General features: G+C 44.3%; 1 protein-coding gene across 1 annotated transcript; it reads right to left on the bottom strand.

Moving 5' to 3' along the window:
- Positions 1-27210: 27210 nt before the first annotated feature.
- Positions 27211-116643, bottom strand: ARSB (arylsulfatase B). Its single transcript, XM_069963031.1, has 8 exons — positions 116350-116643; positions 112778-112964; positions 108273-108463; positions 106072-106279; positions 73457-73700; positions 64124-64194; positions 31978-32100; positions 27211-28774 (listed from the first exon to the last, which is right to left on the bottom strand). Exons 1-8 carry the CDS (start codon positions 116599-116601, stop codon positions 28509-28511), a joined length of 1542 nt encoding a protein of 513 aa, XP_069819132.1. The 5' UTR covers positions 116602-116643; the 3' UTR covers positions 27211-28508.
- Between the last annotated feature and the right edge of the window lie 6269 nt (positions 116644-122912).

Consider the following 122912-nt stretch of genomic DNA (forward strand, 5'->3'; position numbering starts at 1 on the left):
AAACTGCATTAGCGCAAAAACCCACCAAAGTGCAAAAATTGCGCATTTTTGTTTACATTAAATCCAGAAAAAAATGTTATAAAAAGTGATCAAAAAGTTGCATATACGCAATCAAGGTACCGATAGAAAGAACAGATCGTGGCACAAAAAATGACACCTCACACAGCCCCATAGACCAAACAATAAAAGCGCTATAAGGATGCTAAGAGAGCGATTTTAAACACATTGTTTTTTTTTAAAGGTTTAAATTTTTTTAAAAGCTGTCAAATAATATAAAAGTTATATAAATTACATATCGCTGTAAGCGTACTGACTTGAGGAACATGGATAACATGTCAGTTTTACCATAGGGCGAATGGCGTAAATACGAAACCCCTCGAAATAAAAGGAATTGCCCCTTTTTTTTCCAAATTTCACTGCACATATAATTTTTTTCTGGTTTTGCAGCATATTTTATAGAAAAATTAAGTCTGTATTTGCAAAGTATAATTGGTGTCGCAAAAAATTAGGGCTCATGTGGGTCTGTAGGGGGAAATATGTAAGAGAAGTGGCCTTTTAAACATGAGGAAAAAACGAAAGCGCAAAAATGAAAACTGGCTTATAGGGGTATTCCACTTAAACATAACTTCTCATATGTTGCTGTCCCTGTTGAGACTAACAATTTATTCCATACTTGTGATTATCTATTCAGTCTCCTCCTCCCAGTTCTGAGCTGCTGCTTTCTGCTGAAGACACAAAAATCTGTATGTGAGCTTTTCACTGTCTCCCCCTCTTCCCCCTCCCTTATGAGATGGCTGATGTAAACAAGTCCCTGGCAGGCTTTATCTGCAACTTTGTAGCTTCTTTGTAGTGCTGGGAGGATTAATATGAGGTCAAGTTCCTGATGAAATCACTGTGATTAATCCTCTCAGCATTACAAAGTTGCAGACGGACTTGTTTACATCAACCTTCTTGGAAGGGAGGAGGAGGAGGGGAAGACAGAGAGAAAAACTCACACACAGTTTGTTTCTCCAGCAGAAAGCGGCAGCTCAGAACTGGGAGAAGGAGACTAAATAGAAAATAACAAGTATAAAAGTAATCGTCTCACCATAGGCAGCAACATATGAAAAGTTATGTTTGAGCAGAATACCCCTTTAAAGGGGTCAGCTGTATATAATGCTTCGAGCTGCAAATTAGTTTATGACTGATTGCAAACATATAAAATCATATCACATTTCAAATGTGATAGACGCTGTGTTGAGCTGTAGCATGCACAGCACATCCATGCCCCACCCCTCTCTATTTGGCTCCACTACTGAACTTGATACATCAACCTTACAGGGCAAAAATGGGTGGAGGAGGGAGGAGGTGTGCATGCTGCAGCTCAGACTACCCTCTTTAGCACTTAAGCTTGGATGTAAAACAGTATTTTATAACTTTGTAAACAGCTATCAGCTAAGAGACAGATATTATTTGTTTTATCAGTCTATGTCTGCAGCCCTGAGCATGATATATAGCTGCCAGATTCTCTTTAACTCACTAAAAGCTTCTTTGGCTGTTGTGTCCTATGCACAGCCTCAAGTTTGTGCTAACCTAAGAATTATGACATATTATGACACATTAAAGCGACTCTGTACCCACAATCTGGGTACAATCCCCCAAACCGCTTGTACCTTCTGATAGCTGCTTTTAATCCAAGATCTGTCCTGCGGTCCATTTGGCAGGTGATGCAGTTATTGTCATAAAAAATTTCTTTTATAATTGCAGCTCCGTGCTCTACGGGCGTATCTGTGCCCTAACTTTGCACACCCTCTCTGTCCCTCCTCCCCACCCTCTCCATCATTAGGAATGCTCCAGGCAGATTGTCTCCTATTCCTCACCTGTGTCAGCCCGGCACATGGGCTGGATCGTTAAGGAGCTGTGCAATGTTCAGCATGGAGAGAATGTTCCAGTGGCATTCCTAATGATGAAGAGGGTGGGGGTGAGGGACGGAGGGGTGGTGCAAAGTTAGGGCACAGATACACCCGTAGGGCACGGGGCTGCAATTTTAAAATAATTTTTTTTTATGACAATAACTACATCACCTGCTGAATGGACCTAAGCAACTATCAGAAGGTACAAGTGGTTTTGGGGGGTCAGATTGTGGGTACAGAGTCACTTTAATCTTTACTAGAGATGAGCGAACCTGGAGCATGCTCGAGTCCATCCGAACCCGAACTTTCGGCATTTGATTAGCGGTGGCTGCTGAACTTGGATAAAGCCCTAAGGCTATGTGGAAATTATGGATATAGTCATTGGCTGTATCCATGTTTTCCAGACAACCTTAGAGCTTTATCCAAGTTCAGCAGCCCCAGCTAATCAAATGCCGATCGTTCGGGTTCGGATGGACTCGAACCCAAACCCGATTCGCTCATTTCTAATCTTTACCTATGAGGTCACTTGCCTGTGTTGTTTTTATCCAATCTACTGTGTATTCGCTTCAAGGGGTTATCCTGGATTAGAAAATGCATAGTTACCTTACTGCAAAAAGAGCGCCAATTAGAGCAATAATTCAGTTGCATTCAAGTGGTGCCGTTTCTGATAGAAAGTGTCCATGTTTTTCTACACCAGGATAACCCCTTTAAGCAATCCATTTCAAAGTTATTGCTGATTGCTTTATATAGTATATTTTTTTTTAAAAGTAGTAAAAATGCTGATCTTAAGGGGAACTTCTGAATTTCCAGTCACATGGATATATACATGATTGTAGGGTTTATTTGATTCACATGAAAGGAAGTTGGATGTCATTTCGTCTTTCACAACAGAAGAATCACTGTAGTATTTCACAATGTAACCGTACTCTCATGATCCACAAGGTGAAACCAGGAGATGTCTGCACAGTGTCAGGAATCACCAGAGGACAGCCTGAAAAGAGCAAAGGGATCATGTATCTACCGGAACAATCAATGAGAAATGATGGGATTAAGGGCACAATATTTCTTGTCAAACTATGGAAATGAATCCCTTTGATGTGGCCTAGACCCTGTACTTATAAATGGAGGAAACTGGGCGCCAACCTTTAACTGGGTGAAATGAAGATGTAGAAGGACCTGGCTGGTGAGAACTATTTCACTGACCCTGGATCACAAAGGTGAAATTCTCACATCAAGATGTGTTTGAATGAGCAATACAGATTAGCACTGTGGGCAATAAGATGACTATTAATGGTTGAAAGAGAAGACATTGACAAGATGTCTTCTTAAAGGGGTACTTCAGGGGTAAATTAACTGGCGTCAAAAAAGTATAAAACGTAAATTATTTTTTTAAACACAAGTCTGAGCTGCTGTAGGTCCTGCAGGAAGTGGTGTGTTTTTTCCATTTTGCAATTTGACACAGTGCTCTCTACTGCCCCCCTCCTTCTAGAGTGGCAGCAACTTCCCATAGAAAACCTCTGCTGTTTTGGACAGTTCCTCTTAGGGACAGAGGTCACAGCAGAGAGCACTGTGTCAGGGTATGTGCACAGTACGGAGTCCTGATGGAACACTTACTCACAGACTCTGGCAGCCGTGCGCATCTCCGCTGCTACCATAGGCTTCATTCTATAGTTTGCCAGATTCCGCTGTCCGCCCGAAGAATGAACCCGCACATACCCTCAGACTGAAAAGAATACACCACTTCCTGCAGGACACTTAGTAGCTCATAAGTAGTGGAAGACTTGAGATTTTTACCAAGGATTACAGTACCATTAAAGTAAATTAGATTTTTCCTATCTCATCCATACACTGTGGAAATTGCCCACAATGAAGTTGATCTGCGCTATGGATTAATGCCAGTGATTTGTCCCATATTTTTCTCATTGAAATTGATAGGAAAAGTAAAATCCTCCCCTAAAGTCTGCACAACTTTATACAAATGACATTGCAATCTTGTAGATTGGTGCTTATTTACATGGCTTGAGCATCAGGTGGGGAGGACCACAAGAACCATCTGCAGTCAGTCATCGGCCACAAATCCATTGTTATATGGAGAGATGTGGATGATGGATCAATATGACCATAAACAAGCATGTGCTCATTCCTTGGATGATCGTTGGCCAATTTACACAGGGCAATATTGTCTGTCTTGGTTGATTAACATCCCTGTGTAATACTCTAAGGCCTCATTCACATGATCCGTGCCACGATCTGCGCTGTGATGTCCGGATGAGGAGCAAGGGGGTTCACCAGCAAGGGGGGAGTAGGCCAGTAGTTGTCTTCTGTGCTCCTGTCATCTCTGCTTCCGGGGCATGGGGAGGACACCGTGATCCCGCACTAGGACATGTCCTATTTTTTGCGGTGGGGGTCGCAGCACGGATCGTGTGAATGGCTGCATTCAATTGAATGGTTCTTAAAATTTTCGTCGGCCGCGGATTCGCGACCACGGACAATTTTACTGGACGTGTGAATGTAGCATAAGGGCTTATTCCGACGTCCTGTATTCCATGGGCGCTACGGACGGAGAAGCCCTGTGTGGAGTCTTTCCCTGCCCAGCGTAAGGTATTAATATCATGCCAGGAATGGGGAAAGTGTTTGAATTTTTGCAGCACTGTAATGAAGGAGCCGCATAAGCTGCCCACCCTGCCACTGTAACACACACAATGTAAGGAATCTACTAGGACTAGGCTAAAACACTTACAGGGAATCTCGAAAATTATTATTGAGTTAACTCCAGGAAAAACTTTACGAAAGAAGTGACTTGACCACATGATAGTCATGCTGAGTTTTCTCAGAACTATCCACGTGTATGAGAACAGGTCATACTCTCGTACTTTGTGATAAAGGAGAGGAGCATATGTTACTGTGTGTAGCATCCTGTGACTTTAGCATCTCAGACAAAAAGTATAAAAAATAATATTTCTGTGCTTCTTGTTACCATGTGGTTTCCTGAGCTAGGCTTCCTGAGGTCGTCCTGCAAGGCAGACAATGATTAAAAGGCAATGACACTTTAAAAGCAAAGTGCAAATTCATTTCCTTTCCCATCATGCAACTAGGTCGCGACTAAGCTGCCGTAGTGACCTGTGCATATTATCAAAGTTACAAAGTTACAATCTACTTGTCTGTGTATTGATGGACACCATGAATTAGTGATCTCACTTGCACTGTGATGCTTCAGAACTACAAAAGTTTATTGATTGAAGAAATTTTCGGATTGCTCCTTTTTAGGGGGAGATTTATCAAACATTGTGTAAAGTAGAATTGGCTCAGTTGCCCCTAGCAACCAATCAGATTCCACCTTTCATTTTCCAAAGAGCCTGTGAGGAATGAAAGGTGGAATTTGATTGGTTGCTAGGGGCAACTGAGCAAATTCTACTTTACACCAGTTTGATAAATCTCCCCCATAGTCTTTGATATTTGGGTATCATCAGTAACCAATTGATTTAGACATATGAAAACACATACGATGGTTGTTCTGGTTAGGGATGGTCTGAACCCTCCGAGGTTCGGGTTCGTATGAACCCGAACGCTCGGCATCAGATTCCCGCTGTCTGCCCGCTCCGTGGAGCGGGTGGATACAGCGGGAGGACCGCCTGGAAAACTGGGATACAGCCTATAGCTATGGCTGTATCCCAGTTTTCCAGGCGGTCCTCCCGCGGGCAGACAGCGGGAATCATTACTGAGAGTTCTGGTTTGTACGAACCCGAACCGAACTCGGTTCGCACCATCCCTAGTTCTGGTTATAAAAATTTAAAGGGGTTGACCACTTTATAGTAAAATTGTTCAGTGTATAGTATTAGTAAGTGTACTCACTGTATATACTGACAGCAGCTCCCTGTGTACCTCATACAGCTAAAATCAGACTCCCCTCTTCCTGGCTGTGCTGTCCTGCTCTGTGGTGAGTCGGTCCATAAGATGGCCAACATGGAGGAGCATGTGACCATGCCCCATCCCCCAGTGTCCACCACTGAGCCTGTATATGCCTATGGAGGACACTGGGGGGGCGTGGCATGCTCACATACTCATCCATATATAAAAAAAAAAGAAAGAAAAAAAACGCACTTTGGGAGCGGTAACGTTCCTATGCTGGGACTCTAGGAAATAAATCACTCACAATTGGTGAGTGGTGAAGCTTCACCACTCACTGTAGACCAACGCCCAAGAACAACACAATTCTATCAGGATCGCAACACCCTCTGGAGGATCCAAATCACTGGTCCAACATGGAAAGGCATAAAAAATGAAAAATTGGGGAGCGATCTATTCTCTAGCAACCAACATTTATCCTTGATATAATTGGTCAAACTTACTTCAATCTCCCCTCTGAGACGTGAGTAACCCACTAACTTCAATGATATCAAGGATAAATGTTGGTTGCTAGAGAATAGATCGCTTCCCAGTTTTTCATTTTTTATGCCTTTCCACATACTCATCCATGTCAGCCATCTTATGGACAGACTCACCACAGAGCAGGACAGTAAAGCCTGGAGGAGGAGTCTGAGTTTAGCTCTATGAGGTACACAGGGAGTTGCTGTCAGTAAGTGCAGTAAGTTCAGTTACTAATATTATACACTGAACTATTTTACTATAAAGTGACCAACCCCTTTAAGTAGTTTTCCAGGATAAGCCATCAACAATATAAACATATAAAGCCTTGAGAACGTTGCTGAACCCAAACAGTTTGGCAAGTCCGCTCAACTCTAGTTCACAGGTGAGGGTGCCCAGTGTCAGACATCCACAATCAGATATTGATCGCTTACCCTGGGTATATGTCATCAGTAAAAAATAAAAAATATCTCCTTGACCATCCAAAATGTACAATATCTTATGAATTCAAAGATCCTCCAGATGCGACCCACAAAAAGCTGTGAATGGTACTCTGAAGGTCTGTAAACACCATGATGGTGAAGGGTTGGAAATGGAGGCATATAATACCTTATCTATGAGATATGCTCATGCTCCATAAAGATTAGTGACGATAAATCTTAAAAAGTTAAGTGTTTGGATTACAGCTCTGGTGGACTCTCTGAGGACTTCACACAATCCAACAGCTGCTAATTCAGAACATGTTTTAGGTTGGTCATGAGCAGCTGTACTAACAAAACATGAGCTCAGCAGTGCATATGTGTTACGATAGAATAGTGATAAAATAGTATAGAGATAAGCCATGATCTCATTGAGAGAGGTGTCTGAGGGGTCAACTGCAAAACTTGTATTCATTATTACAAATGACACATAGAATTTCCATATTAGCACATGGTATGGAAAAGATGAACTGTGCCGCTATGTACCACAAAATGGAGCAGGACATCCAAAGTAGTAGACACAGTCAGCAAAACAGTAATGCAGGTATGCAATATATATCTAGAGAGAACCTCTTAGCACTGTACAGTGGGGAAAAGAAATACTTCATATGCTGATTTTGCAAGTTTTACCGCCAACAAAGGATGGAGAGGTCTGTAATTTTTATTGTAGGTGAGCTGTGAGAGACCATGGTGAACTTCAAACGCGCCTGGACATGTGCTGGCATGAGCAGGGGGACCTTGTGTGCCCTGCAGGATTTTAATCCATGATGGCGTAGTAGGGTGCTACTAACTGTGGTCTGTGGTCGCAATACGATCGCAAAACGATTTTTCTGTACAATTTATCGTTCCGTCTAAACGCTGATCGTTATTAAAAAAAAAAGTTACTTCGAAATCGTTAATCGTAGGATCGGGCGAAATTATCGTTCCGTGTAAACGCAGCATTATTTCCTGCAATTAAATGCAAATTAATTATTTTAAAATCATACGATGGCCATCTGCACTGTCACTAAAGATTTCTTTTAGGCCCACAAAGGATAAGGTATTACAAATGTTACAAGGTATGGGGTCCACAAAAAAAAGTTTATCATTTATTTATAGGTATATTATTCTAAACAAATCTCAGGGTAACAGGTCTACTAGTCAGTCCCGATGGGAGAATGAGCTGGGCCCTTTAAGTGATGATGTTTGGCTATATATTATTAGTGGGTTTTTGTTGGTATTATGCTGGTTTAATTTCTATGGCGGACGCACCACAGATTATATTGATGTTGAAGGTACAAAACTTTACATGTGCAATGTACATCAGCCAAAATGCTCAGCTCTATACACTGTATTTTGGTGGTGCAAGGTTTCTGCAGCCCAATTCCCATTCACTTTAGTAATCAGGAGCCTGGCCCATGGACTGAAGCAATTTCCTCTTCTGTTGAGTATCCATGTATATAGGTACATTTACATTGAAAAACATGATCTCAACCATTGGGTTGGGTACTATGAAGACTACCGCACTATAAGAAGCAAATACTTGTAGGTCTGTTTACATAAGATTTCCATATACTATATAAGCGTCATTTGTCCCACAAGAAATCTCCTGGGTGTAGCTTCTTGGCTTCTGTTCTACAAATCTATGGTAATAAAACACAAGCCTTGGGGGTTTCAGCAGCTCTGACTGTCCACCATTCATAGTGTCTGCAGCTGCAATGGTATAATTGCTGAGCCGCCCGTGGGGGTGTTCTAGGTTGTCAGGAATATAATAAAGACAGTCATTTGGGGCTTTCCTCCACAAAGTGCCCTGGTAATTCCCTTGTTTGCTGATCTTCAGATTGTCATCCTTGTGCTCACTGCTACATTGTAGTATTACTGGCAATGATATGGCGGGATACACTTTTGTTAATTGTTGCCAATAGCAATCAATTAGCTGAACACATTTTAGTGTAATTGAATGAAGATTAATAGATGTAAGCAGAGGTGTAGCTAGGCTCTTTTGCACCCGGGGCGAAGATTCAATTTGGCGCAGTTTTATGCACAGTAAGCATAGGAGGGCCCATGTGTATGTATGTATAATATATATATTTTTTTTAAGAAGTTTAGGTGAGCGATAGTTTAGATGAGCGATTCGGTCATCTCTACTGGCAGCACTAGTGTTGTGTTCACAATATGGGATACATAATGTCATATTTACTGTGTACCTGGAATGTTCTCATTTCAAATTTACGGAGGCGCTGTTGTCTCCGCTCCCTGCTGTCTGTACCTGAGGAGGCGCCGTTGCCTCCGTTCCCTACTGTCTGTACCTGAGGAGGCGCCATTGTCTCCGCTCCCTGCTGTCTTTACCTGAGGAGGCGCCATTGTCTCCACTCCCTGCTGTCTGTACCTGTGATTTAGGAGGCACCGTTGCCTCCGCTCCCTGCTGTCTGTACCTGAGGAGGCGCCGTTGCCTCCGCTTCCTGCTGTCTGTACCTGAGGAGGCACCGTTGTCTCCGCTCCCTGCTGTCTGTATCTGTGGAGGCGCAGTTGTCTCCGCTCCCTGCTGTCTGTATCTGTGGAGGCGCAGTTGTCTCTGCTCCCTGCTGTCTGTACCTGAGGAAGCGCCGTTGTTTCTGCTCCCTGCTGTCTGTACCTGTGAATTAGGAGGCAAAGCTTCCTGATCTATCTCCAGTGTGACACCCAGTGTAATGTGATTCTATGGTGCCGTCTCCTAATGCACAGATACGCTCAGCAGTAGAGTCGATCAAACCTCGGGAAATCCTAGGTTCGATTGAACTCGAACATTCACAAACCTGCCGCATTAGATTGCTGATGCCTTCCCGGTCCGTGATGAAGGAGGACAGTGCCCGGCTATTACCTAGGCTGAATCCCGGAATTCCAGATGGTACCCGGGCTGTCTCCTCCTTCCCCACAGACCAGGCAGGCATCAGCAATCTAATGCAGCAGGTTCATGAATGTTCGAGTTCTATAGAACCTAGGATTTCCCGAGGTTCCATCAACTCCAGTCAGCAGCGGAGACAACAGCAGTAATACCTCCAGTAAGGTATGCCATCACCAAATTCAAAATAGAAATAATTTAGAAAAATGACAGGTACAGGTGCTTTATAGATTGGTGTAGGGAACCTCACCAAGCTGTTGCAAAACTACAATTTCCATCATACATGGACAAAGCTAAAACTCTGGCTGTCCAGACATGATGGGAGTTGTAGTTCTGCAACAGCTGGAGAGCCAGGGTTCCCTACCCCTGCAGATAGTAAGTAAGGTTTATATAAATGTGAGATACATTTGGATAGGGCAGTTATTAAGGGGTTAAGTATAGAATAATGTACAGCCAGACCCCTAAATAGACATTGGACCCCAACTCTGTTGTGTGCCCCCCCCATCCCAGACAAGTGTCACCCTGTCCCCCTCCCCTCCCCAGACTGTACACCCCTGATTGTCCTCCCCTTCCCATACACCTGTATCATTTTTCTTCCTCCTCAATAGTGCAGTGTACATACAGGACCTGCGGTGACATCACAGTCACATGTCAAGGTCCTTCACCATCTCTTTGCTGTACTGTTTTCTGGCTGCTGTTTAGCCCTAATTTGCGCAAAATTGCGGGAAAAAAGGCAGCGATTTTGCGCAAATTATAGCTTGAACAGCAGCCAGGAGACAGTACAATATGGGAAATACCTCTTTTGATGAAGTAAAAATCACCCCCTGCCTCCCCACAATGACAGAGGGCAGGAGGCCTCCCACTGTCATCCTCTCTCTGCTCCCTGTGATGGCGCCCCCCCTGGTCCCCCCTTGCCCCCCCCCTAGCTACGGCCCTGGATGTAAGTAAATCTCCTGTCACACTGTATGTATTCACAGAGGAGGACCGGTAAAACAGGTCATCTACAACCAAGCCAGTACTCATCTGATAGTGGCTTCTGAGGGAATTCCATCAGATAAACACGGAGCCGCACGCCCCATTGTGTGCACTCACAGGTTCTCTGCAGCCGCTATTCAATGAAAAGCAGCCGCAGAAAACTGACATGTCAGTTTTATGCGGTGCCGCCAGCAATCCTGGCCGAAGTGTATACTATGGGGGACATTTATTAAGTCCGGCGTTTTTTACACCGGACTTATAAATGTCCCCGCATCTCCGGCACTACAGAGATTTATGTAGAGGGGGACTGCCTCTACATAAATCCAGTGTGCGTCGGTGCGCACAGCCAAAAACCTACGCCACCTGAAAGGTGGAGTAGGTTTTCGGCGTATCTTTGCGCTGAAAAAATGACGCCCCCTCCACACACCCCCGGCGTACTCGGCGTGAAGTGCCGATATGCGAATATTTTATTCGCAAATCGGCCATTTGCAAATAAAATGATTCGCATATCGGCACTTTACGCCGAAAATCAGCAGTACGACGGATGATGCATGTCCCCCTATGTGTATACACTCTGGCCGGGATTCCCTTAGCCTGCAGCACAATGTAGGTTCGGTAGTAATTACCGCTGTTGTTAAAATCAACAACAACGGCCGTGATTACTACTGAACTTACATTGTGTGAGCATAGCCTTTATGTGTATGGCATCTCTAATTTTCATTTTTTGCCACAAGATACTACAATCTAGAGCCCTAGGAATGAAGCCACATTTTGGATGCAAAAGGATCTTCCATTGCCTTGTTCTATTTGACAGAAAAAAAACAGGGGAACAATGTCACATCTATTATTTTTTTTTCTCTATGTATTCATTTTGCTTATGTGCATTGTCTTGAAATAGCTAAGTTATAACTTAGAGTACAGCAAAACTAACTAAAATGTTTTGCATTTTTAGGCAAAAATCAAGCAGATTTTTACCATTGTTTGTTTGAAGTTAATAGAGGGTAGTTACACGGAAATCACAGCAAGCAAATCTTGTTATGATCTCTCTTTGTGTCTCTGTGACCTCAACATTTCATCCAACCCAAATGATAACCAAGTTATCATCCTTGAAGGAAATGTTTTCTTTGGCTTTCTAGATTTTTTTCTTTTTAAATTCTTTTGGACCATTTATTATTAATATCATGAAACATGGGTATTTATACAGACAGTTACTAGACAGGCTTCATATCTAGAGATGAGCGAACCGGGTTCGGGTTCGAGTCTATCCGAACTCGAACGTTCGGTATTTGATTAGCAGTGGCTGCAGAAGTTGGATAAAGCTCTAAGGTTGTCTGGAAAACATGGATACAGCCAATGACTATATCCATAATTTCCACATAGCCTTAGGGCTTTATCCAAGTTCAGCAGCCACCACTAATCAAATGCCGAAAGTTCGGGTTTGGATCGACTCGAGCATGCTCGAGGTTCGCTTATCTCTATGGGTTATCAGTCAATATCATGTGCAACCATAGAATAAGCAGAATATAGAGCATGGAGAGAAAACTATCCCATAGAAGTCAATAGGATCCCTTACAGTCTATTTTTTCCTATGTCCATGGGGTACTGTAAAGTGAACCAGGCAGACAGTGTGGACTCGCTGTGCTACCCACCCTTTATGGCTTTAGGCCACACCAGGGAGCAGAGTCTATGTGCCCTCTCGGTCTTCATTATGTATCGTGCTCCAGGTTGTGAAAGCTGGAGTTCTGCGGCTAGAGGACACCAGGTCAATCCACAAGTGTGGTCCTGGTAAGAGCAGCAGAATCGGTGCTAGGCACTGGGGAACAGGCTGAGGAATCGTAGTCAGCAGGTCAGGTTGTCAGCAGTGGAGTCAGTGAAGTACCAGAGATGAGACGGGTATTGTAGTCAGATGGGCGGAGGGTCAGGGCAGGCGACCTTAGATGCAGGTCAGATAATCCAAGTCGGCAGCAGGAGAGGCACAAGGTATAGACAGGGGTCCAGCAGAAAGCGTAATCTGAAGAATTGGCACAGGTCAAGATACACAGGAATTCCGAAGAAACAGCAGACACCTTTGCTATGTATGCTAGAATGCAACAACGCTCAGGGAAGTAGGGGCAGGTGGAGCTAGTTTAAATAGGTGCAGGAGGCTCTGGCTTCGCAGATGGCAGTAGCAGGTAGAGAAGCTGCCTCTATAAATTAAGAGCAGTTGGCCACATGCACACCCTAGTGGCCAGAGGCACCATTGCAGCAAGGACCAGAAGGAGAAAGAAGAGGCTGGAAGACAGAGGGACCAGGCCTATTTTTGCTTTAGTTATTGCTCAGTGGTTTTGGTTTTAGCCACATCATAACTATAGGAAAGAAAGGCTATTGCCATAAAAATCTGAGTGTCCGTCAAAGCTCAGTCAGACAAATTGTTTACAAATAAGTCATGACTGTTGCCACTTTCCCTGTAAGTGGGCTTCCTCTTTCCTATAGGAAATCCTGAAAAAAGGTGAGAAAAACCTGGGGTAACAGGAAGATACCTACAGCAGACTCTGCAAATGGCAACAGCCTCTGTTCACGTGTACACAACTAGAGCAACACTGAAGAATGCATTCATAGGCGGAAACCACAAAGGAAGCTGCTGTCCAAAAAGAAACCATTGTGGCCTGTCAAATTTGCCCGAGACCACCTGGGTGTTCCACAATGCTTCTGAAAAAATATTCTATAGACAAATAAAACAAAGTAGAACTTTTTAGCCAAAATGCACAATGCTATGTTTAGAGGAAAAGTATATTACACCTACACCAAAACCTCATCCCAACTGTGAAGCATAATGGAAGAAGCATCAAGGATTGGGGCTGCTTTGCTGTCTCAGGGCCTGGACACCTTGCAGTCATTGATGGAGTCAAAAGGAAAGTAAAACCTTTCAGGGTACAAACCCACTTGACATATTTGCTGCGTGAATCAGTCTTAAAAATAAGCAGGCAAAACGCAGGTTGGCTTTATACAATTGTTCTGTGTTAAAATACGCAATTGCGTATTTTTGAAGAGTGAAGCTACATGCGTTTTTCGCACAGGTTGTTAACAACTGATGCTTTGCTAACAACAAGCTTCATGCTTCAAAAATACGCAATTGCGTATTTTAACGCAGAACAATTGTATAAAGCCAACCTGCGTTTTGCTTGCTTATTTTTAAGACTGATTCACGCAGCAAATACGTCAAGTGGGTTTGTACCCTCACAGACGGATATAAAGGTGTCTATGCACCAAGTCAGCCAAACGCCTTAAATACAAGTCTATAAAAGGTATATTAAAGGGGTTGTGCAGGATAAACATATAATTGGTTATGCTTCTTGGGCTCCGGTATACTTACTTGTCCCACTCCTTCACTGCTGACAGTCCCAGGTCTCCTTCTCTCTGCGTTTCCACAACATCTGCTGATTTACCACTCCCGCCAGAAATTATAGCTCAGAGTAGACTCTAAACTGTCTATGCTGTACAGACATTTCCGGCGGAAATGGCACATTAGCGGATGTTGTGGAAACGCAGAGAGGAGGAGTCCTGGAACCAGCAGCAGCGAAGTAGTGGGACAGGTAAGTATGCAGGACACTTTTGTCCCCTGTAGTCCCGGCAGCAGCCTAGATTCAAAGTTTATACCGGGCATCCCCTTTAAATTTTTTGATAGTCCTTTACAGAAGTGACACTGTAAGGCTATGTTCACACAACGTATTTTCTGCTCCATTTAAAATTACGTCCGTCATTTTGAGTCTAAAATAACGGACGTAATTTAGCTGTCTAGCCTACCCTTGTGCAATGACTGGTGTTTGCACCTTATTCTAGTTTGAGATTACTAATTGGCCTTTGGATGGGTCTTAATTAAAAAGTCCATTGAATTTAATAGTAAAAACGGAGAAAGAACCATGAGAAAAGAAACACTGCGTGTGAACAACTAATAAAAAACGTCCGCTGTTTGCAAAAGACGTCCGAAAATAATGATCTTGATCATCATTTTGACGTCCACGGTACAAACGTCCGTTATTTAATACATTTTGTGCATTGGACGTCCGTCTTTCCATTGACTTCAATGCATTGCCATTGCAGTCAGTTAAATTGCGGCAAAAATGGACGTTATTTTAAATAGAAAAATCGGACTCCTTTTCTCTATTTTTGACATTGTGTGAACATAGCCTTAAGGTTCCATACACTTTACACTTTTGTCGGCTGTATCTGCTGCTTAGAGCAGGTTTGGCCATTCGTATAAGGCTCTCCTGACCATCCACCGATACAAGATGCCGGTAGACATAGGGGACGGTCGTAATGGAAAATCACTGCCAAACCCTTTGTTCTGGGAGAGATAAGCTGCAGTTAGAGGTCTCTGGCTGCGGCTTACTCCTTCCCTCCTCATAGAAAACAAAGGAATACTTGGCCATATTGAACCTTAATGTTTATGGGGAGGATGGGGGCCAGACGGGGGAGATAACTGATGGCCGAACAGTTATTGAAGGTGTATGGCCACCTGTATATAAAAAGGAGCTTTTTTCACGAAGATAATAAAGCGCCTCCATTCTTGTGTTTGTACAGATGATGTGAATAAGAGATTGTAACTTCAGATACTCCAGATGGAATTCATTCAGACGGCAGAGAAAACAGAAATCACCCTAATCTCAGGAAAGGATATGAAAGCGCTCTTCTATCATTAGAATACCTGGGATGATTAGTAGCAAATGGATATAAGAGAACATACAAGAATGACAAGTCTGGGAGCAAGACAATGAAAGAAGAAACATATGCCGGGTCTATGGAAGAAATATACGGCACAGAGAATACATCACTGTGGTGCTGCTTAGCAGGGCAATCTCCGACACACAGCTGCATTAACAAGAGGTAAACAGGAAGGTGGAGTATACGGAAAGATAAAATAAAAATTGTAGGAAATTCCGATATTTCCCTATATGGCTTTTCTAAGGCTCCACTAACAGAGCAATATCCGTTTCCACTAGATTAAACTTCTAAGAAAACAAAAGGTACTATAGATGGTAATCACATTATTAAATTTCCATGGCAATATGTTTTATTGTCAGTATATTTTGGCTGCGTTATCACCGTGCAGCGCCGGCTGTGCTTCAGAGCTGACATCTGCAGATATCTCATTCGATTTCAATATTGATTGAACAGCTCATTCACGTAGGTACTTAAAGCTTTTGCAGCTGAGCTATATATATATATATATATATATATATATATATATATATATATACACCAGATTTCTTTCAATGTTTGCAACTTAAAATCAGTTCTATTGATCACAATGAAGTTCTGCAAACAGCAAACATGTAAGGAGTAGATATACCCAAAGGTTAAAGGGGCACCCCGGCAAAAAATCTTTCAAATTAATATAGGTATATAGATTTGTAATTTACTTCTACTTAAAAATTCCAAGCTTTCTGTACTTATCAGCTGCTGTATGCCTTGCAGGAAGTGGTGTAATCTTTCCAGTCTGACACAGTGCTCTCTGGTGCCACCTCTGTCCATGTCAGGAACTGTCCATAGCAGGAGAGGTTTTCTGTGTGGATTTGCTACTGCTCTGGACAGTTCCTCGCGGATTCTGTGCGTGCTCCCGCTTGACTCTCCCCGGTCTCATAGACTCCATTCTATGCTTGGGCAGATTCCGCCATCCACGCAAAGAATTTTTCAATTGAATACCTATTGCATCCTCCATTGTGATGGCTGAGAGATCATTCCATTGCACTGCACATAAGCTACTTGGCATGCAAGCTGGCCCCGCATGGGTGTGGCTATGGGTGGGAGTGGTGTTAGCCCTCCCACTAGGGCTCCTCAGGGGTGTGGCTATGGACAGGAGTGGTGTTAGCCCTCCCACCAGGGCTCCATAGGGGGTTGGCTATGGAAATGGTTGGTGTTAACACTCCCACTAGGGCTCCGGTGCCTGATGGGGCCCAAAAACCACAGTGGGATTTGGGATTTTGCAAGAGCTTCATGCTATGCCTTTGCATCTCTACCACAGAAAACAGAGCAGCAGTGGTGACCAGTACTGGACCTGTATGGAGCGTGGCAAAATGAGATTTCTATGGGCGATTTATATGTGGAACCCATGACTGTTACTACCTCATTGTTGTATTTTTCTTCAATTTTCACCTCTGTTAGTCTCTTTAACACGTTTCAATAAAAATTGAGTTACGAAAAACGACGTCATCCAATTTCCTGTGTGCACGCCCTTGTGTAATGTGTTGGATATGCCTATGTATATATATATATATATATATATATATATATATATATATATATATATTATACTGATCTGATCAGCCAATATTATAAAGGGAATTCACTTGGGTGAAGTATAACTAGTTTAAGGCCTTCATCTGTTATCACTGACTGGTGACTGACCGTAACCAAGTCCCTCTATAACAGATCTTCTAGACTAAACTCAGCATTTCATTTCATACTAAATCCGTATAATGAATCGCAAATCCCACTGACCCTTCCTTGTCTTACTTACTGTACATGGAAGGAACTCTTCTAATGGAGAACATGTGTGGAGAGCGGCTTCATAGGGCTCCGGCTTATTGTACAAGTTACAGCAGCTGCAGTATTCCAGTATGAGCTAACCATGATGTCACACCATCGTGAATGTGGAAATAAGAAGACTTGTCAGGACAGAATCAACATGGCACTTTCTCATATAACATATGGGAAGTGAGTTTTAATCTCTGGGGCTTCATATTTCATCTTATATTCATTCTGGAATATTACAAACATATGAAAAGAGGAAAGAAAGATTTTATTCTCAATATCACTGACCTGTATGTAAACCTAGACCCACACCCCTGCATTATGTGGCTAGGCAAGGCTTGAGCTCAGGCGCCGGATTTCCAAGAAAAGGGCTATAGAAATATTGGAATAAATTATTTTTTTTTGTTTTTAACTTTATGCTCTGGAAATTAATATTGAATTGATTATTGGAGGGTATAAGTGTAACATAAAATCTTCTTGTTAATGCCTGCAAGGCCTTCCACAGTTGAAAAGCATAATTGTTTCTATATGATGTTTGGCTTCCTATAAAACCGGACCTGAAAATTAGACTTTGAGCCCCACTGGTGACATTGCGTGGTACAGCTCTGCAGACTATGCTAGTGCTATATAAACCATGGGCAATAATAGCGGAGTACGTTGGTGTCACATGGTTCTCTTAGACATTGATACTGATGGCCAATCGTAAGGACGACCTATAGTCGACACTTGCAGATGCTTCTCCCGACTTGTTGTAATGTTCTCAGCTTTGAGAAACCAACTGATCAAAACTTTTCACACGTCTCTGAGACAAGTCAAAGGTTTTTTTGAAATGTCAGGGACACTTCATGCAACGGTGTGAAGTAAACACTGTTTATAAGGACGTTGCGTGTAATAAAGACAATAAAGTTGTCTTTCAACATTTTTTAAAATCATCGTCTGCCGGCCGTGCATTGGTATTTGTAATAGTGATGTGAGTCCGACGGCTGATGACACTGTTAAGAAAATAATAAAGATTATACTTACCTGTCCAGGCTCCCCTCGGTGCCCTGCTGCTTTTCCTCTGTTCACCGCAGCCGCCGCTGAAGCTTCTGAAGATGCTTCTGAACTGACAGCATGGTCAGGCAATCACCATTTTAGAGATGGCTTCAACAGTGGTTGTGGTGAAAGGGGAAAAGGCAGTAAGACACTGGGGCAGTCCGGACAGGTAAGTACAATCTTTATTAGTTTTTATTTAAAGCAAGGGCTGCATGGACAATGCTAACAATGGGGGGGGGGGGGGGGGGGGGGGGGCGGGGGTTCAGCATGAACCAATAAGGAAGTGAGAATCACAGAGCTGTGCAGGAGGACAGTGGCAGAAACTTTCCTACACAGCAGTGTGACTGGCTGTGTGTGAGTGCAGGCACATTATAGCAGCAGTGTGTATAGCTATATGCAGGCATTTTATAGCAGGAATGGAGAGGATAAGAAAAACGAGGGCTGACAGAGACTGCAGGGAGGATTGAGCAGGACATATGTGGGCACGGTATAGCAGAACTCTCTGTCCGGGGAGAGAGGGGTTACAGCTATGGAGAAATTAACTCCACAGTCCTGTCCCCTGATGTAAGCCCCAGCCTGAAGTGGATCTGCTATGATTTGGAAGGTGAGGGAGAGTTCCTGGGTCAAAGTACAGTGCTGTAGACCCCGCTATGCAGACCATGCCCCTCCTCCACTCCCCCTCCCACCCAGTACAGGGAGCTCTTACACCAAAGCAATGCTCTTAAACCAATTCTGGAAAACTGTGAGCTCTTCTTGCAAAATGCTCTTATTCCAAGTTACTCTTAAACCAACCACTGTGTGGTTATATATATATATATATATATATATATATATATATATATATATACACCCATACTGTCTGTGAACTTGAAGATGGGGGAGGTGCTGACATTCTGCAGATGTTGCTTTTTCTCCTCTAGTTCTCTTTGAACTTTTGAAGAACACAAATGTAGAACAAGTGCAGAACAATAGTGAAATGTTCCACAGACTTGAGTGATCTTCTTGCACTGCTGTTTTTGGATAGGTACACGCTCAGGGCAGACATTACAATAATATTTCCATTCAGTTTTAGTCGTCTGATTTTTCTGTTTAAATGTAAACCTTTAAACTATTTCAATGATTTATTTAAAGACTGGAAATGGCGGCTCTGAGAAAATAAGAAATCCTCTATTTCCTAGTAATTATGTAATCCATATAAATGTATAAGAATAACATTCTGACACCGTGAAGTAGACAGACATCTACTGTTCTCACCACTGAGAGCTCTTCCTCAAGATTTTCACCTGGAAAATGTTTTTGTTACTGGAGACTGAAGTTCAATCAGAATAATCAATATATAACCCAATATTTGTTTTAGGCGGTTAAAAAAACAATTAAAAGCAAATAAATTAGGTACTAATATATGTAAAGAGGCTACATGTTCATACAGTCATATAGAAAGTAAGGACCCCCAGGTGTGGACATATCAATATCTAATCCATAATCAATAAGTAATAAAGATAGATGAGATGGAAATGAATATAAACAATAAGAAATTCACTACAATAATAATAATAATAATAATAATAATATTTCTATTTACTAATTATATTTTTTGTTTCTTATAATGGGGATGCCATCTTGGCTGATTTGTTTTTTAACAGGTTTTAGTTACATGCTTTATGGCAAGCCACATGAACATAGACACAGTGAACATCTCCAGACCCTATTCTTTGTATGGGACATGTTTGTAGGCATGATCTGTGACCTGTGCAGGTCATTATGAAGGGAAAAAGAGTCCAGTTACTGTAGATTTATTCCTGGTGTTGTGCAGCTGCAATGTAGGTACCAAACTGCTGACATATACAGCTGTTATATACAGTAGGTATTAGGACAGGGAGACAAATGTACCTCTCATACAGTGCTTGCCCTTCCATAACATAGAAAAATGCCAGTGCAAAGTGTCAAAGAGAAGTTACCAAGTCTCTGACCTGCTGCAGGCTGTAGCACCTCTTTGCTTCCCCACTCATACCTATCCTTGCATGACTGGCAGTCAATGAAGCTGGATGCTTAGTCGTGGTTATACCACTTTACTCAGACCCACACCACATATCAAGACTTACAGTCCTCGGATTTCTCAGTAGTTTCCGCACCTTTACATCTGCTGCTGAAGGACAAGCTTGCATCCTTACATGCGAGCCTCAGGTCTACTCTTCCAGTACACAGGCCAACAGCACCTTTCCCTTGCTGTCACTATACTCCTCTATTGGTGGCTGACATCTCAGAAGACTCCCATTCTTATTATCAGTAACAGCAATCCAACATGGCAGCACCACTGGGTATTGTGGTAAGAGTAAGTGTCTGTCTACTTATATGCCATTTCCTTCTGTCATCTGTAAGAAAAATCCGCTGTATGATAGGTTTCAATGTTATCCACCTCTCTCAGGTGCCCATGTCCATCCACCTCCCTCAGGTGCCCATGTCTTTTAACTGTCTATAGCATATTGGGGAAAAGAAGGGTTGGATATGGAGAATGTTGGATATAAAGGGGACCTGTCACCCCGGCTGTCGGGATGAAGTCCGTCCGACCCCCCAGTGGAGCCCCTTACACTTATCCCCCTCTTGAAGTCGTAGTCATCCTCCCGCCCCCGAAAAATTACCGTCAGAAGCCATGAGCGCGATCACCAGAGATGAGTCCGACGTCCATAGAGAATGACTGGAGCAGTCATTCTCTATGGGTGTCAAACTTATCTCTGGTGAGCGCGCGCATGGCTTCCGACAGGGATTTCTCAGCAGCGGGGCGGGGTCCGGGGCTTCAAGGAATGGGTAAGTATAAGGGGCTCCACCGGGGCGTTGGGCGGACTTCACCCCGGCAGCCGGGGTGACAGGACCCCTTTAAATTGTACCCAAACTGTTATTCAACCTCAAGTTGTGATCAATGGGGGTCTGGCTACTGAGACCCCCACCACCACTAGAGATGAGCGCAACTCCAGCATCCTGTCCGATCTCTTACCATTTGAATACTTGTGGCTGAAGAAGTTGGATGCAGCCGTAGGACTGTCAGGAAAACATGCATACAGCCTATGGCCATAGGCTGTATCCATACTTTCCCAGACTCTCTAGGGCTGCATCCAACTTCTTCAGCCACCGGTATTCAAATGGTGAAAGATCTGACAGGAGCATGCTGGAGTTGCGCTCATCTCTACCCACCACCGATCAGTAAATGATAAAGAGACAGAAGCACTTGGCTGAAAGGATTGTACCTTTGTTTCTGCACAGGAATGGAGTACAGACACATGACAGTCTCTATATAATGCTCTGTGACTGTCATGGTGTCTGTATACTGTGCAATTGGCGCTTTCCATAGAAAGCTAAACAGAAACAAAGGGACAAAGCACTTAGCCAACCTCTTCTGTCCCTTTGTTCTGGTCCATTCTCTAAAAAGCCATAGCCATCTTTAGGCCTGGAGGAATGGTAGAAGCAAGGAGGCCTAAGGCATGTTGCTATGGTGACTGGCGCTGGTTCTAACACAGTAACAGTACATATGCATTATATGACATTTCTCTCTAGTCATAGGCAATTTCTTATATCTCAAACATAAGAGTTAAAAGTAGCCGTTCCATAGAATGGGGATAAGTGTATTGAGTTTCCTAGTAATATAGTTCATATGATGGCATGGTGTTTTCATTGCGCCATACCGGTGATACAATACACTTTCTTAAAGGAGACGCCTAGATGCTATCTGCACTATTGCTTTACAGGTCATCTATAGGCACAAAGATAACATAAATCTGAGACGCCATTACAGAGGAGCCCTGGGTAACACTATCCTTGAACAACTCGGCAGAAATGAGTGCCAATGTCAATGGTCGTTTCATTTCCTCAATGACTCGAGAATAAGGACGTAATGATGTGAAATTATGTTAAACTCTCTGAAAGCTGAAACTATAACTGCATGAAGCCATTCACACACTGGGTTTCTATTGCTGATTTCCTTTCCATTCTGCTTTTTATGTGGGAGACATGAAATGGAGATCACTAATTTCTATGGAAAGTATATGGAAGATGGTCAAATTTCCAGGAAAACAGAACATGTGTTATATAACTTTACCGCTTCAATATATATCCATATTACAGTGATCTTGCTCAATCAGTTGTACCTTTACTGCCATCCTTTATGAGACCAGATCAATCCATTGGATGGAATCCTGTCCCAAGTACTAACAGTTATCAAGTAGAGATGAGCGGACCTTGAGCACACTCAGTACAGAATTTTATAACCAGTGGCTGAAGAAGTTGGATGCAGCCCTAAGTATTACACGGCCCAGTCATAACTGTAAACAAGTGGCTTGACCATTGTGTACCAAGGGATAAATATACAGTGGTACCTTGGTTTAAGAGCATTTTGGTCTTAGAGCTCACAGTTTTCCAAAATTGTGACTTGGTTTAAGAGCTCCCTGTACTGGGTGGGAGCCCAAGTGGAGGAGGGGCATGATCTGCATAGCGGGGTCTACAGCACTGTACTCTGACCCAGGAAGTCTCCCTCACCTTCCACATCATAGCAGATCCACTTCAGGCTGGGGCTTGCATCAGGGGACAGGACTGCGGAGGTAATCTCTCCATAGTTGTAACCCCTCTCTCCCTGGACAGAGAGTGCTGCTATACTGTCCCCACATCTGTCCTGCTTATTCCTTCATGCTCCCTGCATTCTCTGTCCGCCCTTGTGTTTCTCATCCTCTCCATTATTGTACAGTAACTTATATTCTCACATATTCTGCTGTTTCTGAATGTTTGTTTCATCTGTTTTACGTTATTCAGAATAATTAATCATTATTTTTGGGGTGAGGAACCAATTGTCTCCATTTCTATGGTTTCTTATGAGAAAATTTGCTTTGGTTTAAGAGTGGATTTGGATTACAAGCATGGTGCCGGAACAAATTATGCTCATAATCCAGGGCACCACTGTATCTAATATATATCGCTGTACATCGATGTATATCGCTATATGTCTGTACAGTTGCACTGGCAGCTGCGGGGAGTGAGGAGAAGCAAGGAAGACACCAGGGAGCATGGACAGGTACGTATATATGCTTTATTATTTTCTTTACACAGTCATCAGCTGTCGGCCTGATAGTGTCTTTTAGTCCTGACCTAAAGTCATCATTCGCCATGTGTATTAGTGATGCGCAGTTGGTGACCCATGATTTTAGGTTAGGACCAAAAGACATGATCAGCCGATTATCGCAGTCATCAGCTGATCGTTGTCCCTATCACGCAGAGCATGCTCAAGGTTCGCTCATCTCTAGACAAGAATCTCACATTGCCTCTGTGTATCTGGGTCCCTTAAAATAACAAATTTTTCAACCTGCCATGCTTGCAGTCTTCTCCAGAAGCAACCGATTGTCTGGTGCTTCATATGTACCTCCTCTTGGAGGGGGAACGTCAACAAACTGATACCACATACAACAAGGATACTTAACCATAGTTCTATTACTATTGTGAATGATGGACATCTTGGGGGACATTTATCAATTGACTTGGTTGCCCCTAGCAAGCAGGTGATGTCTGCTCCGGGCCAGGGCTGCGGGCGGCAGGGGGTTAAAGGGGCCGGGTTACATATCCGCAGTGTAATTAAAATCCATCCATATAACCTTCACACTACATTGATCCACAGCAGATTTAGCTGCAAACCTGCAGCGTGAAATCTGCTGCGGATCCGGTATGTGTGAAGGCATCCTAAGACAAGAAGAATAACCCCTAAAATGGACCACTGGACTTACTTTCCGGGTCATCTTCTTGGGAGGTTTTGTCTGGAAAATATCTGGCAAACATGCTCAATGCAAAACAAGATGAAGATTGATGCTCTTATAGACATCACTTACTTCCTGTGGACTAATAATGTGTCTATGGACCGATGTAGTAACTGGGAGCAATGACAGACCAGCAATAGAGAGACACTAAAAAAGTTCAATGCAATGCTATGGATCCTGCACTGGATTTGGCCCATGTGTGAGTAGGTGACCTGTCATCTAGTGATCTGAAGTGACTAGTCTCCTGTTCACTCATTATTACAATACACATACCAAAAATATAACTACCAATAGCAATGAAGTGTCAGCAAACATGAAACTGAGAAGTCAATCTATGTAAGGTTGTCTGGGAATAACAAGGATTTACATAGACTGGATTGAACAGCATATTCCTGTGGTTTTTAAATGCATCATAGTTGCATCTCAGCCTCTTACCCCAAAGAGTTACTTGATAGATTGTTTTTCTTAATGCAGATTATAGATCTTAAATGGAAACTACCAGAAGGTTTAAAGCATCTAACCTGCTGTTATGCCCCCATAGTGTATGGGTCGATGAGGATGCAGGTAATTTTCTTACCTTCATCCTCAGCGCCATCTTTGGAAAATTTGTAGTTAATTAGATATGTAAATGAGGCTGTTTGGTGCACTGAGGGCGGGACTACCACCCCCAGCGCACCAATCTACCCTGGCCAGCCCCTGCTAATTAATGTTTATCCGTCACTCTGCAGTGCCAAAGTGATGTCCGCAATTAGGAGGGGCGGTGTGGGGTGAAGTGTGGTAGACCCGCCCCCACTGCACCAACCCCCCCCCTCCACCATTTACATATCTAAGTAAGTGCAAAAGATATCCAATATCCCTCAAATGCTAAAAAGTCTCACTTTGTAGAACGTTTTCCACATTGGCCTAGGACTTTTGCCTGGTAGTGTAGATTTCACACTTGCAGTATTGAGAGTGTTAATATGTCAGAATACAGCAAAGAAATCTTATATACAGTTTGGCACACAGCATCTCTTCTTGGCCCAAGTATTCCACTATGAAAACAAGGCAAACAATAGCCCCCATTATTAATAAATATAACATACCTATTGTCTCCTGATCATGTTACAGGGGCCGACAAACCGGTAATGTCAATTTGCAGTGCTTGCAATATGTTTGCTGGCTAATCCAAAGAAATTAAAACTCAATTAAAAATTCTGTGACATCAGGTACAGGTTATATCACATCGTTTTACTGCAGAACTTGTGGATGAACCATGACAGTAGCTATAAACTGGTGACATACTGGGAGGGATGCAGCGCCATTATAAATGTTATACTTTTGTCGCGAGTACCGATATAAGGTGCCATGGGGCTCTTCCAGCTGATCAACAACAGATTATGTTGATGGAGGGTTTGGGTGTGATGGAAAATCAAAGGTCAATTTCTTTGTTCTGGGAGAGATAAGCCGCAGCTGCAGCTGACTGACTGTGGTTTCACCCTCCCCTCCTCACAAAGACCACAGGAACGCTCGGCCATGCTGAACATTCCTGCGTATGGGGAGGATGAGACGGCTGAACGATCGTTTGGCCATCAGTTATTTACCTTTAGACCACTGGAGCGTTGGAGGGGGATGACTGACAGGTGTGAAGGTAGAGTCTTCTCCCTGCTCCTTCTCCTCAATGGTGGGAGTCTCAGCAACGAGACCAAAACTTTTAAATATGTCTGTGACATGTCAAAGGTTTAAAGTAATGAGAGATACACTTTAATTGTTTCTGATCATAATTTCAGCTGCATTTATGTTAAAGGGGTTATCCTGGATTAGAAAAAGCATAGCTACTTTCTTGCAAAAACAGCACCACCCCTGTCCTCTGGATGTGTGTGGTATCCCAATTCAGCTCTATTCACTTCAATGGAACCAAGCTGCAAAACCCCACACCCAAACTGAGAACAAGAGTAGAAGAAAGCAGCCATATTTTTCTAAGTCTGGACAACCCCTTTAAAGGCCTGGCTATGACTGAGATTATTCAGTGTTATGCAGTGTTATGCTAGTTCGGTGTCTTATTTTGTGACTGTGCATTAGGATCTATTAAGTTACAGTGCTTATATTATTACGGGAAGGTTTTCAGATCTACCCATTCTATAAAGTGTTTGCTACTGACAAGGATATCATTGACATGTACCTTGAAATGTATAGGCCTAAAACATTGGATCACTGACTAGTATTTTTAAAGGTAACAGAAAACTGATTGAATCCTAAGAGCCGGCAAAGCTGTTCTGTATTACCAGAGATGACTGGATGTCATAACAAAGACTTTGCAGAGAAATACTTGGCCGGCGTACAATCCACATCATGTGCACCTCATGATACCGGGCCTGTTTGGTACCTTCATCTGCCATATGATATAGAGCCCCACATCTACTTTCTCTCTATACTGGTGCTTGCAGCCTCAATGTCTAAGCCCAGGAATAGTATTGGAGGAGAAGAACGACCCTGTGTGTTAATGTCTATGTGTATTTCCAATGTAAATAGGGAGGTTCATGGATGAAAACTATTCTATTTTGTGCTTAACGTACACTTTGCCATTAAGACTTGGCAGGAAGTAGTTATGGCTTTATGGGAGCCAGACAGACTGCTAGGAGTTTCTGCACATGAAAAAAGGAAGTAGCACTCAGTCTCTTCAAAGGACGAGGAAGTTCTGTTCACCTATCAGTGTACAGCCACATTTTCTTCTGCTGATGAGCAAAGAAAACGTCCACATTTTCCTTAAAGAGATGGAGGGCTGCTTCCTGCTTTCATTTATTGGATCGTCCAATGCAATTGGGGCCCTATTACATGGAGCGATAATTGTCCAAATCAGGCCGATTCGGCTGATTATCGCTCTATGTAATAGGGTAATTTTTTTTTCTAGAGTACCCATTTAATTTTTTGGGCTAATGATTGCATATAGAGCTTTCCAGACAAATAGTTTTTGTATCTAGGAGCTTTACCTTGCTGTCTTTTTTTTGTCTGAGACATCTTCATCCTCATTTTCACATATTGTTGCGTTTTATTTATAGGTGTCCTTATTTTGCACTTTGGTTGTTGGTTATCTCCTTAATAATAATTTTTATTTATATAACGCCAACAGATTCGGCAGCACTTTACAAATCCGGGGGTACATAAATGGACAAATATCAGACATATATGTGTGCTATATCCTGCAACCTGCAGCAGCTCCCTGTTCTTGGGATCTTGGGAAAGTTTCTTATCCAGAGCATGCTCATTCTTTTGAGGAAACAGTGAAATTTACTCTCAGGGTTAAGGATAAATCCACACATAAGACATACTGATTTGCTGCAAATTTATTGCATTAAATGAAATGATATAATTTTCAGTGATTAAAAATTTTACAAAATAAAGCTTGTGAGGTTGGCAATAAAGCCGCAGAGCAAAGACTGCAGCCTAAGGCTGGGTTCACACATCGTATGACACCGGCCGTTCGGTGACCCCGCCTGGTCACAGAACATCCAGTGTTAGTGAAGATCATGCATCCTGCAGTACCAGCCTGTTGATCTTCATTTCTGTTGAATTGAGCCGCATCTGCAATTCACCACTGCACACAATGGAGAGTGCAGCTGGAGCCGCACTCTCCATTGTGTGAACTGACATGTCTGTGTGGCCGTTATTCAATGAATAGTGGCTGCACAAAACTGACATGTCAATTTTTCAGAGCATATACTATGTGTATATGCTCCGGACGGGATTCCCTTCATTCACATACAATTTATCTTCTGCATAAATCACGTCTGTTGTTGCAAATTGCAACAATGGCCATGATTTATAAAAAAGATACGATGTGTGAACATGGCATTAAAGTGAATGTACCATTAGGTACATCCCTTTAAGTTTTTTACATAAATAGACCATCGCCAGTGCCGCAAGGCTTTGCACTACTGTACTGACACTGTGTGATGCAAGGAGCTCTGTACTATCACAGCGTGTCAGTACAGTAGCATGAAGATTTAAACTGTTCCGGAGCTATCGGGATCATTATGAATGATGATGCCGGGAGCTCCGAACTCCATTCCGTAGCACGTCATCAGTATTTACAGACTATGCACGGATTGTGTGAATGCCCCCCTCAGAGTACAGTACGCTACAACAATGATCAGGTAGAAAACCTATATAAATAATGATTGTCAATAGGACATCCCATACCAAGGCCAAAATAATTGCCACCCAATCGTAGGTCCCTGATCGAACACCCACAATATTATTTGCAATCACTTCCTTCAAGTTTGACTGAGACCATCTACAGAAAGTCAATAATACCACCTGCTGCTCCCACCTATCCCTATAGGCTGTGACCATAATGTTCAGGGTTGGGCCATCCCAGATTTCTTGTTATATAAGATTTTAGCTAATAAGGAGAGGTAGATAACCTGCCATTACAAAGTATGGCTGATTCGGTTTTGGGGACACTCACTTATTTTTTGGATGTTGGGCATGAGGGACATTATAACAATAGACTTTATTCAGTTGGCAATGGCCTCTGTGTCGCATCTTATAAAAGAGAATGTACTTGTAAAGGGTATTAAAGTCCTGGTGATTGTATCATAGGTGAATCTCCTCTTTATACAAAACATTATTCCCAAGGGCCCCAGATACCGGAAGCCTCAGGGTCACATCTGGGATCATCATCTGGGTAATAGACGGGAACAGAATGATTGCTGTAGTATTCCAGACGTGAAAGAAGCTTCTTCACCACTCCAGGATATTTGTCTGACAAATCCCGCTTCTCTTCAGGATCATGGACAATATCAAATAACCACAGATTCTTTGTCGAAGACTCAAACGATGGGAAATTGTGAACGTCTGAAGAATTTGGTGGAGGAAACCAGCGATCGCAACCTGCACAAAAAGTACAAGAAGAAGACTTAAAGGTATTATACTTTAATTTCATGGGTGTTATTACATCAGGGCAGGCAGATATGCCATCTATTCAGTAGTAGTGGGGGCAATGGCAAATTATGATGAGTGAGTTACTGTGTAGAGTCATTATTTAGGATACTTATTATATATAGACTGAAATTATACAGTGTCTCAACAGTACAGAGGGTGCGGACAGTGTGACTCCATACAAGACCACTAAACGGCATCTTATAAGTCATTCAATGCTCCAGGGGAAAAACAGGGTGTAATGTAGCTCTCCTCAAGGAGGAAAAAAACCAAAAAGAAGCTTTCTCCTCACTGCTGCCTATTGGAGGTGGCATCTCCTCTAATCAATGTTCAATCCTTAAGGGGTAATCTTTTTCTTTAAAATCAACTGGTGTCAGAACGTTATATAGATTTGCTATTTACTTTTATTTAAAAATCTCAAGTCTTCTGGTACTTATCAGCTGCTGTATGTCCTGCAGGAAGTGATGTATTCTTTCTAGCTGACACAGTGCTCTCTGCTGCCACCTCTGTCCAAGACAGGAACTGTCCCAGCAGTAGCAAATCCCCTGAGAAAACCTGTACTGCTGTGGACAGTTCCTGTCTCGAACAGAGATGTCAGCAGAGAGCAACGTGTCAGATTGAATACACCACTTCCTGCAGGACATACAGCAGCTAAGTATGGGAAGACTTTAGATTTTTAAATAGAAGTAGTTTACAAATCTATATAACTTTCTGAAAATGGTTAATATAAAAAACAAAACAAAAAAAAAAACAACGATTTTTGCCGGAATACCCCTTAAAAGTGCCTTGAATCTTGACTGGGGATTATAGGCTGTACTGATAGGGCAAGAACCCTAAAACAACTGTCTACAGATGGGTAACTTTTCCTTCTGGGAGAGTTTGTGGCTTGGTATATAACCAAAAAAGCAGCTGCAGGGGATGGGGGCCATTTAAAGCATCTGCATTATAAGTTCTTTCATTTGCCCTGAAAACAGCTTCAAAGTTGCTAGAAAATAAAAAATCACCAGCAGGCAGGGGAAGGGGGGGGGGGGGGGGGGGGGGGGGTGAAAACGTAGTAAAGTATACTGGGATCTTATGGTAATGTACTGTATGACACTGTACACACTATAAGACACTCAATACCTACACAGTATGGTAGGTTGAAGCCTTCCATTCGAGAATCCTTCCACTGGCAATAAACAGTATGACTAGAGCGTAAGGGTGGTATTACACAGGACGATGATCATTCGGATTTGAACGATAATCGTGTAGTGTAATTGGGTGAACGATTTCAGGTCATTCACCATAGCGGTCATTTGAGATTGTTAATCTTCGAAAAATCGCTTTGTGGAATAGTACCCTAACCTGCTCTCCTGGCTGTTTTGAGGGCACTTCTGCGTGGTCTTTGGGGTTGGGGGTTTTAATGTCCCAATTGGAACTTTTTAAATATTGGCAACTATATAACTGAAGGTAGGAGCTTGTTCTTCAATTAAATAAATCAGAATTTTGAGGCTTTGAGTTGGTTGGGGCTTTGACCCATGTATTTAGATATAGGAAGCTATAAAGATGACTGTAGAGGAGACAAAGCCTGGGTGTCCGTAAAACACAGAGAAAGAAATAATGGATTTACGTAACCGAAAATCTCTCTCCGTAATCTAAATATTTAGAATTTAGACAAAGAGTCTTCAGGGCAAATTCATTTTGCTGAGCAAATGTTGGTGTTTGATGCGCACACACTGACGTTACTGTGGAATACATTGCTTCAGCATTATGGAATGTAAATCTACATAAATAATGACCAGCGATCTGGGAGACGACAATGCAGAACAACATGCCTTGTGCTGTATGGCTTTTATTCCAGATTTTCACGGCACATTTCATAGTGTTTACATCATGGCACAAAAAAAGGGAAGTAAAATAAATACTATTGACTTCCTAAACCGTGGCCTCTATAAGTCACAGAAATCTGGATGCTGAGGCTGAGCAGTCTCACATACAGTAGTTGGAATACCAGGTGTCAGGTTTACATTTACATCTGTAGTGTAAGAACTACTCAACTAGTTAACATTCTTCTACCACTTAAAAGCTTCTTAACCATGTGAAAGCCTCTCTCTGTGTCTCTCTCTCTCTTTATATATAAATAAATATGAAAACAGAATATTGGCCGCAGAAAAAGACTACCTGGCCCATCCAGCCCACCAAGTATCCAACCGTTTTGTTTCTACAGTTGTTATGCAGACTTGTGTTTCCATGGTAACAGACTACAAAAAGACCCTTGGGTAGTCTGATCCAGAGATCATAAATGTTTCCTATTGGTGGTGGACTTCTTGCCACCATACATTTGATAAGAAAGCAAGACAAACTGGAGAAACATAAGGGAGTATTACTGTGGGATCAAACTACACAGTATTTGTTTTAAAGTGAATGTACCACTTAAGCACTGGGGGCAGGCCTGTCGCCCCCCCAGTGTGACGCCCCCCACCTTTTCCCCCCACTATGTGATTCCATTAGAATCAAAGGAGCCGCGTTGTAGAGGGGAGGGGTAATCGTCACATTGTGGGCCAGCGTGCCTGCTCCCACTGCTTTATGCAAGGCCAGGCGCCATGAGTGGGAACCGGGGAGCGGTTCAAAAAAATGGCCACAGCACCGGCATCCCTGCGCCGGCACTGGTCTATTCATGTAAAAAAAAAAACTATGTACTTGTGGTACATTCGCTTTAACCAAGGAGATGTGTAGCTCTACATAGGAGCCGCAGATGCAAAAAAAATATTTTATATCTATATTGGGAATATTGCTCAGGTAATATTGGTTTATTAAAACTAACTGTTTTCTCAGGCACGTTCTACCTCAGGCCTTGATAATGTGGAAAAATTCTCTTTTATTAAGGGCCACATTTCCGTGGTCAGAGCTGTACTAATGCTACTGCATTGGTTGGGTTGACCACCAGTTGACCATGGGCTGGATTGGCCATTGCTTACTTATCCTGAATGTATGGATCACACCACAAGTTTTGTCAAATAAGTTCTCGCCCCTATCCCTAAAGTAAGAGGGCCGATGGTTTAAAATTATTATTCTGTATTCTGAGTGATTTGGGTACGTCAGTTTCTTGGTGTAAGGGTTAATAGCATTTATAGTGTCTGCTGTGCTTATTCCTTGATAATATAGAGGAGTGGTACCTGGATTTCCAGTCAGTAGTTTCCATTTCCCGTGTCGAATTGCACCATGAACTGATACATTAAACAATGAATTTTCAGCACGAATGCCTTTGGACAAGGTTCTTCTCATCTCAACTGTGGAGCCTGCAGAGAAAAAAAAAGTGGTATATATATTCAATTACATCCTGTAACCTTAACACTTTACAGCTACATCAATCACCAGCCTGTGACACATATGTACTATACAGCATAGAGAAGACGTCTCCAACCTGTGCAACACCACCACTCACTGCATGTTCTGACAGCCTAGAGCTGGTTTTGTACCAGTAGTAACGGAAGAAACTGGTTTGCACAATGTACACATCATATGCCTTTTGGAACGTTTTTGACTATATTTTTTTCAGAGATATTCTAAGGTTTTATGTAAAATTATAACCTGTTGTCTCAGGGCTATTGAAGATAAATCCATTTTGAAATAAACTGTTAGAGAATTCTAAGGGTGGGCTGCCATGTAGGACCCTCATCTGTTAGCCAAAGCAAAGTGTGGCTACAAAGAGTATCTCTCGCATCAGTGCAAAAGAGAATAAAAAAAAAAATATATATATATATCTTTTTTTTAAATGAGGTTCTTAGCAAAGCATTTAATCAAATAGAATGTACCATTTAACCACATTAAGGTGAACCCCAGAGAGATGGTCCCTATACTAGCAATGGCCTCTCTCAGACTACAGTATATTTCTACATAAGTGGACATAGGATCTAAATAGCACTAGCACTTTCTCACACTGTGCAGTGTTGCCATGGCTAACGTACAATTTCAATTGAACAGACTGCAAAACCTACACCCAAACTGAGGATAGGAGTGATGCTGTATGACAGTGGACATGTTTTTGTAAGCCTAAATAGATAGCAAACCTCATCGTACTACACTGCAAATCCTAGTAATATCAATGAGAGTGACCCAAAAATTGTGTTTTTAGCTTTCCGGCTAGCTCAAACAGGTTGAAATGGGCTGGGGGAAGGGGGGGGGGGGGGGGGGGGGGGGGTCTGGATCTAAATCTGCCTTAACTTTTGATATGTTGCTTCCAATGGTGAGACTAATAATTCCTTCCATACTTGTTATTAACTATTTAGTCTCTTTCCCCCAGTCCTGAGCTGCTGCTTTCTGCTGAAAACACAAACATCTGTGATCGAGCTTTTCTCTCTGTCTCCCCCCTTGTCTCCGCTCCCTTCAGAGACAGTAGATTTAAGTCCCTGACTTGCTTTATCTGCTTATTTTGTAGCTTCTTTGTAATGCAGGGAGGGCTAATCACAGTGAGTTCATCAGCACTTGACCTCAGATTAATCCTCCAAGCATTACAAAGAAGCTACAAAATTGCAGATAAAGCCAGTCAGGGACTTGTTTACATCATCTCAGAAGGGAGGGGGGAGGCAGAGAGAATAGCTTGCACACAGATTTTTGTATCTTCAGCAGAAAGCAGCAGCTCAGAACTGGGGGAAGGAGACTGAATAGATAATAACAAGTATGGAATGAATTGTTAGTCTGACCATGGGCAGCAACATATGAAAAGTTATGTTTGAGTGGAATACCCCACTAAATGTCCCTGATGTGAATACTTCTTTAGGGCTACCATAATGAGGATGTGGTTAGTATTTCAAGGGGGAGATCAAGTGCAAAACATTATCCTATATTTAGAATCGCCCTCAAACTTTTCTCCAAAGTTAATCAAAGTAATTTATTTTGCGGTTGCCCATTCACGCAACTGCTTATATTCATTGGCACCAACCAAATTCTAACTGAGCATTAAATACACCAAACAAAAACACAAAAATAGAGAACAAAGAATAAAAACTACAAACATTTCAAAGCCCAGAGCAACTAATGACTGCTACAGAGACAAGACCTCTGCTTCAGCAGATATCAGAAGATATCACTTTGCTGTGTCAGTAATACTTGTATATAGTAATGTCATTTGTAAGGTTCCTTGTGTCAGGTGACATTTATCAGGCTGAATAATGGTACCAAATGACAAAGCAAAGTTAATTGTAAACAAATTTAGTTCTTACTATTCTGCTTCAGAGAAGAAAGGATATGAAAAATAGCTCTCACACCTCTTATGCAAAGAGATGTCCCTTGAAGTCAAGTCTCACTCTATCAGAGAGTCTTAGAACATTGACTGAACGTTGATATTATGATATTCATATTATGTCAAGCCAAACAATCTCTCCAAAAGCAAAGACGATCTTTGGTCAGCTGTTTCGGAGTTGTTGCCCCTCTTCAGTGCAGAGCAGGGTGTTGGCTGGCTAGTAAGAGGCCCGAGAGCTATTTACATATACTTTCTTTCCAGAATTCCCAGTGGAGAAGCAATGGCCCATAAGTCTCCACTCGTCTGGATAACCCCTTTAAGAAGAACTCTCATTAACCAGCCAACACCCTGCTCTGCACTGAAGAGGAGCAACAGCCCTGAAACAGCTGTCTGCAGATGTGATGTCTTTCCTTTTGGAGAGATTGTTTGGTTTGACATAATATCCCCAGTCAATGTTCTAAGGGTCCTATCACATGGACCAATGAAGGCTTGATCAATATTGTAAACGAGCGCCAATCTACTAGATTTACTGAGCCTATTAGACATCCTGATAATCACTTTGCAAGGGCTGCACGGACATAGTTAGCGATGTCCGTGCAGCCCTTGCCCAAATAGTTAATACATTACCTGTCCACGCTCCTGGCCTTCTGCTGACCTCTGCGTGCTTCTCTGTCCCGCGGCTACCACTTCAGAACAGCCTGTCTGAGCTGACAGACCGCTCAGCCAATCACTGGTCGAGACCACCGTGGCCAGTGATTGGCTGAGCAGCCTTCCAGTTCAGACAGGCCGCTCGGAAGCTGCAGCCGCGGCGCTGGGACAGGTATTGTCTTAACTGTTTGTTCAATCGTCAGCCATTGGCCGTGCATCACTATCACACATAGCAATGCGCAGTCGGCAGCTGATGATTTTAGGTCTGGACCTAAAGAAACAATTAGCCGATTATCGTTTTATTGGCTGATCGTTGTCTCTATTACACGGAGAGATAATTGTCTGAATCATGTCGATTCGGCTGCTTATCGCTCAATGTAATAGGGTCCTAAGACTCCACACATCTTTATGACGGATTCTAGTACCTATTCTGCTTCAAGGAGGCATACTACTATTACTAGTTACAGGTATTGTATTACCAAAGGTCACTTACATAACATACAAACCGATGAAGAAACAACAACTGAACCTCAAATTTATCTAAATGTAACAAAATCTTTATTTAGTTAAAAAACACATATGACAGAACAGGGACAGGAAAGAAGCAATGGATCGCAACTGGAGAAATATTAAAAACAAAACGACAACGAACATACAAGCAGTATGTTCGTTTTCGTTTTGTCCGTTGTCGTTTTGTTTTTAATATTTCTCCAGTTGCGATCCATTGCTTCTTTCCTGTCCCTGTTCTGTCATATGTGTTTTTTAACTAACTAAAGATTTTGTTACATTTAGATAAATTTGAGGTTCAGTTGTTGTTTCTTCATCGGTTTGTTAGTTCTTGACTAGAACCCAATACACATGCTTTAATTCTTACTCAGCCTCTCATCTTCTATATGGGACTATTAAGGTGATAGATTGAGGGCACTCTGTGTAACTTAAATTCTGTGTACACTCACATAACATGTATGCAACTCTAGAAGACTAAAGAGTACACCCTGCCTAAAAGGTGTCAAGTAGGAAGGTTTCTTATTGCTTTAGCGTTTCACTCTTTTTTTCTCTTGGATCACCACTTTAAGGGAAGATTTAGGAGATGGGACACCCTGGAAGCCAGTAATTGGCTGAATTGGTGGGTCCTGCTCCAACTTCTTGTCTCAGAAGCAGGTAGAATAGGGACCAGAAGGTACTGCAGGACTGGAGGGAACCAAGCATAACTTTTTCTACAGCCAATCATTTTACGAAGTTTTGGGGATACAGAAATACCCCTTTAAGAGGTGCACCCTTCAAAAGTTTGGCATAAGGTCCAATGCTTTCTAGCTATGTCAATGGAAACAGGTGGATGTAATCCATTGAAGTCTATCAAGAGTTTATCAAATACCAAGCCATAGACCGGACAGAAAAAGCTTCTAGTATTCTTATAACAGGACAAAGAACACACAACAGATCAATAATAAGCAATAAGGAAGCATACTACGGATAAGGAGCAGAGATAAACCCCAAAGGTCATGGTCTACAATGACAATTCCCAAAGCCCTGGAGAGGAGGAAGGAAGCCGTTATTGACAGAAGGGATGATGCAGTACAGGAGAATTTCTATGGAAAATAAGAGAAAAGGTAGATAACTGTAATAGGCCAGATATCTATAGTAGGTGCTACATCGTCTTCTAATCCAATCTGGAATATGCTGTACTGGTGGACAAATTTGTTCCACCCGCATTATACAATATCCTGACAATGGGTCTCATCTAAATGTATGGCATATGATGCATGCTCTGCCATTGTTCAGAGGGGCATGTGGCTATTGGGTATGTTATCAGTACGGCTGACAGCACTGTTAGGAGAGGGAACGCACTTTAGATGCCCCTGTACACTTTTATAAGAGAATTGGCTTTGCAACCACATACTGTATCTGTTTGCGTCTAAATGCAGAGATGAAAACTAAGAAATTGATCAATTATATTTGGGAACTATGGAAATTTTTATGTATAGGTGCCAGCTGCCTCAGAGTATGATAAACTACAAGCCTTGGGTACTAGGGCCAGGTATGACCGCTTGACCAGCTATAGTTACATCAATGAATAGATTATAAATAGGTCACTGTATTCAGTATATGGGATGATTGTGCAACTCTCTCTTGTAGAAATTCAACCTTTCAGAAAGAGAGTTCCTTTTAAAGGAGAAGTCTGGCCTCCGTTTTTTTTTTTTTTAAAAAGGCCGGGACATGGGGGAAGTAACAAAGGGTATTAACTCACCTCTCCCCGTGCCTCTTCAGACCTGTATCACCGCTCCGGGACCCCTGCCGGGCTCCAGGATTTCCAGCACTGCACACAACACAACATGGCTGATGGATTGGCTGCTCAGCCAGTCACCATTCCAGTCACTGATTGGCTGAGCAGACTGTCCATCAGATGGGACGGGCATCCCCCCCTGTGTCGTGACATGGTCACAACTTGGAGAAAAAAAATGCCCAAAAGTGGTAGATGCATGCATGTTTACTTCTCGAAAATGTGGCTGTGTTTGAGTCAGGTGGGCTTTGTGGCAAAGATGTGGTATGGTACCCCCCACAAAATCTTTTGCCCAAGGGCTCAACCTACTTTGATCATCCCTGGTTACACCCCTGCCTTCTGATAAGCCTTATAAACCCACAGTCTCTATAGCAGTCAGTTCTTTTTCAGGATATAAACAGAATGTCCGAGTTCCTCATCCATTTTTATGGTGCAAGTTGAAAGACTCTGGTTTCCTTCAATGAACATGTTATTTGAAGACCACAAGAATCAGATATCTCAATGAGAAGTGTTTTGGGTGCATTGCATGCCTCTGCTCTGTGGTCAGAAGGCTGGGAGCAGATTGCTGGCTTTTATAAATCCCTGGGATGTGGGTATATATGTATACAAATCAAGGCCTGAAGTAATCTCTAAATAGTTAACATACGAGAGCTGCAGAACCACCTTTTCTAATATTAGTAACAATTCTGCAATGTGAAACGGGATCTGCATCTAGGAGAGTATGACCGTCGTAGGATACACAATAATATGACGATGATCTGAACAATTGATAAAGGTCATTTGCTGGGGATCAATCATTTTCACTTCCACCCTTTGAGATCTCATGCCTATCGCTGACGCTGCATATATACTGTATATGAGAATGCACATGTCCATTTAAGTATGTGTAGTAGTTCTACAGACGCCAGTGTGGACAATTATAAAGTAATTTCTGCAATATCACTACAACCATGGAACCAAGGAATACATTAATGTGAACAGCATAAAACTAAACAAAACCCAATAACCAAAGCAAAAACAGTGAGGAAGAGTGGGAGCTTAATACCATTGAGAATAGGTAAAGAAGGGGCTTCCTATCTCCTTACATTTTTAACCCCTCTAAATCAGTCTTCACCTCTAATCATTTATGGATCCTCTTCCCATCGAACCTAAGCTCCTCCTCCAGCTCCCTCCCCTGCAGTCCCTGACACTATCCATAGGCTGGTCAGTGCCTTCTATCATCATCACCATTAGCTTCTGAGCAGTGACATAACTGGAATCAATGAGAAAATCAAGCTTTGGTCTTAGTTGATACCACACCTAAAGTGCAGCCTTTATGGCCTGGGGTTCTGTCTTGGATCAAAAAGGTCTGGGGCTAAGAAGTTCCAGCAACCCCTTTAAGCTGTTAGTTCCATTATATTCTAAACTAACCTTGTGACCCCACAAAGGGACAAATGTTATCTCAAGGTACTCATCTCTGGTTACTAGCTACTAAAAAATTATTGCCAAGACCCTAGTTGATCCAATACATTCCAACTGAATTATATGTTGAACCCGGATAGATATTCACTAAAGATGAATGAATTTACAGTAATAATAAAGCGATGCGCTTCGTTAACTCAATGGTCGGCTTGTCAACTGGCAGCCTTTGAACTCTGTCCCAGTTTCCCAGGACTGGACCAAGCTTTTCCAGGCATCCGGAAAAAAGCGGCACGGAGTTTAAAGGCAGTCGGCTGACAAGCCAACCGTTTGTTAAAGAGGACCTGTCACCCCCTGTGTCGGGGTGACAGGCTCCCGACCCCTGTTAGATCCCCCTATACTTACGTGATCCCGCCGGGTCCCGCTTCCTGATGCAGTCGGGTTACGGAGATTTCAGCGCCCGAAGCCCGGCGCGCGCTGAGAGATGAGTCCGATGCCCAAAGAGAATGACGCAGCATTGGACTCCCCATTCATTCTCTATGGGCGTCTGACTCTGCTATCAGCGCGCGCGCCGGGCTTCGGGCGCTGAAATCTCTGTGTCCCGACCGCATCAGGAAGCGGGACCCGGCGGGATCACGTAAGTATAGGGGGATCTAACAGGGGGTCGGGAGCCTGTCACCCCGGCACGGGGGCTGACAGGTGTCCTTTAATGTTAACCGTTAACGAAGCACATAGCTTTATTATTACTGTAAATTCACTCATCTCTAATATTCGTCTTCAGGATTTAAAAGGTTCCTAATATAATTTGAAAATATGTTAGGTAAATTTTGGCCCTGGTTGTCCCACTGGGAGGGCCCCACTTTGCATGGGAAAAAAAGGAAAAACCGGCAGCACCTCTATGCCTCTGTTCACACTGTAGGTTGCATGCTGCATGTGGCTTAAGTACAGACAAAAAAAACAGAAACCTACAGGTGCAAGTGCCTACCGTATATACTTTCCTTGGTGTACACATGATAAAAACCTGCTCTATGGATATTGAAAAAAATGAGGGTCTTAGCAAACTATGTGATCAGAGTGTACCATGTCAAGATGTCCTCAAAGACATGGTCCTACTCTAGCATCCTCACAGTAGTAATGGCCTCTCCTGGGCTAAATAATCTCTATTTATAGCACCCTTGGGTTGGCTTTCTGTTGTATGTGTGTGTGTGTGTGTGTGTGTGTGTATCGGGGGGGGGGGGGGGGGGGGCGCTACCTCCTGTTGGCTTGCACTCCACCCATGTCTTGAGGGTGCTATAAAAAGAGATTATTTGGCTCCTATCTGCCCAGTTGTAGGCTTGTTCAGCCCAGGAGAGCCCATTGCTAGGGTAAGAATGCTAGAGTAGGGACCATGTCTCGAGGACACCTTAACGTGGTGACATGGTTCACTCTGATCAAATAGTTTGCCAATATCCTCATTTTTACAATATCCATAGAGCAGCTTTTTATCGGGTGTACGCTGGGGGGAGTATATACGGTAAGCACCTGCATATGAATGCTTTGTTTTGGTGACAGATAGGGCATTATTATTGTTGCTGCAGGTGCGTCATATGTCTGTTAGTCTTAGACAACCAGGCACTAACTGTGGATGCATTATGACTGTTTACACTGTAACAAAGTGATTCTTTGGAAAAACATCCCATAATGACCATCGTAAAATGGTAACTGTGGTCTTAAAGCATGTAAGTATCCCTGGGGGCATCCATCGTGCCTGCCTGCTTTTCAAATATTTAGCCAAAATTCAGCAGAAATCTTGCAGTAGCGATAGACCAGGTAAGTAATACCCTACACCCAGGCTGTATTTACAGCTTGTGCTGCCCTAGGTACTGGGACTGAATCCCCCCCCCCCATTTAAATGATTCCTAGTGTCAGAATTCTTTAATGCACCCCCAGTGTGACCAGACAATTTACACTGGGGTTTGTGGGTGCACCAGAGGTCCATGGGTGGAACTACTGCTTTAACAGCTGCTATGGGACACGTCGCATCAGGTGGCCTGGTCCTATAATGTCCCCAGTCAAAGCAGACTGGTGGACCCGGATGGCTGTGCTGCTCTCTCTCTTCAGGCTTAGCTAAGAGGTTAAAAATAACTCTTTGTTGGCACGTTGATTTAAGTGCTGCCCCCTCATTACTGCTGCCCTAGGCACAGGCCATCGGATAAATATAAGCAAAAGGACGCTGGTTGACCTCAGGGAGATCAACCAAAACACCGCAGAGACACCATCACGTGTCTCAACGTCAGTGTATTCTAGAACATTGCCCCCTGACGTCGAGACACGTGATGGTGTCTCTACGGTGTTTTGGTTGATCTCCCTGAGGTCAACCAGCGTCCTTTTGCATGCACTTACTTACTCCCACTAGCCAGAAACCTACTCCACACTGATGAGGGGCAAATACCCCTAAACAGCTTTCTGTGGATGGATACCTTGCTTGGGTGGTTTCCTTGATTGGAGACATTTCTTGGCTTGGTTGTTCCTTCCCGGAGGAAGGTCTGGCTAGTTCACTGACGTCGAGACACGTGATGGTGACTCTGCAGTGTTCTTTTGCATACCGGGTAAATATAGTCCTACCTACACCTTCAGCTGGTTCCCAGCACAGAAAAGGAAGGTGTTAAGGAGATGGCCCCCATGTTCTCCAACTACTTGTTCCAGCACATTTAGGGAAGCAGTTGCATGCTGTACTGCATGTCTCAACGACTTCCAGGAATATAGCAGAACCTTTTTTTCTGTTTTTATTTTTTTTTTGGGCATGACTTTCTGTGTACACATAAAAGCCATCTTACTGGGCGGCTTTTTACAGTATTTACAACAGCCACATGGGCTATGGGAACCTGTTGTGCATCACTGCCTTCTACGGGAGAGTGTTTTAGGCATGCTCTGTGATCTGCGCATAGGTCACCTATTGTGAATGAGGTCTCCCGTATTAACCACACATAAGGTGGCACTTAAAGGGGTTGTCCGGCGATAAAAAATTATTCACAGAATAACACACATTACAAAGTTATACAACTCTGTAATGTATGTTATATCTGCGAATGGCCCCCTTCCCCGTGTCCCACCACCCCCACCCGTGTACCCGGAAGTGTGGTGCGCTATACATTACCTGTCACGTGCCGACCACGGTCTCCGATCCTCAGCAGTGACGTCTTCTTCGGGAGGCCAGCGGATCTTCCCGAGTGCCGGCCGCCCTCTGCAGCGTCATCCGAAGCTCAGCCGCGATTGGCTGAGCATAACTGTGCTCAGCCAATCGCGGCTGAGCAGCTGATGACGTGGCCACGTCATCAGCCGCTCAGCCGCGATTGGCTGAGCACAGTTATGCTCAGCCAATCGCGGCTGAGCTTCGGATGACGCTGCAGAGGGCGGCCGGCACTCGGGAAGATCCGCTGGCCTCCCGAAGAAGACGTCACTGCTGACGATCGGAGACCGTGGACGACACAAGATGCGGTGAGTATAATGCACCACACTTCCGGGTCTAGCGTGGGTGGGGGGAAACACGGGGAAGGGGGCCATTCACAGACATAACATACATTACAAAGTTGTATAACTTTGTAATGTGTGTTATTCTGTGAATAATTTTTTATCGCCGGACAACCCCTTTAAGGTGGCACTTAGCATTATTATTTTTCCTGGAATAAGAAGTTTTCTGAAAAGCAATATCTACAGAACAAGAAGTTCCAACTTAATACGGAGTTAAGTGGCCAGCGTGAAAACTGCAAAATTTCTTATTTTTTCAAATATAGAAAGTGACATGGAAAAATTAAAAAGAAAAAAAAAAAAATCACCAAAAATTTGTAAAAATATGTTTAACATAAAAACTTGATTAAAAACAATAGGTCACATTCGGCTGACACATTTCCTTTAAGGTTACCTTTTTGTTTTTCACTGCGTTGCCATTTCGGGATAATTTGGGAGCCTCTCTACAGTCGCACAGTTATCTCCTGCTAACTATCTACATCTCCGCACTTGGTTATGAATTATTGAACAAACGGGAGATATTTTTTTTCTTTTCCGCCATCTAACTAAAGAGACATTTTGTGACCTTTTGAAACTTTATAGTTATAATGAATTTTATGCCGAGCCCTGCGACTGTCTGTAACTTTATTGAAATAAATAAAAAGTGAAGAATAGGACTGACCTTCATCTTTTAAGAGGTAATTGGATCCTGCGTTTGAGCGATTGATGAGGCTTCGGCCATTACTCTGGGCTCGGTGAAATGATTCGCATTATAAATATATATGAAAACAGACTATTTTACCCTAAGTAATTACGCCATAAAGCTTTTGTGCCTCTGCGGATTTACGTTCTAGAAGAAATGATCTGAAAATTTTAATGAAAGTACAAACATAGTATGTAATTTCCCTTATGGATGCTGTCAGCTGCTTTATAACAACATGCGTCTCTGTCATCGAGACAGGGCGGGTCCAGAATGCGGTCAATTATGGCTAAAGGTCTCATTTGGTGGTCAAGCTAAAGTAGCAGTATGCAGCTGTAATTGTTCTCTTTGAAGTTGAAAACTTTAAAGAAAGTTACGCAGACTGCTGTTAGCCTGACACATGCTGTATGGACCAGTAGTTATGTGTATAGAAGCTGCTGCTTTCTGACATTGCTGAGGTATTGGAGGGTTTTTTATGCTCTACTTTGTTTTTTATAGGAACAATCATGAGTCGATCATGAAAAATCTAAATTTTTTTGTATTTTTGGAAGACTGTTAATCCGTAGCCAGAAGAACAGATGTTCTTCTTGTAGTTTACTGAAGCCATAGCGTAGGTTTTTTTGGAAACAAATAGAAAAGTTCATTGAAGGAAAAGTAGTATGTGATAGATTAGAGAAGAGTAAACTTACAGTAAAGCTCAGACGAACCTGATTGCTTGGCCATGGATAAACACTGCCTGAAAAAGGTGGATACAGTCCTAGGAGACCTATGACTTTCATCCTGGACTTTTCCAGGCTGCAGACTTAGGGGCCTATTCCACGGAGCGATAATCGGCCCGATTCGGCCGATTATCGCTCCGTGGAATAAAGAGAACGATCAGCAGATGATCGTGTCATCGGCTGATCGTTCATTTAGGTTCAAAGCTAAAATCATCGGTCGCCACCCGCACATCGCGTGGAATAGCAGGCGCGGCGGACGATTTCACAAACATCACACTTAACCTGTCCAGGCTGCAGGTCTTGTCCTTCTCCCACTCCCGCGCCGCAGCAGCTTCAGAGCAGCCTGTTTGAACTGACAGATCGCTCAGCCAATCAGTCTGGACAGGTTAAGTATGAAACAAGGGTTGCAAGGACATCGGTAACGATGTCCCTGCAGCCGTCGCTAAACGATTGTCGGGATGTGGAATAGGCCCTGTAAATAAGCGCTGATCTAGCAGATCGGCGCTCGTTTACATCCTTAATAGGGCCCTGGTCAGCCCGTGGAATAGGACCCTAATGGCAGAGAGATCAGGTTTGGGTTTGGACAAACTTACTGTAAGTTTGCTGAACCTTTTACAAGATAACTTATCTTCATCTTATACAGGATTTCTCTGAAAATAAGACAGGGTCTCAGAGCTAGGGATTATTTTCTGGGTAGGTCTTATTTTTGCCCCTACACTGTCTCCCCACTCTATACGGTAGTTAGCAGCCATACTGTATGTCACACTGTTGTTAGGCTTCTATACTGTAAGTTCCTCTGCAGTTGGGCCTCCATACTCTATACCTCCCTTCTTTCTCTGTAGTTTTCCTCCCACACTATATACATCCCCCCTCTGCAGTAAGGCCCCCCGATACTGAATACCTCCCTCCTCCTGTGCAGGTACTGTAGTCCCCATACTTTAGTTGGCCCACGTACCCTCCACCCCCCCCCCCCCCCATATTCAGTGTCCCCTACTGTACATCTTCTTACCCCTCCTGCAGCTTGTGTTGAGCAGGTGAGGGCGGAGCATAACAAGTTTGGCACTGATTGGCTGATGTTCAGCCACCCAGTGTCAGGGATTTGGTCAGCTGACTGTCACTAGGGCTTATTTTTGGAGTAGGGCTTATATTTGAAGCCCATTCCAAAAAGCTTGAAAAATTAAGATGGATCTCATTTTGGGGTAGATCTTATTTCGAGAGAAACACAGTATATGGAAAACACCTCTTTACAAAACTAATCCCTGGATGTCTTTGGCTATCCAGGCATTATGGGAAATGTAGTTTTGCGAGAGCTGGGGGGGGCAAAGGTTGCCCATCCCTGTTTTAGAGGTTGTTAAAATGGTGGGCTGCAAAAAAAAACCCTGCCTTCTCTACCAGGAGAGCATGCCCCATCCCATCCACAAATATTAGCATTGTAACATAAATCTGTCAATGTCCGTACTAATTTGTACAAGTAAATTTGTATGGCAAGTACAGACCACCGCACAGTGAATGACCTTCGAAAGGTTGGAAGCAGAGGGTGACATCTTACTATTTAAACACATGTATATTAATACATAACATTTTCGATAATCTTTCACCGACCAGAATAAAGGGCCCATTGTTAGAAATCAGCAATTTCCCATGAACAATTTCTCATCATGTCAGCTGTATTCTGCTGTGAAGAGGGAATGTTAAGTATCCTGCACAAACACGCCTCGCAGCGGGATCAGGTGAGAGCTGCCCGGCTCCCCTGTTCTTCAATTATTTGTCTAACCTAATAAAGTTGTCAGATTTAAACAAGAAACTATTATTTTAATATATGGAGTGACAACATAGAGCAGAGATGTAGTTGGGGGGCAGCGCGGGGGAGACAATACCTGACTGATATAGATCATTTATACACAGTATATAGAAAAGTGGTTCCTTATAAATGGGTCTTCACTATAGACAGTGCCGGAATATAAAATTGTTGGCTTACTCACAATAAGGCTTTACAAAAAGTTTCCTAAAGTCGCCAGACAGGTTTCAATCCAGTCCTTGGCTCCAAATATACAGCTCGTACGTGAAGGTATAATAAACTATTATGAAACTAGCATATGAATGTCACTGCTTTATTATAATTGCTAATGATACATCAACTGTTTATACACAGTCCTCTACATAAGGGGTTAAATCAATTTGTCCTGACTACACCTACTCCAAGGATTTAGACCACCTGAGCCATTAATAGCGTGAAATCTCAACAAGCTCCCTCATTAGAGAAGAAGGAACGTTGAGTACCTTCTGGTTCGTCTGAACTTTAGGCATTTGATTACTGGTGGCTGAAGAAGTTGGATGCAGCCCTGGGGTGTCCTGGAAAATATGAATACAGCCTGTTGTTATATCAATCATCTTTAGAGCTGCATCCAACATTTTCAGCCACTGGTAATCAAATGCAGAAAGTTTGGATGAACCAGAACTTGAGGTTTGCTCATCTCTACTCCTTATCAAGCACATCAAGCAACCTTCAGGGTTGTATTATGTATCCCTACTACTGCCTGATATGTTTGTCGATTCCCTAAGTGGTTGCTTGTTCCCTAAGCCACCATTACACACTGCTCAGTATTTAGCAGGCAGGGCCGTATAAGCAATCACTGTTTTCGTCTGTGATTTGCTGACTGTTCTGTGTGATGGGGCATGTGTGATGTGCGAACCACAACTGACAATTTTTAACCCCTTAAGGACAGAGCCAATTTTCGTTTTTGCGTTTTCGTTTTTTCCTCCTTGTGTTTAAAAGCATTGCATTTTTCCACCTAGAGACCCACATGAGCCCTTTTTTTTTGGGTCAATAATTGTACTTTGCAATGACAGGCTGAATTTTTGCATAAAGTACACTGCGAAACCAGCAAAAAATTCAAAGTGTGGTGAAATTGAACAAAAAAACCTGCATTTTTTTTATTTAGGGGTTTTTTGTTTTTACGCCATTCGCCCTGGGGTAAAACTGACTTGTTATGCATGTTCCTCAAGTCATTACGATTACTGTAAAAAATTCAAACCATTGTTAACAAATATATGCTCTTTAAAATCGATCCATTCCCAGGCTTATAGCGCTTTTATCTATGGGGCTGTGTGAGGTGTAATTTTTTGCGCCATGATGTGTTCTTTCTATCGGTACCTTGATTGCGCATATGCGACTTTTGAACGCTTTTTATTAAATTTTTTCTGAATTTGATGCGACCAAAAATGTGCAATTTTGCACTTTGGGATTTTTTTGCGCTTAGGCCGTTTACCGTGCAAGATTAAGAAAGTGATTAATTAATAGTTCGGGCAATTACGCACGCGGCAATAGCAAACATGTCAACATTGTGTGAACAGAGCCTTTCTGTGTTTTTAATCCACTCCTGGTTTTGGTTGCAATAGGAGGACCACAATACTGACTGAAATATACGTAGTGTGAACCTAGCCTAAGGCCGTATTACACGTAGCGATTATCGTTCAAATATTCACTATACTGATCAATCGCTAGCAATAACTAGCAATTTTGTAACAAACGATTCTGAGGTTATTACATTCACTGATTACTGTTATGAACGACCGTTTTTAAGACGATATATGGTCGTTAATCGCTCCTCAGGACAACCCACAAATCATGTTTTATCGACGAACGACTTATTACATGAACAAATATGCAAACGATCTGCGAACTACCAACGATAATTTTTCAACATGTTGAAAGACAAAAATGAACTATTTTTCGTTCGTCATTTGATCGTTGGGTGTTATTACACGGCCAGATAATCGCTAATTTTCGATCGTTTTAGCACATTTTCAAGCGATAAACATTCCGTGTAATAAGGGCTTTAGGTCGTAGTGATGGAAACAGAAGAAACGCCCCACCCAGTGCCATAGCCTGTTTCTTTCTCAGAAACGCCATAGCGCTGTTTGTAATGGGAGGGGCTGCCAAATTACAAGCCAATACAATGCTATGTTTCCGTTATAAGGAAAACTCCTGCCTAAATGCAGTTTTCCCTGAGGATAAGGGCTGATAAATTGGGGAATAAGGAAGCAGCCCATGTGAGACAAAAAGGGTTATGGGTAGTATTACATGGGCCGATGGGGGCCCGATATTAACTGTAAACGAGCGCCGATCTGCTAGATCGGGGCTCGTTTACTGGGTCTATTAACGGCCCGATAATCATTTAACAAGGGGGTATATTACCTATCATGGTCCGGGGCTCCTCTTGTGGTCCGCTTCTCCCCGGGTCTCGTGCACTGCAGCTTCAGAGCGTCCTGTCTTAACTGACAGGCCGCTCAGTCAATCACTGGCCGCGGCGGTCCTGGTCTGTGATTGGCTGAGCGGCCTGTCAGCTAAGACAAGATGCTCTGAAGCTGCAGCGCGTGACCTGGGGAGAAGCACAGCGCAGGAGGAGCCCTGGAACATGGATAGGTAATGTATTTACTTTGCTAATCGGCAGCCGCCGGCCAGCACGCTATTACACGTAGCGGTGCGCGGTCAGTGGCCGACAATTATAGATCCAAACCTATATCAACGATCAGCCGATGACAACGATCATCGGCTGATCAATGTGTTTATTACACGGAACGATAATCGGCCGGATAAGGCCGATTGGGCCGATTATCGTTCCATGTAATAGTACCCAATTGCTATAGCAATGCAGTGTCTGAATCTTTTTTTTTTCTGGCGGGCCCAAGACACCTAGGGGGAGATTTATCAAACTGGTGTAAAGTAGAATTGTCTTAGTTGCCCCTAGCAACCAATCAGATTCCACCTTTCATTTTTCAAAGAATCTGTGAGGAAAGAAAAGTGGAATCTGATTGGTTGCTAGGGGCAACTGAGCCAGTTCTACTTTACACCAGTTTGATAAATCTCCCCCCTAAAGTCTGAAATTCACCCTTCCTCTACGGTATAAAGAACATGTGTATGTCCACTGGAGCATCCTCCAGTACCCAGGTGGGACAGTTCCTCACAGATCAAACAGATCCCAGTAAATAGCTTCACGTATCTCCGCTTCCTGGACCCCTGTGAACACGACTTGACTATTGCCGTTAGATGTTGCACATACCTGCTCTCAATCCTCAACGGCATTATACCCCGAAATATTTTTTCTTTTCATGGTAAAGAGAGACAACTTATGAAAACAGCATCTTCAAAGTGTCTTCTAAATTAAATATGTATAGAAAATTGTGGACTACAATTACCTAGAGGCTTTGATGGTTCCCTGTGGATAAAATACTATTTTTCATTTCAAAGGGTCCGGCCCGTTGGCAGCTGCAGGTCATTAAATCCTTCTTACCAGTCTTGTAATAGGGCTGATTCTTTACTTCTACAAAGAGAACTCATCTGGCCGAAGTAAATATAGACTCTATCGTATTCTTGTAGATTACAGGCTGGAGGTTTGAGAACTAAGTTTTAAATTAGTTGGTTAAAAAATTAAACTATAGTGTGAACACTGAGTGACGAACGCTCAGACGATTTTATTATATGACTGACTATTGCACTGGCCTTGGTGGTCTTGTGTCCTTGTGTTTAGTCCTAGAGGGGCTGTCTCATCGCAGAGAACCTTTTAAAAACGAAGCGCCGGCTCATGACAGTGAGATTTTGTGAGGGGGGGGGGGGGGGGGGGAGACACAGCCAGCTAGTCTTCTTCACTGCAGTCTCTATCAAGAGGAAAATAACTTGCTTAACCCCTTCGGGACCAGGCTAATTTTCGTTTTTGCGTTTTCGCAAAAAAGGCCATAGCACTTGCATTTTTACACCTACAGACCCACATGAGCCCTTATTTTTTGCGTCACTAATTGTACTTTGCAATGACAGGCTGAATTTTTGCATAAAGTATACTACGAAACCAGAAAAAAAATTCAAAGTGTGGTGAAATTGAAAAAAAAAAAAGCATTTCCTTTATTTGGGGGAATGTGTTTTTACGCCATTCGCCCTGGGGTAAAACTGACTTGTTATGCATGTTCCTCAAGTCATTAGGATTAAAACGATATAAAACATGTATAACTTTTCTTTTATCTGATGGCCTGTAAAAAATTCAAACCATTGTTAACAAATATACGTTCCTTAAAACCGCTCCATTCCCATACTTATAGCGCTTTTATCCTTTGGTCTATGGGGCTGTGTGAGGTTTCATTTTTTGCGCCATGATGTTTACTTTCTATCGATACCTTGATTGCGCATATACGACTTTTTGATCGCTTTTTATTAAATTTTTTCTGGATTTGATGCAACCAAAAATGCGCAATTTTGCACTTTGGGATTTTTTTGCGCTGACGCCGTTTACCATACGAGATCAGGAATGGGATTAATTAATAGTTCGGGCGATTACGCACGCGGCGATAGCAAACAATGTTTATTTATTTATTTGTTTACTTTTATTTATAACCTGGGAAAAGGGGGGTGATTCAGACTTTTATTAGGGGAGGAGGATTTTTACTTATAAAAATACTTTTTTTTTTTTAACACATATACTAGAAGCCCCCCTCGGGGACTTCTAGTATATACACTTTGATCTCTCATTGAGATTTTTGCTGTATAGATATACAGCAAAGATCAATGAGATCGGCACTCGTTTGCTTTTGGCTGCTGCAGCCGAATACAAACGAGTGCCGAGTCGGGGACGGCGCCATCTTGGACGAGTCCCCAGCCGGCATCAGACAGGGAGATCGCTCCTCTGGGAGGAGCGATCTCTGCCACTAGACACCAGGGAGCGGCTGTATCCTGTAATCGGATGCAGCTGTCATGTTTGACAGCTGCATCTGATTACTGTATTAGCGGGCACGGCGGTCGGACCATGCCCGCTAATACCGGCGGTCCCGGGCTACAAGCGGCACCCGGGACAGCCGCGGTTCAGAGCGGGGTCGCCGCGCGGGCCCGCTGTGAACGCCCGCACGAGAACGTACAGTTACGTCCTCGTGCGGGAAAGGGTTAAAGGGGTTATCCAGTGCTACAAAAACATGACCACTTTTTCCCCATTGTTGTCTCCAGTTCAGGTGTGGTTTGCAATTAAGCTCCATTTACTTCAATGGAACTGAGTTTGAAACCTCACCCAATCTGGAGACAAGAGAGGCAGGAAAGTGGCCATGTTTCTGTAGCACTGGATAACCCTTTTAAAGGAGAAGTCCCACCAACTATGAAATCTGCAGGCAGGCTGGGGTGGGTGTGAAAATTACAAGTAAGTTACCACTCCTGTCACCCAGTGTCTCGTAGCGCCGCCACCGGGTCCTGTTTGCCGCAGCTGGGGTCCTGCAGCTCTGCTAGCTGCAATGCCATAACTCCAGCTGAGTCATTGCCCACTCAACCAATCAGTGACTGGGGATGGATACCATTTTTGTGAGTTTTTGTTCTTTTCGCTAATTTTAAAAAAGATGAAAGATAGGTGAGGCTTAGCGGGAAGGGATTTGATTAGAGATGAGCAAACATGCAGTAACCCTGAATGCTCAATTCTGAACACTTAGCATTTGACTACCAATGGCTGGAGAAGATGGATTCAGCCCTAGGAAGTCCTGGAAAAAATGCATATGGGCTATGGCTGCATCTATATTTTTCAGGACTCCCTAGGGCTATATACATGTTCTCCAGCCACTGAGTTTGGATACACCAAAGCTTACTGTAAGTTTGCTCATTTCTAGGCGTGACCAATGTTGGTCTAAGAAATTTATCAACATTTAAAAAAACAAAAAATATTCATTTTTATAATAAATTTGGCACATCTTACACTAACACATCCACTGACTTGTGTATAGGACTTGTATAGGATTTCAGTAAATCTCCCACATTGTCTATAGTATTTTGAAAGCCATATCGCATCCACTTTAAAGGGTCACTGTCATTATAACTTTCAAAATCTAAACCAAAAGTAGATGTGATATAAAACAAGCTTGCAATTTACATTTATTATTATTATTTTTTAGTTATCATGGAAAACACAGCACTTCCTGTTTTCTGACTTTTTTTTCCCCAGAAAACAGGAAGTCCTGTGTATCCCAGGCCATCTGAGCGCTCACAAAGAGAAGGCAGTCATGTGATTGATGGACTTATTGAGCCGTGACTCTCTGTACTGGCCGGAATTTTTGTGTTTAGTCTGGTTTTTTACAACCAGCTTGTCAGGAAATCTGCCTTCAGGAGACTGGACCTGGATTTCTGGTAAGTTCAGCTTTGTTTTAAAGCATGATAACAAAAAAATAATGAATGTATATTGCAAACTTGCTTTATATCACATCTACTATTGATTTAGATTTTGAAAGTTATGACGACAGGTACACTTTAAGGACTGTAACCGAACCAAAGACAAAAAAAACTGAATGCCAGTAATAAATAGTAGCTGCCCTAGGAGAAAATGACTATTGATATGATGGTTATTAATATGATGATGACAATAGTTCTTTAATGAGAGGAAATAATTTCTCGGTCTCGCATAAAATGTGACTTTCAGAATAACCAAGTTCAAACACACACCTGAGATCACAGTAATGAATTGCCCTCGGATAGCAGATTAATGTAGCAGAGTACTTGCCCTTTCTAACTTTGATGTAAATGTTAAGTTTTTTCGGCCTAACCACATTAAAGGTCTTCTATGCATCCCTTGTGGTATTTGCACAATCGTACATCTCTGCCACATTACATCTCTGCATATTTCTCTACCAGATGCCTCTTCTCATAACCTATATAATGTACATACAAAGCAAATATTGTCTACATATAGGAAGCATCCAAGTATTGTATGGGCAAGAACAACGCAGATAATTTCATGTGATACTTACCAGGTCAGATTTAGACAGCTGACCTCATTGCAAATATATGTGGTCCGGATTAAAGGCCACAAATTAAATTCTAAAAGGATTTTTTCCCCTTTGTAATACACACTTTAATTTAAAATTTAAAAGGCCATTTTTTTTCAGAATCAACAAATTATTGCCACCAAAAATTGTAATTTATACACAGTATGGTATGAGCAATGGATAGGGGAAGCTTTATTAGGCTATGCAGTTTCCCTCCACTAGTCAGCCATCAATGGTCAACCATACAATAAATGAACAGGACAGTTTCTCCACTGTGGGTGTGAAGAAGCTGGGCACATATGCGCAATAACTGTCGGCTAAACCAGCTCTTCTCAAACTTTTTCTACTGGAGCCTCACCCAATAGACAAAATGATGTCTGGCCCTCACCAGACTGACCAAGAGGATGCTGGGGCCTCACCATCTGTGGTGGAAGTCAATGCAAATATAACTACTACTGCTCAGTCTACCCTTCATTAGTCTCCATAACACTGTATAACATTAAATAAATACAAAATGAATCCATAAGGTTCCTAAACCAGAGATTGTTGCAGCCAATAAAAGGATTGTGCAGCTTATAGTCTCTTTGGTGAGTACTACCTCTCTCCAGCTGAGCCTAACCAACAACTAGGGGGCGTCTCTTGGCGAGGCCCGTCTCACAGTTTGAGAAAGACTGGGCCAAAACACCATGTACGATCAACAGTTCTCTTCTTAAACATGACTGTTCAGTTTAGAGTTGGAAGGCTCCCATACAAATTAGTTACCCACCCCCATCAAAAGAACTGGGTACAGGTGACTCTTTCCTAATATGTGCAGAGGCTTTAAAGGGGAACTCCAGTTAAGAAAGATTGAAATCTGTTCAATCCTCACCAATAATCTAAGCTTGTTTCTAATAGGTTTCTATTAGATCAATTGGGCAGTTTGTCTGCAGCACATACAGACTAACATCCTGAAGCTGCTAAAAATCCTGACTTACTGGTCCACTCTGTCTCGGCTCCTCTGTCCTCCCTCTCCCTTCTGAGACAGAGATCACATGATCTCTGTCGTTTTCAAGCAAGCTGTAACATCTCATCTGAAACCCTAAGAACAGCTCTTCTGAGAAGTATAGAGGAAAGGAAACATTGTTGTTTTAGCTCTCTCTTTTTCTAATCTATCTACTGTATGTAGATGAATAGATAGATAGATACTGTGTTTACTGTGCAAAGCAGAAGCTAATCAAGCCTGTAGTGGGAAGATAATACAAGACAGGGGCGGGTACGTGGCAGCTGGTTCTCAGATGCAATGCATGCTGGAAGATGTAATTTCCCGATGTAATGTCAACGATTGTTTGACACTAGAGATGGCGAAACAGAATTCGTTTAGCTTAGTGTTTTAATCCTGCAGTCTGCCCGCTCAAATGCCAATCATTTAGCTTTGTACAAAGCGAAACGAATCCCGCTTTCCCATATCTAGTGTCAAACAATCGGTGGGGGATCGGGTGCACCTATAGGCTTTTTGTGCATTTTATTTTTTTTATGGGATTGCTGGAGTTCCCCTTTAAAAGGCTCATCTCATAGGAGTTATAAGTGGGTCTTTGTAACAAACCCTTTGACAAACTTCTGTGAGATGACTGCAGGAGGCTCCACTGCCAAGGCCATGTTATTATTTTACATAGCATTACAATGTGTCTTATCATTATTAACAATTCACATAAAACTAATGGAGAACTGTAGAATTTCAGAGGAAAAAAAGAAAGAAAAAAAAAAGAAAGAAAGTAAAGTAACAGTAGTCGCAACGGAACGGAAAAAGGTATTCCTCATTGATCTCTACCACATTGCAGGGTTTGGCACATACGGGGGATGACGTCAACATTTCCTTACTGCAAGATCTGCTTTTAATAAAAGAATTCGGCTGAATTTATCCCTACTGGGCTTCTCCCTCCATTACGCTGGCTGCCTGATCTAAACACTCGTCTGACCACACAGCCATAAATATTGACCACTCCTTGTTTTCACCAAGTATAATGGAGTTTGAAATGGGGAGGGTGTGTTCTACTGGACATGTAATAGCGATACCATTTGCTAATGTTGCCATCCCTTTAACCCCTTGATGACCTTGGTTAACGTCTAAGCATCAGGTTACATACTAATTTCCTTGTTTTTGCTGAAAAGTATTAAATGACTATAAAGGAACAAGTGACGAATGTCCCATGTGAACCCGCACTTCCAGTGCTCAGTTACAGGACCCTCTTTTCCGTTTTTGCCGATTCCAATCCCCGAGCCGGTTAAACACAATTATTCACAATTCTTTGCCAAAATAAACAAGTTGCTCCCTGAATCCCTTTGAAGTCATAAGGTTTACACCTCCACATAAGAAGTTGTTGTATCATAAAACAAGCCCAACGACCTCTAAGGAAAATACATCGAAGATTCATCATTGTGGGGGTTTGGTTCCTGGAGGTTCCAGTCTTGTGGCAGTGTTCCAAGTTCCAGAAATGCAGAGGAGTGGAGGGAGAGAGAGAGAGAAAAAAAGGCCATTTCCTTCCTAATGCTTCCCATATGGGTTGCATTGAATTTAACAGTGGGTTTTCTAAGTCAAAAATCCCATTGTCTGCCAATAGAGTGTTCTCATACAGTCAGGAGAGGATAAGAGGGAAAGAGGTTTTTTTTTTGTGAGGTTTTTTTTTCAAGCAGGTGAACTGTAGACTTGATTAGTTTCTCCGAAGCCAAATGACTTTCTGGGCATATGTTCATAACATTATCGAGATTAAAAACCGGGAAAACATTAAAGTGTATTTTGCTGCCAGCGCTAATCGCACTGTTAAGAACTGTGTTGTTGTAATTTAAGTTTTAGTCTTATTATAATAATGGGTATGGACCACACAGCTCATCCATTGCATCAGGGGTAGAGTGAGCATTGAGGAGGTAGCGTCCGGCAAATATAACCCAAAAAACTTAAGCTGAGCTGTGAATTTTTTGTTATTGGCAAAACGAATCTTATACTATACTATTATGCTGCGTTTACACGGAGCGATAATTCGCCCGATCGTACGATTAACGATTTCGAAGTAACGTTTTTTTTTTATAACGATCAGCGTTTAGACGGAACGATATATCGTAGAGAAAAATCGTTTTGCGATCGCTTAAGCCTATCTCGCACATAGGTGAACGACTGTTTACACGGAACGATCTGCGAATTTTTTGCGAACGACGATTTAAGAACATGTTGTAAGATCAAAATGAACGATTTCTCGCTCGTCGTTTGATCGTTCGCTGCATTTACACGTACGATTATTGTTCGAATTCGAGTGATTATTGTTCAAAATCGAACGATAATCGTTCCGTGTAAATGCAGCATAAGGCTATGTTCACACAACGTAAAACTACGGCCGTAGTTCTCGCCGCAGAACTACGGCCGTAGTTTTGCGGTGTGGAACAATGCCTTATTTGCAATGGGATCCCGGCCGGAGCGTACACACATCGTATGCGATCCGGCCGGGATCCCATACACCGCTGGAAAAAACTGACATGTCAAGTTTTCTGTGGCCGGAATTCAGTGGGCTATGGGAAGCTCTGATGCGGGCGCACGCTAATGCGCCCGCATCAGAGCTCCGCGGCCGGAAAGATCACCCAGCTGGTACTTAAGTACCGGCCGAGATAATCCGGCCAGAGACTGGCCGTTCTCATACGTAGCCTACGTAGTCCATACGTAGTCATACGTAGTCCACCAAAAATTAATACAAGAAACCTGATGATATATTATAATAGAATTTATATTTTAGTCACCTATCGGACTCTTTTCCATTTCCTTCCTCCTTCTAAATTCCTCATTCACTATGAAAAACTTCTAAAATCCCATCTTGAGTGTAGCAAGCAGAAGATGTAGTGCCTAATTTGCTTCCAATTTGGTTAGCTTTGGGCCACAACAGGGAGCAGAGCCCAAGTGTCCTCTAGGTCTTCGCCCTTGATCTTGCTCCAGGATGCGGACTATGGACTTCTAGGGGCGGCTAGAGGACCTCAGGTTGCTCCACAAGGGTGGTCCTGCTGTGGATGGCAGCTGGTCCTAAGAACCAGTCAGGCACCAGAGAAGAGGAAAGATGAGTGTGGTCAGCATGCTGGGCCATCAATGAGAAAATCAGCATGGTACCAAAGGGGAGTCAGCAACATAGTCAATCAGGGGCAGGGCAGAGGGATTAAAATGTAGACAGTCCAGATTCGAGAGGCGTATGGTACAGAATGGGTCACACAGGAAAGCATGATCTGAAAAACAGGCCTGATAAAATAAACGGCACAGAAACACATCTTCACTCAAGAACCAACAACACTTGGGCAAGGAGGAACAGGCGGATGAACTTTTTACAGGTGCGTTAAATTGGAAGGAGGCACACTGGCACTTTGAATTGTAGACAAGCAGCGGTGGCCAGAAGCAACCAGGAACAAAGATGTCGGCAAACCTGGAATGAGCAGGGAGTGCGGTGAAGGTGTGAACACGACCGAGCTCAAGTTGAAGAGCAGTGGAATCAGGATGCTGTTGATGGTGTATGGCAGGATGCCAGCTGGCTCCGTTACATTGAGACACGTCGGCTCACTGTGGGATCAGGTTTAAGTTGCCCTAGAGGTCTAAGAAGGGGGGGAAGGGGAGTAGCTGGAGAGAGACCGAGGCAGACAGATATATAAAGACACAGCTTTAGTTTTTAGTGCCTGTTCTACCTCTTACACGATAAGATCCAATCAGCCGACAAATGAGCATTCACTGGCTGATCACTGGCCCTTTTACAATTTTCGGGAACGAGCATTCCTAGGCATGCTCCTTCACCCTACAATATACTGTATTTTCCGGCGTATAGGATGACTTTTTAACTTCTTAGAAGTCTAGGGTTGTCTTAAACGCCGGGTATGGTCGCCCCATACGGTGGGGGAATTCAAAAATGGCTCCATCCCCGGAAATACCTGAAGCCTCTGTCATTCTTCTGAAGCTGTCCCAGCGGCCGGGCATCTCTGAGCCTCTCCGATGAGACGCTCGGCTGCTCGGGAGAGCTTCGGGGATCCCCAGCACAGTCAGTGTACGTGACACTGCCTGCGCCGGGAACGGGACAGGAGGCGCGCAGAGGCCAGGAACGGGACAGGAGGCGCGCAAAGGCCGGGAACGGGACAGGAGGCGCGCAGAGGCCGGGAACAGGCCCCAGGTGAGTTTTTTTATTTAGCTGCAGTTAACCCCTGCCTGACCGCAGCAGGGCTGCGGTCAGGCAAGCGTTAACATTTTCCAGCATGTAAGGCGAACCCCCTGAATCTTTTTGAAAGTCAGGGGTCCTCGCCTTGCCCAGTCGTCTTGTACGCCGGATAATATGGTATTTACACTGCAAACCCCTGATCTTGGGACGTCAGCCTTACTTCTACATGCATTTGTCATCTTGAAGGTAAAGGTAACATACAAGTTTCATTTGTGCTTTATTTTTCACTGAAAATTAAGTATTGTACTTCTAGAATTGACTTGCTGTAAGTTTCCATGGCACTGCTGGGCATAGAGTAACCTTCTAGCTGCAGACTCCTCATTCTTTCTGTGACTAACAAGTGTGTATTCCTTCACGTTCCAGCACCAATAAAATGAATCCTCTCCTATTTAGTCCAGGTTGCTGGTGGTGGTTGTTCAGCACGCTCCTCCTGTGGGATGTTATGACACTTCTTGCCATTTCAGTACAAGTTTTTCACTAACATACTTCACGGTTGGGATAAGGCTAAGTGATTGAAATGCAAGTCTATTGTCCAAATGTTTTCTTGTTTTATTATAGTTACAGTGGGTTTTAAGTTACAGTCCTCCCCCCATACACCTACAAGAAATTAATGGGGTACTCTGGAGGGAAAAAACTGTGGTGTCAAAAGTTATACAAATTAGTAAATTACTTCATTTTTAAAATCTCCAGTCTTCCAGTATTTATTGGCTGCTGTATGTCCTGCAGGAAGTGGTGTCTTCTTTCAAGTCTGGCATAGTGCTCTCTGCTGCCACCTCTGTCCATGACAGGAACTATCCAAACCAGGAGAGGCTTTCTATGGGGATTTGCTGCTGCTCTGGACAGTTCCTGTTATGGACAGAGGTGGCAGCAGAGAGCACTGTGTCAGACTGGAAAGAATACACCACTTCCTGCAGGACATATAGCAGCTGATAAGTACTAAAAGGCTAGAGTGCTTTTTTTCTCTTCAAATAGAAGTAATTTACAAATCTATATACCTTTTTGACACTTGGACAGTAACTGACATGGACAGAGGTGGCAGCAGAAAGAATGAAAAGAATACACCACTTCCTTCAGGACATACAGCAGCTGAAAAGTACTGGACAACTTGGAAACCTTTAATAGAAATAATTTACAAATCTGTACAACTTTCGTGCGCTATAAAAAAAAAAAATATCTGAGTTCCCTTCAAGAAGTTTACAAAACTGCTGTAATTGATGTTATTGAGGAGATATGGAGACACTTTTTTTTTATCAACTGGTGCCAGAAATTATTTAAAACTGAAGCCTTCCAGTACTTATCAGCTGCTGAATGTTTTGCAGGAAGTGGTGTATTCTTTCCATTCTGAAACAGTGCTGCCACCTATGTCCAGGGCAAGAAGCGTTCAAAGTAAGAGTTGTTTTTCTATGGGATTATTCTCCTGCCATGGACAGTCTTAGTCGACATTTTTCATTGGTCCTTATTGGGGCCCACTTTATGTGATTAAAATAAAATAAAAACTCACTAGTGCTACCTTGGACGTTTTACAAATTTTTGTGAATGGACGAAAGATCATGTTGTCCAGCCGGAACACATTATGTCAAGAAATGTTTTAATCCCTTTTCTTCCTTAACAGTTAGCGGAGATGTAAGATAATAGCAGTCCTGTCTGTGTGTGGGCCTCTTTGTTACTGCGCTTAGCAAAGTCAGCTGTAAATCTGCAGATATCACTTTTGAAGTTCTACTTCAGTTTTTTTAAGTTAAATAGGAAGTGGCACATAAAAATAATCAAAGACCAAAGAAATATTTCAAGGTGAAAAAAAAAGCGCAGACAATGGATTATAGGGGCACAGCTATAAGACACCACATAGTCAACATGTGGTGGCGCTGCAGGGATCTTGTACGCTTTTGCTCTGGTCTGTTAGCAGCATTTAGAGAGATGCTTTACAGCAGTCACGTAGCCCATAGAAAACAATAGTCTGGAGTGGACTCATTGGGAAATGAAAAGTGGAATCTGATTGGTTGCTAGGGGCAACCGAGCCAGTTTCACTTTACACCATGTTTGATAAATCACCCCCATTGACTTCTAGAGGAGATCATTCTGAGGCTGCTCTGTGATCATTGTGTGGGGAGGAGAAAGGAAGCTGTGACCATTGCTCATTGTGAATGGTGGATCTTGTGTTATCTGTATATGGCTGTCACTTTTCATATTAATACTGCCTGTAATGAGGAGGAGACGGCTGCGAACTATCTTTAACAGAGGTTTCAGCTAATTATTAGGCCTAGTGGCCAAAATTAAAATTGCAAGGTTTCGGATTTATTTATTATTGATAATAAAATCTGAAATTAAAATAAATAAAAATCACCAAAAAAGTTATGTTTAACCTGCCAATTAATTATTTTCATCTCAGAACAATGTTAATGTGTATGGGCACCTTTACTCTTAGCTACGTTGTTTGAGATGAGAATACCCCATACAGAATACAAATGATCACTGGAGGTCCCCACAGTGTTACATTAAAGGGGTATTCCGCTGAAACATAAATTTTCATATGTCGCTGCTCATGGTGAAACTAACAATTCCTTCCATACTTATCTATTCAGTCTCCTTCCTCCAGTTCTGAGCTGCTGCTTTTAGCAGAAGAGACAAAATTCTGTGTGTTAGCTCTTCTCTCCATCTCCCTCTCCCTTCCAAGACGGCTGATGTACACAAGTCCCTGACCGGCTGTATCTGCAACCTTGTAGCGTCTTTGTTTTTCTGGGAGGGATAATCTAAAGTCAAGTTGCTGATTAACTCACTGTAATTAATTCAAAGTTGCAGATAGGGATTTGTTTACATCAGCCGTCTCAGAAGGGAGGAAAACCTAAAAAAAAAAATTGAAAACCTAACCAAAAAGGGAGGAAAAAACCTCCCAAGTATCGGATGGAGCTTTTAATGGGGAAAATGCCAGATGTTTCCTGGCTGCTTGTTTTCTAATTAAAATGAGTAAATTATGTATAGAAATACAACTAGAAAGAGATTCCTCTTAATGTCAGGCATCTTTTAAGGCAGTTGCTATTGAGTGCAGCATTTTATATAAAAGGGGTCATCCACAATGAACAAAATAAAAAAAAATATATTTTTATATATATAGTTTTAATTCCGCTCACGGTGAGACTAACAATTCCTTCCAAACTTGTTATTATTTATTCAGTCTCCTTCCCCCAGTTCTGAACTGTTGCTTTCTGCTGAAGACACAAAAACTGTGTGTTAGCTTCCCCCCCCCCGTCTCCCCCTTCCCTTCTGAGATGGCTAATGTAAACAAATCCCTATTTGCGATTTTGGTTTAATCACAGTGAGTTAAGCAGCAACCTGACCTCAGATTAACCATGTCAGAAATACAAAGAAGCTACAAAAATGCAGATACAGCTGTCCAGGGGCTTATTTACATCATCTTGGAAGGAGGAGGGCAGGTGGTGGAGACGAAGAGAAAAGCTCACACACTGTTTTTTGTGTCTTCAGCAGAAAGCAGCAGCTCAGAACTGGGGGAAGGAGACTGAATAAATAATAAGTATGGAAGGAATTGTTAGTCTCACCATGAGCGGAATAGCTCTTTAAAATGTAATGTAATATAATAATAATAATAATAATAATAATAATAATAATAATAATAATAATTATATATATATGTATATATATTTATTTAATTTTTTTACCATTGTGGACAACCCCTTTATATAAAACGCTGCACTCAATAGCAACTGCCTTACTTTAAATATGCCTGACATTGAGAGGAATCGCTTGCTATAAAGTTGTATTTCTCTGCATAAATTACTTAGTTTAGATAGAAGACAAGCAGCCAGAAAAAATCTACAGTTTTTGTGACACTGACATTTTCCCCATTAACAGCTCCATCCGAGACCTGGGAGGTTTTTTCCCCTCTCTTTTTGGTTTAGGTTTTCAATAACATTCATTTTTCCTAAAAAGTAACCCCTTGGGGATGACCCCGACATAGAGCTTTGATTGTATGTATGGCTCCATGTCAACATCTTTTAACATACAAGACTCAGCGGGAGGCAGGTTAATTGTAAACACTGGGAGCAAGGAAATCCCTGGACGGGGAATTGCGGCCATGACAACATTGGCGGCTATAATCCAAACCAAGGAATTAACTCCGGTATGGACAAATCCAGCCGGCAATTAGGAGATCAAGATATTAACATATAGGAAACACACTGGAGCGAATCCACATATGGTGCCAGCATATACCACCAGGCCGTACCCATCACCATGGAGACGTATAGCCCACAACCTTCTCACAGATCGGGATGAGAGTGTTTATCCCTCTTAATTAGGAACAATGAGAGATGACGTTATGCTTACAGGACTATCCCACAGGAAGCCGAGGATTCTCATATCCAGATCACAAGTTTATTTAACAGTTGGTAAAAATAGGGATTTCATGACAGCATTTTCCATCATGCGCTGGATATTTTAGACGTGTGTAATGATACACAGTGACACAGATGTAAATGACACTGTGGGTGACCTCCAGAAATGTAGTATACAAGAAGAATCCATCAACGTATTAGGAATGGAGGGTAGTCAAACCTCAAGATGGACCACGTCTAGTTCTTGGATTTTTTTCTATAATAAAGGCGATTTCATACAGCACAGGTTCCTGTTCACATATGCTCCAAAATATGTCATGGTATGGGTGTACAGCTCCATATGTAGCCAAAAAGACTCCCATAGTAAACACTAAAAACATTAAAGTGATACTGTCACCCCCTCTTAGGGCCCTATTCCACAGTAACGATAATCGGCCGGATCGGCCCCATTTGGCCCAATTCAGCCGATTATCGCTCGGTGAAATAGAGAGAACGATCAGCCGATGATTGTGTCATCGGCTGATCGTCCATTTAGGGCCAGACCTAAAATCATCGTTCCCCCACCGCGCATCGCTACGGTTGAATAGCGGTGTGCGGCGGGCGACCGACGATTTGACAAGCAGCAGCATACATTACATGTCCAGGCTTCTTCTCCGCGCTGTCTTCATCCCCGAGTCCCGCGCGCTCCATCTTCAGAATGGCCAGTCAGCTGACGGAGCGCTCAGCCAATCACAGGCCGGGACCGCCGCGGCCTGTGATTGGCTGAGTCTGGGAATATAGAGCGCGCGGGACCCAGGGATGAAGACAGCGCGGAGAAGAAGCCTGGACAGGTAATGTATGATGCTGCAAGGACGATCATCGGGCCGTGGAATAGGCCCAGTAAACGAGCAGCGATCTAGCAGATCGCCGCTCATTTACATCGTTGATCGGGCCCTCCTCAGCCCGTGGAATAGGACCCTTACTCTCGCTTTATTTCATCAGTGGACACTGTAAGCTGGGCGGGGCTTCAGTGTAGTTGGACCCAATCTACTGGCTGGGGAGAGGGCCAAACTGTCATGTAGCCCTGCCCAGGTGACACTGTTCACTGATGAAATTAAGTTATTTTAGAGCAGAAAGAAGACACAGACAAGTTTTATAAAAGAATATATCCAGTGTGCAGCATCTAAGCTTGTGTGTGGTGGCGAGAATCGGTCAACTACAGTTCACATTCCTGACACTGAGTCATTTGGTACCTTTCATATATCTGTCTGTGCTTCCAGAACACAGAAAAATGCTTTCGTTCTATAGGGCAAAGACTCAAATAAGCTTTTCTGAAATGCAGAAAGCTGTAACACCCTCTCACACAAAGGTGTGAACAAACCTGTGTAATAGGGTCCTAATAGCTATGAAACAAGGTCATTGGCTTGTTCCAACATGTCAAAGTCATCAGCCATTAATTCACTTACCAATGTAATAGAGGATATGGAATTAAATGGTTATTTGTGTGGCCCTTCTAATCTGGTGCATGGGCCATGTAAAACTCTGTAAATGGGAGCTGAGCTACGTGATACTATAGAGAATGTAATAAGGCCCTCATTCATACTTCAGAATTTAAAGCAAAACTGTCATTTACTTGTCATTTTTCAGAAATCAATAAATATATATATAGTACAAGTGATTTTAAGAAGCTCTGTAATAGGCTTTATTAAGCCAATGAGTTTCCGTCTATTAACAGCAAAAAGCTGTTTTCCTCCCTCCGCCCTAACTTCAGAAGAAACAGAATTTTTGTGTCCATTATGCTCTATGGAGAGGGGAGGGGGCGAGGGAGGGCGCTGGAGAGGAGAAAAGCAGGGCTGTACAAAACAACATCCTGCAATCTTATCTCACCAAGCTCCCACACTAGCAGTGACCTTTCTGACCTGAAAATCCAGCGTTTTATGTGCCCAGATAGTCTCCTAACTGTACAGCTGCTTGTCTGCCCTTCCTGCTTACTCATCCCCCTTGGCCTCTCCTCCCTCCATTGGTTACTATGGACTCAGCAAACTCGTCTTTACTTTGCTCCTCTGTAATGAAGATGACTTTGCTAGATAATGCACAGATTAAACAATATGCACCACTGTTAAACAATATGTCCACTTATTTATGTAAACCCAATGTAGGCATCCTCTTTATATCTTTTATACTAAAGGTATGACCATGTATTTAATAAAACAACATATTTAAATGAAGTTAACAGCACCAGAATGTTAAAAAGAGGCCATATACCTTTACCAGCTATCAGATGGATGAGCCTCTATGACCACCAGTCATTCCTCCTGATAACCTCCATACATATGCACACTTGATGTGTCTGAGTGTGCATGTGTTTTCAATGAAAAGAGGAGAGCAATTCTAGAATACTAAGTGAGCTGCTAAGAGTGAACCCCGGCTAGGTCATCCATTCCTCGTACTATACATGCTTTAATAAGGTCAAAACTTTTCTACTCCTTTAATGAAGTTCAGAAAGATCTGAAAGAAATGAAAGAAGTTACTTACAGGGGAAGTTATCCTCAAAGAGGGGGTCTATGTTATGTAGCAGCTCCAATCTGGGGGAAGGGCTTCCTTCACTAAAACAGAATAAAGAGAAGCCAAACATTATTCTCCTTCTCACATCTGCTAATTGCGTCTTCTATTTTCATACTTCCTTTGTTAGAACTTTAGGAAATCACTGGCCTGACAGTAAACCATTAGCCACTTTTTTTTTCTAACACAGCTGAAGAAAATGACACGTAGCTGCCCACAGAAGACATACACAGATAGAACAGAATACAGATAGAATTATATACAGATAGTAGATAGGATTTCTGAAGATTCAATTTTGTCTACTCAAACAGTAAAACAATTCATATCCAACCCCTGTGTAACCTGCTGATCAGCTGTTCAGCACCCGCACTATGGTGACAATAGAGACAGAAGCCGTTCACTCTGTTCCCTATGTAGCGGCAGCACCCGTTTACTGCAGCCTCAGCTTCTATTCACTTCAATAGAACCTGAGGCTGCAGTACAGCAGTGGCGCCACCACTACCCAGGGAATAAAGCCTCCTTGCCTGTCTATAACCCTGCAGAGTGCGCACTGAAAGAACAGAGAGCCGTGACTAGTCACAGCCTAGATGACTAGTTCAAAGCTCTTCCCCTGCCATGTGTGTGGTATAAAATGCATTTTACCGCACATGAAGCAACTGAAGCCCGGATCTCTGAGCCGGCTGCCAGGTGCGTGCAGCTGTTCTGGGAGCCTAATCAGCACAAATGTGCTAATTGGTTCCCTTTAATGTAGTTACTTTATTTTTTTTATCATCACCGCTCACTGTGCAGGCAGCAGAGCCTCTGCAGAGGCTGGTGGTTACAGCAATCATGCCGGGCAGCTTCCCCCGGTGTACTGTATATAAGAATATTGTAATACTGTATGTAAGAATACACAGTACATGAACAGCACTATGGCTCTGCAGTGCTAGAACAGAGCAGGGAAATCGGGCACTGCAGGGCTCAGACAGCTGGTTGGTGCGGTTCAAAAAAAGGACAGCGGCACCAGCCTCCACGCAGCGGCGCCATTCTATCCATGTAAAAATCTTAAAGCGAATGTACTGATGGTACATTCGCTTTAAAGCAATGTATTGAAAATGATTTTTTGTCTCTTGAATATACCTTTAAGTGGTTAAATGGATACTGTCATTTCAAAACCATATCTCCCCAAGTGATACAAATATGTTGGGAATCACTTTGTGAATCAGTTGTTTTATTTACCCTAAGAAAAAAGCTCTAATTTCTTGGCAGCCAAGTGTCTCACTTCTCTGCATCTGCTATCCCCAGGCTGTAAGGGGAACTCCATCTCTAGTATCAAAACAGGATGGAACACAGAAAGTGGGAATGGGGCTTTGCTTATTGTTATGTGCAGAACCTGAGGAGAGTGAACCAGAACCAGGACAGTATCTGCAATATGTGAGCCCATCTGCCTCCTCCAGATGATCCACACTGCCCCAAAAGGTAAATCAAAGCTTCCCTCTCATCACAGAAACAGCAGTTTAGTGCTTATAGTTCTCTTAATAACTTCAAATTCTCAAATCTCCCCAACAGGTCATGATTTGTTGATGCAACAGGTTCTTTGAGTGGTGCGATACAGTGACCTAGGAACAAGCTGCCTAGTATTTTATTATACAGCAGAGGTTGTATAAGAGAAAGGAAAGCCATACTGAATTAAAGTGTAACAGTCATATAAAATATTTTGCAGAAATCAATAGTTCAAGCGATTTTAAGAAACTCTGTAATAGGTTTTATTAGGCACAAAAAATCCTCTTTTTGTACTCAAAAAGCTGTTTTGCAGCACCCCAAGCTAACTTAATCACAGAGAAGCAAAGTGTAAGGGTCCTATTCCACGGGCCGATGGGGGCCCGATTAACAATGTAAATGTTTACTGGGCCTATTCAACGGCCTGATAATTGTTTAGCGAGGGCTGCAGTGACATAGTTACCGATGTCCTTGCAGCCCTTGTTTAAACATCATACTTTACCTATCCAGGCTGCAGGTCTTCTCCTGTGCTCCTTCTCTCCCAGTCCCACGCGCAGCAGCAGCTTCGGAGCGGCCTGTTTGAGCTGACAGACCGCTCAGCCAATCACTGGCTGCGGCGGTCCTGGCCAGTGATTGGCTGAGCGGTCTGTCAGGTCAGACAGGCCACTCCGAAGCTGCTGCTGCGCGCGGGACCGGGAGAAGGAGCACAGGAGAAGACCTGCAGCCTGGATAGGTAAAGTATGATGTTTTTAAATCGTCGGTCTCTCGCCGCACACCGCTATTCCCTGTAGCGATGCGCGGTAGGCCCCTAACCTACAGAGGTGGAGGGGCTGATTGGGATGAGTGAGCAGGAAGAGGAGACAAACAGCCCTGCAGTTTGGAGAATGTCTGGGCACATAAAAAGTTGGATTCACAGGTCAGACTGCTCAGTGTTGGTCTGGGAACTTGGTGAGATAAAATTGCAGGATGTTGTGTTGTGCAGGGCTGCCTTTTCTCCTTTCCGTACTCACTCATCCCCATGGCCCCTCCATGGACCATAATGGACACAGAAAAGCTGCTTCTTCTGAAATGAGATAGAAAACAGCTTTTTGAGTACAGAAGGAAACTCTTTTACTTAATAAAACCTATTACAGAGTTTCTTAAAATAGCTTGTACTATTGATTTCTGCAAAGTGACATTTAAATGACAGTTACACTTAACTCTCTATACATACCTGAATTTACAAGATCTGGTTCCGCCTTATAACCCACTGAACCCAAGGTAACATAGCAAATGCAAAAATACCTCCCACCCAGCATTGACTTTTATTAGCCCTTTTATATATAAACTAACTGAATGTGTTGTGTTCAGTGATCTCTAAAACTCATTTGTCCATTTCCTGAAAGATACTCTATGTATACATCACCGTGAATGTTTCCATTGACTATCCATGTAACAAAACTTTTACTCTGCTGTTAGATTTACCGTTAATGTCTACAAAAATAAACATATTGAGCGCTAATGCGTCTCATGGAAATATCCGATTTCTCCCCGCAGTCTTGCCCCCCCCCCCCAAAAAAAAATAAAAGAAAAAAACACATATGATTTAAATATTCGGGATGACATATTATAAGTATTGTCATCTGAAGAGCTGAGAAATTAGCGCGACAATTCCTTATTGGGAAGCAGTCACATGTAATGCTGCGAGATCAAAACGGCTGAGGAAATGAAACATTCCAGTCCTAATGAAAAACAATCATTTTTTTTACTCACTGGAAACTTTCTCCGCACAAATGTAAACCTGGGTGTATAACCGAACTCTGATCATCACCCAAATGTTGGATCGGGAGGGACAGTCTGTATTCTTTATATGCACTCACATATTTGATCCCAGTAGCAGTACCCCTCTGCTATCTGGAACGATACTAGGGTTAATTTGTGTATGTACGTATGTGAGGATGTTCACCTTTAGCCGCATCTCCCGCAGAACGGATGGTACAGCATCTGGTCTCCATTATACACATCCAGGCCTATATATGGAATATAGCCGTGCAGAAGAAAATATATTTCCTATACACGTACAGAGATACATGCATTAGGGCATATATAATGGAAAGCAGACATGATTCCCCATGGGTTTTGGACAATGACTGAACTGGACGACATCAGAGGGACCAGCCTACTGTCTAATGCACATAGGGGCATCCCAAATCAAATCTGCCCCGCGACGGATGATGCCACCTAACAAAAAACAAAGAAAGAACTTTACACATGTCCTAGAGACATGTCAAAATTTTTTTGTATGTTCACTTCTCCCAGCTCTAACTACAAATTAAATAAATAAATAAATTATATATATTCACACAGACAGTATGCAGCGGATTTCACGCTGCGAATTTCGCAGCAAAACACAGTCCTGTTATGGCCTATGGCTCTACATTCTCTGAGCTGATTTTCATTCCACTGTGAAATGTAGTCACTGCCCATTTAACTAATTAGCTGCTGGCCCTTAAACAGTTAAAGGACAACTCCGGCCAAAAGTATTTTTTAATATGTTATTACTTGTGGAAAGTTATACAAATTCCTAATGTACATTAATTTGGGAAATGCACATATAATGCTATTTCCCTTAATTTAGTAGATCAGGGATCTTCAAATTCTCTCAAAAACTGTGACGTCACAAATCAGTTGTAATTCCTATGGAGTGTCCAGCAGGAGGCGCACTATATATATATATAGAATTTAATTAGTACCATTGATTCTATATATATAGTGCACCCCCTGCTGGACACTCTTTGGATTCTATGGATGTCTATGTAAAAAGTAAGGTAATGTAATGTACAGTATGTTTTATTGATTGAATACATTTATGGAATATTTTTGGGAGCTTGTGTCCTTGCTCCCCAAAGTATTCCATAAATGTATTCAATCAATAGATTTTGAGGGCACCGAGCAGGGAGGGAGAGAGATGCCTGTGCATCTAACTACCTCCCTCCTCCCACCATGCTCGGTGGTGGACACATATACACTGTACTACTCCTCCCATCATCTACTCATAGTATGAGCAGATGATGGGGGAGTAGTACCAGAGTCATCCCAATCACCAAACAGGTCAACCCCCTCCCCTTCCTTATGTCACCCGAGCTGCCGGGGGTGACATCAGGGAACAAGTCGGCAGGAGGCTGGGGCGGCGGTTAGCTCTGCAGTCAGTCCCCGGGAGGGCATGTGAGCTGAAGTGCATCATCAGTGGCGGCAATGTCAGCGGTGGCATCGGCGGCGGGAGGGATGTGCAGGTGATGGGGATAGCCCTGGTACTACTCCCCCATCATCTACTCATACTATGAGCAGATGATGGGAGGAGTACAGTGTTTATGTGGTGGCGGGGGGGCTGTTTGGTGATTGGGGTGGCCTTGGTACTACTCCCCCATCATCTGCTCATACTATGAGCAGATAATGGGAGGAGTAGTACAGTGTATATGTGTCCATCACCGAGAAAGGAGGGAGGGGGAGGTAGTTAGATGCACAGGCAACTCTCTCCCTCCCTGCTTGGTGCCCTCCAAATGTATTGATTGAACACATATATTCAATCAATAATACATACTGTACATAGACATAGACATCCATAGAATCTATAGAGTTTCCAGCAGGGGGCACACTATATATAGAAGTCAATGGTACTCCTTGACTTCTTTATATAGTGCGCCTCCTGCTGGACACTCCATAGGAATTACAACCGATTCGTGACGTCACGGTTTTTGAGAGAATTTGAAGACTCCTTGATCTACTAAATTAAGGGAAATAGCAGTATATGTGCATTTCTCATAACTAATGTACATTAGGAATTCGTCTAACTTTGCATAAAGTAATTACATATTAAAAAAATACTTTTGGCCGAACTTCTCCTTTAATGCTTACCTGCCTGCACTCCTGCCTTCTTCTCTGGCTCCTGGGTCACTGATGGCCCTCTTAGCCAGAGCAGTGCAACTCAGTCACTACAGTACCACAGAGTTGCAAACAGTTTCCTCCCTCCCAGCATGATACTGATACATCATGCTGGGCAGGGAAACAGTCCAGTACAGGGATTCACCGTTTGCAGCGGCGCTGATCCAGTAAGGTAAAACAAAGGCAGATGGTACATTAGCTCTAAAGGGAATTGGTCATGAATTGTGTGTACTAACATGGTTGCATCCGGGTGACATGGGCTACAACATGGTGAATCAGGCCAGTATGCACTAACTCGGATAGGTTCCCTTCAATTGTTATTATTTTATACTGTACTTTTGAAACTGAAGCTAAACCAATGAATTACTCTGGCCAGCTCAGTCATCTAACAGACTCTGGTCATGGACGAGTTACAAATCACGAAAAAGTTTCCGAATATCGCCCTGAAGCTCCATGTTCAGACAGTTCGCGTTGTCCTTTTAGAAACTCAGGAATTTATATCCTTGACATTTGAGTTGTGAGATAAGATTCTCTTTTACTTTCTAACTTGTGCGTTTATGCTGCTATTAGTTTAACAGTAAACGCTCAACATGTAGAATGAGGGTCAGGGGAGGGGGTGGATACGTCTGCACCCTTCGAGGCATTATGGCTGGCAACAAACTGTCACTGTGACTGACAAGGCTGACTGACACTTGTATGGAGGCACTGTTGCTGGCACTGTGAGGGGTCCGACCTCAATACGCCCTGGCGATCTCCATATCAGCCTGCAACTACTTTGTGTTGAATAGAGCCTCAGGTACGGCACGTGACCCGCAGCTCTAATGATTCCTATGGAGCGGAAAAAAGAGTCAAATACACAACTCGCCTCTTTCTGGTGGATCCATAGAGAATGAACAGAGCCGCGGGTTACGTGCTGTACATGCGGCTCTATTAAAAACAAAGGAGCCAGGGCTGATCTGGAGATCACCAGGGGGTATGGAGGTCGGACCCCCCACAATCTCTTACTTGTCCCTTATCCTGTGTTATTTTTATCTTGGAATACCCCTTTAAAGTGACACTGTCACCCCCTTTTTATTTCTCTAATCAGGTGTAATGGGTAAATTTAGCAGTTTTCATTCCTTATTTTATATCATACCTCATGGTGCTTGGTCAAGTAAAAAGTGATCTTTTATCAACTGCAGATTGTGCTAAGTGGGATGGGGCTTCAAGGCAAATGTGCCACTTAGCCCCGCCCACAGCGTCACCATTGTACCCGCCCCTCCATGACGTCATATGCACATAGGCCCCCCCCACCTTGCCGACCATTGGAACAGGCTGGCCTAAAGGTCTAGGCCAACGGTGGCACTGTGGTCAGGGCTTAGGGACACTGTTGCTGTGAAGCCCCGCCCACTTAGCACAATCTGCAGTTGATAAAAGATCACTTTTTACTTGAACAAGCACCATGACGTTTGATATAAAATAGGGTATGAAAACTGCTAAATGTACCCATTACACCTGTGTAGAGAAGTCAGAATGCAAAAAGGGGGCGACAGTGTCACTTTAAGGTTGGTTTCCTTTGGATCAATACAGTCGGAGCTGGAGCTAGGTGTATTTTCAGTCTCGTTCAAACTTCCCACTCTACACAGACCATATTGTTAAAATCAGCGCCAATGCTGAAGTGATCACAGGACTGTAATTTCCTCCACAGACACATATAGATTGCTAGTATTTATCTGATGTTGTAAAATATTTTAAAAAAATTCACATTAGACCATGATTTAGTACACCTGTGCAGAAAGCATTGGCCCTTCACGATACTATTTTAACTTACATATACAGTGGTACCTCGGTTCTGGAACTTAATTGGTTCCGGAAGGCAGTCTGAGAACCGTGCAGTGTCTTCCCATAAGAAATTATGTAATTGTGTTTAAAGGGAACCTGTCACCCCCCGTGCCGGGGTGACAGGCTCCCGACCCCCCGTTAGAGCCCCCTATACTCACCTAATCCCGCCGGGTCCCGCTTCTGGATCCGGTCGGGTGATGAAGATCTCAGCCGCTGCAGCCCGGCGCGCACGCTGAGAGATGAGTCCAACGCTCATAGAGAATGACGGAGCGCTGGACTCTCCTGTGACAGGTTCCCTTTAATTGGTTCTGACTGTACTACTACTGTACTGTATATGCACTCCAGCAGTCTTATACAGTACAGGATGGGAGATGGTGGTGCACTGTACTACTACTGTACTGTATATGCACTCCAGCAGTCTTATACAGTACAGGGTGGGAGATGGTGGTGCACTGCCTGAACTACTACTGTACTGTATATGCACTCCAGCAGTCTTATACAGTACTGTACAGGATGGGAGATGGTGGTGCACTGACTGTACTACTACTGTACTGTATATGCACTCCAGCAGTCTTATGCAGTACAGGATGGGAGATGGTGGTGCACTGTACTACTACTGTACTGTATATGCACTCCAGCAGTCTTATACAGTACAGGATGGGAGATGGTGGTGCACTGACTGTACTACTACTGTACTGTATATGCACTCCAGCAGTCTTATACTGTACAGGATGGGAGATGGTGGTGCACTGTACTACTACTGTACTGTATATGCACTCCAGCAGTCTTATACAGTACAGGGTGGGAGATGGTGGTGCACTGCCTGAACTACTACTGTACTGTATATGCACTCCAGCAGTCTTATACAGTACTGTACAGGATGGGAGATGGTGGTGCACTGCCTGTACTACTATTGTACTGTATATGCACTCCAGCAGTCTTATACAGTACTGTACAGGATGGGAGATGGTGGTGCACTGACTGTACTACTACTGTACTGTATATGCACTCCAGCAGTATTATACAGTATAGGATGGGAGATGGTGGTGCACTGACTGTACTACTACTGTACTGTATATGCACTCCAGCAGTCTTATACAGTACAGGATGGGAGATGGTGGTGCACTGACTGTACTACTACTGTACTGTATATGCACTCCAGCAGTATTATACAGTACAGGATGGGAGATGGTGGTGCCCTGCCTGTACTACTACTGTACTGTATATGCACTCCAGCAGTATTATACAGTACAGGATGAAGATAGTGGTGCACTGACTGTACTACTACTGTACTGTATATGCACTCCAGCAGTCTTATACAGTACAGGATGGGAGATGGTGGTGCACTGACTGTACTACTACTGTACTGTATATACACTCCAGCAGTATTATACAGTACAGGATGGAAGATGGTGGTGCCCTGCCTGTACTACTACTGTACTGTATATGCACTCCAGCAGTATTATACAGTACAGGATGGGAGATGGTGGTGCCCTGCCTGTACTACTACTGTACTGTATATGCACTCCAGCAGTATTATACAGTACAGGATGAAGATAGTGGTGCACTGACTGTACTACTACTGTACTGTATATGCACTCCAGCAGTCTTATACAGTACAGGATGGAAGATGGTGGTGCCCTGCCTGTACTACTACTGTACTGTATATGCACTCCAGCAGTCTTATACAGTACAGGATGGGAGATGGTGGTGCACTGACTGTACTACTACTGTACTGTATATACACTCCAGCAGTATTATACAGTACAGGATGGAAGATGGTGGTGCCCTGCCTGTACTACTACTGTACTGTATATGCACTCCAGCAGTCTTATACAGTACTGTACTGTATGTGAAGCCTCCCCAGTGCTAAACTCACCAGTAACAAGCCACTATCTACGCTCACAAAAACGTTCAGCTACCGAGTACTTCAAGACTGGGGGCCCGAAAAATGTTTGAGAACTGAGCAAGAGTTTGAGAACCAAAGTAAACTTTCCTTGAAAATACAGTTTAAGTTGCAAGCAGTTTGAGAACCGAGGTACCACTGTATATATAATTTTTGCTATGTCTATACATAATAATTACCTGATAGTTTCCCACACATTGAATCCATCCAAGGGCTTAGTACCATTAAGGGTTCCTCCGGAGAGATGTACCAGTGTCGGCAGCCAGTCTGAAATATGAATCAGTTCTCTACTAGTGACCCCCTTCTGTTTCAATAAGGGGCTTGTGACAAAGCCAACTCCCCGTACTCCCCCTTCCCAAAGGGTCCATTTTCTTCCACGTAAAGGCCAGTTGTTACCACCAGCCAATGTCTGCCCGCCATTATCTGTAACAGAAAATAAATAGTAAAACATGAGAGGAAAGGGGGGGGAGGGGGTACACAGCAATGATAAAATGTAGCCCCCCTTACAGATTCTATACACTCAATACCCTCTTACCTCCTGTAATAGAGAATGTAAGGCATGGAAAGTGATAGAAGGTCCTGGCGCCCCTACACCCTTATTTGTTAGCACTGCCGCACCCATGCACAGAGTCTCACCATCCATTAAAACTGGAATGAAACCAACTTGGAAAAGAGCGCCCCCCTCTCTCTAGGGACCCCATAACAAATCCCATATACACAATCATATCAGATATATTATAAAGGGTCAAAAATATATAAATTACCTTTAATCTAAATCTATGCTCATTCTGGGCTGAGTAGTCAAGTGGGCTGTCCTACAAAGTGACTGACAGCCAGTGGCGTAGCTACAGGGGTCGCAGCGGTCACGACCCGACCCGACCCGCCAGCTAGGGGGGCCCGGCCAAGCCCCCCCTGCCACCTCAATGTGCCCCCACGTTAACAAGCTGCTTGCATTCATGGGCCACACAGACCCATGGATGCACGCAGTTGCTTAACAGCAAGCCGAGTGGGGGTTCCGCCCACGCCCCACCCGTTTCCTGGCCACAGCTGAAGCCTAGTGGGGGCCCGCCCATGTTCCGCCCGTGTCCCGCCCACATCCCGCCCATGTTCCGCCCGTTCTGGCCAGTCACCGCAGCGATGGAGGTGAGTGGGGGCCCACCTACATCCTGCCCGTTCTCCACCTGAACCCCACCTATTCTTCAGCTGCCAGTCATCCTGGGTGCCAGAGGCAAGTGGAGGTATTGCCTGTGTCCCAACCGTTCTGCTCCATCACACTGCTCTGTCTGTGTGTGTGGTGGGCCTCAGCCTGTGTATGTTTCCTGGGTCTGTGTGTGCTGTAACCTGTGTGTGTGTGCTGTGTCCTGTGTGTGTGGTGGGCCTGTGTTTGTGTCCTGGGTGTGTGTGTGCTGTGACCTGTGTTTGTGTGCTGTGTCCTGGGTGTGTGTAGTTAGCCTGTATTTGTGTGGTGGGCCGGTGCTTGTGTGCTGTGTCCTGGGTGTGTGTAGTGGGCCGGTTATTGTGTGGTGGGCCGGTGCTTGTGTGCTGTGTCCTGGGTGTGTGTGGTGGGCCTGTGTTTGTGTCCTGGGTGTGTGTGGTGGACCTGTGTTTGTGTCCTGGGTGTGTGTGGTGAGCCTGTGTTTGTGTGGTGGGCCGGTGCTTGTGTGCTGAGTCCTGGGTGTGTGTGGTGGGCCGTTTGTGTACTAGTGCCATCCTCTGTCGGGCCCACCTCCTGGAGTGGTATGGTGTTACTGGTCAAGAGGGGGCCCCAAGTTGACCTTTCGCACCAGGGCCCATGACATTTTAGTTACGCCCCTGCTGACAGCTCATTACATACACATTCATACAAAGATGTCAATTACTGAGCAGGGACACCCACTTGACTACTTAACCCTGGACATTTAGGGGGACATTTATGAACGATCCACCAGAGGCATACGCCATGGAGAAGGTGCAGACTGGCCCCTTACCCCTGGCGTACGCCTGCCGTATGCCCCGCTCACCCGATGGGCAGGCTGGGGGAGCTTGGGGGGCGTCACAAGGCGGGGAGGAGGCGTGGCCTCCTCCCGCACCTCATTTATCATGATTTACGCCAGCTCGCAGGCGTAAATCAGGATGCAAATCTACACCTGCTGGAAGCAGGTGTAGATTTCATACGCCGGGCGCAGGTTCGGGCGCCAGGCCTGCCGGATTCACTAAGAGGCGTGCGCCTCTTAGTGAATCCTGCCGGGGAAAAGGGTGCGGGGCCTAATATAAGACCGGCATACTTGTATGCCAGTCTTCATAAATCCCCCCCTTAGAGAATACATGAATAAATGACAACTTATCCTAGAACTTTTCCCACAAAACTATATATGAATCTATGCAACAGGTTCCCTGAGATTCTACCCTTGCTTTTAATAGCAGCAGTAGCAAATCCCCATAGAAAACCTCTCCTGTTCTGGACAGTTTCTGACACAAACAGATGTGTCGGCAGAGAGCACTGTGTCAGACTGGAAAGAATACACCACTTCATGCAGGGCATACAGCAGCTGATAAGTATTGGATTTTCTTTATTTATTTTGTTTTACATGGAAATAATATACAAATCTATATAACTGCAGCACCAGTTTATTTGAAAATATTTTTTTTCCTTTGGAGACTTCCTTTTAAGTGTTTTATATTTACTAAAAGATGAAACTTTGGATTCAAATACATTTGTAAAAACCTTCATAGGACAGTAAAATATACATGTAAATACAGATAATATCGCTATCAAAGGAAACTATATTTAAAAAAAAAAAGCGCACACTTATGTTTTCTGTAGAGAACAATGTCTTTCAATGAGCCGTGACATTCATGTGGATCAGTGACATTCTAGTTTTCCATGGAGGATAATTATAGGATTGCACATCCATACGTAAAAGTACAGAGAATGGGTTGTTACTATTCTCTCTAATCATTGCTGGAATACCACGTTATTAGGGCTTTCATGTGACGGGTGAATTCCTCAAAACTAAAGAGACGATAGGAAAAAAAAAAATCTACTGCCTAGAAAGATAGAGGAGAACGACCAGTCACTTCGTAGCTTTATATGAATGATCTTACTATAGGCCGCAGATACATTACAAACCACAATTTCTCATCCCCGCACTAATGTGGACATAAGCGTATGGGCATTCTCCATAACCGTAATATTATTCTATCTAACTGACTGAATTGTGGTATTCTGCTGAAACATAACTTTTGATATGTTGCTATCCATGGTGAGACTAACAATTCTTTCCATACTTGCTATTATCTATTCAGTCTCCTTCCCCCAGTTCTCAGCTGCTGCTTGCTGCTGAAGACACAAAAATCTGTGTGTGAGCGAGCTTTTCTCTCTGTCTTCCCCTCCCTTCTGAGAAAGGTGATGTAATCAAGTCCCTGGCAGGCTTTATCTGCAACATTGTAACTTCTTTGTAATGCAGGGAGGGTCAAGTTGCTAATTAACTCACTGTGATTAACCCTCCCAGCATTACAAAGAAGATACAATGTTGCAGATAAAACCTGCCAGGGACTTGTTTACATCAACTGTCACAGAAGGGAAGGGGAGGTGAAGAGACGGAGAGAAAAGCTCACACACAGATTTTTATGTTTTCATCAGAAAGCAGCAGCTCAGAACTGGGAGAAGGAGACTGAATAGGTAATAACAAGTATGGAATGAAGTCTCACCATGGGCAGTAACATATCAAAAGTTATGTTTGAGTGGAATACCCCTATAATGCATCAGAAAGTGAATACTGAAAGGGAACCTGCCAGGGTGAAGGCCGCCCGACCCCCTGCTAGAGCCACGGATACTTACCCCCATCTCGCCAAGTCCCATTCCTCGAGCCGGTCCCGGGACGGAGATATCCCCGTCTGAAGCCCGGCGTGTGCGCTGCTGAGATAAGTCCGACGCCCATAGTGAATGAATGGATGAATGCCAGATTTTTCACTCTAGGCCCTACAATCCATAATTGTTTAAACTGCGACCCCCGCAAATAAACACAACACAAAAAGCACAAATTAAAGGAGTACTCTGGACAAAAAAAAATTATTTAAACTCAACTGGTGTCAGAAAGTTATACAGATTTGTAAATTACTTCTATTAAAAATCTCAAGCCTTCCAGTACTTATCAGCTGCTGTATGTCCTGTAGGAAGTGGTGCATTTTTTCCAGTGTGACGCATTGTGCACTGTCAAGAGAAGGCGTGGTTTTCTATGTAGATTTTCAACTACTCTGGGCAGTTCCTGACATGGACAGAGGTGGCAGCAGAGAGCACTGTGTCAGACTGAAAAGAATACATCACTTCCTGCAGGACATACAGCAGCTGATAAACACTGGACTTGAGTTTTTTTTAAATAAATAATTTAAAAACCTGCATATATTTTCTGACAGTTGATTTAAAACCTTTTTTTTCTCTGGATTATCCACATCATCCACATGTGACAAAGCTCAGCTGTGCTCCGCTGCAATTTATTGCCAAATATTTCCCATCTCTAATATTTACAATAAACCCGGTTCTCTCCATTTTGTCTGTTTGTAATGGCTTCTCCAGTGATGTCACTCGGGAGATATTCACTTCTATTTCAGTCTTGGACGCAGTAAGACATCATGTGCGTCCTCAGTGTTGAAAAGGACTCAAACTATTTCATACTATAAATATAAAAGTTTGGTGCCAACTTACTCTCTATTACAGCTTTATCTGATCCTGACGCTATTGTATAGGGATCTCTACTAACAGCTAGAAAATAAAGGGGCTTTTCAGGAAACCAACTATCAAATAATTCTCTCTTCAATATCCTCACCTCTTGCTAGGCCAGAGTGGAAAGCAGTTACAAAGAGCGTCTCTCAGTCTGGAGGACCTTACTTGTTCTCTATGGTGGGCTGCAGGGAAATTTAAAGTGGTTATTCAGCACTACATAAACATGGACGTTTTCTTCTTTGGGTGCAGGTTTTCTAGTTCCACTGAAGTGAATGGAGCTTAACTACAAACCACACCTGAACTGGAGACTTACTGAGACTGCCGATGCCACAGTCCTGATGCCAGGTTCCAGCGCACATCGCCAGTCTATTCGTGAGCCTCAGCTTGGCATGAAGCACGGAGGGCAGACCCAGCGTGACAATATCTCCTCCCCTCTGTGATGCGGCTCCATTAGAATCAATGGAGCCACGTCATAGACGGGAAGAAGTTTCATCACACTGGAAGCCAGTGGGCCCGCCCCCAGTGCTTCATGCCAAGCTGAGGTTCAGGAATAGACTGGTGCCGTGCACTGGAGCCGGCACCAACATCCCCATGAACCAAAATTTTGGCACTGGTCCCAGTGTGGGTAGCTGTGTAGCTGGCCCAAAGGATCAGGAGATACTGGTACATGGCACCAAAGGGTGACATAAAGCAGGTCAAGGTCTGGGCACAGGTGATGGGCGGCTGGGAAGGTAGTGTTGACAGGTGGACGAGACAGGTTCAGGGTCAGAAATCTGGGACAAACATTCAAAGGACGAGAGAGCACACCGGAGTCAGACAGAATCAGGTGATCAAACACATGAGTTGTCAAACAGCTTCTCAACACTTTTGGTACGGTAAACCACACTGTTGTTCAGGAACATATGGGAGAGAGAAGCAGTCTTAAAGGGGTATTCCACTTAGATAAAATACATGATGAATCATCCCCTCTTCTGGAGCCTAACAATCCTCCAGTTCTGAGCTGCTGCTTTCTGCTGAAGACATAGAAAACTGTGTATGAGCTGTTATCTCTGTCTCCGCTCGGAACCCCCTCTTCCCCCTCCCTTCCGAGACGGCTCATGTAAACAGTGTCCCTGGCCGGCTGTCTCTGCACAGTAAGGTCACCAGAAACTTGACCTCAGATTAACCCTTCTGGCCTCACAGATTGTAGAGACAGCTTGCCAGGAACACTGTTTACATGAGCCATCTTAGAAGGATGGGGGAGGGGGTTAGAGTGGAGATGGAGTGAAAAGCTCAAACACAGTTTTCTGTGTCTTCAGCTAAAAGTAGCAGATCAAAACCGGGGGAGGAAAACTTAGAAGATAATTAGTATGGAACAAATTGTTAGTCTCCTGGAGGGGGCTGATTCAACATGTATTTTACCCGAGTGGAATACCCCTTTAAATAAGTAGTGCAGGATGAGAATAGCTATTAGACATATGTGGAGTTCACATGCTGAAAGAGAGTGCACACACCCTATGGGCCAAATAAGAGACCAAAGCAGGAATAGAGGCAGCATGGCAGTAGGAGCAAAAGTACAATGAACTTTTTTTGCCCCCTAATTCTATACATATATGACCTTTAAGAACTGCATGAACCATGGCACAGGAAGGATTGGGCCCTTCTTTAAAAGCATGCACCTAAAAAAGCCTGGTGATTTCCATGTCTATTCCAGTAACCTGGTAAATTCATGTAAAGTCACTGCTAGGCCTTGTCCTTTGATATGTTGCCAGTCACTGAATGTTTTGGCTACAGAAGGACTGTATCTGCGTGTTACATACACAAGAGCGTCAGACGTTCAAGTACCAAAATTAGTATCTTGGAGAAGTATCTGTTCCAAGATTGTAATCAATGTAACAGAGGAATATTAGAGACTGTTTTATGACTCTGTTATTACTGCGCTGCAAATAGCCTATTTTATTGCTGGGATATTTAATTAGATGCCTCGTGTTACCAGCATATCTGGAAAAGCCAAATGCTATTATCTTCCTCCAGACCAAAACTGTAGAAATAGACAGTTTATAGCTATTTTATATATGGAAACTTTATAGTATATCTGCGGCCTTATAGTCTCTGATGTTGTCCATTGGGGTGTCGGGGCTGTAGTGTAGCGGAGGCAAATCTGGTGGCAGGGGTGGTGTTAGTGCCCGCTTTGTAGGCATGGTCGAGGAAATAAATGGCAAGGTTATACAAACAGTAAAGTACTCAATAACAATTGGATTAAGCAGGCAGTTACAGGGTGTCATGGTGGCAGGATAGTCATTTTAAAGGGGTAGTGTGGCGTTTTATAATTATTTACTAATTAACACACATTACAAAGTTATACAACTTTGTAATGGGTGTTATGTAAGTGAATGGCCCCTTTCCCTGTGTCCCACCACCCCCAGAAGTGTGGTGCAGACTCACCAGATTACTGTTGACCCTGGCCGCCATCTTGGTTCGAACGTCGTCATCTTCGGGAGGCCGGCAGGACCGCTCATGACGGCCCCCTCTGCCGCATCATCAGCTGTTCAGCCGCGATTGGCAGTTATGCCCAGCCAATGGCGGCTGAGCAGCTGGTGATGCAGCAGAGGGGGGCCAGCATGAGGGACGGCTGGAGTGGTCCAGCCGGCCTCCCGAAGATGACGTCGTTCGACCCATGATGGCGGCCAGGGTCGACAGTAATCTGGTAAGTATTCTGCACGACACTTCCGGGGGTGAGGAACACGGGGAAAGGGGACATTCACTTACATAACACACATTACAAAGTTGTATAACTTTGTAATGTGTGTCATTTAGTGAATAATTTTTAAACGCCGCACTACCCCTTTAAAGTCTGAGTGAAAAGGACTCCACAGACAAAAAAGTTGTAAAAAAATAAATAAACAAAGCAGGATAAGAGTTTGGGGGAGAAGGGAAATTTATAGATAAAAAAAATATATAATAAATAATAATAATAATAATAATAATAATAATAATAATAATAATAAAATAAATATATATATACACTCACCGGCCACTTTATTAGGTACACCTGTCCAACTGCACGTTACCACTTAATTTCTAATCAGCCAATCACATGGCGGCAACTCATTTAGGCATGTAGACATGGTCAAGACAATCTCCTGCAGTTCAAACCGAGCATCAGTATGGGGAAGAAAGATGATTTGAGTGCCTTTGAACGTGGCATGGTTGTTGGTGCCAGAAGGGCTGGTCTGAGTATTTCAGAAACTGCTGATCTACTGGGATTTTCACGCACAACCATCTCTAGGGTTTACAGAGAATGGTCCGAAAAAGAAAAAACATCCAGTGAGCGGCAGTTCTGTGGGCGGAAATGCCTTGTTGATGCCAGAGGTCAGAGGAGAATGGGCAGACTGGTTCGAGCTGATAGAAAGGCAACAGTGACTCAAATAGCCAACCGTTACAACCAAGGTAGGCAACAGAGCATCTCTGAACGCACAGTACGTCCAACTTTGAGGCAGATGGGCGACAGCAGCAGAAGACCACACCCGGTGCCACTCCTTTCAGCTAAGAACAGGAAACTGAGGCTACAATTTGCACAAGCTCATCGAAATTGGACAGTAGAAGATTGGAAAAACGTTTCCTGGTCTGATGAGTCTCGATTTCTGCTGCGACATTCGGATGGTAGGGTCAGAATTTGGCGTAAAAACATGGAAGCATGGATCCTTCCTGCCTTGTATCAACGGTTCAGGCTGGTGGTGGTGGTGTCATGGTGTGGGGAATATTTTCTTGGCACTCTTTGGGCCCCTTGGTACCAATTGAGCATCGTTGCAACGCCACAGCCTACCTGAGTATTGTTGCTGACCATGTCCATCCCTTTATGACCACAATGTACCCAACATCTGATGGCTACTTTCAGCAGGATAATGCGCCATGTCATAAAGCTACAATCATCTCAGACTGGTTTCTTGAACATGACAATGAGTTCACTGTACTCAAATGGTCTCCACAGTCACCAGATCTCAATCCAATAGAGCATCTTTGGGATGTGGTGGAACGGGAGATTCGCATCATGGATGTGCAGCCGACAAATCTGCGGCAACTGTGTGATGCCATCATGTCAATATGGACCAAAATCTCTGAGGAATGCTTCCAGCACCTTGTTGTATCTATGCCACCAAGAATTGAGGCAGTTCTGAAGGCAAAAGGGGGTCCAACCCGCTACTAGCATGGTGTACCTAATAAAGTGGCCGGTGAGTGTATATATATATATATATATATATATATATATATATATATATATATATATATATATATACACACACACACACAGTGGTGCCTTGGCTTACGAGCATAATTCGTACCAAAGCAAATTTCCCCATAAGAAATCATTGAAATGCAGACAATTGGTTCCACACCCCCAAAGATAATGATTTTTTTTTTATTCTGAGCAACTAGTAAAACAGATCAAACAAACAAGGATAAACAGCCTCATATTATAAGTTACTGTACAGTATAGCAATCAGCATGTGGTGTATTATGTATAGTAAGTGCATAAATCTGAAAAAAACAGACACAGTTTGTAGATACAGAATGGAACTGCAGATCCCCATAATGCAACATAGTAGTACAACAGGCTAGAATAGAGGAGCAGGGCTGCTGTCAGAGGTCTGTGTGGTCACATGACAGCAATGGGGAAGGGGTGTGTGTTCAGCATGGACCAATCAGGAAGTGAGAATCACAGAGATGTGCAGGAGGACAGTGACAGAAACTTTTCTATACAGCAGTGTGAATGGCGGAGCGCAAGTGCAGGCACATTATAGCAGCAGTGTGTAGCTGAGTGCAAGAGCAGGCAGATTATAGCAGCAGTGTGTATAGCTGAGTGTAGGTGCAGGCACATTACAGCAGAGGTGTGTATAGCTGAGTGTGAGTGCAGGCACATTAAAGCAGGAATGGAGAGGATGGGAAAGACAAGGACTGACAGAGACTGCAGGGAGCATGAGGGAATGAGCAGGGCACATGTGGGCACATGCATGCAGCACTCTCTGTCTGGGGAGAGAAGGGTTACAGCTATGAAGAGATTACCTCCACAGTTCTGTCCCCTGATGCAAGCCCCAGCCTGAAGTGGATCTGCTAATATTTTGGAAGGTGAGGGTGACTTTATATATATATATATATATATATATATATTGTTTTTTTATTTTTAGTTTTTTTATTTATTTATTTAATTTATTTATTTTATTATTATTGTATCCTTGTTCAGGGCTCCCTAATAGGAAATATGAGAGAGGGGATGGAATTAGAAACAACGCCTTTAAATGTAGTATAGCAGTTTCTTCATATATGAATCTCTTTGGCTTAAATGGATGATTTACTGACCACTGATGTGACGGATTCTGTCATTGAACATACAACTTATCTGTATACTACATCCTCGTTGCTTCCAGCACCTCTCACTTCCTCTCGGGTCGTCTGCTCCGAGCAACATGGCTGCAAGACTATGGTCTTTTGTCGCTTATCGTGAACTAAATAAACAGAGCAATCTGGAGCTCATTTAAAGACTCTGCCAGTTGCCATATCAGGATACAGCTGGGAAATATTTTAAGTAAAAAAAAAAAGGAGGCTAAATGTGAACAATAGCACTGTGAAGCCTGGTGGCAGCGAGCACAGGAAGGCCGTGTAGACAGCTTGGCAGACAGCTGTCAGCCATTCCAATAACAATCATAAAAGCCAATCAAAACGAGAGGGGTCTCCGTTCTCAATGAGCTTCAAAAGAAAAGCAAGAGCAGAATGGAATGAAAATGACACAGGCATCAGTTCTAAATCGCTGACAGCACATGACCACACTCCTCCTTGGCACAAAAAGTTATAACCTAACCTTAGTTAGGAGAATTACGTAATGCAAGAAAAAAAATTATATACATATATATATATATATATATATATATTGATGGGGAAATAACTGCATTGTTGGAAATACTGAAAATCTCAAAACAAAAAAACAAACAAGAAAAACACCAAAAATTGTAATAAAAGAAAGGGGGAAGAGACAGAGATAACAGCTCATACACAGTTTTCTATGTCTTCAGCAGAAAAATTGTAATAAAAGAAAATAGTAAAATGTAAAGGGGAAAAAAGGGGCAGGGAGTAGCTCTCCACATCTTAAAGGGAATCTGTTACTAGGTTTTTGCTGCCTTACATGGGGAGTGAAGCCAACACTGGAAAAAAATATAAAATGGAAAGATTTTCATGTTGTCTGCGTTTTGGACCCACTCCTGCTTTTGGCTAAAATACTAAATATAATAAGCTCCAAAATAAAGGACCAAATACTAACCAAAATATAACATGCGACCCTTCTTTTGCCCAACCAGTCTCCAGCTGTTTTAGGGCTCTTGCATAAGTGATTGGCTAAGCGGCCTGTCAGCTCTGACAGGTCGCTCTGAAGCTGCAGTGTGCGGTGCCGAGGAGGAAGCAGAGCGCAGGAGAACACTGGGAATGTGGACAGGTGATGTAAACTGTTTGGCCAAGGGCTGCATGGACATCACTAACAATGTCCGTGCAGCCCTTGCTAAACAATTAGTGGGCCGTGAAAGATTTTACAGATTCATTCTAAGCCAACTAATAGTAGGTCTAAAATGAGACTAGACAGTCTAACTGTCCTTATTACATGGCAGATTGTTTGAACTGGCAGATATCTTCCTGTGCAATAGGTCCAGCGGTTAGCCAACATGAAAGCAAATGCTCATCATGCAGATCATCGTTTCTTTTTTCTGTGCTGAATATTTCTTTGTTGGCTGCAACTCTCCCCATGGGTCTGAGGTTTACAGTGTAAACTTATATTATAAAATTTATTAATGTATCAACGTCTATTGGAAAGACCCGTCTGGCCTATATAACATTCCCTCCCTTTGATAGGAGAGCTAATTTGCATACTTTTCCCATGGAGCATTGTGTAAATATAAGCCTTGGTCTCTTCAATACAAAAACAATGCCCCTCCTAAGCTGCACTGTGTGAACAAGGATCTGATCTTCCCACAGTAAACATCTGGTTGCTTCATTTAGGCCAAAAAAATGGTGATGTGTAAGCTAACCGAAAGATGCACATTAATGAACAATGTTCAATATTTCTTAAAGTGATCTGTCAGGAAAGTTTTCTATAATTTGACTTAGCATTTCCTTGTCAAGAACTGTGCAAATGCTGCTAGGACTCCAAGGAGAAGCCCATGAGAGCTGCTCCCTCCACCTACACACAGTAAATGATAGCTGCTCTAATATGAGTTAGTATCAAGGGAGGGTGAGCAGTCAATCATTCTGTGTGGGTGGGGGAAGCTGGACTCTCTCCTAACCTTCCTCTAGTAGTGATTGCGTTACTGACTGAAAATTAGAATTTTTTATATTGATGGCTAATCCTTATGGTGCGTTTACACAGGCAGATTTATCTGACAGATTTTGGAAGCCAAAACCCCGGAATGGATTTGATAAAAGGAGACATCTCAGTCTTTCCTTTATGACCCGTTCCCTGTTTATGGTCTGTTCCTGGATTTGGCTTCAAAAATCTGTCAGATAAATCTGCCTGTGTAAACATAACATTAGGAGAGACCATCAATATTCATCCCTGAGGGTCAACAGCTCTTCAGCTGTGTAATAGACCCACAGTGCTTGTATGGGAATTGCGGCCTGTTCAGTCTTACCAGAACCCTCTTCGTACTTTCAGTAGTGGCTGTACCCAGTATTGCAGTAAAAGCACTGTGGTAAACTTTAATCAGCTGCTCCTACCAATCGGATATTAACAGGTTGCTAGTGTAAAAAAAGTTCCATAAACCCCTTCAACTCTATGGGGGAGATTTATCAAACATGGTGTAAAGTGAAACTGGCTCAGTTGCCCCTAGCAACCAGATTCCACTTTTCATTCCTCACAGACTCATTTGTAAAATGAAAGGTGGAATCTGATTGGTTGCTAGGGGCAACTGAGCCAGTTTCACTTTACACCATGTTTGATAAATTTCCCCCTATATCTATTATAGGGGTTTGAAGCTTTCAAACACAAAGCCCCGGCTGCTACAAAAGGTATATTAATATCGGGTTTTCTGTTAAAAAAAAAAAAGTTTCAACCATCCTGATGGCACCCAGTCCCCGCTGCTTACCACTTCTTGGTACTCTTGAGACTTAGTGCCTGCTGAGCCAATCGCTACCTGGGGTGGGTCACTGCAACAGCCAGTGATTCGCTCAGAGGGTACATCTTTGTCTTGAGAATTTATTAGGAAGTGAACAGTGGGGACCAGACACAATCAGAATTTTTGCTATTTTGTAGCTCCATCTGGTCAACAATCAATACCCACACACAGACCAGAAAATAACCTTAAAAAAATTAAAATTAACACATTGGGGGAGATTTATCAAACTGGTGTAAAGTAGAATTGTCTTAGTTTCCCCTAGCAACCAATCAGATTCCACCTTTCATTCCTCACAGATTGTTTAGAAAATGAAAGGTGGAATCTGATTGGTTGCTAGGGGCAACTAAGACAATTCTACTTTACACCAGTTTGATAAATCTCCCCGATAATTTCTAGATTTCTAGGCTAAAGCGCTTTATCTACCCTGACCCTACCATCTCTCCAGGATCGTTCCTTGTTAATATTCTTGGCAAGCTTCGATTTTAATTTGATTGAAGGATTCTTTTCAAGCCAAAACAAAAATCTCTTCCAGGAGTTCTGACATCTGATAACTAAATTTATGAGGAGAATGCACCATCTGTTCTTTCCATAAGCCGTAAGACGGAGGTGTAACTTTAAGGCATACACGCTGCTCTCAAGGTTTTACTGGAAAGAAACCAGTATTTAAAGAGGTCTGAAATGAAAGAAACCAGCTGAGCTTTATAGTTATGACCCCGTAGCTATATGGAGAAAGCTGCAGGAGTAACCCACTATTACTATTCTAATTAATCATATATTTACTTTATTTTTTGCTTTGTTATATCTTGACTTTCTTTTTTTGCCATGACTCTGTTTATTGTCCTAGTTCTGTATCCAAATATTCAGACCATACAGGCACGGCTTGTTGGAGGCCCCTACCCCAGCCCATGTACCCCCCTAGCTACTCCCTTGGTTCTTTATTTTCTTATTACAGAGCACAGGTAAATTTCTCCCCCCAACCCCCTGCTCCATCACCTACAACAGCTCAAACTAAACCTAAATGAGAGCCATATCCAATTCAACAGATCAAAAACCCAAATGAGGAAGATGGTACGTGTAAGTGGAGCTAGAAGACTGTTCCTTGGAGACTGTTGGGTAATACAAACATATGTTTAAAACCAGTGTAGGACTGGCTCACCAGAGGATCTTCTGGTGGGTCCTGATGACTGTGCAGGTCTGCTGTAGGGCTCTCCTGGGTGAGCTTACCAGTCAACATTATTAAAGGGTCATTCACGCGTACGTAGATTTCTGTCCGTACACGGGCGATGTTCTGCGGGCTGGACCTGGGAGCTCCCAGCGGCTGTGTCAGTACACTAGCGCACATTTTTAAACTGTTTAGGAGCTCCCAACATCATAATGCTGGGAGCTCCCAGCTCCAGTCTGCTGAACATTGTCCGTGTATGGACAGAAATCTACGGACATGTGAATGACGGTGCACACAGCATCTCTATTATATGCTGTCTTCACCAGAAGGCAGAAGAGTGCACAAATAAGAAGAGGTGGAGCAAGGTGTCACAAGTAATTTTTTATGGGGTCTACACAGAGAAGCCCTATTACTATAAAGGGACACATAGGGGGCCTAATGCTATATGCCGGCATAAAAGTGGCCTAATAATAAATAGGGACAGAGAGGGATCTTATCTACTATATGGGGATTCAGAGGTGGGCCCATCTACTGTATGAAGGCAAAAGGAGGTCAATAGAGATGGAAAGTTTGTCTAGAGGTCAGGATGATGCTAGAATGAGGAGCCTAAAATGTTTGGAAGAATCCAAGCAAGGAGAAGTCTTCTAGTTGGCCCAGACTGGAAGGAGAAACAAGGGAAAAGTTAACGATTCCCAGCAGAGAAGCCGTCAACTGTAATCACCTATGTGGTCTGTAGAGCCTGCGTAGAGCTGGTATCTAACATTATAGGGTCACTGTATTTTGGGGAGGGTACTGGCCTCTGTGTCTTTAGTAGATTTTATTCAATAAAGTGGTGGTGTTAGTCATTATGTGCTGCTATTCCTTGTCCCTTGTGTCAGTGTACAGGTTTTTGGTCAGTAATAGAGATAATTTGTCCGAAACCGAACTCTCTGTATTTGATTACTGGTGGGTAAAGTTGGATGCAGCCCTAAGGGTCCTATTAGACAAAGCGATTTTTAACTTTTAACGACAAACGATAGCAAACAAGATTGTTTATTGTTAACCTGAAATCGTTCACCATATTACACAGAACGATAGTTGTTAGTTACAACCGTTACTATGATCATTTACTCCTTCTGATCCCAGCAAAATGTTACGGCCGCGGCGGCGTCCCGCGTTCCGGGCCGCCGCCGCGACCGCTACCTGCCCTATGCAGCAGCCGGTGTCCATAGTCGGGGACCCGGCGCTGCTGTCACCTCGGCCCCGGGGGGCGCCTCACCTCTCCACGCTCCTGTCTCCCGCTGTGCCGGCCGGCGCGCGCGTCCCCGCCTCCTAGGGCGCGCGCGCGCCGGCTGTCTCAGATTTAAAGGGGCAGTGCGCTCCTAATTGGTAGTTGCACCCAATCACTCCCCTATAAATCCCAGCATGCCCTGTCCTTAGTGTTGGAGCCTCTACATGCTTCCCATAGCGTTTGGCCCAGCTCCCTGTTCCTGAGTCCTATCTGTTACCTGGTCCCAGTCCCTGTTCCTGAGTCCTATCCGTTACCCGGTCCCTAGTCCCTGTTCCTGGTTCCTGTTTCCCTGTCACTCCATCTGTTCCTGCGTTCAGCCTGTCACGTGCGCTCTCACCTGCAGACCTTTGCCAGTGCCATCTCCTGCCTACTGCTCCTGCCACGCCTCGCCTGCCGTCACCAGCAACCAAGCCAGGGGTAGCGACCTGGGGGTCGCCTGCCGCAGCAAGTCCATCCCGCCTTGCGGCGGGCTCTGGTGAAAACCAGCGGCCCCTTAGACTCCGCTCCCTGGTGAGGTTTGTGCCATCGCTGGTGCCGGTCCAGTGGATCCACTACTCCGGGCGTTACAGTAGGCTCCAACCATGGATCCCGGCGAGGTGCCAGATCTCCGTGACGTCGCCAGAGTGGTCGCGCAACAGGCTCAACAAATCCAGAAACAGTCACAGCAGATCCAGCAACTCACTGCCGCCTTACAGCAGCAGACTACTGCCCAGCGCACACCATCTCCTGACGCTGCTTCTTCACTCCGACTGGCTCTCCCAAGCAAGTACTCTGGGGACTCTAAGTTGTGCAGAGGATTCCTGACTCAGTGCACCATGCACATTGAACTTTTGAGTAGTCAGTTTTCCACCGAGCGCTCTAAAGTGGCTTTCATCATCAGCCTATTAGAGGGTAGAGCCCTGGCCTGGGCCACGCCACTGTGGGACCGTGATGATCCTGTTGCTGCCAATCTCCGGGCCTTCCTATTCGAGTTTCGCTCCGTCTTTGAGGAACCTGCCCGTGCTTCTTCGGCCGAGACTGCTCTCCTCAACCTCTCTCAAGGCAGCTCCTCTGTCGGTGACTACGCCATCCAGTTCCGCACCCTGGCAGCTGAATTGGACTGGAACGAGGCCGCCCTGTTGGCCACCTTCAAGAAGGGCCTGTCTAGTCGAGTGAGAGACGTGCTCGCTGCCCGAGACCTGCCTACCTCCCTGAACGAACTCATTCTACTGGCCACCCGAGTTGATACTCGTTTTTCGGAGAGGGAGGAGGAGGTTCGGCATGAACATTTACTAACCCATTCCCGTCGCCACCCCCAGCTGGCGCCGGTTTTCCAGAATCCTGACCTTTCGAGGTCCCAGCCCTCTCCTGAGATTCCTATGCAGGTGGAACGGGCTCACCTGACGCCTGATGAAAGAATCCGGCGCCTGGAGCAGAATCTCTGTCTCTATTGCGGTGGTTCCGATCACTTCCGGCTGGGATGTTCCCTACGTCCCCAAACATCCGGAGGACGCTCGCACCTAGGTCCGGTGGGACAGGTGTCCCTAGGTGCGAATGCCACCATTCCAAGTCTGTCTATGCCTGTTTCCATCCGGACTCCCTCAGGACAAAATCATCAGACTACTGCCTTCCTCGATTCTGGCTCAGCAGGCAGTTTTATTGCGGCAACATTGGTCCAAAGATGGCGGCTACCCGTGACCCGACTAGCCAGGCCCCTGACTATCTCCTCGGTCACCGGCGAAATTCTTACCGACCGTGTGTACTACCAGACCGCATCTTTAGTCCTCCAGGTGGGTCCTTCACATCAAGAAGAGATATCCTTCTACGTCCTGCCCCATTCTTCCCCCGCGGTCCTCCTGGGACTCCCGTGGCTACAAGAACATGCCCCTCAGCTGGACTGGAGAACCGGGGAGATTCTCAGTTGGGGTCAGGACTGTTCCCACCAGTGTCTCAAGTCACCTCAGACCAAGTGTATTATGTCATTTCCTGTCCCGGCCAAGCCTCTATCCGGCCTACCGGCAGAAGACCAAGACTCGGCGGATGCCTTCTCTGCCGAGGTGTACCCTCTCCCCGTACCCAAGACTAAGGTCGTGTCCTCTCACCACCGGAAGAACTTACAGAAGGTCCCTTGCCACGTTATACCGCCTGATCGCCTAGTACCAGTCGTCACCTCCACTCTTCAGAGAGTACCCCCCGGAAAGACTCATGTTCACCCTGCGCTTCGAAGAGGTATTTTGAACTGGGGACATTCCTCGTTGGAGGCCGGGCACCCGGGAGTCCGTAAGACCGGCCAACGGATCTCTCGCCACTACTGGTGGCCCAGCCTATCCCAAGATGTCAAAGACTTTGTGGCTTCCTGTGCCATTTGCAGGCAAGAAAGAGGGGGAGGCCAAAGGGGGGGGGTACTGTTACGGCCGCGGCGGCGTCCCGCGTTCCGGGCCGCCGCCGCGACCGCTACCTGCCCTATGCAGCAGCCGGTGTCCATAGTCGGGGACCCGGCGCTGCTGTCACCTCGGCCCCGGGGGGCGCCTCACCTCTCCACGCTCCTGTCTCCCGCTGTGCCGGCCGGCGCGCGCGTCCCCGCCTCCTAGGGCGCGCGCGCGCCGGCTGTCTCAGATTTAAAGGGGCAGTGCGCTCCTAATTGGTAGTTGCACCCAATCACTCCCCTATAAATCCCAGCATGCCCTGTCCTTAGTGTTGGAGCCTCTACATGCTTCCCATAGCGTTTGGCCCAGCTCCCTGTTCCTGAGTCCTATCTGTTACCTGGTCCCAGTCCCTGTTCCTGAGTCCTATCCGTTACCCGGTCCCTAGTCCCTGTTCCTGGTTCCTGTTTCCCTGTCACTCCATCTGTTCCTGCGTTCAGCCTGTCACGTGCGCTCTCACCTGCAGACCTTTGCCAGTGCCATCTCCTGCCTACTGCTCCTGCCACGCCTCGCCTGCCGTCACCAGCAACCAAGCCAGGGGTAGCGACCTGGGGGTCGCCTGCCGCAGCAAGTCCATCCCGCCTTGCGGCGGGCTCTGGTGAAAACCAGCGGCCCCTTAGACTCCGCTCCCTGGTGAGGTTTGTGCCATCGCTGGTGCCGGTCCAGTGGATCCACTACTCCGGGCGTTACACAAAACAATGAACAATGTGCAATTACACTGAACAATTAGTGAACAAATGCGAAACTTGAGTGAACAAATGTGGAATTACAGCGAACAATTAGCAATCGATTAAAGGAGAAGTCCGGCAAAATTTTTTATTAAAGTATTGTATTGCCCCCCAAAAGTTATACAAATCCCTAATATACACTTATTATGGGAAATACTTATAAAGTGCTTTTTTCCCTGCACTTACTACTGCATCAAGGCTTCACTTCCTGGATAACATGGTGATGTCACTTCCTGGATAACATGGTGATGTCACTTCCTGGATAACATGGTGATGTCACTACCCGACTCCCAGAGCTGTGCGGGCTGTGGCTGCTGGAGAGGATGATGGCAGAGGGATACTCAGTGTCCCTCCAGTGCCCTGTGTCCCTCAGTGTCCCCCTGCCATCATCCTCTCCAGCAGCCACAGCCCGCACAGCTCTGGGAGTCGGGTCGTGACATCACCATTGTATATTGAGGATAACTTTTGGGGGGCAATGCAATACTTTAATAAAAATTTTCACCGGACTTCTTCTTTAACAATGATTTTAGGTTCAGATCTAAATCAACGATCAACTACACACGAGCAATTTTTCAGTTGTTGCCTGCAATTACACAGAACGATTATCATTTAAATTGAAACGATAAAACTTTTTTTTACACGATAATCGTCCCGTGTAATAGGGCCCTAAGCCTGCCTGGAAAACATGGATACAGAAAGAGCTTTATCCTAAGTTAATATTAGATGCTTCCTTTTTTCTATAAACAAGAAAGATGTAGACTTGGCCACCCCTGTTAATAGAAGCACTAGGAAAGGCCTGAAACCCAAAGCTTATGACCACAAAAAAATGAATAAATAAATTTCAAAAAATGCTAAGCGTAGGGCTTATGGCTGAATCCACGTTTTCCCTGACTCCCTGGGGCCCTTTTCAACTACTTTGGCCACCAGTATTTAAATGCCGAACGAATGAACTCAAGCATGATCTCATCTGTAATGCGCCTGCAGGGAGATATATGCACCAACCTGCTGATAGTTTCCCTTTAATTCTAGTTTTGCAATTTTATTTAAGTTCTTTAAGCTTGCTAAAGGACAAGTGTGGTGCTACCATATAGGTTACTAATCGCCTTACAGGTAAAACTACACACAAGGCAAGGGAAGTAGGAGAAAAGTCTAAAATGTATTCAACCTTCTATCTGCTTTGATTCTTTTGCTCTGCTCTTCTTCTAACATGACACACAGGACGTCTACGCACCAATTTTGGCAAAACAAAAGTAAATTAAATGTTGGCAAATCAACCTAAATGAATCGTCAGATCATTTAAAAGGTCACGACATAAATCATACGTTTTAAAAATAGAAAAAAACACATTGCCCAGCTGACTTCCCAGATCCCATCACTTGACTATGCCGTCACGGAAAATGAATCATTTGGAACCTTCATAAGAGACATGATGCAATCATTACAGTCTATAAAGTGATAAGAAAGGAGAACTAACTGCAAGGAGCCATTCGCCGTAACCTGGATCATGTGTTTATGAGTCTAGATGATAAAGCTAAAATAAGGATTTTATTAAAATACTTGTCTTATTGGCGCAATCCAAATACGTCCTCTGTTTCATGGTCCGCCTTGGGTCCCATTACACAGAGAGAGAAAAATAGTTTAGAGAAGGATGTTGACTTTAAAAACCTTTTTTTCAGAGATAAGCTAACACCAGTGGTTAGACCTTCATCTTTCTCTCTTCCTCCCATTGAGAGTGCATGCACAATCAGCCAAGTGTTCACATATATGGGGCTGCTGAATGGAACTTTAAGGCTGGGTTCACACTACGTATATTTCAGTCAGTTTTGTGGTCCTCATATTGCAACCAAAACCAGGAGTGGATTAAAAACACAGAAAGGCTCTGTTCACACAATGTTGAAATTGAGTGGATGGCCGCCATTTAATGGCAAATATTTGCTGTTATTTTAAAACAACGGTTGTTATATTAAAATAATGGCAGTTATTTACTGTTATATGGCGGCCATCCACTCAATTTCACCATTGTGTGAACAGAGCCTTTCTGTGTTTTTAATCCACTCCTGGTTCTATTCACAGATACCGCGCCGCTATTGAATATAATGGAGCCACATCACAGAGGGGAGGGTAATACTTGGGTAGTACTTGGAGCAAAAGTACCTGATGGTACATTCGCTTTAAAGTGTTAGGGCTGTATTACATGGACTGATGCACTGTGCAAGCGAATGCCAATCAGTTAGTTACGCTCGCTTACAGAGTCTATTACACGGGTTGATGATCACGCTGCAAGGGCTGTATATATATATATATATATATATATATATATATATATATATATATATATACACACTCACCGGCCACTTTATTAGGTACACCTGTCCAACTGCACGTTACCACTTAATTTCTAATCAGCCAATCACATGGCGGCAACTCAGTGCATTTAGGCATGTAGACATGGTCAAGACAATCTCCTGCAGTTCAAACCGAGCATCAGTATGAGGAAGAAAGGTGATTTGAGTGCCTTTGAACGTGGCATGGTTGTTGGTGCCAGAAGGGCTGGTCTGAGTATTTCAGAAACTGCTGATCTACTGGGATTTTCACGCACAACCATCTCTAGGGTTTACAGAGAATGGTCCGAAAAAGAAAAAACATCCAGTGAGCGGCAGTTCTGTGGGCGGAAATGCCTTGTTGATGCCAGAGGTCAGAGGAGAATGGGCAGACTGGTTCGAGCTGATAGAAAGGCAACAGTGACTCAAATAGCCAACCGTTACAACCAAGGTAGGCAGAAGAGCATCTCTGAACGCACAGTACGTCGAACTTTGAGGCAGATGGGCTACAGCAGCAGAAGACCACACCGGGTGCCACTCCTTTCAGCTAAGAACAGGAAACTGAGGCTACAATTTGCACAAGCTCATCGAAATTGGACAGTAGAAGATTGGAAAAATGTTTCCTGGTCTGATGAGTCTCGATTTCTGCTGCGACATTCGGATGGTAGGGTCAGAATTTGGCGTCAACAACATGAAAGCATGGATCCATCCTGCCTTGTATCAACGGTTCAGGCTGGTGGTGGTGGTGTCATGGTGTAGGGAATATTTTCTTGGCACTCTTTGGGCCCCTTGGTACCAAAATCTCTGAGGAATGCTTCCAGCACCTTGTTGAATCTATGCCACGAAGAATTGAGGCAAAAGGGGGTCCAACCCGTTACTAGCATGGTGTACCTAATAAAGTGGCCGGTGAGTGTATATACATATATATATATATATTTGTGTGTGTAAAGTAGTAGGAGGTGTAAAATAATAAACATTATACTTACCTCTCCAGCATGTTCTGAGCGCTCCTCACTTACTACTGCCGCTGCTGGCACTTTTCAAGCAGTCTCTGAAGTGACAGGCCGCTCAGCCAATCACTGGCCGAGACAGGACAGTACTGCGACCAGTGACTGGCCGAGAGCCCCATCACTTTACAGGCCTTCACTTTAAGTGACCTTATCCTTACCGTTCTGCTCAGGCAGAGATCGGCTGAGCGGGCTGTCACCCCAAGACGAGTCCATCTAGGAAGTGGAGGCGGGATTGTCTCAGCTGGGAACTCTACATGCTGTAGGAGAACACTGGGGGAACGCAACTTTCTGTATGTTTGCTCATCCCTACTGAGGACATATATTATAAGGACATTCAAAAGGGGCCCCAGGGGCCATGTGGTGTACAATTCTGTGAAATTCCATTTAGTGACCAAATATGAAGGTACTCTGGTTTAGCTGCATGTAAAAAGACATCCATAGTATGACCCCAATAGAACAGAAAATGGATTTACAAGGTTTACACAGCCTCAATCTTAGCTCATGTACCAGAACATATAGATTAGTGATTATGTAGTTTTCCTGACATATGGGTGGCTTCCATTTGAAAATAAACATAAATTTCCCAAATTACGGAATTCAATAATTATTGCAAGATTGGTTAAAAAAATTCAAGAATTCATAATCCATAATAAAATGAGACCAGATGCTGAAAGCTACAGAACAGACGTTAACTAATACACGCTGTAGTTATCGGTCATTTCTTCTTTTCCCGCAGGGTTGCAGAACACGAACATCCAGCCCTGTGGACAGACACATTGGCTGAGACTTCCCAGACATGCAGGATAGAGGGTGAGGCGGACAATTTATGGCTGCAAAGTACATGGTAGAAGAAGGAGACTAAAAAGAGAGAGTACAACATATGGAGAGAAAATTGTCTAACAAGCAAAATAAGAGGGAGCCGGTTGTGCAAACCCGTAATTATCAGGTTGTGAGTAAAATCCAGGAGGCAAGAAGGAAGGCGTGTGAGCCGTGTGTGTGCAAAATGGCTGGATAGTATCTCACAAGGAATGTGCAACTGCAAGCACCTGAGGAGCGGCAAGATGGAAGGCATCATGTACTATGGAGCCATGGACGTTCTCTGACCACCATGTAATACTCTATACGGGGCCATATTATAAGTAGAATCTCCCCTAGAAGCAATGCTTGGATCTTGTATATAGCCATAAAGACTGTATGCTTTAGCAGTGATGTACAGAGAGAATAGAGAGGACCATGGCAAGATCAGAGGGGTGCTTAAAGGGGAGATAAAGGTTTTTAAATCAACTGGTGCTAGACAGTTATACAGATTTGTAAATTACTTCTATATAAAAATCCCCACTCTTCCAGTACTTATCAGCTGCTCTATGTTCTGTAGGAAGTGGTGTATTCTTTCCAGTTTGACACAGTGCTCTCTGCTGCCACCTCTTTCTGTGATAGGAACTGTCCAGAGTAGTAGAAAATCCTGTGGACAGTTCCTGTCACGGAAAGAGGTGGCAGCGCAGAGCACTGTGTCAAACTGGGAAGAATACACCACTTCCTACAGAACATAGAGCAGCTGATAAGTACTGGAAGAGTGGGAATTTTTATATAGAAGTAATTTACAGATCTTTATAACTTTCTGACATCAGTTTATTAGGAGATCAACAGAGATCACAAAAACCCAAACGATCAGCATTTGAATCCTGCTGCCTCGAGAGCGTGGATGCATTGGGTTTGTGTGAATCCAAACTTTGGTCAATTTCACTTGTCTCTATTAAACAATGTATAAGCAATAAATAAATCCCTGGAATACCCCTTTAAGCATCTTAGGGAGCTGCAAACCAGTAACATAAAAATTATATTTATACATCTACATTCTTATGTTATAAATGGCCTAAAACCCGTCCATGTGGTTTAATGGAATTACTCCGCTATTCCTTCCCTGTGAAATCACATATAGTGAATGAAGACGGGGAAACGTGATATGTCTGAACACAGATAGCTATAAACTGATATCTTATAATTTAAGGCACTGTTTTAGTACACAGATGATAATGTCGGACAAGTATTTACTCATCGGAGCACTTCATTTCACGAAAGTAACTATTCCTGTAACCTCTAGAGGCTATAATGGAGATAATAGCAAAATGGCTATTTATAAGCCACTCGTATAACTGCAGCCCTAGCAAACATATAAATTAGACTGTAATAAAGCACAACAGATACATGATGAGGTCCTGTTATTGCTTTATATGTACCCCCTGCACTGTACAGTGCTGTGGAATATGTTGAGTATATGCTATGTGGGACTATGCAGATTGGGAAACTTAAAGGGGTAGTGCGGCGCTAAGAAATTATTCACAGAATAACACACATTACAAAGTTCTTCTGTGCCACGACGTAATCTTCGGCCGGCCGGAGCTCTCCGATCGCCCCGAGTGCCGGCCGCCCTCTGCCGCGTCATTAGCCGCTCAGCCGCGATTGGCTGAGCACAGTTATACTCAGCCAATCGCGGCTGAGCATCTGATGACACGGCAGAGGGCGGCGGGCACTCGGGACAATCGGAGAGCTTCGGCGGGCCGGCCGGACGAAGATGACGTCGTAGCACAGAAGATCAGGGAAGGGGGTCGGCACGTGACAGGTATGTATAATGCACCACACTGGGTACACGTGCGGGGGTGGGGGGACACAGGGAAGGGGGCGATTCACAGACATAACATACATTACAAAGTTGTATAACTTTGTAATGTGTGTTATTCTTTGAGTAATTTCTTAGCGTCGCACTACCCCTTTAAATCTGACAAAATGACATTGTATGTTAACATTTGGATAAAAGATAAACGCTAATAAACTATGCTTGGTCCAACTATATAAATGGACATGACTTATAGTATACACAAGTATAAAAAAGTAAATAAAAAAAAAAGTGTGAAAACAGCTTAACCCCTTGCCTTCGCAGCCTGTTTTGGCCTTAAAGTGACACTGTTGTTAAATTTTATTTTGCAGAAATCAATAGTCCAGACGATTTTAAGAAACTTTGTAATTGGGTTTATTAGAAAAATATGCCATTATCTGCATTTAAAAAGCCTTTTTCCAGGTCCCCCCCCCCCTCCTTTCTGTCATCCACTGCTCAGAATCAGGAAATCTTGACTGTTTTTTAATCAGTCGGATCCTGTCTGTGCTATGGAGAGGGGAGGAGGAAGGAGGGGGATTAGTCTCAGCAGAGAGCAGAGAACAAAGGATTACGGGGGAGCTATTCAGAGTGCTATTAAGAGGTCAGAGAGGTCGGTGGTGACATCGGAGGAGAGCCTGGTGATGTAGGTATAAATTAACTCTTTGTTGTCCTGCTTTGGTGCCTCATCTCCCTCTCTCCATAGGAAAATCATGAAGACAGGGGGGGAGAGCTTCAAACTGCTGCTTCAAATTCATTTTTCGGCTAATAAACCCAATTACAAAGTTTCCTGAAATCACCTGGACTATTGACTGTTAACGACAGAGACACTTTAACCTCTTAAGGACATATGACGTACCCGTACGTCATATGTCCTCATTAGCACTTCAAAGAGGGGCCGCGTGGCTGTATAGCTAGAGGTATAACCAGTAGGGAGCTCTAGTGACATCACATCTGGAATACTGTGTCCAGTTCTGGAGACCTCACCTACAAAAAGATATTGATAAAATAGGATGGGTTTCAAGCATAATAGGAAAGACTTAAAGAGGTTTTCTACCTTAGGGTACAAACCCACTTGACGTATTTGCTGCGTGAATCAGTCTTAAAAATAAGCAGGCAAAACGCAGGTTGGCTTTATACAATTGTTCTGCGTTAAAATACGCAATTGCATATTTTTGAAGCGTGAAGCTTGTTGTTAGCAAAGCATCAGTTGTTAACCTGTGCGAAAAACGCATGTAGCTTCAAGCTTCAAAAATACGCAACTGCGTATTTTAACGCAGAACAATTGTATAAAGCCAACCTGCGTTTTGCCTGCTTATTTTTAAGACTGATTCAGGCAGCAAATACGTCAAGTGGGTTTGTACCCTCAAACTTACTTATCCCCTATCCTGTTGATTGAGGATTGCGGGGGGAGGTTGAACCTCTGTACCCCCAGCAATCTCAAGATAGAGTTAGTAAGTGACATGTGGGGGGAGTTATAGGTTTGGGTGTCCAGGGGGTGTGGCTAAAGGTTCATGGCCCCTGATGAAAATGCTGGACCCTCCCTCCCCCACAGCTATGGTCTTATAGATATGCTGTCTCCAATATATATATATTCTCATTTTGTTCCTGGAGAGAGGGCCGCGGGGAGCTGCGGGTCTGATCTTTAGATCGTCCGGGCAGCCCATTTGAGATAGTGGCGGTCTGCTGCCACCGTTCCTACTACACGGAGCTACGGCAGCAGATCGTTACTATCATTGTCTTTCGTCTTTTAACATGTTAAAACAACGATCAGCCGACATCGTGCATGTCAGCTGATGGTTGCCTTTAATTACACAAAGCGATTATTGACCGTATTGGCTATATCCTTATAATGGAGTTATAAAATTATTTTTAACCCTTGTTGGTGAACAGCATAGGCAGATACCAAATTAAAAGGAAGGGGTTAACAACCAGTTCCCATCTCCTCTGCTCTGTCCCTGCAGTCTCTCATTTTACTACCATTGTGTACTTCTCTGACTGCTAACCTGTGTAACACCTCTGCCCCTGTCAGTGCTGCTGCACAGACATCTTTATACTGCTGAGTATTGGAGCATTTAGCAGGTCAGGCTTAAAGGGGTGGCATCACAAAAAAAAACTAGGTCTATACTGATATATTATGTTAAATGAAACATATTCCAAATTCACAAGGTTTTCTTAAAATGTATTGTTTGAGAGAGAGAGAGAGAGAGAGAGAGAGAGAGAGAGAGAGTCACTAATTCCCTTATTTGCTGCTTAGTTGCATAAACTGATGCCCTTGGTAGCAGCCCACCAGGCATCCACTTTCTTGAATCACTCATGCTCAGTTCAATACCAGTCACATGATCTGTCCCATTAGTACTGGCAGTTGGTGTTCACATCACATGCAGCAAGGGGGAATTGTGGGAAAGTGTCTGCACTGTTGCCTGGTAACGACAGGGTGACAGTTTAAAGAGGAAACCAGGAAGTGATCAGATGCAAATGGTACAGTGATGTCAGCTTCTTCACTAAAAACAGCACATTTGTTCTCCTTAAAGAGTCACTGTCAATTTTTTTTTTTTTTTTTTTGCAGAAATCAATAGTCCAGGCAATTTTAAGAAACTTTGTAATTGGGTTTATTAGCCAAATATGCCATTATCTGCATTTAAAAAGCCTTTTCCCAGGTCCCCCCACCTCCCTCCTCTTTTCCATCCACTGCAAAAAATCAGGAAATTGTGACTTATTGCATCAGACGTACCCAGTCTGTTCTAGGGAGAGGGGAGGGGGGAGGAGGGAGTTAGCCGACAGCAGAAAGCAGATAACAACAGAGGATTACAGGCACAGAGCTGGGTGAACGCTGTAATCAGAGCTCAAAGAGGTCAGTGGTGACTGTCAGAGGAGATAAAGGGTGAAGTATTTGTAGATTAACTCTTTGTTGTCCTGTTTTGGTCTTTTATTTAGCTCTCTCCATAGGAGAACAATGAAGACAGGGGGGAGAGTTTCAAACTGCTTTTTCATGTTAAAAATGCATTTTTCGGCTAATAAACCCAATTACAAAGTTTCTTAAAATCGCCTGGACTATTGATTTCTGCAAAAAGAAATTTCACGACAGTGACGCTTTATATGTAACAGAATTGCAGCAGATTTCATGCAGCGAGTTCGCAGGGAAATCTGCCGTGATTCCCCTCCTGACAGTTTCAATAGGATTACAAAAGAATTGTCATCCCACTGCAAGTATGGAAGCGGCAGCCCCCTTAACCCACCACGGCCGCGTGGCTCCCGGCTGGAGTAAAGTGAAACTGGCTCAGTTGCCCCTATCAACGAATCAGATTCCGCCTTTCATTTTCCAAAGAGTCTGTGAGGAATGAAAGGTGGAATCTGATTGGTTGCTAGGGGCAACTGAGCCAGTTTCACTTTACACCATGTTTGATAAATCTACCCCAATAACTTGATGCCCAAACCCACATTACTAAAAGAGACACTTACTGACTGACTGATACTGAGTGACTGACTGACACACTGCTCTACAGTGAGGGGGCTGAACATTGGAACACAGGGCCCCTTTCCCTCTCTGGGCCCTGACACTTGCCCGGGTAAGCCCTGTGCTGACGCCGGCCCTGGCAGCTCCATCCATGCAGAATTTTTAAACGCATATTTAAAAAGAAAAAAAAAAGTTTATTCTGTATACAGATCAGCTGTATCCTCTATCCTCTATCCATCCGGCAAATAAACTGCCCCCATTTACATGCACATCCAGTCGTGACCTCCCTGCCACCTGCCCCATCAATAGTCTCTTTGTATCATCTCTTACATATGTGGCCAAATGAGAACTCATCTGCTGTCACAGTGAAGGCTGCAGAGCTGCATTTCCTCAGGCTGCCTGCGGTGCGTCTGTGCGCGCTCCAGCCATGAGCCTCCTCTGTGTGCTCAGCATGTGGACGGGGAGAACACCTGCCTCATCATTGTTACCAGCACATCAGAGCGGAACATGCTGCGCTACCGACTCTCAATACTTTCCAGCCCCGGTGCGTGTCACAATACGACTAACTCGGCAATTCATAGACGGCATGCAGGTGTTCTGTGTCCTGGCACATTATCAAGTCACAATAGCAATCCAGTATCAGGAAACGTTCTCTGAGCCAAACAGCGGATAAATAAAACACTATTCGCCAAGATGAAAGCCGTAAATAAGAGCGTGATCCACCTATAAAGACTATCGATAACTAATTGAAGGAACACGCTTTTACTTGCTCTAAACCACTTGGTGTTATTATCTATAACGTATTCCCCATTGGGCGCCAAACCGTATTTCCCCTCCAGTCAATGTGGACATATCCTGCTTATCGGCTTCCCTTGGCAGTAAGACTGTATTCACACACATTATTTTGGTTACTATTCTTGGCCATAGACACCTATGAAAAGCATTTTTTTCCTCTTCTTTCTTGGTTACACTTTGTACTTACTATGGTATAAAATAGCCTGCGTTAATATTCTGTATCCATCTTTTTCAGGACTCCCTATGGATAATACGGTACCACGATAGTACCTAGTATCTGCTCTCCTATAGCCTGTACTTCAAGGAAAATTAAGTGTATACTTTTTTGAGACGTGAACAAATGCAGAACATGTATAACGTAAACTATGATTCTAAAAGTGTTACAGACACGCTTATCATTTGCATGGACCATCAGTATTAGATTGGTGAGGGTCCAAATCCTGGCACCCCAACTGATCAGCTGTTTTAATGGACCACAGGTAGAGAGTACATGTGAAGGGGCTGGCACAAATATCGCAACCTCTCTAAACAGCTGATTGGCATGATGCCATCGATGTCTGAGTTGCATGATTCTCAGTGATGGGCCAAGGTGGCACAGAGGGCACATGACACTGTAAACGCCCCCCAAAAAAAGAGTTTGTAAAAACTTTTATTGCAAACAACATGATGGTGCAGGAATGGGCACAGGCCCGTGTGTGTGTTTGTGTAGTGGGGTCTCGGGGGTTTACAGTATTAATTTAAAAAACAAGGGGCCTATATACTATACAACAATGTTCTTACACATGGGCCCTGCATTGGCTATATGCACTGGAGTTGACCGAACTTCTGAATCCGGGCGTGCAGAATTTGATTGCCGTTGGCTGCAGAGGTTGGGGGCATCAGGTTTTGTCAGCCAGTGGTAATCAAATGCTGCACGCTTAGCTTTGGATGAACCCAAGGATGCTGAAGATTCCCTCAACTCACGTCCACCCATGCATCAGCAGGATACAACCTGTATGTCTCCAGCAGTTGTGGAACTAGAACGCTCAGCATTCACTTACAGCCGCTACCCTTTCACATTGCACAAAACAATTAAAAACAAGCTGGACTGTGTGGAGACATTAGACTCTGCTGTGAAGGGATATAGAAAAAGAGTCGTGGATGGGGTCACCTTTACGCTCATGTTTGATGCTAGATAACCATGACTCTCCTTATATCCATCACATCAATACTGTGGAGGCGGCTGAAGACCTATTCATGAGCAGCTGAACCTTCCTGTCTGCTGCGGATTCAGTGACGACTGCCGTGCACTGGATTGCCATCAGCCGGTTTTTACCTAATTGGATCGATATGTTTGGCTCCACCGGCTGCCAGAGATGGCCAGGGGCTATTAACTGTTTCACCGCTGAGGACAGGACTGTCACGTTTCCCCACTAGTACTCCTACCTAGCCATAATAAATAGATCCTGTGTATTAATGGAAGACCTGAAATCTGTCATGTCATCAGCATGGTGCATGGTGTAGAATTCTCTAGAAGCACTGTATAATTCAGTATCTGCCCCAATTTATTCTCAACATGGATTCTATAATAAAACTTTCCCTGAAAGCATAAACTGTTATAGACCAATACGGTAGCTTTGTGTGCCCTATTATAACATTACAGATCTATACAGAAAGACGCATGACTGAATAATTGAAATTTCGGTTATTTCTAGCAACTTCCCTCAAAGAAACAGCCAATGTGATTCCGAACTTGCAAATCCCTTCTCCCTAGGGCAGCATCCAACTTCTCGAGCCACTGGTAATAAGATGCTGAAGTTGTGCTGATCTCTAGTCATTAATTAATTTTGCATGGACAACCACTTTAAAGTGTACCTGTCCTTAAAAAATTTTTTGTCACTATATTCAGGCATTACTCCAAAAAAAGAAAAAAGCATATGTCAAAATTTTTGATTGGTCCAGTTTTGAGTATTCAGATCTGTACAAGTCGTGACAATGCACGGGGAGAAGACCACGCTGTAGTGTGGTCCGCTCCCTGCTTTGTGTCAGTGAAAGAGTCAGGCTTTATAGACTTACATTAGGAGCCCGACTCATCACGTGACAGAGCCAGGAGAGGATTGCGCTATGCACGGTCTTCACCACACTTTTTCTCCCGATCAGTACGGGCATGAACACTCAGATCTGGATTGATCAAAACGTTTGACATTTCTCTATGACATGTCAGAAGTTTTTTCAAAAGACAGTGACACTTTAAAGTTAACCTTTCAGGTTAAGCTAGCAAGTTATAGAATAGGAGGAGCAGAGAAAATTAATATATAGATATGTCGGAAAGATTCAGGGTCAGCTGTTTTTTTTAATCATATAAATCCCTGGTTATTTCAGGCTTAGGAGTCCACTGGGCGGTCCTAATCACTGGTTGACAAACTTTAAGAGTTTGAGCAGAGGGATCACTGGTAATCACTAATGAAGCCCAGAATAAGCAGTGATTTATATGATTTATCCTGAATCCTTCCCACATATCTATATATCAATTTGTTCCGCTCCTATTCAATAATATGCTAGTTTCAATTGAAAGTTTCCCCTTAAAGTGGCTGTCCAAGCAAAATTAATAGAAGACCTATCCTCAGGATAGGTCATCAATATCAGATCCAATACATATACACATCTGACTGAGTATTGCATGTTGGCCATACTCTGCATTCAATTCATTGAAAGCTGAGCTGCAATAACCCATCATGGCCACTACAGTGTATGGCGCTGTCTGCTTCTGGCTCCGCTCTCTGTATATGTAGATGTTACTCTGGCAAACAGCTAAACGTCAGGATCTGATTCTCATCTGTTGATCAATAATAAGTTTTGCCTGACAAGTAATAATGCCTAATACACTGTTTAGGGTTTTTCCAATAAGAAGGAACATCAGAGAGTCCCAGAATAAAGCCAGAAAGAATATGAGTTGCCAGGTATATATGGCCCAAACAGTAAGGTCCTAAGGGTGCTATATCCCAGACTTCTTTACGAATATAGAAGAAAGTTCTTTAGACTGAAATAACACCGGTTAACTCTATCCAAAAGGATGTGATCTGGCTCTCCCACAAAACCTTCCAAAAAGTACAAGAAAAAGCCTTTTCTTGTCCAAAAATGTGGTGGACTGTTGACTGTATGACCGAGAGATCATTACCTCTTTGTAAGAAATAATAGCAGCCCTCGAGCGCAAGGAGATCGTGTCCCGACTCCGCACCAATTGCATTAGGCTAGGGCATAGTAAATGGTAATTTGGCCACAATATGGCATTATGCTGCGGGAGACAAGTTAGCAGTACACAGCGGATGCTCTGCTGTCTAGGTCTCCATCCCTATACTGCTACTGAAGTAGCCCCAACACCCACACATCCAGCTGCACAATGAGAAATGCCAAAATGAGAGCGCACCATTATATTCCTGCCATCTGGCTGCATGTGAATGACCCGCTGTGTGCCGGGGGAGACGGGCGATTAGGGAGGATGGGGTCAGGGATCACGTCCGGGAGACAGGCACATCTTGAATCCTTCACCGGGTGATCGGGCTACTGGTGACTCCCTGGAACGAGGCCAGATACCACTGCGGGATAAATAAGCCTTAATATGTGTATCCTATAAATCCTGACTGTCCTCAGTTTGCATAACCCAGGGAGGACTTGCCAAGAAAATGTTCCCATTTACAAAAGAATTATTGTAATATGGAATAAATATTAATATGTCCACTAGCAGTGCAAACACCAACTAGAATAAACAGGCTACCAAGGCTCAGTCATAGGTAAACCCACCGGTTTTCACATTGTTGCAAGGCTCCAGTGGTCTCCAGTGCACAATTTCATTTGGGGTAAAGAATATAGATTTTACTAGAAGTGTGGCAAAATGGTGATCTAGTGACCTCTAGTGGCTATTAAGAAGTATAACATGCAGTCAGTACAAAGTACACTTGGGTAACAGGATCTTTACAGGTGCAAACCAGGCTTAGGAAAACAGCGCCACCCCTGTGTTTAGGTTGTATGTGGTATTAGAATTCAGCTCTATTTACAGCAAATCAATGAGGCCTGTAAAGCCTGAGAGTGCCGGTGTAAACAATAGCCTAAAACAAAGACTCGTTACACAGGCGTGCATCATGTAATTCATGATATCAGCAAGTTAGTGAATAAAAGTCTTATTTACCTGTAGAGAATATGAAAACGGTGTTGTCCCAGAGTCCATATTGCTTCAGAGCAGCAGTGACATTTCCTACCGCCTCATCCAGAGCGGACATCATCCCCGCATAATGGCGCCTGTTCTGGTTCTGGATGAAGCTGTAAGGTTCTAAATATTTTTCTGGAACCTGAAGGGGCGCGTGGACGGCCTGATAGGGCAGGTAAAGAAACAGAGGCTGCAGGACAAGATAAGACAGGCATTCAGCAAGAGTATCCATCTTATATCTTTATATAGCTTTTTAACCTCTTACTGCCCCAGCCATCATATTTATGTTTTAATTTTTAATGGGTTTATCCAGTGTTACAAAAACATGGCCACTTTCTTTCAGAGACAACACGACTCTTGTCTCCAGTTCAGGTGAGGTTTGCAACTAAGCTCCATTCACTTCAATGGAACTGAGCAGCAAAACCCGCCCAAGCTGGAGACAAGAGTGAGGCTGTCTCTGAAAGAAAGTGGCCATGTTTTTGTAGCGCTGGATAACCCCTTTAAATCCTTGTCTTCTAAGAGCCATAACTTTTATATTTTAAAGGAGTTATTCAATGCTACAAAAACATGGCCACTTTCTTCCAGAGACAGCACCATTCCAGTCTCCAGTTTGGGTGTGGTTTTGCAACTCAGTTCCATTGAAGTGAACGGAGCTTAATTACAAACCACATCGGAACTAGAGACAAGAGCGGTGCTGTCTCTGGAAGAAAGTAGCCATGTTTTTGTAGTGCTGGATAACCCCTTTAAACTATTAGCTCCCCACAATTCTGTTGCAGAGGTGCCGATCAGAGGCCATAAGGGACTGGCATCCTAGATGAGGCCACAGGGTATGGGGCAGGCTCAGTTTCTAGGTCCACTCCATACTTTCCCAGCGCACATTCATATTGGTTGGGTTAATCAAAATTCTATGTGGCAACACACCCCTACTGTACAGCATTTAATATAACATGGTTGCACTCTAATAACAGCGCCCCACCTGCCTACAGGTTGTGTCTGGTACTGCAGCTCAGCTGTATTGAAGTAAATGGAGCCAAGCACAACCTGAGGGCAGGTATTTTGGAAGAAAGCCGTCATGTTTTCTAGTCTCGTACAAACCCTTTACGAGCTTCTTGCATATAGCTCATCAGAAATAAATTATTTTGACAATTCGCTATTATAATTTGCAGCTCTCTCTTTTAAAAGAGTTTTCTGTGACTTACCAATTGACGGCCTAGGCTTCAGCCATATGACAGAGGTACAGCGAATGTAGGCAGATGGGTCTGTAGACTGTGTAGTGACCATACTGGGTTACTGTAAGTGAGCTCCCATTGAAGTGAATAGGGGCTGAGCTGTATTAACACAGCCAATATACAATGAACAGAGCCCATTACAAGTACAGTGGTACCTCGGTTTAAGAGTAACTTGGATTGAGAGCGTTTTGCAAGAAGTTTTTCAAAATTGTGACTTGGTTTAAGAGCATTGCTTTGGTTTAAGAGGTCCTTGTACTGGGTGGGAGCGCGAGTGGAGGAGGGGCATGGTCTGCATAGCGGGGACTACAGCACAGTGCTCTGACCCAGGAAGTCTCCCTCACCTTCCAAATCATAGCAGATCCACTTCAGGCTGGGGCTTGCATCAGGGGACAGGACTGTGGAGGTAATCTCTTCATAGCTGTAACCCATCTCTCCCCAGACAGAGAGTGCTGCTATACTGTGCTCACCCTATACTTTGCTCATTCCTTCCTGCAGTCTCTGTCAGCCCTTGTGTTTCCCATCCTCTCCATTCCTGCTATAATGTGCCTGCACTCACACTCAGCTATACACACTGCTGCTATAATGTGCCATTAAAGGGGTCAATCAATGATCGGCAGGGTCCAACACCCCCACGATCAGCTGTTCGACACCCGCACTACACAGTGAATGGGTCTGGAAGCAGCTGATTATGTAGAGGGGGGACCTAGATACTGCAGCTCAGCTACCATTCACTTGAACAGAAACTGAACTGCAATTACACTTTCTTACCACCACATGGTGAACGGCGACAAACTGCTCCCAGCCCTGTTCACCGTGCAGTTTGGGCGCTGAATAGCAATAAGGTGCACACTATAGCCATGATAAGTTGTATTGATGCTATGTGCTAATAGCAGCAGCTCCCACACAAGAACTGCTGGAGACCCCACATTTACCAGGTGCCGGTTGCAGACTCACCGTTTCAGGCTTGTGGTTAGCTATGAGGTCCACGGCTCTCTCTGTAAATAGGTGGGTGGAGTATTTCTGATCATAGTCCTTGGCTGCTTCCTCACCGTCTCGGAAATCGAGGGCGCACACTGTTTTGTTTACGCCTTGGATGGTATAACACCTCTCATGGGTAAGATAATCCTCACCGCCCATAAGATATCCTACAATACAAAAAGTTAGAGATTAGTATTTGAAATACATAAAAATGCCCCCCCCCCCCCCCCCCCACCAACTGGACTTTCATGGGAACAGTAAGTTGGGCCGAACCCAAACCTCATCGATTGGTTGTTGAATCCCACTGCCTGGAAAAGATGGATGCAACCCTAGAACTGCCTGGAAATAATGGATACGGCCAAAGGCAGCCCTGGAGATGCATCTATCTTTTCCAGGCAGCGGGATTCAATGACCGAGCGATCAGCTTTGCATTGAGCCAAAATTAAGGTAGGTTTGCTCATTTCAAATCACAGCCCTCCCACCATGTCTACAACCCCTCCCACAGCACTCCTGCCAGGTCCCACCCCAGATGTGCTGCAGAACATTGCATAACACAGAAGAAGGTTGTATTCACTGCCTGTCTGATGCTCTGCCTGTGGCATTGTTCTGAAAAAGAAGCTCATTCTTATCTAAAAGTCCCAACAAAGAGATGCTGAAGCCAGTATAATTTATGATAGCAGTACATTAGTAAGTTGTATATCCTGCGACGAGTTTGAAATATTATATTCCACTAGAATACCCCTTAGGCTGAGTTCACACTACGTTTTTGCAATCCGTTTTTTGCAAAAAAACGGATGAAAATCTGATGAAAAAAACGCATGCAACTGTGTGCATCCGTTTTGATCCGTTTTTCCATTGACTTCCATTATAAATAAAAAACGGATTGGAAAAACGTAGTGTGAACCCAGCCTTAAAATGACTTTTGACACCAAATCTGTACTGAGAACTGTATTTGTTCTGACAGCTGTGAACAAAGCCTTCAAATGCCTTGTAAATTCACCAAACTATACAAACACTACAACCTTTGGACTCCTAGTTCCTGAAATCCTAGTTATATCATGTTAACACTCCCAGTTATACAGGGAAGTAGGGTCCCTTTTAGACATGGCAGATTTATTTTGTGGATTTTTCATGCCGTTCAACTAGATAAATAAATAAACATTGCACAATGAGTGTGAAAGAGGTCACGTTTTTGGCTTCGGATTTGATGTATACAGTACAGTAGATTGCCGCACCAGGTTACACCCTTTACACATTAAAGGGGTATTCCCCCCAAAAGCAAAAAAAAATGTAATGCCCTCAAACCTAGCTATTCTTACTCACCAAGTCCCCCCGAGTATTTTGAGCCATCTCCCATCTTTCTAGCTGCTGCCGTTCCTGAGTTACAAGTTTTTCTAAAACATGGTCTATAATCAAGATAGGAAACTACATTTCCCATCATGCAATGCTTATGTCTGATGATGAAGTAGCAGAACTGAGATGATGATGGCGGCGTAGCAGAACTGAGATGGTGATGGCATAGCAGAGCTGAGATAGTGAGACTGTGTAGCAGAGCTGAGATGGTGAGATGGCATAGCAGAGCTGAGATGGTGATGTCATAGCAGAGCTGAGATGGTGAGATGGCATAGCAGAGCTGAGATGGTGAGACGGTGTAACAGAGCTGAGATGGTGAGATGGCATAGCAGAGCTGAGATGGTGAGACTGTGTAGCAGAGCTAAAATGGTGATGGCCTAGCAGAGCTGAGATGGTGATACGGTGTAGCAGAGCTGAGATGGTGAGATGGCATAGCAGAGCTGAGATGGTGAGACGGTGTAGCAGAGCGGAGATGGTGAGATGGCGAGACTGTGTAGCAGAGCTGAAATGGTGATGGCCTAGCAGAGCTGAGATGGTGAGATGGCATAGCAGAGCTGAGATGGTGATGGCATAGCAGAGCTGAGATGGTGAGATGGCATAGCAGAGCTGAGATGGTGAGACGGTGAAGCAGAGCTGAGATGGTGAGACGGTGTAGCAGAGCTGAGATGGTGATGGCATAGCAGAGCTGAGATGGTGAGATGGCATAGCAGAGCTGAGATGGTGAGACGGTGAAGCAGAGCTGAGATGGTGAGACGGTGTAGCAGAGCTGAGATGGTGATGGCATAGCAGAGCTGAGATGGTGAGATGGCATAGAAGAGCTGAGATGGTGAGACGGTGAAGCAGAGCTGAGATGGTGAGACGGTGAAGCAGAGCTGAGATGGTGATGGCATAGCAGAGCTGAGATGGTGAGATGGCATAGCAGAGCTGAGATGGTGAGACGGTGAAGCAGAGCTGAGATGGTGAGACGGTGTAGCAGAGCTGAGATCGTGATGGCATAGCAGAGCTGAGATGGTGAGACGGTGCGGGCAGGCGAGCGCCCAGCAGCAGCAGGTGATGGGGGACAGTGAGCCGCGGGACCGCCGGCTCTCAGCAATTGAATCAGGGACGGACGGACGGGGGGGGGGGGGGGTTGTGCTGCCGGGAAGCGCCGCAAGCAATTGATGGACGGGGGGGGATGGGGTAGGGGCGACAGTGAGTGACAGGACAGTGACGGGGGACAGTGAGCCACGGGGCCGCCGGTGAGCGCTTACCGGCGGCCCCGCGGCTCTCAGCAATTGAAGGACGGGGGGGGGGGGGCTGCTGGGAAGCGCCGCGGCTCGGAGCAATTGACGGAGGGGGAGAGGGAGGGGTGACGGGTCACAGTCAGGGGGTGAGCTCTGGGGCTGGGGGGGCACACGGTACCGGTGACTGCTGTTAGAGAAGGAGTCAGTGACAGCTGCACTGATTGATCACTGTCTCCCTCTATAACAGCAGCCACCGCCGTCAGTGTCCTCCTTCACTTCAGATTGGCTGGGATAGAAGCGCTAACCCGGCCCATTGAAGAGAAGGAGGACACGTGATGCCGTCTCGGAGGGTCGGGGCAGGAGCAGGGAGCGTGTCGGTGTGGACTGAGAGCTGATGATTCTATGCAATCCGTGGGGGTGGGGGCACCTAGATAACAGCAAAACTGTGCAGAATCCTTAATAACTTTATATTGGAAAGATGGAAAGCTACGGGTGGGCAACGTATTAATGCAAAAATAATTTTGGGGGGAATACCCCTTTAAAGCCATGCTACAACTTATAATGACTTTCTATTTGATTTCCAATTCCAGGCTATTATTGAACATATTGCTTAATCAGATTTTGAATATTTTAGGGGAGCTATACTTTATAAAGGGGCTTTCCTGAACGACCACCCACAGATGATGATGATGTTGGTGGTAATAGGGGGTCTTGCGTGATGGAAAATCACAGCCTGACCCCTTTGTTCTGGGAGAGGTAAGCAGCAGCCAGAAATCTCTGATTGCAGCTTACCCCTGCCTTTCCCACAGAAAATACAGGAACGTTCGGCAATGCAAATGTTCTGTGTGTGGGGAGAAAGGGCGGTACACGGGATAGATAACTGACTGCTGAATCATCATTTGGCCGTTAGTTATTGAGGGTTTATGGGTATCTTTAATCTGGTCCTGTGTCTACCTACTCATGACAATCAATGATGAATAGATTTTTTTCACACACTAACACCTAAGGGTCCATTTACACAGAAAGATTATCCGTCAGAATATCTGCCAAAGATTTGAAGCCAAAGCCAGAAACAGACTATAAACAGAGATCAGGTCATAAAGGAAAGCCTGAGATTTCTCCTATTTTCAAATCCATTTCTGACTTTGGCTTCAAATCTTTGGCAGATAATCTGTCAGATAATCTTTCTGTGTAAATGGACCCTAATGGTGCGTTTACACAGGCAGATTTATCTGACAGATTTTGGAAGCCAAAGCTAGGAATGGATTTGAAAAGAGGAGAAATCTCAGTCTTTCCTTTATGACCCATTCCCTGTTTATGATCTGTTCCTGGCTTTGGCTTCAAAAATCTGTCAGATAAATCTGCCTGTGTAAACGCACCATAACAGAGTAAGATTAAATAAGCATTATCACGTGCAAAAACAAATACTTTTGACATATCGAAAAAGTTTCATCAGTTGGGATCTGAGTGTTCAGAACAAAGCTGTATCTATGTTTTCCTGGCATGGAGAATCAAGCGGCAAGCCTTCGGGTTCGGATAACGTTGCTGAACCCGAACATTTTGACAGGTTCGCCTAACACTAGTCTGATAAGCGTGTTCTCTTCCCAGCTCTGTGCATGTGAGAAAGACAGACTCCTAAGGTAAGACAATGTGACTGTGTTGTGTCACCAGTACAGAGAGCAGGAAGAGAAGCGCTCAGCTGTGTGCTTCTTCCCATTCATTGAAGCAAATACAAACGTTTGATTTTTTTTTTTTCTAAAACAACCCCCCAATGACAGCAGCGCTCACCGTTTCATTCATCCTTTATATGGCAGCCAAGTATTTAGGCGTTTCGGATAGAGGATAACAATCTGAGATGGGAACACCCCCTTATAGGACAAAAAAAATTATGAATTTGTGTGTTACCAAAGTAAGAGTCGAATCCTCTGCGGGTTGGAAGGCAGTCCTTCTTATATATCCCCAGGTGCCACTTTCCCACCATGTGTGTGGTATATCCGGCTTCCTTCAGTAACTGGGGCAGCAGCTTTTCATCCAGAGGTAGACAATGGGGCTGACAAGGCCAGATGATCTCATGCTGCAGTCCTGTGTGAATCTTTGGGAAATAAAAAAGGGAAATCAGCAGAAATATTATAAATATGTCCCTCAAACGGTATTCACATTACAATTACACAAGCACTATATATCTGATACAGCACTACAGTTTCCCACTATAATTATTAGGGAGCCTTTCAGAGTTCTGGGTGTTTGGCAGATAATCCCCAGTCATGTTTTAAGGCCAATCATGAGGAGCTACTTTGTCTATTTTTTCCTATGGAAAATGTAAGAAATAGGCCAGTATAGCAGTTTCCTCAAGGAGATGCTTCCTGCCTTGTCCCTGAGCTGAAACACATGTGGAAAAGCATCTGATAAAATTTCCTTATGATTCATAGGGTTTCAGCCGATCATCCCGGTGACACATATGGAACGTTCACCAGGACACATCAGAAATAATCGGGGCACAATCACTAAACCAATCTAGTGCTACATTCACGTCTATAAAGTAGCCTACATCCCGAGTAGCTGTCAGCCTATATGGGCAGCGACTACATCCGCTTCGAGCATATGCAAATTTTGGGGGGTGGGAAGTGGCAGACTGGTGACTAGTGAACAATGTTCAGTCCTCTGAATTCAATAAACGGGGCACAGGTACACATCGGCATAGAGGTCTGATGATAAGCCTACATATACCTAGAATGCAGACTACTCATAGATGTGAGGGTAGCTTAAAGGAGTTATCCAGCGCTACCCCCCCCCCCCTTTCCCAAACCACTTGTACCGTCGGATAGCTGCTTTTAATTCATGATCTGTCCTGGGGTCTGTTCGGCAGGTGATGCAGTTATTGTCCTAAAAAACAACTTTTATACTCGTAGACCTGTGTCATATTGGCATGGCCTAGAGTACCCTTGCCCTAGGCTTGCGACGCCACTCCGTCCCTCCTCCCCGTGATCCTCATCATTAGGATTTCTCCTATTCATCACTTGTCTCAACTATGCACATGAGCCTTAGGGTCCTATTCCGCAGGCCGAGCAGGGCCCGATCAACGATGTAAACTAGCGCCAATCTGCTAGATCGGCGCTTGTTTACTAGGCCTATTCCACGGCCCGACAATCGTTTAGCGAGGGCTGCAGGGACATCATTACCGATGTCCTTGCAGCCCTTGTTTCATACATTACCTGTCCAGGCGCAGGTCTTCTCCTGGTCCCGCGCCGCAGCAGCTTCGGAGTGGCCTGTCTGTAATGTATGTTTTGAAATTGTCGGTCGCCCGCCGCTCCCGCTATTCCACGTAGCGATGCGCGGGTGGCGACCGATGATTTTAGGTTTGTACCTAAATGAACGATCAGCCGATGACACGATCATCGGCTGATCGTTCTCTCTATTCCACGGAGCAATAATCGGCCGAATCGGGACGAATTATCGCCCCGTGGAATAGGCCCCTTACTATTCAGCACATGTGCAATGCTTAGACAAGTAATGATTAGGAGAAATCCTTCTAGGGGCATATCTAATGATGAGGATGGTGGGGAGGAGGAGGGATGGAGGGGCGGTGCAGGTCTAATGCACAGACACTCTAGGCCATGTCAGTTTGCAAATTTAAAAGTTGTTTTTTAGGACATAAAAGGATTATTAATGGTGTGTTCACACGTTCAGGTTTTTTAATTGCAGTTAATGATAACCAATCCACTAATGGATTTGAGAAGAAATCTCAGTCTTTCCTTTAGAACCTGTGCTCCGTTAATAATCTGAATTTGGCTTCAATAATTGCTAATAAATACCTGAAGGCTGTGGTGCCTTTTCACAGAGAGATTTATCTGTCAGATTTTTGAAGCCAAAGCCAGGAACAGACTATAAACCGGCAACAAGTCATAAAGGAAAGACTGAGATTTCTCCTCTTTTCAAATCTATTCCTGGCTTTGGCTTCAAAAATCTGTCAGATAAATCTCTCTGTGTAAACACACCTTTAGGGTCCATTCACACACTCCAGATTTGCAGCAGATTTCATGCTGTGTTCCATTATTTAGTTACATTGAGATCGACAACATCAACTCTTCAGCAGATCCTGAATGTGAGAACGGACCCTAAAGGTCTCCATACACCTTACACTTTCATTGGCTGTACCCGCTGCTCTCAGTAGGTTTGGCCGTCAGTATGAGGTGTATGGGGCACTCCTGAACGACCACAGACAGATGATGTCCATGAAGATAAGGGTCAGGCATGATGGACAAACAATCACTCGGCCCCTGTGAGAGAGATAAGCCGCAGTCAGAGCTCTCTGGATGCAGCTGTCCCCACAGAGAACAAAGGATTTCTTAACTGTACTGAATGTTCCTTTGTATGGGGAGGACAGGACAGATAGCCCATGGCTGATCCATCTGTCAGTTATTAAAGGTATCCTTAAAGTGTCACTGTTGTTATAAAAAACTCATCATGTGACGAGAGTGGACTGTGCTGAGCGCAGACTTCCCTCCGCTCCTTCTCATGATCCGTACAGATCTGAGCACCCAGACCTAGACTAATCAAAACTTTTTACATGTCTCTATGACTTTAAATGGGTTATCCAGCGAAAAATCTTTTTATTTTAAATCAATGTGTTTCAGAAAGTTATATAAATTTGTAATTTACTTCTATTGAAAAATCTCAAGTCTTCCCATACTTATCAGCTGCTGCATGTCCTGCAGGAAATATTGTCTTCTGACACAGTGCTGTCTGCCACAAGAACTGTCCAGAGCAGTAGCAAATCCCCATAGAAAACCTCTCCTGCTCTGGGCAGAGGTGGTAGCAGAGAGCACTGTAACAGACTGGAAAGTATACACCACTTCCTGCAGGACATACAGCAGCTGATAAGTACTGGAAGGCTTGAGATTTGTAAATAGAAGTAAATTACAAATCTATATCACTTTCTGAAACCAGCTGATTTAAAGAAAAAGGATTTTCTCTGAATAATCCCTTTAAGTGTCTATGCAAATAAGTGCTTGTGTCAGGCATGGGCCCACTCATCTAGCAGAACCCATCTGCCCCCACTTTTGTATCATGCTTCATTCCAAGCCACCATCCTTCCTGCTAAATCATGTGGGAGAAGCTACAATAGTAAGGAAGCAGATTATCCTTTCTGTTATATCTGCTTCATAACTGAATTACTAGGTGGAAAGTCTACATGACCAGCTTAGATACAGTTTGGATACACCAAGACCAGCTTAGATACAGTTTGGATACACCAAGACCAGCTTAGATACAGTTTGGATACACCAAGACCAGCTTAGATACAGTGTGGATACACCAAGACCAGCTTAGATACAGGTTGGATACACCAGGTCTTTCCCACCTACATAACACAAAGAGCAAAGCAGCGTCACACCTCTACTATTCAGAAAGCCCTGAGGTCACATGACCACAAGCAGTCACATGACCTGGAACTTGTGTAAAGTAGATCCCGTGCTGACCTGGTAGCGGCCGCTGAGCAGCTGGCTGCGGGACGGGGTGCACAGCGGCTGCACGTAGTAGGACCCCAGCTCCACGCCCTGCGCACACAGCCCGTCCAGGTTGGGGGTCCTGATCTCGGAGCCGTGGAAGCCCACATCATTCCAGCCCAGGTCGTCAGCCAGGACAAAGACTATGTGTGGGGGGCGGGCAGCGAGGGCAGCCTGGCAGAGGAGCATGGCCACCCAGCCCAGCGGCATCCCCATCCCTGGCATAGTGACCGCTGCCTGCAGGAACTGACAGCTGAGCCCGCCCCTGCCACCTTCCGCCTGGTATCTGACACCCTCAGAGGGGCGGGGCTTATGACTGCTAGGTTGTATGTGCTGTGTAATGTATGTGATGGGCAGAGACAGGGCTGTATATAGGAGCCTGCACCAGGTCCCCCTGTATATAGGAGCCAGCACCAGGTCCCCCTGTATATAGGAGCCTGCACCAGGCCCCCCTGTATATAGGAGCCTGCACCAGGTCCCCCTGTATATAGCAGCCAGCACCAGGTCCCCCTGTATATAGGAGCCAGCACCAGGTCCCCCTGTATATAGGAGCCAGCACCAGGTCCCCCTGTATATAGGAGCCAGCACCAGGTCCCCCTGTATATAGGAGCCACCACCAGGTCCCCCTGTATATAGGAGCCAGCACCAGGTCCCTCTGTATATAGGAGCCTGCACCAGGTCCTCCTGTATATAGGAGCCTGCACCAGGTCCCCCTGTATATAGGAGCCAGCACCAGGTCCCCCTGTATATAGGAGCCAGCACCAGGTCCCCCTGTATATAGGAGCCAGCACCAGGTCCCCCTGTATATAGGAGCCAGCACCAGGTCCCCCTGTATATAGGAGCCTGCACCAGGTCCCCCTGTATATAGGAGCCAGCACCAGGTCCCCCTGTATATAGGAGCCAGCACCAGGTCCCCCTGTATATAGGAGCCTGCACCAGGTCCCCCTGTATATAGGAGCCTGCACCAGGTCCCCCTGTATATAGGAGCCAGCACCAGGTCCCCCTGTTTATAGGAGCCAGCACCAGGTCCCCCTGTATATAGGAGCCAACACCAGGTCCCCCTGTATATAGGAGCCAACACCAGGTCCCCCTGTATATAGGAGCCAGCACCAGGTCCCCCTGTATATAGGAGCCAGCACCAGGTCCCCCTGTATATAGGAGCCAGCACCAGGCCCCCCTGTATATAGGAGCCAGCACCAGGTCCCCCTGTATATAGGAGTCAGCACCAGGTCCCCCTGTATATAGGAGCCTGCACCAGGTCCCCCTGTATATAGGAGCCTGCACCAGGTCCCCCTGTATATAGGAGCCAGCACCAGGTCCCCCTGTATATAGGAGCCAGCACCAGGTCCCCCTGTATATAGGAGCCAGCACCAGGCACTTATAGGAGAGGCCTCCCTGTATACAGGAGCCAGCACCAGGTCCCCCTGTATATAGGAGCCAGCACCAGGTCCCCCTGTATATAGGAGCCAGCACCAGGTCCCCCTGTATATAGGAGCCAGCACCAGGTCCCCCTGTATATAGGAGCCTGCACCAGGTCCCCCTGTATATAGGAGCCTGCACCAGGTCCCCCTGTATATAGGAGCCTGCACCAGGTCCCCCTGTATATAGGAGCCAGCACCAGGTCCCCCTGTATATAGGAGCCAGCACCAGGTCCCCCTGTATATAGGAGCCAGCACCAGGTCCCCCTGTATATAGGAGCCAGCACCAGGCCCCCCTGTATATAGGAGCCTGCACCAGGTCCCCCTGTATATAGGAGCCAGCACCAGGTCCCCCTGTATATAGGAGCCACCACCAGGTCCCCCTGTATATAGGATCCAGCACCAGGTCCCTCTGTATATAGGAGCCTGCACCAGGTCCTCCTGTATATAGGAGCCTGCACCAGGTCCCCCTGTATATAGGAGCCAGCACCAGGTCCCCCTGTATGTAGGAGCCAGCACCAGGTCCCCCTGTATATAGGAGCCAGCACCAGGTCCCCCTGTATATAGGAGCCAGCACCAGGTCCCCCTGTATATAGGAGCCAGCACCAGGTCTCCCTGTATATAGGAGCCAGCACCAGGTCCCCCTGTATATAGGAGCCAGCAGCATGCACCTATAGGAGAGGCCTCCCTGTATACGGGAGCCAGCACCAGGCACCTATAGGAGAGGCCTCCCTGTATACAGGAGCCAGCACCAGGCACCTATAGGAGAGGCCTCCCTGTATACAGGAGCCAGCACCAGGCACCTATAGGAGAGGCCTCCCTGTATACGGGAGCCAGCAGCATGCACCTATAGGAGAGGCCTCCCTGTATACGGGAGCCAGCAGCACGCACTTATAGGAGAGGCCTCCCTGTATACGGGAGCCAGCACCAGGCACCTATAGGAGAGGCCTCCCTGTATACGGGAGCCAGCACCAGGCACCTATAGGAGAGGCCTCCCTGTATACGGGAGCCAGCAGCATGCACCTATAGGAGAGGCCTCCCTGTATACAGGAGCCAGCAGCATGCACCTATAGGAGAGGCCTCCCTGTATACAGGAGCCAGCACCAGGCACCTATAGGAGAGGCCTCCCGTTATATAGGAGCCAGCAGCATGCACCTATAGGAGAGGCCTCCCTGTATACAGGAGCCAGCACCAGGCACCTATAGGAGAGGCCTCCCTGTATATAGGAGCCAGCACCAGGCACCTATAGGAGAGGCCTCCCTGTATACAGGAGCCAGCACCAGGCACCTATAGGAGAGGCCTCCCGGCATGCTCTGCTCACACCTGGCAGTCTGTTTGTCTGTCTGCTCTGATGTGTGACTATAAGCTGCTGAGCCCCAGTGCAGGATCTACAGTGTGTGGTTTATAATGTTCTTTTATGTCTACTCATGTAGAGCAGTGAGTGATCTCCAACCTGTGGTCACCAGCTATTGTGAAACTACAGATCCCAGCATGCTGGGGGTTATAGTCTTACAACAGCTCAAGAGACCACCATTGGAGAGAAACAGGGACCCCGGGCCCATCTCTATAGCTTTGCCTTACCCTTCTCTAGGACTTTTGTAACTGAAAGTGTTGCTGTCCTTTAAATTTTTATTTATTTATTTATTTATTTTTTTTGCAGAAATCAATAGTACAGGCGATTTTAAGAAACTTTGTAATTGGGTTTATTAGCCGAAAAATGAATTTTTATCATGAAAAAGCAGTTTGAAACTCTCCCCCCCCCCCCCCCCTGTCTTTATGATTTTCTATGAAGAGGGGAGGGTGGAGGGAGATAAGGCACCAAAACAGGATAACAAAGAGTTAATTTACAACAACATCACTGGCTATCTCCTCTGACAGGCAGCACTAACCTCTCTGACCTCTGAATACTGGCTTTCGTTCAGCTCCCACTGTGTAATCTTTTGTTCTATGCTGGCGACTTATCTCCCCTTCCCCTCTCCATAGAACAGACAGGGCTTAAATGATGTAAAAGAGTCGAGATTTCCTGATAATGAGCAGTGAATGAGAGAGAGGAGAGGAGGGGGGGGGGGGCTGGGGAAAGTCTTTTTGCATGCAGATAATGGCATATTTGCCTAATGAACCCAATTAAAAAGTTTCTTAAAATCGCCTGGACTATTGATTTCTGTAATAAAATAAAACGACAGTGACTCTTGAAGAATGTCCGGAAAAGGACATGAGAGATCCAGAGGATTTAAAAAAAAATCTTTTATTTTTTTGTTTATACCATTGTTTCAAAGGGTATTATCCATTGTCATGAACTTTATTTGTGATGGACCCCATTGTTACGGTTTGATCCCCCAACTTCATTGAGGACCTATCCTAAGTATAAGCTATCAGTCCAACATCCTGGAGCTTCCCGATGGATGGACAGATTGAGATTGGAGGCCATGTCATGTGATGGATCCGAAGTTTTGATAGTTGGGGGTTTGGGTGTTGAAACTCTCACCGTACGCTAAAATGCTGTGCCCCTTCAATATATCTCGGCTCTTCTCAGAAAGCTAAGCATTTATACCCACCTCAGAATTGAAATTTCAGTATCAAGAAGGAAAAGTTGTTATATAATGAAAATCAGAGGATCTGTAGACATAGTAAAGGCGTTATCTGGTGTTACATAATTTTTCCTATAATGCTCCCCTATTAGGAAACATACTAGGCATCTTATGCTTACCTCTCTGTGCTCCTCTGGGGTCCTAGTGCACCATCTCTGGTGTCCCCTGCTTACTGCAGCCACCGCCGCTTCTGAGACAAACCTCATCTAGAGAGTGACAGCATGCTCAGCCAGTCACTGACCAAGATGGGATAATGCCACAGCCCGTTATTGACTGAGAGGGTTGTCACTCCTGAGACAAGTGCGTGGCGGTGACTGCAGTCAGCAGGGGACACTGGAGATGGTGCAGCAGGACACTGGAGGAGCGCAGAGAGGTAAGTATAAGATGCTTGCTATATTTTCTAATAGGGCAGCATTATATGAAAAAATGTCTAATGTTGGATAAACCCTTTAATGGTAAACTAACAGAAAAAGTCTGTATCCTTGTGTTATGTTTCCATAGGGCATGGTACACCTTCAGCTTAATATGTAAATTAGGTGACTTGGTGCACTTGTGATGGGACCACTGCCTGTGATGGGATCTAAATCCTGCTGCCCTGATTCTGCGTATGAATATGCTACTGTCTCACTTCTGGTCCCGTGCTGATTCCCCCAATGACAACCTGGCATGCTGACCACACTAATTCAGCCTGTTCTCCCGTGCAAGGCCTTGGCACGGGCAGGTTTACAGCTGGCCCACTTCCCCTGCCCAATACCTCCACAACAGAGTCCTTCACCAGTCAGCATCAGACTCTTCCTACTTGCATGGTGTGGTGTGGCATAATGTATGGTAGGCAGACTCCGCCAGTCTACATTCAGGTACATTAACAGCTATAAACCTATTCTTTGGCTTTATTGAATTCACACCTAGAAAATTTGCTTTCAACAACTCAGTGATTGTATATATTAGGAAATTGCTGAATGGGTCCAAACTTCAGCATCACCTTAACGGAGAAGTCCAGCGAAAATTTTTATTTAAGTATTGTATTTCCCTATAAAAGTTATACAAATCCCCAATATACACTTATTACAGGAAATGCACATAAAGTGCTTTTTTCCTGCACTTACTACTGCATCAAGGCTTCACTTCCTGGCAGCGCCGTCTTACCCATTGGGCATGGTAGGCGGCTGCCCGGGGGCCCTTGCGTCCTAGAGGGCCCCTGCCCGCTGTGACATACCCGTATTTTTCGCTTTATAAGACGCACTTTTTTTCCTCTCAAACTGGGAGGAAAAACTAAGTGCGTCCTATAAAGCGAAGACGGCTCCCAAGCAGTGCTGAGCACCGCAAGGAAGCCGTCCCGCTCGCCCCCTCTATTGCCGCTCTCTATGCATAAGCATAGTAAGCTGCCCTGAGCGGCCCCCTCTGACCGCCCAGCCCGTCCCTTCTATCGCCGCTCAGCTGAGCCAATCAGAAGCCCAGGAAAGTGCAATGAGCAGCACTTTCCTGGGCTTCTGATCGGCTCAGCTAAGCGCCGATAGAAGGGCTGGGCGGGCGGTCCCGGAACTCACCCGTCCGCCGGCCCCAGCAGCTGATGTCTCCCGGCAGCGTGCACTCCTGTCATCCTCCGGGCACAGGCAGTGGGGTACAGAGACGCTGCCTGTGTCCCGGATGTGTCGTGCAGCCTCTATCATTCATGATAGAGGCTGCAGGACACTTCCGGCACAGGCAGTCTCTCTGTACCCCACTGCCTGTGCCCGGAGGATGACGGGAGTGCGTGCTGCCGGGAGACATCAGCTGCTGGGGCCGGCGGACGGGTGAGTAACTGGTTTGTTTTTTTTCTGTTCGGCAGGGGGGATTGGCTACTATGGGGGGCACTGGCTACTATGGGGGCACTATATGGGGGGATTGGCTACTATGGGGGGAACTATATGGGGGCATTGGATACTATGGGGGGAACTATATGGGGGCATTAGCTACTATGTGGGGCACTATATAGGGGCATTGGCTACTATGTGGGGCACTATATGGGCATTGGCTACTATGTGGGGCACTATATGCAAAGATGGGGGGGTTTTGATAGTGGCGGCAGGGGGGCAATTCGCACCTCTGCCCAGGGGCCCATAATGCTGTGAAGACGGGAGATCTTGCGGCTCGTAAAAATCACCTTGAATTTGTTTCCATAAACTCCTCGGTTTTATCAGATCTGTCCATCAGCGCTGCAGCTCCTCATTGTGTCCTGTGCTCTCTCCCCCCGACCCCCCCCCCCCCCCCCCCCCCCGCTATATCACATTATTGCCATCACTCGGCAAGGAGACCTTGGTAAGAACAAGCTGCACAGGAAATCTCAGATAACATTTAATCACACCGGCAGTGTTTAGTGTTTTTATTACCTTTCATATCACTTTGGCACAAAGAACATCATTACTTCCTATAGAAGACTTTTTGACTTTATTTACTTTTTACTTTTTTATTTATATTTTTCTGCCCCACATGGCTTCACACGTTCCCCAATCAACGTAATTATTGTTATACATCTATTGAAAAGATCATT

The sequence above is a fragment of the Dendropsophus ebraccatus genome, chromosome 3 (assembly GCF_027789765.1).
Source record: "Dendropsophus ebraccatus isolate aDenEbr1 chromosome 3, aDenEbr1.pat, whole genome shotgun sequence".
Taxonomy (NCBI): Eukaryota; Metazoa; Chordata; class Amphibia; order Anura; family Hylidae; genus Dendropsophus; species Dendropsophus ebraccatus.

Excerpts from the sequence above, each read along its gene's own strand:
- ARSB (XM_069963031.1), bottom strand. The coding sequence starts at position 116,601 with ATGCCAGGGATGGGGATGCCGCTGGGCTGGGTGGCCATGCTCCTCTGC. Across the intron at positions 112,965-116,349 it reads TGCTCAGCGGCCGCTACCAG|ATTCACACAGGACTGCAGCA; the intron begins GTCAGCACGGGA and ends TATTTCCCAAAG. Across the intron at positions 64,195-73,456 it reads AATGTGTGGGAAACTATCAG|TGAAGGAAGCCCTTCCCCCA; the intron begins GTAATTATTATG and ends ATTCTGTTTTAG.